The sequence below is a fragment of the Capricornis sumatraensis genome, chromosome 2 (assembly GCF_032405125.1).
Source record: "Capricornis sumatraensis isolate serow.1 chromosome 2, serow.2, whole genome shotgun sequence".
NCBI lineage: Eukaryota > Metazoa > Chordata > Mammalia > Artiodactyla > Bovidae > Capricornis > Capricornis sumatraensis.
The window spans coordinates 27,351,850-27,496,028 of record NC_091070.1 but is presented as its reverse complement, the minus strand read 5'-3'; the positions used below and the strand labels follow the sequence as shown (position 1 = coordinate 27,496,028).

General features: G+C 40.7%; 1 protein-coding gene across 1 annotated transcript; it reads left to right on the top strand.

Moving 5' to 3' along the window:
• The first annotated feature begins 40,976 nt into the window (after positions 1-40,976).
• On the top strand, positions 40,977-135,186 carry RHOJ (ras homolog family member J). The gene is made up of 5 exons (XM_068964737.1): positions 40,977-41,541; positions 113,085-113,143; positions 124,157-124,321; positions 126,514-126,609; positions 134,676-135,186. The coding sequence occupies exons 1-5, from the start codon at positions 41,298-41,300 to the stop codon at positions 134,820-134,822; spliced, it is 711 nt and encodes a 236-aa protein (XP_068820838.1). The 5' UTR covers positions 40,977-41,297; the 3' UTR covers positions 134,823-135,186.
• Positions 135,187-144,179: the final 8,993 nt, after the last annotated feature.

Below are 144,179 nucleotides of genomic sequence, written 5' to 3'. Positions count from 1 at the left end.
TCAAAAGCATCAATTCTTCTGAGATACCAATTTGGCTCAAAGAATAAGACAAGAATCTATCTCTTACATATAAATGGGAAGCCAGAGTCTTGGGATAAACTTTCCTAATCAGAATAGAAACACAGTTCAGAGCCGGACTCATGTTCTGACCCCTGGACAGAGGACTACAGGCTCTCTGCGTGTTGTCAGAATGAAGACTTGGGGGTTGCTGGCCCAGCAACTGAAAGAATGGTGGTCCCGGTTTGGAGGTCTAAGAGTTAGATTGGGCCATAAGCCTATATAACACTTTATGCTAATAAGAAAAAGGCATCCTGTGCACACAAAGGTAAACCTGTTAGCACAGCTCTCAGCAAGTGGACATCTTTATGTTCCTTCTAAAAAGATGCCCATCCCAGTTGGGCACAGACTTGTGCAGGTCACAGCCTGGTATCTGGAACACAGCTAGATTCTAGCCACCTTCTTATTCCTCAATCAGCCACCCTTGAGCAGTCAACAACCTGTCCAACCATACCCAGATGACCTGGAAAGTATCATACAATGGCTTAACAGTAGGAGAAAGCCTGTTCTGGAAAAGTCTAGAATCAGGGACAAGGAAAGGATTTTCCTTCTCTCCTCTAAGGTATAACCAAGCCTCGTCCACGTACCCCACCAAACATAAAAAGTGGAATCAAGAGGAACGTGCATTAGCAGCTGATCAAAAGACTTATTTCCTCCCAGAAAGAACATTTCAATATGAATTCAAGCTAAGTAATCTGAGAAACTCCAAAATAAATGCTTTGGCAAAAACATGCGTTTCATGACTTTCTTTTCATAGACCAGTTATGTTCCTTCTTTGTTTTTTTCCAGGCCTGCCTAACAAGAGTTTTTATTATCTATGACCAAGTGGAAGATAAGTTGGACAGATGCAGCATTCCAAGGCCAAGATCCTCACAGCAGGTTTTTTTTTTTTTTTTTCTAGAAGCAACATCTGGCTGTATGTCTCTTTTCCCCTTGGAGATGCAGCGGCTGTGGACGTGGCTGGCTGCTCAGTTTGTTTGCAGCTGTAGAACTGCATCCCGAGTTGTTTCTGGCATAAGCTGCAGCTGGGCAACATCTGACTTCGTCCTTCCACAACCTCTTCCATCCTTTTATATAAAGCAGACCCCAAAGGAGTTGGGGCAAGATTCTGGATGATGTCAGCCCTCTGGCCCTATGCCCTCGGTAGACACTGAAAGTGAGGCCCAGTGGTGTAGGGACCAGCATTCTGTACCATGTGAAGGTTTAGGAAAGAGCATAATCACATCAGTCAGGCAGGAGCTGGGGGAAAAAAATGAGTTTCTGTTCACAGGGGAGATGAAATGAAAAATATTTTTGGAGCATGGGACTTTCTTGTCAGTGACGCCTGACGATAAAGAATGAAGAGAGGAACCTATAAAGATGCTCATGAGAGAAAGGAGGCCAACAGTCCCCAAGGGTTCCAGGAATATCTTTGAATTGGAAGAATTCCAGTCTGATAACTTTTTGAAAACAATGTTTTCATTTTCCAAATGATACGTAGTCACTGAAGAAACTATAGAAAAAGAAAGTGAAAAATACACACCTAGAGAGAATGCTATTTCTATCATCCAAACTCAGCCCATTTAGGATATTTCCTTCCTATCTTTTTTTTTTTCTCCCAGTATATGGAATGAGGAGAGGATCGCCCTAGATTCATTCACACATGATATGTTTTTATGTACATTATTTAGGTTCAGAGGTCACTGGAGAAACATTTTCAAAAAGGCAACAGAAACAGTAATAAATAAGTAAATAAAAATAAAGATTGGACTTAGACAATGAGAAGGAAGAAAAAGTTGACATAAACTGAAATATTTATATAAACTGGGAAACTAGCAGGATGACAATACAAATAGTAGAAATTCTGAAGCTGGACCTTAGAGCTTGTCTAGTTCTTTGATACTCAAAGTGTGGTCCTCAAACCACCAGCATCATCTGGGAGTGTGTTAGGAGTGCAGAATCTCCTCCTCCACCCCAGACCTCCTGAATCAGAACCTGCATTTTCCAAAGACCTTTGGGGAGCTCATTTGTGCATTAAAGAGCAAGGATCATTGGTTTAGAACAATTTCCTCCCCTACCCAGAGAGGTAAAATCTGACCATAGTCACACACTTGTTAGCCACAGCCCTGATTTCTGTGTCTTTCTACTAAACCCAAATTGGTACTATCCAACTAGTAATAATAATAGATAATATTTATCAGTAACTATGTGCCAGGAATTATTCAAATTGATTTACATTTAATCCTTATAACAACCCTGCTAGTGTCTCTATGTTATAAATGATTTTTAAATAACTTGCCCAAGGCCAGATAGTAATTGACAGAGCTGAGACAGAGCTCCATTACTTGAGCTCCTAACCACTGAACTGGATAGGTCGATGGACCATTTTGCTATACTTGAGTTTAGCTTATCTGACACACATCACACTTGAGTATGTTAGAGACCTACACAAGGGACAGTGTGCAGAGCTATATGGATCTGAACTGAAAAGTCTAGTTCCAAAGCCCCCACTTGCTCTTAATGAATCACTAGGCCAGCAGAACTGCAAAAGAGAACAGTACGTCCTGCTGTCTGAAAATCACTACAGCCAATGTAAGGAGTCTTAATCTGCAAGATGTCGCCTATATGTTAGGCTTCCTTTCTATTGAGTTTTCTATTATTTTCTATTTACCCATTATTGATTTCTTCTCCCGATTTATTCATTCACCTTAACCTTTTATCATGCCTAATTTTTCTTTATTAGTTATTATAGCACTTCTCAGAAGGCTATGTCAGAAGACAGTCTCTGCCCTCCTAGATTTTACAATGCAAAAAGAAAGATAAAGATAAAATAAATAATTATATGAAGTATAAATATAGTGATAATATATTAATATTATTTATATGAATATGTTTAACTTCAAGTAGTGCTACGTGGAGAAGGCGATGGCACCCCACTCCAGTACTCTTGCCTGGAAAATCCCATGGATGGAGGAGCCTGGTAGGCTGCAGTCCATGGGGTCGTGAAGAGTCGGACACGACTGAGCGACTTCACTTTCACTTTTCACTTTTCACTTTCCTGCATTGGAGAAGGAAATAGCAACCCACTCCAGTGTTCTGGCCTGGAGAATCGCAGGGACAGCGGAGCCTGGTGGGCTGCTGTCTATGGGGTCACACAGAGTCGGACAAGACTGAAGTGACTTAGCAGCAGTAGCAGTAGCAGTGCTATGAAGGAAAATTACAAGGGCTGAGAAAAACTAGCATGCGCTCGTGGCCTCATCTTGGAGTCAGCCTTAGTCAGGTCTACACACTCCCTGCAATTTCACACACACATTACCTTCCTTCATCATTGTCTCTCCACCTAAACATCAAACTCATTTTACAAACAGTCACATTTTTTTCAAATCAGAAAGCTTTCTAACATCCCCATTAAATTCAGTACCTGAATTACTTTCCTACTGCTATTATAACTAATTACCACAAACTAAGTGGCTTAAAACAAATTTATTATTTTAAAGTTCTGGAGTTAAGTAATCCAAAATGGATCACCCTGGTGGCTAAACTGCTAAAATCAAGGTGTGGCAGGACCTCGTTCCTTTTAGAGGTTCTCAAGGGGATTGACTTCCTGGCCTTTCCTGGCTTTTAGAGGCTCTCCTCTTCTAGCCAGCAGTTTTAACCCTGACCGCCACTTCTGTTGTCACATCTCCTTCTCTATGATTCTTCTACCCCCTCTTTCACTTATGGGAACCCCTTACATTGAGCCCATCTGGATAATTCAGGATAATCTCCCTAACTCAAGATTCATCACTTAATTCCATCTGCAAAGTTCCCTTTGCCATGTGTAATAACACAGGTTCAGGAGATTGGGAGGTGGATGTGTCTGGGGGTCGTTATCCTGTGACAACAGCAGGCTCATGCTGTGTCCCTCACCCTGTTCCTAGGCTGTGTCTGCACCTAGTAGCTTCATCCTATCACCACTGTCTCCTTCTCATTCTTTCCCCTCATAATACAGCCACGTAATGATTCCAGTAACACACCAGCTAAACAGGAAGAAGGAAGCATAATGGGGCAACCTCTGAACCACACTTTTCCACTGCAGCATAGCTTTTCTCCTTTTTTTTTTTCAAACAAAGCTTTTGTCTTGGACTTGACTTTCTGAAAAAAGCCAAAACAGCACATTTCCTGATTCAGAATGTGCCTACAAAACAAAAGAAAGACTGTCATTTTTTCCAGGTAACTTTTATAAAGGAAAAAGTTACACTGAAACAGTTCGTTATATTGGTAGAGACATTGGGAAGGTTGATTAGAATGGATCAAAAGGAACTTCGACTCCAAAAATCTATCCCCAAAACAATTAGAGATGAAGCACAATGATGTACAATCATTTAAAAATGAAGAGGTGAAAACAACCTAATTATTCAAGGTTACAGGATTGAAAAAAAAAAGATTGCAGGATTGAATTATTATATGTTTGTGCAGTGGTTCACTCTGTAGCCTTTGAAATAATATTGTGATACATATTAAGTGACATGGAAATAGAGTAGTGATATCAATTTTCAGAACCATGCAGCATGGTTAATTAATATACATGATTATGTTCAAAATTATATAACTAAGATAACCACGGCGTTCTTTTTTTTAGTTCTTTTGGCTTTATTTGTGATTTTCTAATTGTTCCACTATCACTTAGATTGCTAAGCCATAAAAAAGCAGAGCTTTTCAAGTAGGGTTTACTGATGAAAACATACAGATATTTAATCATTAAAATAATAGCAATAATAACCAGAATGCATTTAGTTATTTTCATTTTGCAAAACACATTCTTATGTAAATTTTATACCCACTAAGTGATTTGGACACTAGCCAGGAATATTTATATCCTAAACAATCAATGAGAATCCACATAGCCATAAATAGCAGGCCCAAGATAGCTTTTACCATCTATCCCTCTCCCCATGATCCCCATGCTCTTGTCACACAGAACTTCCACCGTTCTTTCAAACGTGCCACACTATTGTCACCAGAGGACCTGTACACTGACTGTCCCCTCTGCTTGAAATACTCTTCCCACAGATCTTCACATGGCTGGCTCTTTCTTATCATTTAAGAATCAACTCAAATGGCACCTCCTCCTCCTCAAAGAAGTCTTTCCTCACTACCTCGACTAAAGTATTGCCCCCAGCCCTTCTCCCAGACAGTTCTTTCATGGCGCCTGTCTGAAATGATTTTCCCCTTTAAGGTGTCTGTTTGTTTACAGCGTGCATCTTCTCCCCACTCCCATCCTTTTCTTCCCCCAAAATGCAAAGCACATGAAAACAAGGCTATTTTTTTCTGTTCACTAATTCCTAGAACATGCCTCATACACAGGAGGTACTCAACACATTTTTTGTTAAATAAAAGAATTACCAGAAAACTGTATCTATTGCCTTATAGAACATGGGCTACAGGAGAGTTTTATTTTCCTTTGCAGCACTCAATTCCTTACCATGATTCTGGAAGGTTCTTTACTTTTTTTTTAATAGTATCATTATGTACATAGAGTGAAATACACAGATCTTAAGTGTACAATTTGATGAATTTTGACAATTACATAAGCTCACTTAACCCCAACCAATATATATAGCTTTTAAATCACTCTAGCAAGTTTACTTTGCAAACCCTTCTAGGCGTCTCCACAGAGGCAATAATTATTCTGATTTCTATCAGTATAGATTGGAACTCCCTGTTCTGGAGCATCATATAAAAGAAATAATATAGTACTATGTTCTTTTTTTGGCTACATGCTTTCATTCATTATACTTCTAAGATCTGCCCATATTGTTGCATTTAGCAATAATTTATTCATTCTCAATACTGTGCAGTATTACATTGTATGAATATTTTTCTATTCTTTTATTTGCAGACATGTGCCTTAGTCCCAGTTTGGGGTATTATAAATAAAGCTGGTGAAAACATCCTTGTATAAGTATTTTTGTTAATATCCATTTTCATTTTTCTTGGCGAAATAACCAGGAATAGGATTACTGGGCTATACAGTAATTATATAGTTTATACAAAAAAACCATCAAACTGTTTCTCCAAAATAGCTGTGCTGTTTTACATTAACACTAGCAAAGCATGGAAGCTCTGTTGTTTCACATTCTCACTGACAGTTGGTGTTGTCAGTCTTTTTAACTTGGAACATTCTGGCAAGCATGACATGACATACCCGTGTGGTTCTAAATTGCACTCTCCTCATGACAAATCATGTTGAGTACCTTTCATGCATTTGTTGTTCATTTTTATACCTTCTGAATAAAATGCCTGCCTGTTCAGCTATTTTGCCCATTTTCTCATGTGGATGGTGTGGGTTTTCATTTTTCGCTATAGCAGGTGTTTGTTATATACTGGTTGTAAGTTCTTGGCCAGATGCATAGATTATAGCTACTGTCTCCTAGTCTGTGACTTACCTGTTCATTTCCTTAATGATGCCTATAGATAAACTGAGGCTTTCAACTGAAGTCCAGTTTATCTTTTTATTCTATAGCTAATGTTTTTTGTATCCCATGGGCTTCCCTGGTGGCTCAGAGGTTAAAGCGTCTGCCTGCAATGCAGGAGACCTGGGTTTGATCCCTGGGTTGGGACGATCCCCTGGAGAAGGAAATGGCAACCCATTCCAGTATTCTTGCCTGGAGAATCCCATGGACACAGGAGCCTTGTGGGCTACAGTCCACAGGGTCGCAAAAAGTCAGACACGACTGAGTGACTTCACTTCACTAAGAAATCTTCGTATGCCCCAAAGTCAGAAAAATACTGTCCCATTTTGAATCAATATTATGTATGGTATATAGTAGGAATTGGTACTCATCTTTCTCATACACTTATCTTGTTCTTTCAGTACCATCTGCTGAAAAACCATCATTTTACCTAGAATTGCTATGGTGTCTTTGTTGAAAACTAATTGACCATAAAAAGAGAGTGGATCTATTTCTAAACTACTGTATTCCATAGATCTATTTTTCTATCCTTAGTTTAATATCATGCTAGCTTCATTGCTGTATCTTCATAGTTAATCTTGGAATCGGGTAATGTAATTTCTCCAATTTTGTCCTTTTTTTTTTAAGGACTATTAGTAATTTCTATTTCTTACACAAGTTTTATAAGTTGTATCTTTCAACTAAGTTATTGAATATCTTGACAGAGTTATTCATATTCTTCTTCTATACTTTCAGTGTCTGAGATTTGTAGTTACGTCTTAACTTCCACTCCTGCTAATAATAATTTATTAGGTTTTTTTCCATCTTCGTCAGTTTTGCTAGGAGAACATCAACCCTATTAATCCTTTAAGATTCAATTTGGGCTTTGTTGCTTTTCTCTATTTGGCTGTTGTGTCTGGTTACTTTAAAGATTTTCTCTTGTTTTAACTGATTTTTAGCAATTTGACTTGGATTGTCCAAGGTTTTCTTTAGAGTTTGTCAAGCCTCGTGCATCTATGAGATAATGACTTTCATCATAGTTGAAAAATTCTTTGCCCCATTTTCTCTCTCTTCTTCCTCCTCTTGTATTCCACATGTGTCATGATTGTGGACTGCTTAAAATTATTCTACAGGTTACTCTTCTGAAACTTTTTCTAACCTCTTCACTTTCATTTGGGTAATTTTTATTGGAACGGTTTTAAGTGTACTGATCAACAATCAATGTCCTGTCTAGTTTGAACCCATACACTGCTATTTTTTAGTTCAGAAATTACCTTGCTCTAGTTACAAGTAAGAAACTACCCTTCATCTCTGACCCCTGAGTTCTGTGACTTCTACCAACATCCATGAAATTGTGGCAGGCTCACTTGTTAGCTTGCAAATACATGGGCATGAATCAGAGCAAACTCTGGGAGATGGTTAAGGACAGGGAAGCCAGGCGTGCTGCAGTGCACGGGGTCAAAAAGAGTCAGCATGACTTAGCAACTGAACAAAACAACAACAGTAAAATCTCAGACCTTCACACTCTGATAACCAGAATTTAAGCTAAAAAGTGTTTGGAGACTGCAATTTAAGATATTATTTTATTCATCTTTATATTTAATTGTGGTAGAACCCTGGAATTCACTCCCACAGGAATATGTGAAGCAATATTTCCTCTTTTTAGCTCTTCAGCCATTGCAGCTTACTCAACAATCTTCAAGGATAGTAGGGATCAAGCAATTTGCTTTGGTCTCTAATCCTCTTCCAGAATCCAGTTCATTCCACCTGCCCATGTAATCATCTAAGGCTTGAGTGATTTCTTCTCATCCCTACAAGATTTCTCAGTCTATGGCAGGTTTGCAACACCATCTGCCCAAACAGAGACTGACAACTTGATCCAAGCTATAAAAGCTGCCATACGTATCTGTTCATCCATAAAGAACTCCTTCCTCTCTTTTTCTCCTTTTCTTTATTTCTTTCTCTCTTTCAACTAAGATTTAAGTTCTTCATAGGTTCCTGCATTCACCCTTCTCCACTAGCCCCATATAAAAAAAATAATTTTTATTTTATCTGGCTTTTTAGTTGTTGTACCATCAGTTCAGTTCAGTTACTCAGTCATGTCCAACTCTGCGGCCCCATGAACTGTAGCACACCAGGCCTCCCTGTCAATCACCAACTCCAGAAACTTGCTCAAACTCATGTCCATCGAGTTGGTGATGCCATCCTACCATCTCATCCTCTGTTGTCCCTTCTCCTCCTGCCCTCAATCTTTCCCAGCATCAGGGTCTTTTCCAATGAGTCAGTTCTTCACATCAGGTGTCCAAAGTATTGGAGCTTCAGCTTCAGCATCAGTCTTTCCAAAGAATATTCAGGACTGATTTTCTTTAGGATTGACTGGTTGGATCTCCTTGCAGTCCAAGAGACTCTCAAGAGTCTTCTCCAACACCACAGTTCAAAAGCATCAATTCTTCGTCACTCAGTTTTCTTTATGGTGCAACTCTCATATCCATACATGATTACTGGAAAAACCATAGTTTTGACTATATGAACCTTTGTTAGTAAAGTAATGTCTTTGCTTTTTAATATGATGTCTAGGTTTGTCATAGATTTTCCTGCAAAGAGTGAGTGTCTCTTAATTTCATGGCTGCAGTCACCACCTGCAGTGATTTTTGAGCCCAAGAAAATAAAGTCTCTCACTATTTCTACTCTTTCCTCATCTATCTGCCTTGAAGTAATGGAACTGTTGTTGTACCATATCAGGGAGTAAATAGCTTTCCTATTCTTCTATATCACAACCAGAAGTTTCAACCCTGATTCTGATATATACCTTTGCAATGTAATGTATAAAAACTCCAAAGGTATTTTATACAAAAATTCAGGAGCTGTATCATTGTTCTTGGGTATATACATTTAAGGGCTTCCCTGGTAGTTCAGCTAGTAAAGAATCACCTGCTATGCAGGAGAATCCAGTTTGATTCCTGGGTTGGGAAGATCCCTTGGAGAAGGGATAGGTTACCCACTCATTTTCTTGGGCTTCCCTGGTGGTTCAGATGGTAAAGAATCCACCTGCAATGTGGGAGACCTGAGTTTGAACCCTGGGTTGGGAAGATCCCCTGGAGGAGGGCATGGTAACTCCCTCTGGTATTCTTGCCTGGAGAATCCCTATGGACAGAGGAGCCTGGCAAGCTACAGTCCATGGGGTCTAAAGAGTTGGACACAACTGAGCAACTAAGCATAGCGCAGCACATATGTGTTTAAATTCAGCTCAACAACAACAACTTTTAGATGTAATCAACAAACTTTAACCACTAGACTAGTGTAGTTAAGTGACAACTCACAGCTGCTGATGCTGGGAAAGATTGAAGGCAGGAGGAGAAGGGGACAACAAAGGAAGAGATTGTTGGATGGCATCACCACCTTGATGGACATGACTTTGAGCAAGCTCCAGGAGTTGGTGATGGACAGGCAAGCCTGGGGTGCTGCTGTCCATGAGGTCGCAAAGAGTCAGACATAGCTCAATGATTAAACTGAACTGAACTAACAGCTGCTAGCAGTGCTGCTCACTAAAACTCATAGGGATTTTACTTTGCTTAGAATGATAATCCTCAGTGACCAAAAACATGAGAAATTTAAGAGTTAGATTTGATTGCATGATTAAAACTAAGGACAGAAAGCAACTATAGAAATGATGTTAAGAAAAGGTCTTTCTTTTTATATCATCATATTGAAAAAGACATAAAAATGTTGAACTGAATTTGTTGAAAATCAATAATTTAGCACAACAGGGATCATCCACCTTCAAAATTTGAAAATTTAGCTGTACACTATAGTAAAACCTCCTTAAAATGCTCCCACTGTTTTATGAGTTTGGTCTTTACTGGGAGTTGAATTCATCCTACGAGTACCCATGGGTAAGTAAATAGAGACTTTATTTCCATCAGATCAGAGACCATAGCAGAGCAAGCCATGGTGTTTCTAAGCACCCCTTCCCACAAAACTGGAAGAGACTGATCATCTTCTACCAACTAACCTCGTGCCTCTTTAGTTATAATAGCACCCACTACTACTCAACTTTATTGGTTAGGAATTTTCTCACTTCCTCTGTAGTATAAAAGTACTTTATCTCAAGAAACATCTGTGAGCATCTGCTGCATATCTAACATAAATGCAACGCTAAGGGTGTGAGAGTAAATGGGATGCACTCACTGCCCTTGAAGATTTCAGGACGATCTTATCTCAGGTTACCACCTGAAATTTCAGCTCCTCTCAGTCCCCTCCCCTTCCATGCTTCCAATCCCAATCAATCCCATTGCCTGTCATCCCCAGTAAAGTTTACTTCCCATGGCTGACTGCCTTCCACACCCCTGACTCCGATTTGAAACAATACTGGCCCCTCTACCTTGTGCTGGAAAGCTTGAGCTCACTGTTTCTCACAGACTCTCCTTCTGAATTCAGAGGCATCCTAACCCCAAGATCCAGATCTTTTTATTCAGGGAGCATATCCTCTTGGTTATACTCCAGAGGAAGTCATTCCCAACCTCGAGTGCCCTCAAGTAAATACAACTAACATATGCTCACTCATTAAGCCTCCTAGTTCATTGAACACACCCCAAAATGTAACACATTATACCATAGGAAGCTAATGGTATGTATCACCCACTCAGAACCATTCTTCCTTACTCTTTTAGTCTAATCCTGCACGCTCCCTGTCCTGATCTTCCCTTAGGGTAGAATAAAAATAAGAAGACCACAGATCCCATGTAGTGCCTATGTAAATTTCAGACCTGGATCAGAGGATATCTCAGACTTTAATTTCCCTAGATGCTTTCCAATCCTAGATTTTGAGAAATAGAATTGCCTAGTATTCGTGGTAAACTGTTCAGAGAGATGGACACAACAGTAGCTCCCATCTCATCAGTTCAGTCCAGTTCAGTTCAGTCACTCAGTCATGTCTGACTCTTTGTGACCTTATGGACTGCAGTATGCCAGGCCTCCCTGTCCATCACCAACTCCCAGAATCTACCCAAACACATGTCCCATCTCATACACCTTGTGCAATTAGAGTTTTCTACTACTCTCATGAAGCTATGGAGGCTCCCGTGAGATCTGCACTGACCCTCTGACTTGATTTTACCTAAAGACTGCAGTAGAAGTGAAGATGTGTGCCTTCTAATACCAGGCTTTCAGAGACCTTGTACCTTCTAATTCTATGATACTGGAACACTCCCTATTGGAATCCTGTCTCACATGCCTTAAGGAAGCCTAAGCTAATCACATGGGGAAGCCACAAGATAAAGAATCATAGTGTCCCAATTGCAACTTCAACTGAACCTGGACTCGAGCCAATATGACATCTGAAGGTAGCCATATGAGTGACTCCAGACAACAGAAGAACTGCCCGGCCAATCCACGGAATCATAAAAAATAGGTACATTTTGGGATGGTTGTTACACAGCAGTGAAAACTGAAATACTATTTAAGGGCATTATTTAAGGAACAACAGTGTCTGGGTTTGTTTCACACTTACTCTTTCACTTATTAGCTTTTTAGCCTTAGGCAAGTTATCCAACCTCTCTATGGAATTAAATGTCGACCTCTTTTTTCATAGTAATATAATTTTCCTTGGTACACAACAACTCAGCTAGACCTCATTTTCAAGCCTCCCTTACATTTAGTCACTATGTAGCTAACCAATGTGAGCAGAATACACATTTACCATTTCTTGGCCTGGACCTTAAGACATTGGACATGCACTTCTTCATACTCTCTTCCCTTTCTGCAGGACTGAACAATGGATGTGCCCATAACCTGGCTTCAGCCATGCAACAACAAAGGGAATCTCCTAGAAGACAGTGCAGAAACAAGGTGAAAGGAAACTGGTTCCCTGAATGGCTACATGGAACAGAAATATCCACCTAGACCATAGCACAAGGGAAATAGGCTTCTATATTCTTTAAACGAAGATCATGACATCTGGTCCCATCACTTCATGGCAAATAAATGGGGGAAAAATGGAAACAGTGAGAGACTTTATTTTCTTGGGCTCCAAAATCACTGAAGACAATGACTGCAGCCATGAAATTAAAAGATGCTTGTTCCTTGGAAGAAAAGCTATGACAAACCTAGACAGTGTGTTGAAAAGCAGAGACATTACTTTGCTGACAAAGGTCCGTATAGTCAAATATATGATTTTGCCTTGTGAGAGTTGGACCATAAAGAAGGCTGAAGACTGAAGAACTGATGTTTTCAAACTGTGGTGTTGGAGAAGACTCTTGAGAATCATTGGACTGCAAGGAGATGAAACCAGTCAATCCCAAAGGAAATCAACTTTGAATATTCATTGGAATATTCAAATGATGCTGAAACTGAAGCTCCAATACTTTGGCCACCTGATACAAAAAGCCAGCTCATTGGAAAAGACCCTGATGCTGGGAAAGATTGAGGGCAGGAGGAGAACGGGACAACAAAGGATGAGATGGTTGGATGGCATCATCGACTCAATGGACATGAGTTTGAGCAAACTCCGGGAGATGGTGAAGGACAGGGAAGCCTGGCATGCTCTAGTCCATGGGGTCACAAAGAGTTGGACGTGACTGAGCAACTGAACAGCGATGACTCTTTAAACTGAAGTAATATTCAGTTTCCTTGTTACAGTATCTTAGTCTTTACCTAATATAATCTCTGTGCCTTAGCTTTAAATAATGCTTGAGGACAGTTTGAAATTGGTTGGCATTCCTTCCATGAAAGGAAAATACCAGGAACATTATAAAAATTATCAGTGTCTTTCAGTATTCCCCCACAGGAAAAGTGTCTTGCTGTAACTGAACACTAGAAGAGAGTCTAAGACCATGTTGTGCAAGAAAACATCTTATAATTTATTGTAAAATGCAATGTATTCAAGGCCACAAAATCTTTTTCTGTAGTTTTTAGTTGAAATATATTCTAAGAGCACTCAAAGTATTCAATCTATTATTGGGCAAGGATTAGTTGCTATTGTCAGCAATGTATATTTTTGAAATGTCCAGTCTCAGTACTTGACCAGATGAGGTGAGGTGATGGATGGTAAACATTTTCTAATTTATTAGTACTATATAAGGCAATTGATTACCAGATGTGATACACACTAAAGAGCATAAGATATACTTGTCTATCTTGTAATCCATTTCATTGCCTTGTGGGTGACCCATGATTGTGGGTCAATCATGAAGAGAATATGATTGAATGGAATACATTTTCTATAATTATTTTTAACCCGGTGGAACTCATTTGAGAGTTAAGCAGATAGAAATACAGGACAAGGAGGCCAATTTTTATGGGAGAGGATTAAGCACAAGTACCTTATTTGAATATTCATGCTTAAAAGGAATTCTCTCTGAAATCTCTGTCATTTAGAGCAGTCCTTATACAGCAGGAATTTTGGTAAACTTGTTATAAGCTTTGAGCAGGTATAGAACAAGATAAAATGTGGCCCAATGTTTATCAGAGTCTGAAAAAAATCACAAAACTGTACTACTTTATGTGAGTCTGCCAAAATTTGTACTGGATGACACATTAGAAGTTTATAAAATAAAAATATGCAAAAGCCTTATGTTATTTTTCATGTTTTATGGCTGTTACAGAATTTGTATTAAAATTGATGATAACAAGTCTAAGAGAATAAGACTTTAATGCAAGAATAAAATGAAAACAAGCATTGTTGTACGTTTATTCACAGATATATGACTAGATTCTTAAAGTTTTAAGGTCTGTTTGGCATTCTAAGATTGGTAAGTGTTGGAAATGTGACACGAGGTATAAAAGCCAATAACCTAATCCAGGATATTCATGAAAGTGAAAGTTGCTCAGTCATCTCTGATTGTTTGTGACCCCATGGACTATGCAGTCAATGGAATTCTCCAGGCCAGAACACTGGAGTGGGCAGCCTTTCCCTTTTACAGGGGATCTTACCAACTAGGGATTGAACCCAGGTCTCCCACATTGCAGGCAGATTCTTACCAGCTGAGCCAACAGAGAAGTTAGGAATGTTAAAATCCTTATGAAGAGGGAAAATAAGGCAATGATAATGTATATAAAATAGTGTGAATGTATACTGAATAATACTCAGACAGCCTTTCTTTGGACAGCCTCTATTTGGTTATTAGGGAAATCAGGGGTGGTATAGAGACCAGATGTTATCTTCTGTCTTCCAGAATGGGCTGGAACCACATCAGGAATTTGATCTGGTGCCACCACTCTTCCAGCTTAACCCCATGGTGTGACTGAGAGATTTAGACAAATGCAGCTTAGAGGCTGAACAAATTAATATGGGTTCCATGCCAGGTTCAGTTAACTTGCTTCTAGATTCCTAGTTTATCTTTCTCCCAAGAATCTGGCAATTAAAAAATCAGGCTTTGAGTTGTAGCTTTGAAGGGAAAAGCATTACCTTAAATTTTAATTCTCTCAGATTTACTTTAACTCTTTACAATTACTTCATATTATAAAGGGACAAAGTGTAACTTTATTCTGAGGAGTCCAGCAAGTGTAGTTTAATGAAGTGACCAAAGTTAACATCACCAATAATCAAGTTAACTGGATCATTTGCCTCCTAACATGGTGCACTGGGAATAATACAATTCTAACTGCGTTAACGAGCTTATCCATAAAACAGAAAGACTTATAGGAGTAGAAAACAAACTTTTACAGGGAGTAAGGAGGGGGGATAAATTGGAAGATTGGGGTTGATATATACACACTACTTATACCAAGTGAATAACTAAAACGACCTACTATATAGGGCAAGGAACTCTACTCAGTACTCTGTAATGACTATATAGCAAAAGAATTTTTAAGAGTTGATATGTTTCTATATATAACTGATTCACTTTGCTGTACCCTGTACCCCTGAAATTAATACAACATTGTAAATCAACTATACTCCAACAAAAATGTTTTTAAATGCAAACCCTAACTTATATAGTATTCCTACCAAAAAATGCATAACCTGAGCCTGATCCTAAGAAAACATCAGCTGAACCTGAAGTGAGGAGCATTTTATAAATATCAATCTATATTCTTCAAAACTTACATCTTAAAATACAAATAAAGAATAAGGGACTGCCCAAAGTAGAAGATTTAAAGAGATATGATGACTAAATGAAATGCATGATCCTAGCTTGAATTCTCTAATGAAGGGTTGTAGGGAGGGGAAGGATTGCTATGAAGAAACTTGAATATAGGCTGCAAATTATGAAATGGTGTTATAAAGATGCTGTTATTTTCTGAATGTAATCATTGCACTAGAGCCATGCATGAGAATGAGCTTATTCTTAAGAAATACAATATTTAAGTATTTAGGAGTAAAGGAATATAAAATCTGCAACATATTCACAAAAGGTGCAAGAAATACCATATAAACATAGAGGGGGATGACACAATAAAGCAAATGTCACAAAATGTTAATAATTGGTAAATCTGAATTACCAATGCATGGGAGTTCTTTCTAAAATTCTTTCCATTTTTCTTTAAAGTTATTCTAAATTGTAAAGTATTTAACCCTATTTTTAAAACACAAGGTTATTAAGACATGAAAGACATGAAAAGTTATTGTTTTTAGAGTTTTGCCAAGAGAACGCACTGGTCATAGCAAACACCCTCTTCCAACAACACAAGAGAAGACTCTACACGTGGACATCACCAGATGGTCAACACCGAAATCAGATTGATTATATTCTTTGCAGCCAAAGGTGGAAAAGCTCTATACAGTCAGCAAAAACAAGACTGGAAGCTGACTATGGCTCAGATCATGAACTCCTTATTGCCAAATTCAGACTGAAATTGAAGAAAGTAGGGAAAACCACTAGACCATTCAGGTATGACTTAAATCAAATTCCTTATGATTATACAGTGGAAGTGAAAAATAGATTTAAGAGCCTAGATCTGATAGATAGAATGCCTGATGAACTATGGACGGAGGTTCGTGACATTGTACAGGAGACAGGGATCAAAGACCATCCCCACGGAAAAGAAATGCAAAAAAGCAAAATGGCTATCTGGGGAGGCCTTACAAATAGCTGTGAAAAGAGGAGAAGCGCAAAGCCAAAGAGAAAAGGAAAGATATAAGCATCTGAATGCAGAGTTCCAAAGAATAGCAAGAAGAGATAAGGAAGCCTTCCTCAGCAATCAATGCAAAGAAATAGAGGAAAAGAACAGAAATGGGAAAGACTAGAGATCTCTTCAAGAATATGAGATACCAAGGGAACATTTCATACAAAGATGGGCTCGATAAAGGACAGAAATGGTATGGACCCAACAGAAGCAGAAGATATTAAGAAGAGGTGGCAAGAATACACAGAAAAGCTGTACAAAAAAAAGATCTTCATGACCAAGATAATCACGATGGTGTTATCACTCACCTAGAGCCAGACATCCTGGAACGTGAAGTCAAAAGGGCCTTAGAAAGCATCACTACAAATAAAGCTAGTGGAGGTGATGGAATTTCAGTTGAGCTATTTCAAATCCTGGAAGGTGATGCTGTGAAAGTGCTGCACTCAATATGCCAGCAAATTTGGAAAACTCAGGATTGGTCACAGGACTGGAAAAGGTCAGTTTTCATTCCTATCCCAAAGAAAGGCAATGCCAAAGAACGCTTAAACTACCACACAATTGCACTCATCTCACATGCTAGTAAAGTAATGCTCAAAATTCTCCAAGCCAGGCTTCAGCAATACGTGAACCGTGAACTTCCAGATGTTCAAGAGGGTTTTAGAAAAGGCAGAGGAACCAGAGATCAAATTGCCAACATCTGCTGGATCATCGAAAAAGCAAAAGAGTTCCAGAAAAACACCTATTTCTGCTTTATTGACTATGCCAAAGCCTTTGACTGTGTGGATCACAATAAACTGTGGAAAATTCTGAAAGAGATGGGAATCCCAGACCACCTGACCTGCCTCTTGAGAAACCTGAATGCAGGTGAGGAAGCAAGAGTTAGAACTGGACATGGAACAACAGTCTGGTTCCAAATAAGAAAAGGAGCACGTCAAGGCTGTATATTGTCACCCTGCTTATTTAACTTCTATGCAGAGTACATCATGAGAAATGCTGGGCTGGAAGAAGCACAAGCTGGAATCAAGATTGCCGGGAGAAATATCAATAACCTCAGATATGCAGATGACACCACCCTTATGGCAGAAAGTGAAGAGGAACTAAAAAGCCTCATGATGAAAGTGAAAGAGGAGAGTGAGAAAGTTGGCTTAAAGCTCAACATTCAGAAAACGAAGATCATGGTATCTGGTCCCATCACTTCATGGGAAACAGTGGAAACAATGTCAGACTTTATTTTGGGGGGCTCCAAAATCACTGCAGATGGTGACTGCAGCCACGAATTTAAAAGACGCTTACTTCTGGGAAGGAAAGTTATGACCAACCTAGATAGCATATTGAAAAGCAGAGACATTACTTTGCCAACAAAGGTCTGTCTAGTCAAGGCTATGGTTTTTCCTGTGGTCATGTATGGATGTGAGAGTTGGACTGTGAAGAAAGCTGAGCACTGAAGAATTGATGCTTTTGAACTGTGGTGTTGGAAAAGACTCTTGAGAGTCCCTTGGACTTCAAGGAGATCCAAACAGTCCAACTTAAAGGAGATCAGTCCTGGGTTTTCATTAGAAGGACTGATGCTAAAGCTGAAACTCCAATACTTTGGCCACCTCATGCAAAGAGTTGACTCATTGGAAAAAGACTCTGATGCTGGGAGGGATTGGGGCAGGAGGAGAAGGGGACGACAGAGGATGAGATGGTTGGATGGCATCACCGACTCAATGGACATGAGTCTGAATGAACTCCGGAAGATGGTGATGGACAGGGAGGCCTGGGTTGCTGCAATTCGTGGGGTCTCGAAGAGTCAGACACGACTGAGCGACTGAACTGAACTGAACTGAATACACTCTATCTGGGTTAATAATATTAGGGAGTCCTAACACTACACGGGGTCACAAAGAGTCAGACATGACTGAGAACTGAACTGACTGAGAACAACAACAACAACAAAAAGATGTTTATCTCTTAGCAAACTAAGAATACAGATCATTAGAGCTACTCATTGAACATACAGTTTCAAGTGTTCATGGACATGTTCAAAATAGACACTTTTCCAGAGTGTTTTTCCATTTGTTTTTATTTTTCATGGCCATGTCACTTGGCATGTGGGATCTTAATTCGCCAAGCAAGGATTCAAACCAAGTACCCTGCAGTGGAAGGGCAGAATCTTAATGAGTGGACCACCAGGGAAGTCCCCAGAGTGTTGTTCTTCCCTGGTAGTTTCATTGGAAATGTCTGAGGATTGAGACTGTTTCAAGTGGATATTGTTAACCACCTAGTATCCAGAAAGATAAACTTTGAAAAGCAGGAGTCTGTACTATACATGTTGTTGTTCAGTCACTAAGTCACGTCTGACTCTTTGTGACCCCATGCACTACACACGCTAGGCTTCCCTGTCCTTCACTATCTCCCAGAGTTTGTTCCCAACTCATGTACATTGAGTTGGTGATGCTATCTAACCACCTCATCCTGTCACCCCTTCTCCTTCTGTCCTCAATCTTTCCCAGGATCAGGGTCTTTTCCAGTAAGTCGGCTCTTAACTTCAGGTGGCCAAAGTATTGGAGTTTTAGTTTCAGCATCAGTCCTTCCAGTGAATATTCAGAGTTTATTTCCCTTAGGAGTGACTGGTTTGATCTTCTTGCAGTCCGAGGGACTCTCCAAAGTCTTCTCCAGCACCACAATTTGAAAGCATCAATTCTTTGGCACTCAATCTTCACATCTGTACATGACTACTAGAAAACCATACCATTGACTATACCTTTGTTGGCAAAGTGATGTCTTTGCTTTTTAATATACTAAGTTTGTCATGGAGGAGAGTGAAAAAGCTGGCTTAAAACTCAACATTAAAAAGCTAAGATCATGATATCTGGTTCCATCATTTCATGGAAAATAGAAGGGGAAAAGATGGAAACAGTGACAGACTTTATTTTCTTGGGCTCCAAATCACCGCAGATGGAGACTGCAGCCATGAAATTAAAGGCTTGATCCTTAGAAGGAAAGCTTGACACACCTAGACAGCGTACTATGCGTGATGCACTCCAAATCCAAAGATCCATGGCTCCTCTACAAAGTCATCCAGCATCATTGGGCCCCCATTGCATGTCAGATGCCACATTGTTTGTGGGCTGATTCACAACACAACCTTAGTTTCCAATAAGCTGTCAGTTCATAAGTAGATCACTTCCAGCCCAGACCTCTCTCCTGAGCTGCAACTCCACATGGGCCACAGCCTACTCTATCTCTTCACTGGATGCCTGACAGACATCTTAGCCTGCACTTGCCGAACTGCACTCTAAATCTGTGTATCCTCCAGTCTTTCTCTCTTTCAATAAATATGGAATCCTTCTAGTTGATTCGGGGAGAAACACTGGAGTCACCTTCACCATCTTCCATTGTATCACCATGACAGCCTAACCATTACCAAATCCTCTTGATACTATCTCTAAATATATCTTCACCTACTTTTTTCATCTCCATCTAAGAAAGACAAATAATTTAGTGATTAAGATCATGAAGTATGGAATCAGATTACTCAGATTGAAATCCAAGCTCCAATCTCTCAGCTGTGTGTCCCTAGACATGTTACTTTGCTTCATTGTGCCTCAGTTTTTTTATCTGTAAAACTGGTATCAGTAATAGTATCTATTTCTTTCTAAATTTATTTTATTTTTGACTATACTGGGTCCTTGTTGCTGCACAGGCTTTCTCTAGTTGCAGCTGCTGCTGCTGCTGCTGCTGCTGCTGCTGCTGCTGCTAAGTCACTTCAGTCGTGTCCAACTCTGTGCGACCCCATAGACAGCAGCCCACCAGGCTCCCCCGTCCCTGGGATTCTCCAAGCAAGAACACTGGAATGTGTTGCCATTTTCTTCTCCAGTGCATGAAAGTGAAAAGTGAAAGTGAAGTCGCTCAGTCGTGTCCGACTCTTAGCGACCCCATGGACTGCAGCCTCCCAGGCTCCTCCATCCATGAGATTTTCCAGGCAAGAGTACTGGAGTGGGGTGCCATTGCTTTCTGCCAGTTGCAGCAAGCAGGGTCTACTCTCTAGTTGCTCTGTGTAGGCTTCTCATTGCAACGGCTTCTCTTGTTGCAAAGCCTTTAGGGCATGCAGGCTTCAGTAGTTGCAGCTCTCAGGCTCAGCAGTTGTGGCTCACAGGCAATAAAGTGTGTGCTCAGTAGCTGTGGTGCACAGGCTTAGTTGCTCCCTGGCATGTGGAATCTTCCCAGATCAGGGGTCAAATCTTTGTTCCCTGCATTGGCAGGCAGATTCTTAGCCACTAAACCACAGGGCAGCCTTATTTCATAGGATTATTATAGTAACTACTCAGTAAATGCTGAATACTACCGTCTCCTTTGCCACCACTCTGATCCAAATAATCATCACCTGTCAGCCTCTAATTCCACAGTTGTACCTCTCTGATCAATACTACTAGAGGATCTGTATTTGAAACAATGATAAAAGTATGTTATTTCCCTGCTTAACGTGTTTCAGTGGCTTTCCACTGCCCTTGATTATAATCTGAACACATTTCCAAAGGCTACATGTCCCTGCATGACCGAGCCTAGTGATTCTCCAAATTTTGACAGCTAAAGACCACATGATGGGCAGTCAGTTGACACAGTGCTACAAATTTCAGGTTAAAAGAAAGACAAAACTCATCCCAATATTAAAGAATAAAAATATAATTTTAAAATAACAATTACATGTAAGTGAGAAGTAGAATATTGTTTGCAGTTTTTTACTAAGTCATCCAGCTCCATGCCAACTTTCATCAGTTTCCATCCAATACAGGTGACTTATTTTCTTCTACTCTATCTCTAATAAGCTGTACAATCCTAAATCACAATTGAATCACAATTGTAGATATCAGGAATGGCAATCAAGGATGGACCTGTCAGAGCACTTAAAACTGAATTAAGCAGAGAATCCAAAAATTGTATGATAATTTTTTGCTCAAGATCACTTTCAAAGCTCTGTCAGATGCTAAGTGAAGGAGTACATCAGACACGAGAGCAGAAAGGTTAGCAATTTGAACCAATTTCAAATCTGACAGCATCCAGTTCTAACAGCATCTATTCATGTTCTAGTATAGCATTTAGATATGGTTTGCAAATAATACATAACCATTTTTATCTGGGCCCAGTGAAGAACATCATCATGTACTGGTGGGGAAAAAAAAAAAAAAAAAACAGGTTCTCAGCAGTGGAGACTTCTTCACTATAGGTCAATCTTTGTAATGAATCTTGCCATTTTACCTTTAAAATCTTGAAATGTTGGCTTTCAAATAATGGATCAGGCTGTTTGAGATTCTGATATCACTGAGATACACCACTTGAAAATAGATTTCAGTGATAAAGCTGTCATTATCAGATCATCAAGAAGAAATACTTTTATCTCCTTCCTCATTGCAAAAGCTTGTGAACACCTTTCCTCTCACCAACAATTCTCTGTCTTCTGAATCTTTATTTTCCTATTTATTAGGTCATTATCATTGGCATAAAAAACTATACTGTTATTCCTTTATTTAAAAGAGTAAGAACTGGGACCTCCCTAGTAGTTCAGTGGTTAAGACTCCATACTTCCCCCACAAGGGACACTGGTTCAGTCCCTGGTTATGGAAACTTAGATCCGGCATGCTTCACGGAATGGCCAAATAGAAACATAAAATAAAATATCTTTTTAGAAAAGAATAAGAAACTTTAATTTCTCTGATCTATCTTTTAAACCTCTCCAGTCAGTTTTAGGTTCCCATAAACGTCACCAAAATCACTCTTGTCAAGATTACCAGGGACACTGACATTGCAAAATCCCCTAGTCAGTTGTCAGTCCTCCTCTTACTTGAATCTTAGCAGCATTTGGCACTGTTGATTACTACATCCTCGGGAAACACCTGCCTCACTTGGTCTCCTGGACACCATGTGCTCTTAGGTTCCTCCTTGAGGGGCTCTCCTTGCTCCCTTCAATCTCCTTTGTGCTTCTAAACTCAAGAGGGTTCTCCTTTCTCCAGGGAGGCAAATCTACACCCTAAGCCTCAGTTCTCCCTTAACATCCAGGACCAAATGTGTCTCTGTCCAATAGATACACCATTTCCAAAACTGAAGTCTTGACCTTAGTTACTCTTAAATCTCCACTCGCAGTCCCAGTTAATGGAAGTGTTATCTTTCTGGTTTCTCAGGCCAGAATCATCAGGGTTCATCTTTGATTCATTTTGTTCTCTCACAGCCTGCATACCGTCCTTCAGATCACTATTGTACCCAGAACACAACCTCTTCTCTCATTTTCTCTCTGGCCCAAGCCACCAACATATTTCAACTGGATTATTGCTATTGATCTTGCTTTCATCCTCCAGTAACTTCCAGTCTATGTTCCTCACAGAAGTTAGAGTGATCCTTTTAAAATATGCCCAGTTAGAAGCCACAGAAATGTGTAAGAGCAAATGCAGAGTTCCAGAGAATAGCAAGGAGAGATAAGAAAGACTTCTTAAGTGAACAGTGCAAAGAAATAGAGGGAAACAGTAGAGTGGGAAAGACTAGACATTTCTTCAAGAAAATTGGAGATACCAAGAGAACATTGCATGCAAAGATGGGCACAATAAAGGACAGAAACTGTAAGGACCGAATAGAAGCAGAAGAGATTAAGAAGAGCTGGCAAGAATATACAGAAGAACAAAAAAGATCTTAATGACCCAGATAACTTACAATGGTGTGATCACTCACTTAGAGCCAGATCCAGGAGTGTGAAGTCAAGTGCGCCTTAGGAAATATCACTATGAACAAAACTAGTGGAGGTGATGGAATTTCAGCTGAGCTATTTCAAATCCTACAAGATGATGCTGTGAAAGTGCTACAGTAAATATGCCAGCTAATTGGGAAAACTCAGCAGCAACCACAGGACTGGAAAAGGTCAGTTTTCATTCCAATCCCAAAGAAGGGTAATGCCAAAGAATGTTCAAACTACCACACAATTGCACTCATTTCACATGCTAGCAAGGTAATGCACAAAACCCTTCAAGCTAGGCTTCAACAGTACATGAACGCAGAACTTCCAGATGTACAAGCTAGATTTAGAAAAGGCAGAGGAACCAGAAACCAAATGCCAACATCCATTGGATCACAGAAAAAGCAAGAAAATTCCAGAAAAACACCTGCTTCATTGACTACGCTAAAGCCTTTGATGGTGTGGATCACAACAAACTAAGGGAAATTCTGAAAGAGATGGGAATATCAGACCACCTTACCTGCTTCCTGAGAAACCTGTATGCAGGTCAAGAAGCAACAGTTAGAACCATACATGGAACAATGGACTGGTACAAAATTGGGAAAAGAGTACATCAAGGCTGTATATTGTCTCATTGCTTACTTAACTTATATGTAGTGTACATCATATGAAAGGCCAGGCTGGATGAAGCACAAGCTGGAATCACGATTGCTGGGAGAAATATCAATAACCTCAGATATGCAGATGACACTACCCTTATGGCAGCAAGCGAAGAGGAACTAAAGAGCCTCGTGATGAAGGTGAAAGAGGAGAGTGAAAAAGCTGACTTAAAACTCAACATTCCAAAAACAAAGATCATGGCATCTGGTCCCATCACTTCATGGCAAAAGGATGGGAAACAATGGAAACAGTGATAGAGTTTATACTCTTGGGCTCCAAAATCACTGTGTATATTAACTGCAGCCATGAAATTAAAAGATGCTGCTGCTACTGCTGCCAAGTTGTTTCAGTTGTGTCCAACTCTGTGCGACCCCATAGACAGCAGCCCACCGGGCTCCCTCATCCCTGGGATTCTCTAGGCAAGAACACTGGAATGGGTTTGCATTTCCTTCTCCAATGCATGAAAGTGAAAAGTCAAAGTGAAGTTGCTCAGTCGTGTCCAACTCTTCACGACCCCATGGACTTCAGCCTACCAGGCTCATCCGTCCATGGGGTTTTCCCGGCAAGAGTAGGGTGCCATTGCCTTCTCCAATTTTTTTTTTCCACCCTAGTAACATGTTACTTTTTATAACATCATAATCAAAAGGTAAATTAAAAAGAATAATTGTGTTAAAGCTTAGACAACTTCTACTTCAGTGAGATTCATAGCTCTAAGTTACATGTATTTTTAATTAATCTTTACTTTCCTATTTCTCTGACTCAGTAATAAGCTGAGAGTCTGCCTACTTTGCTTCACTAGCAATGCTGGACTGGTTCTCATGAGCCAGTAATCTTTTCTTTCTCTTTCAGTACCTACACTCTTCTAACAATTAACATTAGTTGAAAGATTTTGAAACCATGGAAGCCTGGATTTCAATGTTGGCTCTGCCACAAATCACACTCAGAGTGAATTACTGTCTTTATTTCCTCTCTGAAAATGTATTATCGGCCTCACAGAGTTGTTGAGAAACTATAATGAGATAGTACAATAAGTGCGTGCTGCTGCTGCTGCTAAGTAGCTTCAGTCGTGTCCGACTCTGTACAAGCCAAGAGACGGCAGCCCACCAGGCTCCTCCATCCCTAGGATTCTCCAGGCAAGATGCTTGCTCCTTGGAAGCAAAGCTGTGACCAACCTAGACAGCATATGAAAAAGCAGAGACATTACTTTGCTGACAATGGTCCATATAGTCAAAGTTATGGTTTTTCCAGTAGTCATGTATAGCTGTGAGAGTTGGACCATTAAGAAGGCTGAGCCCTGAAGAACTGATGTTTTTGAATTGTAGTCCTGGAGAAGACTCTGGAGCATCCCTTGGATAGTAAGGAGATCCAACGAGTCAATCCTAAAGGATATCAGTCCTGAATATTTATTGGAAGGACTGATGCTGAAGCTGAAACTCCAGTACTTTGGCCACCTGAGGCAAAGAGCTAACTCACTAGAAAAGACTCTGATGCTGGGTAAGATAGAAGGCAGGAGGAGAAGGGGATGACAGGATGAGATGGTTAGATGGCATCACTGACTCAACGGACATGCTGCTGCTGCTAAGTCGCTTCAGTCATGTCCGACGGTGCAACCCCTAGACAGAAGCCCACCAGGCTCCTCCATCCCTGAGATTCTCCAGGCAAGAACACTGGAGTGGGTTCCCATTTCCTTCTCCAATGCATGAAAGTGAAAAGCGAAAGTGAAGTCACTCAGTCGTGTCTGTCTCTTAACGACCCCATGGACTGCAGCCTACCAGGCTCCTCTGCCCATGGGACTTTCCAGACAAGAGTACTGGAGTGGGTTGCTACTACCTTCTCTGATGGATATGAGTTTGAGCAAACTCCGGAAGGTGGTAAAGGACGGGAAAGCCTGGTATGCTGCAGTCCATGACGTCGCAAAGAGTCAGACACAACTGTGCAACTGAACAAGAACAAGTGCCCCATAGAATAGCCCTCTTCTTCTCCAATTCCTCATTTGATTTTTCCAGCATAACTGTGAGAGGAGCTATGTCATTCCAGCGTCAATTGTAGAATTATGTCTGAGGTTAAGAAAAGGCTTAAAGAAAGACAGTGGGAAGTCTAAATTTCTGTAAAGTTATATCAAACCAATTGAACTGTCACTTCATTTTATGGAATCTGCTTCTTTCAGTATACTCAGGCCTGCATCTAAAATCGCAGAAAGTTTACCTAATCAGGCTTCACAAATCCCATCCCCTCAACCAGATTTTGAAAGTTCACATTTACTCGAAGGGAGCTTTCCCTAATGACATAAAGGGAATTTCAACATTTTTTTAAAAAGATCTTCAGTCCAGAATAATTTAAGATTTAAGCATTGTACTGATTCCAGTGGTTTAAGAAATACTAGGAATAACTATATGAGACAGATGTTAACTGAAGAAAAAAGAACTTTAGAAATGGATATAGTTATTCCCCTGCAATGCTGTTATTCATCCAATTGATTTGGTCTGATAACAGTGTCTCTCATGTTTTCATGGCATAGAGAACATGATGGCTTAATTTTCTGAACATATATTGTATCCAAAATACATTTCAAAGAAAGGAATAGAGTGGGGAAAATTGTATTTAGTTTTTGTTTATTTTTTTTAAAGTGGTATCAGAGGTAGTCAATACACCTGACAATAAGTTTTTGTACCCAAAGCAGGAGGAAATAGACACTCCCTATTATGTGCCCAATTTACCTACTGGAAAAAAAAATTAAGCCAAACAAAAGGTTCAATGACTTCTGTTCTCTATCAAATCAAGAAATTGTGGCTATAGTCACACATCTAAGCAATAATGCTGCAGATTACCATTCCAATCCTCTTTTTATTATGCAATAGATAGCCATGAAAACAAGCAAGAGGAAGAGTATTTAAGATGCATCCTTGGAATTAGCTGCAGAGATCATATACTAAGAAATATAGTGCTTTATCAACATCTTCAGTATGAATAAAAATAAATGTATAGAAAATGATCTGAAGTACCAGAGTTCAGTAACTGATAGGTTATCCCATGTGGTTTATATAATCCCTGCAAACAGAGCAAATGAGGCATGGATTGTAGGGCACAGCACTAAATGTTACTGCAGGTTATGGGCTCTTAAAAGGCCAAAGATTATAACTGATGGGTAGAACTGAATGTAGGGCACTCACTATGACTCAATCATTCATTTTAAACACAAGTAAGAGCATCCTGTAGCCAAAGCGCTTGTGGGAATCCTGGCTCTGCTACTTCCTAGGAATGTGAACTTAATCTCTGTGTTTTAGCAATACTATCTGTGAGGTGAGAAGTTTTGGTACCCTTAGCATAGAGTTGTGGTAAGGGTTAGATATGTTAATATATGCTAACACACACGGTCATATTATTATCATCATCATTATTACTACTACCACCAGTTGTACTCATTATTATTATTACTTTTTTTTTTCCACTTCTTTTCCTAACATCAATATCTAGAGTTTCCTCCCTCATTCCCCTTTTCCATTTTCAGACCTGTGATTCCATGGGCACAAGTTGTGCAGCTTGATTGGCTTAAATCCATCAGCATATCTCACTTAACCCAAGTCGGAGAGGAACTTGTGAGGAAATACGAAGATATTCAGTCTACTCCCTAACAGGCTGGGTGACTGAGGAAGTGAAACTTACCTCCATCGTGTCCGTGGAGTGGCAGAGAGATGCCAGGGACCATTTGGTAGAGCCTGTTGTTGTTGTTCAGTTGCTCAGTCATGTCTGACTCTTTGCATCCCCATGGACTATAGCATGCCAGGCTTCCCTGTCCTTCACCATCTCCCGGACCTTGCTCAAACTCATGTCCACTGAGTCAGTGATGCCATCCAAGCATCTCATCCCCTGTCATCCCCTTCTCCTTCTGCCTTCAATCTTTCCCAGCATCAGTCTTTTCTAATGAGTCAGCTCTTCACATCAGGTAGCCAAAGTGTTGGAGTTTCAGCATCAGTCCTTCCAGTGAATATTCAGGGTTGGTTTCCTTTAGGAATGAGTGGTTGGATCTCTTTCCAGTCCAAGGGACTCTCAAGAGTCTTCTCTAACACTACAGTTCAAAAGCATCAATTCTTCAGCACTCAGCTTTCTTTATAGTTCAGCTCTCACGTCTGTACATGACTACTTGGAAAAACCATAGCTTTGACTAGACAGACCTCTTTTGGCAAAGTAATGTCTCTGCTTTTGAATATGCTGTCTAGGTTTGTCATAGCTTCGCTTCCAAGGAGCAAGTATCTTTTAATTTCATGGCTACAGTCACCATCTGCAGTGATTTTGGAGCCCAAGAAACTAAAGCCTCTCAATGTTTCCATTGTTTCCCCCATCTATTTGCCATGAAGTGATGGGCCCAGATGCCATGATCTTCTTTTTTTGACTGTTGAGTTTTAAGTCAGATTTTTCACTCTCCTCTTTCATGTACATCAACAGCTTGAGGATGGAACTAACCCAGAAGTAGGAGGCCAAGAATGGATCCTATTGATAACATTAATCCTGGATTAGTCAAACCCAGTAATAGTAAATCTCAGTTGCTGCTGCTGCTGCTGCTGCTAAGTCGCTTCAGTCGTGTCCGACTCTGTGTGACCCCATAGACGGCAGCCCACAAGGCTCCCCCGTCCCTGGGATTCTCCAGGCAAGAACACTGGAGTGGGTTGCCATTTCCTTCTCCAATGCATGAAAGTGAAAAATGAAAGTGAGGTCTCTCAGTCATGCCCAATTCTTAGTGACCCCATGGACTGCAGCCTACCAGGCTCCTCCATCCATGGGATTTTCCAGGCAAGAGTACTGGAGTGGGGTGCCATTGCCTTCTCCAAGTAAATCTCAGTTCAGTTCAGTTCAGTTCTGTTCAGTCACTCAGTTGTGTCCAACTCTTTGTGACCCCATGAATCGCAGCACACCAGGCCTCCCTGTCCATCACCATCTCCCGGAGTTCACTCAGACTCATGTTCATCGAGTCCATGATCCCATTCAGCCATCTCATCCTCTGTCGTCCCTTTCTCCTCCTGCCCCCAATCCCTCCCAGCATCAGAGTCTTTTCCAATGAGTCAGCTCTTCACATGAGGTGGCCAAAGTACTGGAGTTTCAGCTTTAGCATCATTCCTTCCAAAGAAATCCCAGGGTTGATCTCCTTCAGAATGGACTGGTAGGATCTCCTTGCAGTCCAAGGGACTCTCAAGTCTTCTCCAACACCACATTTCAAAAGCGTCAATTCTTCGGCGCTCTGCCTTCTTCACAGTCCAACTCTCACATCCATACATGACCACAGGAAAAACCATAGCCTTGACTAGATGGACCTTAGTCGGCAAAGTAGTGTCTCTGCCTTTGAATACACTATCTAGGTTGGTCATAACTTTTCTTCCAAGGAGTAAGTGTCTTTTAATTTCATGGCTGCAGTCACCACCTGCAGTGATTTTGGAGCCCCAAAAAAAGTAAAGTCTGACACTGTTTCCACTGTTTCCCCATCTATTTCCCATGAAGTGATGGGACCGGATGCCATGATATTCGTTTTCTGAATGTTGAGCTTTAAGCCAACTTTTTCACTTTCCTCTTTCACTTTCATCAAGAGGCTTTTTAGGTCCTCTTCACTTTCTTCCATAAGGGTGGTGTCATCTGCACATCTGAGGTTATTGATATTTCTCCCGGCAATGTTGACTCCAGCTTGTGTTTCTTCCAGCCCAGTGTTTCTCATGATGTACTCTGCATATAAGTTTTATACAACTATAAATGGCTTTTAGCTTAAGTTAGCTGGAGTCTAACTATGTTCCCTACATCTTTTTATATATTTATAACTATGTTCTAGAGATGTGATTAGTTTATTTTTATTTAAAAGGCAAAAATTAATTATTTATTGCGGATTTTTTTATAGTCTACCCAAATAGGGGCTTAAGTGACTTATATCTAGTTCTTAACCATGTGTCTTAGTCTGTTTGGGCTGCTATAACATAATAGTAGACTGTTGTAAACAACAGAAATTTATTTCTCATAGTTCTGAAGGCTAGGCAGTCCAAGATCAAGGTTCCGATAGGTTTGGTGTCTAGTGGGAGCCCACTTCCTGGTCCATAGACAGCTGTCTCCTTGCTGTGTCCTCACGTGGTAAGAGAGGCAAGGGAGCCCTTTTATAAAAGAGCACTAATACGGACACTAGATCATGAGGGCTTCATCCTCATGATCTAACCACCTTGCAAGACCCTACTTTCAAACCTCATCACATTGGGAATAAGATTTCCACATATAAATCTTGAGGGGACACAAACATTCAGTCTATAGTACCATGTAAATACAAAAGCATAAGTTTGAACGGAAAATCAGCTCGTTATAATCACCTGTCTGGAATGCTCCTCCAAAATTTCATACCTTTGTTAAGCAGGCATAGACTTATTAAGCACGTCCTCTCTTTATGCATCGTCTTAAATACCACATGGCAAAGCACAGTTTACCTAAGACTTCCCCATCCATCTTTCAGGCACTAACCAGGGCTCCTTCATGTGCAAATATTAGAAATACATACCAAGTTATTTTCAACCAAAATGGGAATGCATTGGCATATTCAAAAGGGAAATCCAGAGCTGTGTTAAGAATAGCTGGATCCAAGGGCTCAAACTGGGTGACCTGGAATCTGTTTTTCTCTCTCTGTTTCAGCTGTGTTTCTCTGTAGTATCAATATAATGGTTTAAAGTCTTAACTCTAGAAGAAAGCTGCCAATGAATCCTGGATCCACTACTTCTTAGTTGTCCGAAACTAACAAATCACCTGATTTCACTTAGCCTCAGTTCTTTAATCATAGAAATGGGGATAATAATAATGTTCACTTCATAAGTTTTAGGGAAGGATTAAACAATTATAAAATAAAAACTACTTTATTGCCCTTAGTATTATCTGCATCAGGCAGGATCTTTACACCTGGTGGCAAATAATGGCCCCAACAACAAGTTTATGTGATTCTTAGAGAAGTTTTAGGGAAAAGAGCACCTCTTTGCAGAGAGAATCAGCTGAAGCTCTGAAGATAATTCTCATTCACCATTCTTGGATCATATGCCCACTCCTGCGGTAGAACATGGGGTTAGCCCCACATGAGCAACTTGGACAGAGGATAAAAAAGAGCAGAAAGAAAATTGCTATCATCAGATGAGGAAAGATATCTTAGATAGGAAAAAACAACAAATGTCTACTACAGAGCCAACCACACCTTAATTATTAAAATAGTAAATAATAGCTGTAGCTATTTTATAGAGTGAACAATAATAGTCACAAAAAGGGTACAGCCTGTGAGCCATATTGTAAAGAAAATCCCTTTATTGTTTAGAAAGTTGAATTTAATAAATACAAAAATTTCCTTCCAGATTCAATGAGATTGAGATTTGGAAAGATTTTGAAACACAATAAAAATGAAAGTCCAACAGAAATAAATCTTTTGGTACTTACAGTTTGCTATGTGTTGGAATAGATAAGAATGTATCATCAGTGTGGGCATTTTTAAAGGATTATCTTTCTTTGATATGGAAAAGTGAAATAAAGATAGATTAAAAAGTACACCTGAAATTTACAAAAACCACTCTAAGTATTGAATACATTGTCAATTTTCCCATTATCATCAGTAAAAATAATATGATTTTATCATACAAAATTAAAGTAAAAAGAAGTTACTTTTAGCCTTCCAGAGCAGACCAAGGAGATATGCATCTCACAAAATTCATTATAATTCTTTTAGTTTTCCAAAAAGTGAGGTAAAGTACAAAATAATTACCAAGTATAATATAGTCAAAAACAATAGATGCACACTAGAAACCACTATTTAACATTTTTAAAATACCAGCAGTACTTTTACTAAATCAGCACAATAAAGAGTGAAGAGAAAAACAACAAAAAAAGAAAACTGCATAAAATTGTCTGGAATTCTCACTTCACAAGAATTCTCCATCTTAACAACTCTTACTGTCAAGGGACTGGTTTTCTAGGGCAGTCAACCTGAAAACCATGTGTCCATCTACATAATGACTCCATCCATACTGTGCCCAGGGTTGCTAGCATTATAATCATAGAAGACTTTCTCTTCTTTCCTCTCTCCTGGGAAGTTTTATAGACTTGTTTGAAGGTGTTTTCTTTCCCCTAACTCTCTTTCCACTTATCCCACTGGGAGGTGGTTTTCAGATCTTGCCTCTCAGTCCCTGTCATGCACAAGCTCTGAATCTGAGACTTAAGCTGTGATCACATCTCATGCTTAATAGTCTTTTTGTCTCTTATTTTCTGACACACTAATTGACACAAATCAATTAGTACATGGGTGTTCAAAGAAAGACAAACAGATACATTAAATCTACAGAGTAGTATTGCATTTCCTCTGCATTTTGTGTTTCACTACAAGGGGTTGGCTGGTAACCTGCAGGCTCTCAGGAGGACGCATTTTTGTGTTGAATCCAGTCACAACCAAAATGCCTCCTTGTACATAATATATCTTGTATATATTATGTCTTGTATATATCCCGTATCACCTGTTATTGTTGACAGGAACTTCAAGTCCTCAATCCATGTACATTAATTTTTTATATAACAATAATGCATCCTAAGCAGAGGTCAAATTTCAAGTTTTCTAACAGAGACAAAAAATGTACACCAATCTTTCTCATTCTCCCAACAGACCCCACATGCAAAGAAGGCAACAGAAAGGACAAGGCCCAGAGCCCACAGAAATTAAATCTATGGCAGTGACACTGATGCTAGTTCACTCAAACAATGACCAATCCAATGACCTTGGGCTTCTTGGGCCCATATCACTAACCTGTTGAAATAATCATCAAGGAAATTTGTTGGACTCTAAGATGGCTATTTCCAGCAACTATTTCCTACTCCATGACCTTGACAGATGAACAACCTAATACCACTTCAATCTCAAATTTCTCCACCTTCCAAAATATATCTTTCCAGTCTGTAAGATCAGGAATCAATGTAAAATTTCTTTCTAAACTGTTCTCTGTCTCCAGATTTTCTGGATGGGGGGAACTTCAAAGTTCCCTAACCTCTTAGTTTCTATGGAGGGAGATCAAAACGTTAGATCATCTACTGGACTCTTTCTGGAACAAGGCATTGTTTTCAGAATTAAGGTATGCAATAGTGAAACACAGAAGATACATACACACGCACACGCACACACCTCAACCATTATTGGTCAAATTGGCCTCTTCTTTCCTAAAACAGAAATAAGTTTCCATCTGTCTTAGATCTGCAAGTAATCTATTTCTATCAGAATTAAGAGATTTGGGAAAGAAAGAAAATTCCTTCAGGCGAGAAAAATGAAAGCCATTTCTGGAACTATAAAAAGAGCATATCCAAGAAGACGTGGCTGATATATGATTATGATATGATTTATGATATGATAGGACACGGACACTGGCCAGAGGCCGAGTACAGGTAGCCTGAGAGATTGAAAAACACAAGTCCAGAAGGGTCCCTGGTGGCACTGGACTTGGGGAGGAGTAGTTCCAGTCCATACTTATCCCAGGACAGCCTGTTAACTTTTAGTAGTTCTCCGATTCACCTTGAGGTTTGGTCCCAGTCGGGGATTTGGGTCAGAGCCCCTAAAACTATGCAGCCTTCCTACCTCACACCATACCCTCCACCTCTGGAGGCCTGACTTCCATATTAGCCCCACAGAGGGCTTTCTCTGGGGCTTCCCAGGTGATGCAAGGGGTAAGGAATCCTCCTGCCAATGCAGGAGACATAAGAGATGTGGGTTCGATTCCTCGATGGGGAAGATCCCCTGAAGAAGGATATGGCAACCCACTATAATATTCTTGCCTGGAGAATCCCCATGGACAGAGGAGCCTGACAAACTACAGTTCACAGGGTCACTACAATCCATGGGGTCACAAAGAGTTGGATGTGACTGAAGCGACATAGCACGTAGGCACACACAGGCGCTCTCTGGAATGGGAGTGACTCACAGCTGGGCTGGGCTTGCCAGAACCATGGGAACCACACATATCCCACTTTCCTAGGCCTGGAGTCTTAACAGTCTCCTATGTAGAGGCTAGGCCAGAACCAGAGTATCTGACCCAATTGCATTATTTCCCTGAATAATTTCTAGTTTCAAGCACAAAAAGGGGAAAAAAAAAAGGCAAGGGAGAAAGTCTGGGCTCTTTTATTAAAGTCAGACTAAAACTGGAATCAATCAGAGAAATCAGAATTTTATGCAAAAATACTCTATCGGCATTTGGGAAAACTCATCTGAAGCCAAAGTTAACAGGACAAGAGGAAGTCAGGGAATTAAGGTCTCTTGGAAAAAGCAGGAAATATCGCCCAGCAAGATTTCACCATGTACTGTTAAGTTTGTGTAACTTGGTGCTTGAGGTAAACCAGATAATTAATGGCTACAAAACCACCACTCAGTTGTTGACATGGCCCAAGATCCTAAAGTACAGGCATCTGGTAAAAAATATTTTAGCAAGTGGTCTTCAAACTTCTTCTAAACTCATACCTATAAACTTTTGAAATTAAAGTATATTCTTGACCACTCTATCTAGACAAGTAGTCACAATTGTATTGACTCATGGACCTATAAGAGCAACACTGAATTTACGTTTTTATTTACTTTTATTACTTTTTTATTTACTTATAATTTATTTTTTTAAGATTCTAATATTCTGATTCTAATGCTGGGAGGGACTGGGGGCAGGAGGAGAAGGGGACGACAGAGGATGAGATAGCTGGATGGCATCACTGACTCAATGTACATGAGTTTGAGTGAACTCCGGAACTTGGTGATGGACAGGGAGGCCTGGCATGCTACAATTCATGGGATCACAAAGAGTCGGACACAACTGAGCAACTGAACTGAACTGAATATTCTGATTCAGATCAGTTTTTAATGTTTGAAAAGATTTATTCTCATGTGGACAACATGATCCATATAATCAGCAGGTTAATAAAATTCTAACTTCTTTGACCATTTTTACTAGGATGTCATAAACATTTTCCCCTATAAATATTCACTCTGGCCAGGGAGGGGATGTGGTCGAGGAATATAAATAGCAATGAAACAAGTTTAACTTGAGAAATACAGCATTGGCATAATCCATCTTTGCAAGTAATCCAATCCGTCAGGTTGGATTTTGAGTTAAAGGTAAAAGACCCATAATTGGTTGCTTCAGCTCTCTTAAATGTCTGTTAAACTGTAGTCCACGTGGAAATCAGCTTGGACTTAAATATCTGTGTCTGCTGGCATACTGTTTAGGTTTATACACAGATATAGCAAAATTTCACCCAATTTGATTTCCCATTCTTTTCCCAGGGCTTATTTGTAATGGAGGAACACAGACTGGGCAGCCACGTTTGAGAACTCCACATCTGAATTGAGTATTTACTCCATGCCACATTTCCTGCTGATCTTAGGTTCAAGGTCAAAGGCAGAACCTTCTCAAAGTTCTGCCAGACATATCATCACATGGTGCTCAAAGTGACCTTACTCATCTTCAGGGCGGAGTTCTTGACACTATCAATCACTCCTTTACCTGCACAGATTTTGTTTGGCTGCTGCCTTCACACTTGAGCCAATTGTAATTTTATTATTACAACTGCATTTTGTAATGTATTATTTTGTAAATGTATTATTACAATTGTAATTTATGTTATTACATATTCCAGATGTTTCACACAAACTAAATGAAAATAAAATTACAAATCACATGCAGTTGTCGGTGCCTTCAAATATTTCAGATTGGTGTTAAACATGAAACAATTCAACTTTCACACTTCTTACTTAACCTCAACTAACCTATCTCTGGTTGTTAAAACTATCTCAACTTTTCAAGCTGTTCATCAATATTTAGTTCTCACCTTCTTGGCATATGGTAGAATCATACTTCTAACCACATGCATGGGAATGTGACTTGCTTTGACCAATGAATGAACAGAAGTGTCACTTCCAGAGTGAAGCTTTAAGAGTCAATGTATAATAGACTATTATTCAGCCATAGAAAGAATGAGATAATACCATTTGTGGCAACGTGGGTGGACCTAGAGATTATCATACTAGGTGAAGTAAGCCACACAGATATATGATATTGCAAACAAAGATACAAAACAGAAAACAAACTTATTAAAGTTTCTGTTCTACACATACATTCATTTGATTTTTTGAAGATTCCACCTATATGTGAACACACAATATTTGTCTGTCTTTGACTGATTTCACTAAGCATAATATTCTCTAGGTCCATCCACATTGCTGCAAATGGCTGAATTTCATTTTTTGTGGTTGAATAATATTCCATTATATATATATATACATATATAAAACAGATCTTATTAATCTAATCACCTGATCATGGACACTTGGTTTGCTCCCACATGTTGACTATTATGAACAATGGGGTACTTGTATCTTTTCCAATTAGTGTTTTAATTTTTTTCCAGATATATACCAAAGAATGGAATTGATGCAATCTCAAAAACGACAGAATGATCTCTGTTCATCTCCAAGGCAAACCATTCAATATCACAGTTATCCAAGTCTATGCCCCAACCAGTAACACTGAAGAAGCTGAAGTTGAATAGTTTTATGAAGACATACAAGACCTTTTAGAACTAACACCCAAAAAAGATGTCCTTTTCATTATACGGGACTGGAATGCAAAAGTAGGAAGTCAAGAAACACCTGGAGTAACAGGCAAATTTGGCCTTGGTATGCAGAATAAAGCAGGGCAAAGACTAATAGAGTTTTGCCAAGAAAATGCACTGGTCATAGCAAACACCCTCGTCCAACAACACAAGAGAAAACTCTACACAAGGACATCACCAGATGGTCAACACCGAAATCAGATTGATTATATTCTTTGCAGCCAAAGATGGAGAAGTTCTATACAGTCAACAAAACAAGACCGGGAGCTGACTGTGGCTCAGATCATGAACTCCTTATTGCCAAATTCAGACTCAAATTGAAGAAAATAGGGAAAACCGCTAGACCATTCAGGTATGACCTAAATCAAATCCCTTATGATTATACAGTGGAAGTTAGAAATAGATTTAAGGGCCTAGATCTGATAGATAGAGTGCCTGATGAACTATGGACAGAGGTTCATGACACTGTGCAGGAGACAGGGATCAAGACCATCCCCATGGAAAAGAAATGCAAAAAAGCAAAATGGCTGTCTGGGGAGGCCTTACAAATAGCTGTGAAAAAAAGAGAGGCAAAAAGCGAAGGAGAAAAGGAAAGATATAAGCATCTGAATGCAGAGTTCCAAAGAATAGCAAGAAGAGATAAGAGAGCCTTCTTCAGCAATCAATGCAAAGAAATAGAGGAAAACAACAGAATGGGAAAGACTAGAGATCTCTTCAAGTAAATTAGAGATACCAAGGGAACATTTCATGCAAGGATGGGCTTGATAAAGGACAGAAATGGTATGGACTTAACAGAAGCAGAAAATATTAAGAAGAGGTGGCAAGAATACATGGAAGAACTGTACAAAAAAGATCTTCACGACCCAGATAATCATGATGATGTGGTCACTAATCTAGAGCCAGACATCTTGGAAAGTGAAGTCAAGTGGGCCTTAGAAAGCATCACTACGAACAAAGCTAGTGGAGGTGATAGAATTCCAGTTGAGCTATTTCAAATCCTGAAAGATGATGCTGTCAAAGTGCTGCACTCAATATGCCAGCAAATTTGGAAAACTCAGCAATGGCCACAGGACTGGAAAAGGTCAGTTTTCATTCCTATCCCAAAGAAAGGCAATGCCAAAGAATGCTCAAACTACCGCACAATTGCACTCACCTCACATGCTAGTAAAGTAATGCTCAAAATTCTCCAAGCCAGGCTTCAGCAATATGTGAACCATGAACTTCCTGATGTTCAAGCAGGTTTTAGAAAAGGCAGAGGAACCAAAGATCAAATTGCCAACATCTGCTGGATCATGGAAAAAGCAAGAGAGTTCCAGAAAAACATCTATTTCTGCTTTATTAACTATGCCAAAGCCTTTGACTGTGTGGATCACAATAAACTGTGGAAAATTCTGAAAGAGATGGGAATCCCAGACCACCTGACCTGCCTCTTGAGAAATCTGTATGCAGGTCAGGAAGCAACAGTTAGAACTGGACATGGAACAACAGTCTGGTTCCAAATAGGAAAAGGAGTACGTCAAGGCTGTATATTGTCACCCTGCTTATTTAACTTCTATGCAGAGTACATCATGAGAAACGCTAGGCTGGAAGAAGCACAAGCTGGAATCAAGATTGCCGGGAGAAATATCAATCACCTCAGATATGCAGATGACACCACCCTTATGGCAGGAAGTGAAGAGGAACTAAAAAGCCTCTTGATGAAAGTGAAAGAGGAAAGTGAAAAAGTTGGCTTAAAGCTCAACATTCAGAAAACAAAGATCATGGCATCTGGTTCCATCACTTCATGGGAAATAGATGGGGAAACAGTGGAAACAGTGTCAGACTTTATTTTGGGGGCTCCAAAATCACTGCAGATGGTGACTGCAGCCATGAAATTAAAAGACACTTACTCCTTGGAAGAAAAGTTATAACCAACCTAGATAGTATATTCAAAAGCAGAGACATTACTTTGCCAACTAAGGTCTGTCTAGTCAAGGCTATGGTTTTTCCTGTGGTCATGTATGGCTGTGAGAGTTGGACTGTGAATAAGGCTGAGCACCGAAGAACTGATGCTTTTGAAATGTGGTGTTGGAGAAGACTCTTGAGAGTCCCTTGGACTGCAAGGAGATCCAACCAGTCCATTCTGAAGGAGATCAACCTTGGGATTTCTTTGGAAGGAATGATACTAAAGGTGAAGCTCCAGTACTTTGGCCACCTCATGCGAAGAGCTGACTCATTGGAAAAGACTCTGATGCTGGGAGGGATTGGGGGCAGGAGGAGAAGGGGACGACCGAGGATAAGATGGCTGGATGGCATCACGGACTTGATGGACGTGAGTCTGAGTGAACTCCGGGAGATGGTGATGGACAGGAAGGCCTGGCATCCTGCGATTCATGGGGTCTCAAAGAGTCGGACACAACTGAGCGACTGAAATGAACTGAACTGATCTGATGGTAACTCTGTGTCGAGCAAGTCTATTGATGTCATTTTTACAACAGCCTTACTTTTTAAATAAGGTCTATACATATTTCTTTGGCCTTTTTTGGGCTTCCCTGGTACCTCAGTCAGTAAAGAAACTGCTGCAGTGCAGGAGACCCAGGTTCAATCCCTGAGTCAGGAAGATCCCCTGGAGAAGGAAATGGCAACCCACTCCAGTATGCTTGCCTGGAAAATCCTATAGACACAGGAGCTTAGTGGACTACAGTCTACGGGGTCGCAAGAGTCAGACATGACTTAGCGACTAAACCACCACCGCCATGGTAACTCTTTTACATTTTTGAGGAAACTCTATACTGTTTTTCATAGTGACAGCACCAATTTACATTTGCACCAACATTGTACAAAGGTTCCTTTTTCTCCACTTCCTTACCAACACTTGCTGCTTGTAAACTTTTTATGATAGCCATTCTAACAGGTGTGAAGTGATACCTCATTGAAATAGATGTTATTTTAAATTATTGAGCATTGGGAGTTGCTATAGCAATATATAATTTGGTAGAAACACAACAACCTAACCAAAACATCATCTCCTTATAGAAAAGAAATATTGGGACACTAAACACTATGGGAAATGTTACTACAATCCAACACAGAAGAAATATGAGAATATATTGGTTCTACAGTAGCATATGTATGTGGATATTTATATTATTGATGCATGAGTGAGTGCACATGCGCTCAGTTGTGTTCGACTTTTGCAACCCCATGGACTATAGTACACCAGGCTCCCCTGTCCAAGGAATTTTCCAGGCAAGAATACTAGAGTGGTTTGCCATTTCCTACTCCAGGGGATCTTCCTGACCCAAGAATCAAACCACATCTCTTGCATCTCCTGCATTGGCAGGAGAATTCTTTATAGCCACTCATTAAAACAGACTTCTCACCCTACCCCTGGGGGGGGGGGGGGGGAAACCTCCTCAAATCAATTGGATAATCTGAATTCTTAAAATCAATTCTCAAAAATCTCAAAGAAACACATAGTTCCCGCATCAAAAACGTACTTGACCCATTTGTCAGAAACACTTGCAGAGTTCCACTGCTTTTCTAAGATTGAGTATATTAATCACACTCAGTGCTTCAAAGGAGCTTCATTTTGAGTGACCCAACAGACAAATAAATTAGGTGCCAATGGCTCCTTTGTAATTGAAGAGGACCAGGCTGACCAAAGGGAGAAGACTAAATCAAAAATGGAACTGTTCAAGAAAAAGCAGCGTTTGGAGACCTGAAACAAACCAATAAAGCTGTCCCACATACTCTCATTTCCAAAAGTAAGGGTGAGCCAAGACATGTGTGTTTATTCGCTAATAAGAAGATGCAAACATCCCACATCTGATTGATTTCTTATGTGCTACAACCATAAAAATGTTTGTGTCTGGAATACACGTACGAGTGTTGAGCTCAAATGTGGCAGCTTATAAACCTGATCACACAACTTAAACCTACAATCTACAAGAACATTTCCCTTTGAAACAGTGAAACTCTGGAAGGTTTTCTTCTTTATTGCCAGGACAAATTTCTTATGGTTTCTCATTTAAGTATGTGAAGAACTGTCCAGTTTTAATTTGCAGAGTTTTCAACTGGTGACTCAGTGAGGAATGATGTCATATATTATCCTACAACGGCTGGTGTGGTTCCCTGTGTTTCTGTGGCAGACAGGACTCCGGGGTTTTCATCCTTTCGTCAGCCTCTTCCCAGCCAGCCAGAGGCAAACAGGCTCTCCAGCCCTGGATGAAACAGGAAGTCTGACAGCTTGAGTCTGCAGTGGGACCCCTAGTGTTTTCCCACTCCATGTCCTGGCAGCGTTCCCCAGAAGTACAAACACACACACACAGAGCTCCCATTGTTGCAGCCTTCTCCAGCCCACTGATCCTAATATGGAATGCAGCAGGAAACCCATGATTTCCTGACACTCGGCAAGCTGGAGGAAGCAAGGAAAAACTCCATTTAAAAAGCCCAGCTTTCCTCCATGTTAGATGTGAAGTGGAAAATGGGGAAGATTTAGCAAAATTCCACAGTGTCTTCCCTCAGGCTTGGAGAACAGGGGACCAAAGTGAAACCCTCTAGCTGCTGAAATTTCTAGACTCCCAGGAATGCCCTAGAATTCGGTGAAGATGAGGATTTCTTAACTTGAACTGATGGGGGAAAGGGACAGATGCTTTTAATCACTCTCCCCAGTGTGTTACCTGTCCCAATCAGTATGGTGAGTGAGAGGGCATGTGCCAGCCACCTCGGAGGAGCCTGCAGGGTCCCAGTTACCCCGAGTAAGGCAGAGTGATCTCAAGCCTGCCACGGGCTTGATGGGCTTTGGAAGAAGTGGGAGAAGCAACAGCCACAGCACAGTCACAGCAGCTGCAGCCGCGAGCATGAACTGCCAGGAGGGAAATGACAGCAGCTGCGGCTGCGGTGGCCACGAGGAGAAAAAGATGCTCAAGTGTGTGGTGGTGGGGGACGGCGCCGTGGGCAAGACCTGCCTGCTGATGAGCTACGCCAACGACGCCTTCCCCGAGGAGTATGTGCCCACTGTGTTCGATCACTACGCAGGTAAGAAAAGTGGGAAACCCACCCCTGCGTCACAGGTGTGGGAGGTAACATCCCTGCTTCAGAGGGGCCTGGCTTATCTCCACTGTCAGTCCTGGGTGCAGGCCTGGCGCAAGCCAGGTAGCTGGGCGTCACAGCAACCAAGGTCTTTGCGGTTGTTAGAACAACCTGTATATCAGTTTTATTGTAACCCTTTTCTCCACTTAAACCAAATGAATAATGCTGGGGAAATATGCCGCATTGCCGTCTAGACTTTGGGGCTAGAGATGTTCCTTAATATTTGCCTGAAGATTCATCAACTTTCTTTAATGTGAACATTATAAAATGTAGTGTAATTGCATCACAGTTCTTTTCACCTTTTTGTTTTGTATTGGGGTATAGCTGATTAACAATGTGGTGCGTCACAATTCTCTTTTACAAAAAAAAACCCCACTAGTTACACAACTGGTGAAAGAAGTGTTCTTGCCACTTCTCATATATTCACCCCATGCCATTTATAAATGAAATGCTGAAATTAGTAGTATTAGAACATTCATTTTTCCATAATAATTGGTGCTATCCTGATGTACTTTCATTTTCCTGTGGAAGTAGATTGAAGAAAAAGTATTCAAAGATTTTAAATATCTGTTAGGCAATCTGTATTTTGAATTAAAAGAGGTTTTTAATCAATATGTTTTAAAAGTAAAAATAAAGATTAATATAAAATTTCTTAATTATTTCAACGTATGTCCCGAAAGTACAAAATATGGCATAAAATATTTTAAGGTCTGACAGTTAAGATACTGTAGTTACAGCTTAATTCTTTCGGTTATATTGAGTGTTCCAAAGTTTCTCATGTGATCGCTTATCTAATTTTTTCCACTTTGACTCTTATTTTTCTCTTAATCTCTAAAGTAAATCCGATTAAACTTCTTAAAAGCAAATTCATCAAATGTTTCAATTTACAATAGCCTAGATTTTACAGCTTTTTGGAATATGATGAACTGCTTGATCACTGTAAGATCAGCTTGAGTTACCAGATTTGAGATTTTGTGATAGGGACATTTCTCTTCTTCACTTTGGTTTTGGGTCCAGAGCAGCAGAGGGGAAATAGCCCACAGGAAACCTGTTTGAGTGCTGGCTTTGCTGTGGGACTATTTGAAATCCTTTCTGTAGGAAGTAGCTTCTTTTCTAGAACTAAACAGTCACCTACGTCTCCTCCTCCTGCTAGATGTACCTGATTTATGACACTATTACATAGCAGACAGGGAGAAACCCACAGTGAAAATAGCATCCACTCTCTAACAGGTTTTTCTATATTTGTAGAAATTAAGAGCAAATTTGACCACTAATTCCTTTAAGCTTTTCTGAAATTAGTGGCTGTGCCCAGAGAAGGGTTTCCCTGGTGGCTCAGACGGTAAAGAATCTGCTTGCACTTGGGAGACTTGAATTTGATCCCTGGATTGGGAAAATCCCCTGGAGAAGGGACTGGCAACCCACTCCAGTATTCTTGCCTGGGAAATCCCATGGACAGACAAGCCTGGTGGGCTACAGTCCATAGGGTCACAAAGAGTCAGACATGACTGAGCAACTAAGCACACACACATACATGCCCAGAGAAGAACCTTTTAATGAGAACAGAAAGAAGAGAAGGGCAGATAGACTTTCACCCTGAGGAGAGAAAAAAAAAATCTAAGTGTAAGATTAGGTCTGCAACTTAAGAAAATTAATAGGATCTTGACCATAAACATCTTAGCAAAGGTTATTTATTCTACATTCTCTTTCTGCCAGGCTAGGGAACTGGCAGATTGTTGTTGTCATCCAGTCACTAAGTCTTGTCCAGCTCTTTGAGACCTCTTGGACTGCAGCATGCCAGGCTTCCTTGTCCTTCACTATTTCCTGGAGTTTGCTCAGATTCATGTCCATTGAGTCAGTGATGCCATCCAACCATCTCATCCTCTGTCATCCCCTTCTCCTCCTGCCCTCAATCTTTCCCAACACCAGGGTCTTTTCCAATGAGTTGGTTCTTGGCATCAGGTGGCCAGAGTATCAGAGCTTCACCTTCAGCATCAGTCCTTCCAATGAATAGCCAGGGTTCTTTCCTTTAGGATTGACTGATTTGATCTCCTTACAGTCCAAAGGACTACCTAATTTCAAAAATTGTTAACAACAAAAAAAATAGAACCCACAAGATTTCGAGTGATTTTAAAAATTGCTTATCCGTGGGATTTCCCTAGTGGTCCAGTGGTTAAGAATCTGCCTTGCAACGCATTGGACTCATTGGTTGGGGAGCTAATATCCCGCATGCCATGGCCAACTAAGCCCATATGCCACAACCAGAGGGCCCGCAAGCTGCACTGAAAGATCCCACATGCTGTAACTAAGAACCAATGCAGCAAAATTAAAATAAGTAAATAAATATTTTTTTAAATTACATATCCGATCTCCAACTTTTGGGCAAACCAATTACAGCACAGTGTCACAAAGAAAAAGGATAAAACTGTCTTTAGAGGTAAAATCGGCCTATAAAAAACATCAGAGAGGAAACAAAGGCTGGACCACCTCTAGATTTTACCAGGAACAAATTATTTTGTTTCAGTTGTATACATACTTACTGTTATTTGAGCATTAAAGCATCTAGATTTTGGCTATTCCTTGTTTTAGCTCTCAAGATATCACAGCCACTATTACCAAATACTTTGCTCATAGTTCAGTTCAGTTCAGTCGCTCAGTCATGTCCGACTCTTTGCAACCCCATGAACCACAGCACGCCAGGCCTCCCTGTCCGTTACCAACTCCCAGAGTTTATCCAAACTCATGTCCATTGAATTGGTGATGCCATCCAACCATCTCATTCTCTGTCATCCCCTTCTCCTCCTGCCCTCAATCTTTCCCAGCATCAGGGTCTTTTCCAATGAGTGAGCTCTTCACATCAGGTGGCCAAAATGTTAGAGTTTCAGCTTCAACATCAGTCCTTCCAAAGAACACCCAGGACAGATCTCCTTTAGGATGGACTGGTTGGATCTCCTTGCAGTCAAATGGACTCTCAAGAGTCTTTTCCAACACCATATTTCAAAAGCATCAGTTCTTCGGTGCTCAGCTTTCTTTATAGTCCAACGCCTCACATCCATACATGACTATTGGAAAAACCATAGCCTTGACTAGAGGGACCTTTGTTGACAAAGCAATGTCTCTGCTTTTAAATATGCTGTCTAGGTTGGTCATAACTTTCCTTCCAAGGAGTAAGCGTCTTTTAATTTTATGGCTGCAATCACCATCTGCAGTGATTTTGGAGCCCAGAAAAATAAAGTCTGACACTGTTTCCACTGTTTCCCCATCTATTTCCCATGAAGTGATGGGACCAGCTGCCATGATCTTCGTTTTCTGAATGTTGAGCTTTAAGCCAACTTTTTTGCTCTCCTCTTTCACTTTCATCAAGAGGCTCTTTAGTTCTTCTTCGCTTTCTGCCATAAGCGTGGTGTCATCTGCACATCTGAGGTTATTGATATTTCTCCCGGCAATCTTGATTCCAGCTTGTGCTTATTCCAGCCCAGCGTTTCTCATGATGTACTCTGCATAGAAGTTAAATAACAGGGTGACAATATACAGCTTTGACATACTCCTTTTCCTGTTTGGAACCAGATTGTTGTTCCATGTCCAGTTCTAACTCTTGCTTCCTGACCTGCATATAGGTTTCTCAAGAGGCAGGTCAGGTGGGTCTGATATTCCCATCTCTTTCAGAATTTTCCGCAGTTTATTGTGATCCACACAGTCAAAGGCTTTGGCATCATCAATAAAGCAGAAATAGCTGTTTTTCTGGAACTCTCTTGCTTTTTCCATGATCCAGCAGATGTTGGCAATTTGATCTCTGTTTCCTCTGCCTTTTCTAAAAACAGCTTGAACATCTGGAAGTTCATGGTTCACATATTGCTGAAGGCTGGTTTGGAGAATTTTGAGCATTACTTTAGTAGCGTGTGAGATGAGTGCAATTGTGTGGTAATTTGAGCATGCTTTGGCATTGCCTTTCTGTGGAATGAAAACTAACCTTTTCCAGTCCTGTGGCCACTGCTGAGTTTCCAAATTTGCTGACATATTGAGTGCAGCACTTTCACAGCATCATCTTTTAGGATTTGAAATAGCTCAACTGGAATTCCATCACCTCCACTAGCTTTGTTCGTAGTGATGCTTCCTAAGGCCCACTTGACTTAACATTCCAGGATATCTGGCTCTAGGTGAGTGATCACACCATCATGATTATCTGGGTCGTGAAGATCTTCTTCGTACAGTTCTGTACAGTTCTTTTGCACATAGTAGCCACTCCCAAACATTGTTACTTTTACATTTTGTACATTTTTTAAGTACACAGTATCTCACAAGCTTACACTTCGTACCTTTTTAAAGTACACAATATCTCACATCTTTAAGGGAAATAAAGATGTGAGCCATATACACCTTTGTATATGAAGCCCAATGAAGTGAACATTTTTATCAGTAGAGAGATCTTCTCCACCACAAAGACCCTAACTCTCTTTACCACCATCCTCTTCATGTATGAACTGATTGAACGTAAACCCTGATACAGTCACATGAAAATCCACAGTCAACTGTAGAAGACCTCATGATCTCTTCTCCATATGGAGAAGTATTCAGTATCTAGTCCATGGGTCCTTCTGGCTCATTCTGCAGTGACAACCTGCAACTAGTTTACTGAGTCTTTGGAAAACTGAAGTCAAGGAATTCAGAAAAATTCAAGTCAAAGAAAGCCTATCCCTTAGAGATGTGAAAGGGCTTCCCTTCTGGTTCCACTGGTAAAGAAAGTACCTGCAATGTGGGAGACTGGGTTTGATCCCTGGGTTGGGAAGATCCCTTGGAGAAGGGAAAGACTACCCACTCCAGTATTCTGGCCTGGAGAATTTCATGAGCTGCACAGATTTTTCCCTAATAACTACCTATCTTAGAAAGGTAAAGATATAATAGTATGGTCACATCTGCATACTGCTCAAAGTAGTGAGCTCTGAAGCCAGAGCAGCCCAATTCTAATATTGACTCTGCCATTACTGTGTGGCCTTAAGTAAGTTGCTCAACTTCTCTGTGCCTCAGTTGTCATGAATCTTTTAAAGGGACAGTAGAGATATTAAGGTCATGAGAACAAAATAAATTAATACATGTAGTTCTTAGAACAATGGCTTACATATGGTAAGTATTAGGTACATAGCAGCTACTATGATTAAGCATAGGGATGAAATGGTTAGATAGCATCACCAATTCAATGGACATGAATCTGAGCAAACTCTGGGTGATAGTGAAGGATGGGGAAGCCTGGCATGCATGGGGTCAGTCCATGGGGTCACAAAGAATCGGACACAACCAAGCAACTGAACAACAAAATCTTATATACACAATCAATAAACAAGGTCTTATTGCATGGCACAGGGAATTACATTCAATCTCCTGTGAAAAGCCATAATGGAAAAGAATATAAAAAATTATATATACATGTATAACTAAATCACTTTGCTATATAGCAGAAATCAACACAATGTTTTAAATCAACTGTACTTCAATAAGAAAAAAGAATAGGGTCTCTACACTTGAATACAGATATGAAAAGGAATTAAAGTATAATTAAAAGATAAAGGCTACAACCAGGAAGAATATCATTACAAGAGTGTCCTCCAAATGGAACAGGGTATGATTGAATGTGTATATTGTCCTTATAATATAGTCATCATATTTACTGATAATTGATAAATATGTCCACATGGAGTAATTGTAGTTGGATATTCACTTGAGAGGAAATATTAGTTTTGCAAGAGTGATTGTAAAAAAATCAACAACCAACTAGAAAAGAAATGTTTTTAAGTTTTATGAATCTTGGTTTTTTTCCCTCCATCCTACCTACCAAAATCCAAAAGTACATCTGCCAAAAAAAAAATGTACATCTGCTCAATGTAGCTTTCCTTGTCTCTCCAAGGAAAATTCCTTGCTCCTTCCTCAACCCATGTCCAGAAATGTGTCAACATTGCCAGAACACAACTTCCACAATTGAGAGCAATTTGCTTGTTTCCTTACTTCCCCACTGCCACTATACTATAAACTCCTGAAAGAAAGGGTCATATCTTGTCAAAACTAGTGTTCTATTCTATGTTATTGGGACTTTCTTGATGGTCCAGGAGTTATGAGTCCAAGCGCTCCCTGCCAAGGACCTAGGTTCAAACCCTGGTCAGGGAACTTAGATCCCAAAAGCTGTAGTGTGGCCAAAAAGGAAAAAAAAAACTCTCAGTCTTCATCTTACTTGGTCTCTTGGAGGCTTTTCTTATGGCTTATACTCTCCTTCTTGAAACACTCCCTTGGTTCCTGGGATATAACATTCTCCTAGTTTTTATTCCCCTCAATGGCAATTCTCTATCTCCTCTGCTGCCTTCTCCATCTCTTCCCTATCACTATACATCAGCATATTTTAATATTCAGTCTCTCCATCGTCTTCTCTATCTGTGCCCAAGTTGATTGTATCTAGTCCCATGGACTTAAATACTGTTTATACACTGAAGAAGGAGATGGCAACCCACTCGTGTTCTTGCCTGGAGAATCCCAGGGACGGCGGAGCCTGGTGGGCTGCATAGTCCAGTCTGTGGGGTCGCATAGAGTCGGACACGACTGAAGCAACTTAGCAGCAGCATACACCGATAACTCCGAAATGTATAGCTCTACCACATTAAAAAAAAAAAAAATACCCGACTCAGATTCATATATCCAACTGTTAATCTGGATATCTAATAGACATCTCAAACTTAACCTGTCCAAAGCAGAATTTTTGTTAATTCTCCCAATCTGCTCCTCCTCTAGTGTTCCCAATAGAAGTATGTGACTACTGTTTTCCAACCAGTTGCTCAGAACAAAAACTTTGGTATTATCCCTAACTGCTTTCTCCCCTTGACAGTACCTTCCACATCGCTCCATCCAAACCACTAGTTATTACCCCTTCCTACTACAAATCAGGTCAATATTCAATATACATCTCAAGCCTGATCACTTCTCACCACTCCCCTGCTTTCATTCTTGTCCACACCACCATCATTCCTCATCCAAACGTCTATCATCACATCCCAGTTCCCTGCTTCCAGTCTGGCCCCCTCCAGTCAGTTTTTCACAGAGGGACTACCCACAGCCCCAAATCCACCAATCACCTCCCTTCACCCTAAGACTCCATCATTTATCACAGTCTCCAAGGCACTCCATGACTTGGGCCCTGTTATCTCCCCAACCTCCAGTTCTAACACTCTGCTCTGCAGTATTTTTGCTTGAGCCACACCAGCCATCTTGATGTTCTTCAGCCACACCAAACCTCATCTTCCCTTGAAGGTTATGCTTTTGCTCTACCCCCAACCTGACCTTATTCCCTCCAGATCCCCCTCAGTGTCAACTGATCACATTGTTTAATGCATTCACACAAACACCAACACGCATGCCTACAGAGTCACTCTTTAACTTTTTATCCTGCTTCATCTTTCTTCATAAGATTTAACACTACTTGACATTATTCTTATATTTCTTTGCCTACTATTTTTATCCTGTATTGGAATGTAAACTCCATGAGGGCGAGGGCTTTGTCTTGTTCTCTGCTCTATCTCCATCTTCTAAAATAGAACTCAAAATCCAGTGTACTCTCAAAAGACAGTTACTGAATTAATGCATTAGAATGTCTTAATCATCTCGTTCCTCCTGTGCTTAGATAAATTCCTGGTCCATTAAAACTTTGATGAATAAATGAACAAATTGTCAGTCCAATAGATGTCTCTTTAGGAAGGAAACTTATAAAATATTTATTAAATATATTATATTTGTTAACTATTTTGTTCACAGAATTATAATACAGCATTGAATTTTCTTGATCTAATGGGCCAATGTCATGTCTATTTGCTTAGTCGTGTCCAACTCTTTGCAACTGCATGAACTGTAGCCTGCCACGCTTCTCTATCCATGGAATTCTCCAGGAAAGAATACTGGAATGGGTTTTCATCTCCTTCTCCAGCGGGTCTTTCCAACCTAAAGATCAAAACTGGGTCTACCACATTGCAGGCAGATTCTTTACCAACTGAGCCACCAGGGAAGCCCAATGTATTCAGTGTAAAAATTTCACTTGGAAACAGACAGGATGTACTCAAATTCCTCCATTTACATTATATTTAAAAGTTTACATAAATTTTGAGTGGCCCATTCATTTATAGTTCTTTATAAAAGAGCATGTTCCAGAGTAACTCCAAGTTCAACTAAGAGCTAGGTCTAAAAACTGAGGACAGTTAAAGGAAGATTAAAAAGTCCACAGATGTGCCTAAGAAATATCTCTGGGCACTGTTTCCTATTCCCAGTGATGACTCTAGGTGTCCTAACAACCTTTAGAGATTTCACAGCTTACCACAGAATAACCATATTTCTTCTCCCATCCTGGCTTCATCTTATCTTCAGCTTTGAGTTTTGTGGCAGACATCTCACGGATAAAGTAGTATCAATTAATGTTTCACACCACATATGTCATAAGGATAACACTTCCATTTCTAGTTTAGTTAGATTGTATGTTGAGTTGGATTATGCTTCTGGTTTGTCTGTTGATGTGTGTGGCATAAAAGCATCCCATTCAAGTTAAAGCCTCTGCCTGATGTACCTCACTCACCATTTCATTTATCCTCTGTGTGAGAATCAGTCATGTCTGTGGCTCTTTCGCCTATCACCCATCTCTCTAGGAAAACCACCTGTGTTTAAAAAATTTATGTTGTCACTATTTGCAAACCCGGCTGCCTATGCAGGAAATTAACACAATTTGTGGAAAAGGGAAAAACAGTTTGTTGCTCTATCAGCTGAATGAGATGTAAAAGGATGTTGTTCTCACAGAGAGCTTAAAGTCAATTCTAAACTTTTTCCACCTAATTAAATGATGATTGGTCCAAGGTAGACTCCATCATAACCCTAATGGCCAGAGCACTGGATGGAAACTATGTCCAATCCAGAAGGAAAAAAATAATAAACAGTAAATAAAACAAAGTCCCAGGCCTATACAGTGTTATGACACAGTTCTGCCCCTTCAGGAATATTTACTCAGGAGTTTCTCTTTTGTTCTTTCCAAAGATACCTGTGAGTCTCTGGAGAATGGATGAGATTCATTTTTTGTAAGCCAAAAGAAAACCTAAAACACCTCTCATGGGACTATGAAATAAATCAGCAGGCTTTTAACCTTAGGCAAAAATATAAAAGAAGTGTGTGAAAGAGGAGACAAGAATGGGCCAGTCAAATCTCTCTGTTCAAAACTCCAACATGATGCTCAAAAGCCCAATATCTTATAGGTATTCCACTCTCCAATGTCTCTTCATGAGGCAGTGTGATAGTGCGATGAGTGATGTTTTTCTGGACTCTTGGAGGCCACACCAAAGGTAGAGTAACAGGAATTGTACAGATAGTTCCTTCCACAGTCTACACTGTGATGCCTGTGAGCACGAGCACATTCAGAGGCTCAGGGGTGGAAATTACACTCGGAAAGCCAAAGCATACTGCAGAGGAGTAAACTGTGAGCTTCACCTCTTAGGACTAAGAAGGAATAGAAGAGGGAAAAAGAGAATTAAGTATCTGTGACCATAGCAACCCAAGAAAAGTCATGCTCCAGGGATTAGAAACTACATCTGCAGTTCATAACCCTCCTGCATTTCAGATTTAGCTGGCAACAAACCAAGGCCTGTGACCAATTCATGCTTCAGTGGACAGACTCCCTGTGACCAAGACTTTTAGTTCCACACAGCCTGGCTCCTTTCACTGCCCAAGCTAGGAAACCCTTCATAAAGTTTACTACTGATTGCCCAACAAAGTTGGGCTTCAGGTAATCAGTACTTCATTTCCAGGATGGCATTTTCAGAATCGGCCATCACTCCCTCTTGTGGTGGGGCAAAGAGAAAACTTGGCTCAGCAATGGCCCAGTACATTGGATATCTTTGTTTTGGAATGTAGTTGGCCTATTCCACAAAGGCAATAGAAAGGTGGGCAACTCACGTGAGGCCTCTGAGGAAAGGACAGGCATGAAAACTCAACAGAAATCATCTCGCTCACCAATTCTGAGCACAAGATCACAAGGCTCTACAGAGGTCCTACCCTCTGTGTAGAGACACAGGTTCTAATAAGGCTGAAAATTTACTTTCCCACAAACAAAAATCAATGCCATCCCTTGGTTAGTTAGCAGAATCCAAACAGTTAATTTTCTGGGTATAACTCAGTCAAGACAAATTCCACCGAGAACTCAAAAGGGACCCACTGTGAATCACTGACTGGCCTGGCATCATTCCTGAATACTCTGAAGTCCACCAACTTTTTGGATGTGCCTAATTCTCACCAGACAGAAGGACCTATTCATGTGTATTCATTCAGCGTTTTGTACTGGTTCACAATACAGCTTTTATTTATGATGTTCCTCATTCGCAGCCTCAGTTTGAATTTCATTATGGCCACGTGTAATCCTACAAGCAGTGTGGTACTATTTAATTACAAAACCCAAACGCTACTAGAATATGTACTAACAACAATAACAATAGCTACACACTTACAAAGTCCTTGCTATGAGCATATTTTGAGATGTTTTCATACATCAATTCATTGTATCCTCATAATGAACCAATGAGGTATTAATTTTCCTAAATTTGACTGGTGAGGAAACCAAGTCTCAAAGTTATTAACCAATTTGCTAAGGTTAAATAACTTGTAATGAAGTAAGTGGAGGCCATGAAATAGTAAATAAACAATGTAAGCAGTGTGTAGGTTTAGAGCTAATCACATGAATCAAAACCTCACTGTTAGTTAGGATATGCTAACCTGTTCTAACAAATAGAGCCAAACATGTAAGGGATTAACACCTTGCTAATTTATGGTCCTGAATAGGTATTTATGTCAGTTGGGCTACTTTCCTTCATTTAGTCATTTAGGGACCCAGGTTATTTTCATTTTGTGATCCCACCGTCCCTTAAGATCTCCCATCCAACCAGACTACTGAGAAAGAGCATGGTGGAGAGGCTTGCATGGAAAGTTTTGTGTGCCAGGCCTGGAAGTGACAGCCCATTTCCAGTCAAACTCCAAAGCAGATAACTTAGTCATGAGGCCACATCTATGTCTAAGGGAAGCTGGGAAATAAAAACAAACCCACCTATGTGCCTAGAAGGGGGTAGAATGAATTTTAATGGAATCTAGCCATCTCTGTTTGCATCAAACTCTCTAGCCATCAAATATTCCTGCGCATTTTTTCCTATATATAAAACAAAATTTTTCTCAAGAGGGATCACAGAGTCCAATATTTCAGTGAAGCAGGTTGAAATCTAGCATCTGCAAGTGATGCCTGGTCCTTTCCATTTGATGGAGACACGGTTCCTGTGGTCAGGAGAAGACTCATTATCTCCCCCATATATACAGTCACCTCTTAGCCAATGATAGAAGAGATGAGATAACCAAAATACCCAAACCCCCTTTCAGGAAAGAAAAGAATAGGAGAGATATAGCAATAACAGAATCCAGATAGCAAATGTTGGGAAGACTCCCTGACCTAGCAGTGGGAGACGTTTCTTGAACTGACCCTTATGTTGTTCTCCAGGAGGGATTTCTTTGTCCATTATTCTGAACTTCCCCTAGCTTGGGTCTCTGGGGAGTTCCTCTTCCTCTTTCATTATCCTTCATGACACACATCTGAATTGGGCCTCAGGGACTCTGTCTTTCTTAAGAGTCACACAACTTTCACAGCCTGCCTCTTGCTTGTGCAATTTCATGCCTCAAGTATTATTTTTATAGTCATAAGAGCATTTAGTCCAAGTTTGGAGCTTCTTTGGAAATGCAGTTCTCTCAAGAACTTTTTCGGAGAAGGCAATGGCAACCCATTCCAGTACTCTTGCCTGGAAAATTCCATGGACAGAGGAGCCTGGTAGGCTGCAGTCCATGGGGTCGCTAGGAGTCGGACACGACTGAGCGACTTCACTTTCACTTTTCATTGTCATACATTGGAGAAGGAAATGGCAACCCACTCCAGGGTTCTTGCCTGGAGAATCCCAGGGACGGGGGAGCCTGGTGGGCTGCCGTCTATGGGGTCACACAGAGTCGGACACAACTGAAGCAACTTAGCAGCAGCTGCAGCAGCAAGAGCTTATTAAGTTTCTGGTTAGTTCTCAGTACTCAGTAACCACATCCAAGACCAAAGTGAGTATTTCCTAGACATACTTCTTAAAAATACTTTGTTTGCCTCATCTAGCCAATGCCTGTTGCTCTCAAATTAACAATAGCTACGTATAGGGCATATGAAGCAAAAGGCTTTATGTGACTTCATACGACTTCATGTGACTTCATATGACTTCATGTGATTCTGCTGTTGGGTAGCACTTTGTGTTGCTCTATATCTAGACAGAATATGAGAGGATATGGTGGGCAAGAGTGGTGATCTGGGCCAGGTCTGCAAGTGGCAGGCATGACATCTCTTTATATTTCTTTGGACAGAAGTTAAACCCTAGGCCACACTTACAGAAGTTAGCTATATGCCCAAAGAAAGAGTAAACAGATTTCAATGAACACTTAGTAATCATCACATTTGCTAAGCTGAAATGTCTTACATCAAATACAATAAACTCATAAACAATATAAATTTCCCTAAGGATCATATTTAGATGCTCATTCAACTACAAATGAAATACCTGTATTTCCCAAATTTTCCCAGTACCTGCTTGTCAAAAATGCAGATTCTGCAAACTGGTGCAGCCACTATGGAAAACAATATGGAGGTTCCTTAAAAAAACTAAATATAGAGCTACCATGTTGTTGTTGTTCAGTTGCCCAGTTTGTCCATCTCTTTGCGACCCCAAGAACTGCAGCACGCCAGGCCTCTCTATCCCTCACCACTCCCGAAGTTCATGTCCATTGCATGGCCATCCAGCCATCTCATCCTCTGACACCTTCTTCTTCTTCTGCCCTCAATCTTTCCCCGCATCAGGGACTTTTCCAATGAGTCAGCTGTTTGCATCAGATGACCAAAATACTGGAAGTTTCAGCTTCAGCATCAGTCCTTCCAATGAGTGTTCAGGGTTAACTTCCCTTAAGATTGACTGGTTTGACCCCCTTGCTGTTCAAGGGACTCTCAGGGGTCTTCTCCAGCACCACAGTTCAAAGGCATCAACTCTCTGGCGCTCCACCTTCTTTATGGTCCAGCTCTCACAACCATACGTGACCACTGGGAAGATCAGTGGTCTTCATATGGTAGCTGGATCATATGGTAGCTCTTTTTGGTTTTTGTTTTTTGTTTTTTTTAATAAAAGGACAAAAAGAGCCACCATGTGATCCAGCAATCCCACTCATTGGCATATATCCAGAAAAGATGAAGTCCAATTCAAAAAGATACATGCTCCTCAATGTTTATAGCAGCACTATTTACAATAGCAAAACATGGAAACAACCCAAATGCCCATCAACAGATGATCAGTTTAAGAAGATGTACTATGTAATTATAGTATGTATGTATATACACACACACACGCACACACACACACACACACACACACACACAGTGGAATATTACTCAGTCATTAAAAAAGAATGAAACATTGCCATTTGCAGCAAACGTGGGTGGATCTGGAGAATACATACTAAGTGAAGTAAGTCAGACAGACAAAGAGAAACATTATATGACATCACTTATACAGAGAATCTAAAAAATAATACAAATGAATCTATATACAAAACAGAACCATACTCACAGACATAAAAAACAAACTTATGGTTACTAAAGGGGAAAGGCAGTGGGGGGAGGGATAAATTAGAAGTATAGGATTAATGGATATATACTGCTATATATAAAATGAAAAAGCAACAAGAATTACCTGTATAACACAGGGAATAATATTCAACATCTTGTGATACATATATACAGATTATTTTCTGTTATATTTCAATTTTTAAAAAAGGAAAACTATACTTCAATTTAAAAAGGAAAAATATGCAGATTTCTTTGGTCCATGCCAGAACTTCTATACCAGAGAAAGAGCTGTAAATATAAATTTCAGCAAGCATCCTAAGAAATTCTTATTAGGTAAACATATGAAATAATCATTTTGTAGTTCAAAACCATTTGGGTATCATAGGTTCATATAGTTCAATCTAATATAATTTAGAACATTCAGAAAATCCTTCCTTACGCTATAAAGATGCCTAAAAATCAAGTGATGAGAAAAATTCTATAACCAACCATCAATCATTGAAAGGGCTTCCCTGGTGGCTCAGACAGTAAGCAATTTGCCTGCAATGCAGGAAACCAGGTTTTGATCCCTGGGTCAGGAAGACCTCTTGGAGAAGGGCATGGCAACCCACTCCAGTATTCCTGCCTGGAGAATTCCATGGACAGAGAAGCCTGGTGGGCTTACAGTCCATGGGGTCGCAAAGAGTCGGACAAGACTGAGAGACTACCACTTTCACTTTCACACTTTCAATCAGTAAAAAGCTAGTTGAAAATAAGTACATATATATATCATTTCTTGACTTAGTTTTTAACAGGAGAAATTGTATAAGACAGAAGAGGTCTTTAGAGCCTTTCAGAAACAGCTAGCAAATTCCTAAATGAGGAAACAGAGTCCTTTATAAAAAGATCTGTGACCATGGCTGGGACATAGGGAGACCTTGGAAGAAAGAATTCACAAGGATGAAAATCAGAAAGTGGCGGGGGGTGGGGGTAGAAGGGATGCCTGGGAGGAAAGGGAAAAGCCTCAGAGACTCACAACAGAGAAGAGTGGGAGTTGTAAAATGGAGTGGAAAGAAGACTCATTAGGGAAATTTGGGTGCACCAAGCACCAGCTGCTGAAAGCGAAGCCTCAGGCGTGATTGGCAAAGCTGCCAAGCATGAATCGCCGTTCACTGAGCCTGCTGTATGCAAAACAATAGTCAGCAAGACTGTGAGACCTTCGGAGTGGGCACTGAGGAAAGCTTAGAGAACACCTACTGTCATGGGAAGAAGCAAAGGAGTTTTAAAACACAGGAAAGAGCCTGGGATCCTTGGGGAGGTTTGGGTACAGCTCTGTCCTGGATGCAGTTCTTGCTTTTCCATATCTATCCAGCCCTGTGATTGTGAAATGAACATAAACATCTGTTTCCCCTCTGCAGATCTTTCTGTTCTTCTTCGTGCTTTGACCTAATATTTGGAGAAAAGAAGGAGGGAAAAAAAACAAAAATGGAAAGTTGCCTAAAATTCCATTTCTCGGAGTCTAAAAAAGCTTTTACTTGGGCTAGAATCTGGTTTCTGAAAAAGATAGGATGTAAAGCCAGGGAGAGACAGAAATTTGGTAACTGGGACTTAGGCACCCTTACCTGGACAATGACCAGCACTCCTGCCATTGGGGACCTCTTTCAAGTCTCTCTCTCACTGTTTTAATACATATAAATCAGTCAGCCAGGCTTCAGAATGCAATTCAACTTGCCAACAAGAGAGAAACAATTCTCTGTGTAGCCTGAGCAGAATGTATCATAATGAAAAAAAAACTGCTTCATAATCCTCTTGGAATAATATTTATAGTTTATTAATAAAATAGTAATTGTGTCTGTGGGTATTCAGTTGCTCAGTTTTGTCTGACTCTTTGAGACCCCATGGACTGTAGCCCACCAGTCTTCTCTGTTCATGGAGTTTTCCAGGCAAGGATACTGGAGTGGGATGCCATTTCCTCCTCCAGGGGATCTTCCCAACCCAGGGACTGAAACTACCTCTCTTGTGTCTCTTGCATCAGCAGGCAGATTTTTACCACTGTGCCACCTGGGAAGCCCAAAATAGTAATTAATTAATGTTAGTTAGCTATTATTTAATATGCACCAAGCCCTTTACTTTGCTGTCTTCTTTAAGCCTCATATTTTCTCTGGCAGTAATATCTTCATGTCATAGAGAAGAAAATTGGAAGTCAGAGAAGTAATCAGTCCAATGTCACAGGACCAGGAAGTGGCAGAATTGGGGTTAAAATCTGTCAGCTCAAATATTAACTCCTCAGGAGGCCAAACCAAAGCACCCTGATTTAATTGACCACCATTTCAACACCTATTTATTTTCTCTATAGTAATTATCTTACTTGTTTATTCATTTATCCATTGCTTGTCTCACTGTAGAATGTATATTTCACGAAGGCAAGGTTCTTTCTGCCTCATTTATTCTTATGACCCCAGTGCCTGGAATTAGCCTAAAATACAATGGACACCAGAAATGCCGACTGAATGAATGACACAAAAATCCCACAGTTTTAACCACTGCATTATACTAAAGTCAGCACCCCATGTGAACTGTCAGGATCATTTTCTATGTTAAAATTTGGTCCTCCCTCATCCTATATATCCTAAACATCATGATCATTCATTCAGAAATAGTGTCTTGGGGGGACTCTTCCTGTGGTCCAGTGGTTGAGACGCTGCTTCCAATGCTGGTGGCACGGGTTGGATATCTAAGATCCCACATGCTGCATGGCATGGCCAAAAAAAAGGTAATGTATCAGGTTTGCTTAAAACTTTCTAAAACAATTTTATTCTTCTAGGGGAAATAATCCAAAAGCTTTTGCTTTAAGCCAAATTTCAAACTTGTGAGTTGAGTGATTTCACTAGGCAAAAATTGCTTTTCCTAATTATATTAAGGATTTCGGTTCTATCTCTTGTTGTTTTGGATGCTATATCCTAGAGGCAAAAAGAAAATTTTAATTCCCTAAAATATGTACTGTAAAACTTTTTTCAAGTAATTAGATTAATAAAGAGAAAAGCAATAAGTCAATAATCTCCTTAATGCATACCAGGTGTAAACTTCCTAAAAACTGTGAATGATGTTTATAAAATGTCACCATTCCGTAGAAAGTATACTAATTTTCAGCTGATAAGAAAAGTCATGAACATACATGTCAATAATGGGGTACATTATACTTGTTATAAGAAAAGCTATTTGGAAAAAAAAAAAAGTTATGCTCTTTCTCAAGTCTCCTCTCTGCTCTTATTGGATAAACTTGCACTCTGAGCCTTAAGCGCTTCTTTCTTCAACTAAAATGAATTTCATATGAAATTTACAATAGTTCAAGCTAGTAAATACTAGCATTAAGAATTTTCAATAGTAAACATGGTTTTAACCAAACTTTTCACAAGAAACAGAGTTGATGTTGTTGTCTAGCTGCTGAACCATACCCACCTCTTCTGTGACCCCATGGACTGTAGCCCACCAGGCTCCTCTCTCCATGGATTTTCCAGGCAAGAACACTGGCATAGGTTTCCATTTCTTTCTCCAGGGGATCTTCCTGGGATCCTCCCAGGGACCCAGGGATCCAACCCACATCTCCTGCAGTGACAGGCAGAATCTTTACCACTCAGCCACTAGGGAAGCCCACAAGAGACAGAGTGACTGTCAAATCTTAAGTGTCGACATCAGGCATAAACTTTGCTGTAGAGGTTGTTCCCTTCATTTCGTTCACTTACCCTCCTAATAACTCTCCTTACCAAGTCCTCCCCTTAGATAAACTGAATCTTTTAGGCTGTAGATGAAAGCCATTTCCTCTCAAGTTATAAAAGATTGATCAACCTTCATTTTCATCCTCAGAATAATGGCTTTTAACATATTTGAAAACCAAGGAAATTTTCATCCCTTTCGTCCTCAGACAATATTCCCAGATCATTTCAACTCCTTTCACAGACATTTGACTGTTCTTTCCCCATTTTTAATAGGCCACTTCTCATGAGTTCACTTCAAGGAAATCACAAACAACTTTCATTCTGAATCTTTAGCCAGCACCCAGTAAGTGGCTTTTGTCATTTTTTCAGTAGTAAAGGGTATCTCATCAACATGGTTAGGTGCATTCAACCCTAACAGGATGTAGAAATCTAGACTAAATAATGTTTTTGATCACCTCTATCTTTGAGGTTTTTTTCTTTGTTGTTAGGGAAATTAATGTGTCCTTAGATTGACACATTCTTTGGTATTACAAGAGATATATTGTTCCCAGTGGTTACCATAGATCACTGTATTTTATACCACTGAACACTCTATCATTGTAACAGATATGCTAGTCTTACTAGGATTTAGAATGTAGTAGATTACAAATCATCCTGAAGCATTTTTTAGGCTGTACTCGCTTCCTACCAGTGAGTACATTAAAAGCTTCTCTAGAAGAGTGTACATCAGACCAACATCCTATTTAATGACCTCACCAATTACCAAAGATTGAACCCCAGTTTCACAAAAGACATTCTGTTCCAGAGTAATCTAGATTTTTCTGGACACAGGAAGAAATTTTAAGCTCCAAGCTTTGAACAAAGCCTGAAGCGTACCTTCAAGCGATCATGGGTTATTGTGGACCATACCACATCATCAATTAACCTTAAGTCTCATAATTTACACAGTAAAAGAAATTACTTCACTTTGTGTTTATTTATATTTGTGGGTCCTCAAGAGATTTCCAAAATTTCAACTGATGTGCAAGTGCAGGAGGTTGTGGTGGTGGGGAAGGAGTGAAAGGGGGTTGGGAATATAGATTATTAGATGCATAGCTTTCAAAACACCCACACAACATTTGGGGGCTTCCCTGGTGGCTTAGATGGTAAAGAATCTGCCTGAAATGTGGGAGACCCAGGTTTGATCCCTGAGTTGGGAAGATTCCCTGGACAAGGGAATGGCAACCCACTCCAGTATTCATTCCTGGAGAGTTCCATGGACAGAGGAGCCTGGTGGGCTATAATCCATGGGGTCACAAAGAGTTGGACACAACAAAGCAACTAACCCAAAAAAATAACTTTTGCACACATTTGGAAAAATACATTTTATTTGCATTTGGGTCACAAGGAGCCAGTAAACCTACATTGTTTTGATACCTAAAATCCCTGCTTCAGCTTCCCTATCTTTTGCCATGACACCAACATTTTAGAGGCCTGTTCCCATGAAATGAGGAAGAGAATTTCTATTCCACTGACAGAGACACTTAGCTCTACTTTTACAGCCAACATCTGGTTACTCCCACAGACCCTTAAAATCACTCAAGGCCCAAAGAAAAAGAGCACCAGGTAAAGCATTTTGCAAAAGAGAAGAATCAACCCACAGAATGATCCATTTGTCCATTAAATTGTTAGCACTGTTCTATGTCTTTGTAAATGGGGACCAACCACCTCTAAATAAACTAACTGAAAATGGTGACTTCAGAGGATTTAATGTACATTTTTATTTTCATGATTGTTAAAATCAATAATCAGCTATTGAAAAAATATATGACATACTCAAGAAAGAGCCTCATAGAGATTGTTTTGTTCTTGTTTAGTCTTTCCATATTCTCCTACTTTTTTTTAAAGGACTCTAAACTTTCTTTGACATGTGCCAAGAGTTTCCCCCAACCCCCAAAGTACCTCTATCTGGTAAATTCTGCAGGAAAGGGAATGCACATCTTCTAAGAGACTGGCAGTGGCATATTAATTTGACAAGCAGCTTTAATTTGATAAGCAAAACTTGTTGCTAATATTATTTACATTTCATCTTTTATTAAGGAAAAAAGACTTTAGTGATATTTAAATGGTATATGTGAGAGTCATAGAAATTCAGTTATGGAAATTATACCATAATGCAAAAGGAACAAGGAAGAGCTGCATATTTCTTCATTGGTGAATTAATCAGTGATTCAGGAGGAAGAATGCAAGTCTACCCATGAGCAATGTCTTTCAAATCTATGGAAAGGGAAAATTAAGTGAGATTTTTCTCTGTGATTCTTCAAGGATAAGGTTCTTCTAGCCCCAAATCCTTGGTAATTTTTCCACTAGGATCCATTAGGATCCTTTCTTAGGTACATACAGTGATCCTCTTCTATTAATTTCTAAGTTTCTCCTTTTTTTCTCATTTTAACATCAAGTAACAGAGACAAGATAGAGAAGGAAATGGCAACCCACTCCAATGTTCTTGCCTGGAGAATCCCAGGGACAGGGGAGCCTGGTGAGCTGCTGTCTATGGGGTCGCACAGAGTCGGACACGACTGTAGTGACTTAGCAGCAGTAGCAGCAGCAGCAACAGAGACAAAAAGATTCTTAGTTCTAGGGATGAAGACTAGCACAGGAAATTCCTATTCTCTCCAGCTTCTGACTAGGTAACTCGTTCTCACTCCTCAAGAGGTGTCCTGTTTGAAAACAGAACCTGCCTGGAGTCTGGCCTCGTCCATTTGATCAGAGTAGGCACATAGCACAAGAGAGAGATCTCCAAATGTTCCTGAATTATAAAAGACTGTGGTTTTAACTTGACTTCCCAAATGCCTTCCTTCTTTATACATATACTCAATGGCTGAAACTATAGAAATTCAAACCACAGAACTAAATTTTTTTACTAAGGAATCTGGCATTATGTCCTATCTCTACATGACTATACTGTTACACTTGCTGTCTTGAGGCAATAAGATCCCTAAGCTTTCCTGTTCCTCCTCATCTGTTGTCTCTCAACTGTGTGAATGCCTCCTATAAAACAGCTACTTCTCACTGCTTCTGATAGCCAAGATGCGGAAGCAACCTAAATGTCCACTGACAGATGAACGGATAAAGAAGAAGTGGTACATATATACAATGGAATGTTATTCAGCCATAAAAAAGAATGAAATAATGCCATGTGAAGCAACATGGATGAAACTAGAGATTATCATACTAAGTAAGACAGACAGAGAAAGAAAAATATCGTATAATATCACTTATATGTGGAATCTAAAAAAAAAAAAAAGATACAAATGAATTTACTTACAAAGCACAATTAGACTCACAGATATAGAAGACCAATTTATAGTTACCAAAAAAGAAAGAGGTGAAGCAGGGACAAATTAGGAAATTGGAGTTAACATATACACACTACTATATATCAAATAAATAAGAATCTACTGTCTGGCACAGGGAACTGTACTCCATATCTTGCAATAATCTATAAGGGAAAGGAATCTGAAAGGAACTGAATCATTTTGCTAGACAGGAAATTAACACAACATTGTAAATCAACTGTACTTCAATTAAGTTTAATTTTTAAAATAACTGCTTTTATCCCCTTCTGCCAGGCTACTCCTCCTAGGGAGGCAAGGCTCTGTCCCCCATCACAACTGGGCTTATAGTAAGCACTAGATTATAAGTGCTGATTATATTTCCAACACCAGAGAATGGTGATAAAGGATGTAGCTCCTTTTCCAGTGTCAAGAACACAAATGGATGTCTCAGGGACAAAAACTGCATTATATATGCCTGGTGGACATGCCTAAATAGATCATCTTAAACTCCAAAATGAGGGGTTTAGACTAGACTGATTCGAATATGACATTGCTATACAACTTCCAAAGCAATTTTGGCATCTTCCCCTTCAAAGAGTCTGAGATTATCTCATTATGAATGAACCCACTTCATAAGGGGAGCAGCCTGAAGTGTTAGGTCTGAAGGTTAAGAGAACAAAGACAAAGAAATGCAACTTCTTTACAAGGTGTCTTGTTATTTCTTGCTCACTTCACCTCTGTATATCTGGAGAACACAAAGGAGGTAAGAAAAGGAGAAGAAAGGGCATAGACTAGCTCCTCCTGATTTGAGCTCATCTATCATTGTTGCATGACAAATGAAAAGATTGAAGAAAAGAATTTAAGGCTTGTGGGTAGATGAGTAGAAGTTAGTTCTGATTCTCAAGGAGAAAGTGTGTTAGTCACTCAGCTGTGTCAGACTCTTTGCAACCTTATGGACTGTAGCCTGCCCAGCTCCTCTGTTCATGGGATTCTCCAGGACAGAATGCTGGAGTGAGTTGCCATTCCCTTCTCCAGGGGATCTTCCCAACCTAGGGATCAAAGCTGGGTCTCCTCTACTGCAGGTGGATTCTTTACCATCTGAGCCACCAGGGAAGCTCTTCACAGCTAAAAGCCATTTGTGAAGATGTTCCATCTTGGAGGTACTTCCTCCAAGTCTTGTCAATGCTATTGGGTATAGTGAAAAATAGGAAATTTTGGTCAGCCATCTAGACTATTGCTAGAGCAGGACCTATTAGTGTAAGAAAGAGATCCTGTGGTCCTGCTGTCTCTAAGGTCCCACTGCATCTTGCCTGCATAGAGCTCCCAGCATTGACATATATTCTTCCTCAGTGTTACAGATCATCTCCATCCAAGTTGTGCATTTGCACATAAGTTTTAACACTTGCCCTATTCTGCCATCATCCTAGGTGATCCACAGAAGTGCATAGAAAAGGGAGGGGAGGGTGGGGCACATTCAGTGAGTTGCTTATTGCCCAGAAGCCCCATACTATCACCCCCAGATCAATGTTTTCCTCACAAGGAGATTACTGTCTGCCGAGTTTCGTAGGAAAGTTGTGAAATATTCACAGAAGCTAACTTCTGTACCCATTTTATCAGCTCAGTGCTGGAAGCAGTGTTTACAATATGAACATTCCAATCTTTAATTTCATGGACACCTCTGAAAGACTAAAATAAGTGCAATCCAGTTCATTATTGATCTTGACTGGTGTGTGTGTGTGTGTGTGTGTGTGTGTGTGTGTGTGTGTGTGTGTGTGTAAAAGAGTTAGAGAGACAACGGAAACAGAAAAACCCCAACTCTACTATAGGAGAAAAAACAGAAGGATTTGTATCGACATGCTCCTCAGGTATTGCTCTTACACAACTCTGCTTTTCCAGATTAATATTCAGTCTCATTCCTACAAGATGACTTCAACATGTTTTATTTGTTTTTAAGAAAAGATAGTCTTATCCATAAAGCCTTTTAAATGTTTCTATAGTCTCATTTCATAGTCCAATTTTACTCTACCCTGAGAGTCTCTAAAAAGACTTGTTAAGAAAATTATGACCACCACAACTCTCTCCAACATGTAATTTTACCTTGAAACCAGGTATCTAGGAAGTAATTTGTCTTCTTAATAGCATTAATATTATAGAGATCCCTAGGCAACTAATCTGTATTAGCCAAACATCCTTAAGAAATTATAAATTATATAATGTACATGAAAGCATTTTGTGTGCTGGAAAGCACTATCAAAAGTTATTGTTTCTTATTAGTATAAATCACTTTATTTATTAAATGCTCCTTAAGTGTAGAATGATGTAAAATGTACTGAGACACAAAGCACAACGGCAGCACACAAAACTAACACATCCCCTTTCCCCCCAGACTGCATCTCTAAGGAGGCAGTTAATCCTTATTCGTCCCTTCACATATGCATGAGCAGAGGTCTCTGCTCTGTGTCCTGCAGCTTGTGCATCCGGCCTGCTCGTTCCTTTTACGGGGTGGAAATGCCTCAGAATGGTTGGCGTTACTTCAGCAGCAGGTGTGGGGAGCGGGGGGTGGTCTCCAGAGTCCAGATCACCCAGCTGCAGCACCAGAAGAATTGTTTCTAACCAAGCATGTAAATCCATTTTTATGACCTTAAAAAGACTCACCACAAAAACATTTGGATATTAAAACACTCTATTCTAAAGACATCATTGTAATTGTACTGTTTACTGTTGGTAATATACCTCAAACAATTTACTGCCTAGTGAAAATTCAGGGCCTACTCCATACCAAATTCACAGAACAGTTAATAAGCGCAGTTAGTCCCTACTGGGATAGATCCAGAAGTGTGCTGTTTAGAAGATTTTGTTTGTATTTTTCCTGATTTCCCTAGCATTCTCTGACTTCTGAAGTTAGCTCACCCTTATCCCATACCCCAACCCTGGGACCTCTCGCCAACTCCCAGGCTAGTTCCTCAGTCCCTCAACCCCATCACAATTTTGAAAGTGACTGGGATCAATCTCCAAGGAAAAGCATTTTTTCCCAAATGCATCCAGCTATCACGTAACCTCTTTCACTTATACAACTATCATTGGTATTTTTTAAACTATAGTTGGAGGTTGATGGAGGAGAAGTTTTCCCTTGGAACAATATAAATTACCTCTAGCTTTCAAGGAGAGGGTTGTATTTGCTACCAAAAAAAGATAAATAATTAACTTGTAATAATCTTATCCCTGCCCCAAAAAATATTGAAATCTTTTACTTCTCAAGCAATTTCAACTCTAAAATGCCTATTGAGTCTGTGAAAATCAATTTAATATCTTGATAGTTAGCTCTGTAAAAATAATAGTATTTCACTGGGACTTCTGATATGATTGTTATTGCATAAATTCAATTTTATCCTCTTTCTGAAAACCATCCAAAAGAAAAAAATGGAAAACAAAAATACAAACTGTATTTTCAGTAAAACAAGAGCATAGATTTCAAAATATTTTGAAAAGGATGCCAAAAAAGAGCAGAATTCACAGAAGAAACAAAGGAAGGAAATATTTAGAAGCTGAGAAGACAGAGCCCAGTTATGACAGGTCTCAAAAACTGCCAACAAAAATATAATTTTTGAAGATGAGGGATACATCTTAAAAGGAAAAGAACTTTATCCCATGAATATAAAACAGTGCAGAAAAGAATAATCTGAAGGCTTTAGAAGACTCCATACATCTGATTCAGATCACAGAAGCTAAGGACCTCACAAAGAGTCATACAGATAAAGCCATGTACAGAGAGGTTTATTCCAAGTATTTAAGAATAGTTCAAGATTAGAAAATGTATTAATAAAACTTATCATATTAATATGCCTAAGGAGGAAAACAATATGATCACTTTCATGGAGATTTAAAAACATTATAAAATTTAATAAAGTTTGATTTAAATAATAACAACAATAAAATAGGGAATTGATGATACAATAGCTTGATGATACAATCCCTCCCTTCCTGGATAAATATGTTACTCCACCATCAAGAGGTAGAGTTATTCCTCAACCCTTGAATCTGAACTGGTCCTATGACTGTCTTGACCAAGAGAGTAAAGTGATGGTTTTCTGGTACATCAGAGCCCCAGATTTTCTTCCTCTTAGAACCTCTCTGTCAATGCTATGAAGCTCAAGCTATATAGAAAGACCAAAATGAGAGCTAAGATATTCTGGTCTACAGCCCCAACTGAGCTCCCAGAAAAATTGACACCAAATGGCACACACATGGGTGAGCCATCTAGGAAGCTCCAACCTAGTCAAGCCCCAAGACAACTGTAGCCCCAAATGACATATCATTAAGCAGAAAAATGCCGAGTCAAGTCCAGTCAACAGAAACATGAGATAATAAGATAATTGTTTTAAGTCACTGAATTCTTTATAGCTGCTTATGTAACAATAGACAATTTAACACATGGGTATTTTGTTTATACATCTATCTGAATCCAAAAGCCAGGATACTGAATGATGAGGAAAGACTAGAAATATTTCCAACAAAGTCAGGACTAAGGCAAAGGTTCCCTTATTAACATTACCATCTAACATTTCACAAAGTACAAGATGATGCACTTGGAGAAGAGAAAAGTATTGCGGGTATTTTTTCATAATTTACTCTCTCCCCTCCATTCATTCTACTCTCTGTGCTCTTCCCTGAAAGCAAGGTTCCCCTTTAGAGATTTTGCTTTTGCTATTCCCACTACTGGCACTTCTGCTCCCCAAAGTCATATGACTGGCTTGCCCATTTTCCTCAGGGACCCACTCAAGTGTTACTTTATCAGCAAGGCCTTTCCCAGTCACACTATATACTAATGAACTACTCACAGCTGATCCTGCTTTATTTTTCTGTAGAACTTATTGCCACCTAATATATTGCATGCATACATACGTGTACCCATACACTACATGTCTTTATCATCTCGCTCTTAAGGTGATAGGCCATATCTCTGATATTTAGGAGTATGTACTTTGGCCACCTCATGCGAAGAGTTGACTCATTGGAAAAGACTCTGATGCTGGGAGGGATTGGGGGCAGGAGGAGAAGGGGACGACAGAGGATGAGATGGCTGGATGGCATCACTGACTCGATGAACGTGAGTCTGAGTGAACTCCGGGAGTTGGTGATGGACACGGAGGCCTGGCGTGCTGCGATTCATGGGGTCGCAAAGAGTCAGACACGACTGAGCAAGTGAACTTACTGCTGCTGCTGCTTCTAAGTCACTTCAGTCGTGTCTGACTCTGTGCGACCCCATAGACGGCAGCCCACCAGGCTCCTCTGTCCCTGGGATTCTCCAGGCAAGAACACTGGAGTGGGATCCCATTGCCTTCTCCAGAAGTATGCTTCAGTTCAGTTCAGTTGCTCAGTCGTGTCCGACTCTGCAACCCCATGAATCGCAGCGCGCCAGGCCTCCCTGTCCATCACCAACTCCCGGAGTTCACTCAGACTCACGTTCATCGAGTCAGTGATGCCATCCAGCCATCTCATCCTCTGTCGTCCCCTTCTCCTCCTGCCCCCAATCCCTCCCATCATCAGAGTCTTTTCCAATGAGTCAACTCTTCGCATGAGGTGGCCAAAGTACTGGAGTTTCAGCTTCAGCATCATTCCTTCCAAAGAAATCCCAGGGCTGATCTCCTTCAGAATGGACTGGTTGGATCTCCGTGCAGTCCAAGGGACTCTCGAGAGTCTTCTCCAGCACCACAGTTCAAAAGCATCAATTCTTCGGTGCTCAGCCTTCTTCACAGTCCAACTCTTAGCACTCAGTAAATATCTTTTGAGTGAACAAATGTAAGTTTACAAGAATACAATGTCTTCACTTTGTAGGGCTTTTGTTGTTGTTGTTGTTTTGGGGATTTTTGCTTGTTTTGGCTTCGCTGTGAGGCAGACAGGATCTTCATTCCCCAGCTAGGGAAACCTGCGCCTCCTGCAGCAGAAGCAAAGAATCTTAACCACTGGACCACTAGAGAAGTCCCTCTAGTTTTTTTATATGTTGATTCTTCGGTAATTCCAAAAAGTATTTGTATCCATCTTTACTTTTTCCCTCTGATCTTATGAGTCCATTATAGAGGATATTAGATCATATTTATGCATAAACAGAGAAAAATTAACCAGTTCTAGATTTTCCCTTTTGGCTCAGCAATAAAGAATCCACCTGCCAATGCAGAGATGCAGGTTCAATCCTGGGGTTGGGAAGATCCCCAAAAGAGGCAAATGAAAACCCACTCCAGTATTCTTACCTGGAAAACCCCATGGACATAGTGGGCTACAGTCCATAGGGTCACAAAAGAGTCGGACATGACTTAGTGAATAAAGAACAACAACATAATTTAGGGAACTTAACTATCTTGCTGGGTATTATAACAGCTAGTCAAGTAAATCACAATTTGTAGCAGCTGTGCTTAAACTATTATTTCTCCTGGTTATGTGGGCAAAGAACTAGTGATGCTTTTGCAAAATTCCATCCTATAATTATGTCACACAGTCATGTTAGGAATAGACATACACATGTAGAGTAGTCAAGAAGAGGTACTTTGGATCAAGTAGCCCTACATTAGGCTCTTGGCTGTGTCACTCAGTAGCAGTTTGATCTTGATTGAGTCACTTAAACTCCCTAAGCCAGTTTCTTCAATTGTAAAATGAGAATATAAGAAGACATTTCATCTAGGACATTTGAGGATTAAGTGAGCCAATGCATCAATATATGTATCAGGATTGAGAAAATGTTAGTGACTTTTCTATTGCTTCTGTTCATGTGAGACAGCTACCTAATCCAACTTCTTTGTCCTTACATCACGTCTGACCTCAGCCAGAGACTGTGTTTTCCCTGTCCACTGTCAGTTTCCAACATCACAGATGAGTAAACACAAAAGCCCATAGACTAATCCAACAAAGCATAATGTTAGTTGGTTTGGTTCCTAAGATATTGAAATGAGCAAATGAGTTATGGAGTATACATATACGAAGATCTCTTCATAAAGAGAGCAGACAGTCATGGTACTGATGTGGTTAAGACACTAACATACCAGAGACAGTTGTGGAATGACATTCTGGGGTCCCTTCTAGGTTTACTTCTAGGTTTATTTTTCTTAGTAAAGCCTCCCCACACTGTGGGTTTCATCAAATAATTTTCAACTAGAGAATCATAACTTCATTCTTAGGTAGTCAGGCATACTTTCTTCCTTTCTGACACTTGAAGAGATTAATTTTCACAGGTCCTACTGAATTTAAATTGAGGGTCAGAAAAGCCATCTTCCTTCCCCAAAACTATGCTTTGCTGATACAATAATCTCAGATAGGGTTTGGACAAACAGCACGAAGGAGAAAGGTATGTTACGGTGCCTGGGAAGCAGGCAGTAGGAAAACAGTCTATTTCTTAGAGGCACTTCACTTAAGGAAGCTTGCCAGAATATGGGGACTATAGCTAGTGCAGAGCTGGCCCCCTGCGGGAAGCTCTTCACTGTGCAGTCTGTATTCAAACACACTAAACCATAGTTGGATTCACCTTAAGTCAGATCATCATGTTTCTCATACAACATGGAGAAGAAATAATAGACAATCATGATTCCTATAAATATAGCACTTATATAAATACCTGTATGTTTCAATGAGTGAATCTTTACCATTTGCTTAAGTAATAAAACAGTTACCATTTTGACCCATTTTCTCGACGAAGTTTACTCCCAACCTCAGCTAAAGAATGGGGAACCAATGAAATTCTTAGACCTGCCATCTCTTAATAAATACATATTTTCATGAATTTTCTTAACATTTCAAAAGATGAAGCCAGTAACCAAAGAATAGGTAACTATTTAAAGTTGAGGAAAATGTGAAGGTCATGAAAAGTGGTATGTAAAAGGGAAATGGGAAAGTTACTGGGAATTTTTAAAAACTACAGTGCTTTGTATTCTCAAACAGTAGTCAAGAGCATGACTTTTGAGCTTGTACAAACTGAAATATGAAATAAGTAACTTCTTGCCTAATCCTTAATTTTCTCACTTGTAAAGGAGTTAAGTACCTACCTCATGGATATATTGTAAGGAATAAATAAACTGAAGTACTTAAAGCATCTAACAAGTGTTCAATGCATGAAAATATTATTACATATTGCTGTGATAATTTAAAAGTAGCATCATTACTGAAAAAGTGTTTATCTATCTGACCTCTTATACAGATGTAAGCAATTTCTCATTCTTTAGAACTCTATAGACTGGGGAGGAAGATATTCTCAAAGGATTTCTTTTTCTTGCTTCATTGTTCTAGCTAGGACTACCAATACTATGTTGAATAAAAGTTCTGAGAGTGTCTTAATCCTGATCTTAGAGGAAAAGCTTCCAGCTCTTCACCACTGGGTATTATGTTACACATGGGCTTGTCATTTATGACCTTTATTATACTGAGTTACATTCCCTCTATGGGTTTCCCTGGTGGCTCAGTGGTAAAGAATCCACGTGCCAATGCAACAGATGCAGGTTCCATCCCTGGGTCGGGAAGTTCCCCTGGAGAAGGAAATGGCAACCCACTCCAGTACTCTTACCTGGGAGATCCCATGGACAGAGGAACCTGGTGGGCTACCCCTACATGGGGCCACAAAAGAGTCAGACACAACTTGGCGACTAAGCAACAACAACACTCCCTCTATACCCACTTTGTTGAGAGTTTTTATCATAAATGAATGTTGAATTTTGTCAAATGCATTTTCTGCAACTATTGAGATAATCTTATGATTGTTATACTTCATTTTGTTAATGTGGTATATCAACTTGATTTGTAGATATTGAACCATCCTTGCATCCCGGGGATAAATTCCACCTGATCATGGTGTATAATCCTTTTTATGTATTGTTCAATTCAGTTTGTTAATATTTTGGTGAGGATTTTTTTTTCATCTAAGTTCTTCAGGGATATTGGCCTGTAATTTTCTTTTCTGATGTTGTCCTTGTCTGGTTTTGGTATCAGGAGAATGGTACTAAAATCAAATGAGTTTGGACAAGTTGTCTCCTCTTATATTTTTTGGAAAAGATAGTTTGTCTTTCTCTAAGCATACTTTCTCTTATAAGCCCCAAACCAGTATTCCCAGCCATTTGCTAAACATATCCATGATAGAATGATGACATGTTAAAGAAATCTGTTCCCTTTCTTTTAATTTTAGAAAATATAAAAACCAGTAAACTCAGACACACTCTGCTCCCAAAATACTATTATGTTTCCTGCCAAATTCATTCTGTCTGATCTAAATCTCTTGGGGTTCCTATATTAATATGAAAATATTCACCACTTTAGTAACTATCTCTTTACTAATATACTAAACAAAGTTCTTAGGCTGCTTCTTTTGTGATTATAAATTACCAAAAAGCATATCAAAACTACTCCAGAATGTAATCTATTCCATAAGAAAACTGGCCTGGACTTTTAAAAGCATCAATATCATAGCAAGGGGCCGGGGGTCGGGGAAGAATGAACAGACCATTCTAGACTAAATGCAAATTGGATCATGATTTCAGAGAAAGAAAAGTTATTGAAGACATTTGTGGACAATTAAGGAAATTTTAATATGGAATTTAGATTACATTAGGAAATTAATGTCAATATTCTTGGATATAATAACAGTATTGTGGCTCTGTAAGAGAATTTCCTTTTTTAAGAAATGCTGCTAAAGTAGTTATAGATAAAATATCATGTCTGTAATTCATTTTCAAATGCTTCAGGGGGAAAAAATTATACGTGTAGAAAGAGAGAGAAAGCACAGTGGCAAAATATTAATACTGTTAAATCTAGGTAGAGGATAGAAGGTGTTAACATTGTTCTTTCAACTTTTTAGTATGTTTTAAATTCTTTTGAAATAAAAATTAAAATAAAATTCTCTTTATAGAAACAAATTTTTAATGATAATTGTGCCCGATGCTATAACATATACTTTTTCAAACTGAGATGGTCATTTGGTTTTAGAGATAAGTAAGTCTTTTGTTATACTTGATACTACAGAGCTGGCAGTGCTTTTTCTGATTATTAACTTCTGAACTGTGTTTAAATAAGAAGGTTAAATCTCTAATCCTACTTTAGAACCTACCAAAAAAAACTTGAGGTTAGAATTATTTTCTCCCAGAGAGGAAATGCTGCTGCTGCTGCTGCTGAGTCACTTCAATCGTGACCGACCCTGTGCGACCCCATAGATGGCAGCCCACCAGGCTCCCCTGTCCCTGGGATTCTCCAGGCAAGAACACTGGAGTGGGTTGCCATTTCCTTCTCCAAGAGAGGAAATATCAAAATGCAAATAGATGACTTTCTTTAATAATTACTTTTTCACTTGGAGAAATATTTCCCCAAGAGAAAAATGTATATATGGGACACATGGAAGAAATTCTTCTTCATAAATTCATTTCTTCATTTTTTTTCACTGTTCTAAAAGCTAAACACAGCACTCACAAGGAGTTTAAATTGCTTTTGCATTTTTCTACAAATCTATGGATCAGATCTCCCTTTCTGCATCCTTGCTTCTTACTCTGATTCCAGAAAGCCATACATGCGCACTCACACAAACACACACACACACACACATGCACACACTCACAGTGGGAAACTGTTTCAACAGACTTTGAGTAGACAAAAGAAGATGTTTTGTGAGATATACTTTGCCGATAACAATAAGAGAAAATATGAGCAGGAGAAAAAAATATCAGTTTCTCTATTATTAAATAGCTTGGCCCTAACAGGAAACAAGATGACATAACCTAGAAAGCATGACCTGACAAAACATTGACCAGCTCAGTTTAATCTCATGAGAAAAAAATGTTAAAACTTCAAAAGAATAATTTTCTTTTGTTTCCAGTTGAAACAGTTTGAATGTCAGATCAGTATCAGTTTCTGGCAAATTTTAATTTTAAGCATTAAAACACATCTTCTCTTGAGAGTCATTGTTTCTTCTTAAATCCTCCTCGTTTCTCTCTTAAGCCAATAGCAGGAGAGTGGTATGTAACGTGGTATTCTGTTAGCTATTGATCAAAAACTCCAATTACACACTTGTTAAGTTGCAGTTTAATTATGGCTTCAAGGGGTAATTCCTTCTTCCATTTTCCAAAGAGTATCTAAATATGGTAGAAACAAGAAATGTAACTGAGAAATGCTGATGAACATGTATCCATTTTGTAAGTTCAGCTTTATTGCAAACTTCTACCGTATTTGAAAGTTAGACTGAATTAACGGATGTGTATCATCAGACCATCTCCATCACACCTGTCCTTGTTATCACAGCTCAGTGAAATCAAGGGATTTTTCACATGCTTCTCATTCTTTAGCAAGTACAACTTAGGTGTGAAAGGAATTTTCCTTGCCACTTCAGCCTGGCTGTTCTCGAACCCTGCTCTGTCCTGCTGGTCCTGCAGCTGCCAAGAATCAGCAAGCTTCAGACCACATTCAGCTCCCTTAAGATTTACTCTAATGCATTCACCTCTCGGCCTGGGTTTCTACCACCAGTGGATCATGGCCTAACATGGCACATTTTTCTTGTAGAGAAAAAATTTTCCTTGATAACTCATAAGTGAATGATGGAGGGAGGAATTGTAGATTTCTAGTATATTTAGAAAGCTAAGTCAAATCCATCTTAGAAGTGTTATTAAAGGTAACTCCCATTTGTTGCTTGCTTGCTTATTTCATTGTTTCCCTTAGGCATAGTAAAAATAATATAGTTCAACCAGAACACTTTTAGGAAGCTGTGGAAATTGTTAAAGCAAAATCATCCACAGCATAGTATAAAACTAACTTCTCAAAAATCAGAGTCAGGGAAAGTCTTAAGCTGTGTACTTTTCCTTATGCTTAGCATAATATTACAGTCAGCATAGAGTTCATGGAACACTGCTCATGCTTCAGGAAATGTGATAAGGACTTTCCTACAAGTGATGAGTGTGTGTGTATGTGTACTGATATATCTATCACTACTGGTGATAGATGGTAGCTATCACATGAGCCTGGTGGCTCAGATGGTAAAGAATCCACCTACAATGCAGGAGACCTGGGTTTGATCCCTGGGTTGGGAAGATCTCCTGGAGAAGGGCATGGCCACCCCCTCCAGTAGAATCCCCATGGGCAGAGGAGCCTAACAGGCTAGAGTTCATGGGGTCATAAAGAATCAGACATTACTGAGCAACTAAGCATAGCACAGCAGCATATATCACTACATTTTCAGTGTGTATAAATGTCTCTATGTGTATGTATATATATATATATATATATCAGTTGTGTATGAATTGATATATATATATCAGTACATTTTCATGGTGACCCTGTGAGGTAACTGATTTCTCCATTTCTGGAGATGAGCACAGTGTAACACAATTAAGAAATGTGCCCATAGTCATATCACACATAAGCAACAGACTTGATATTGCTTCCCATACTCAAAACCACAAATCTATACCACCTGGTCACACCCTAAGTTCGGTACTGGGGAAATCAGGGGCCTAAATTCAGTCCATGATTTTTCTGGGTCTTTACCTACTGCTAAGCATAATTTTTTCAAATGAATAACACATCATTTTAAACTGGAAATAAAAACGACAACTTCTTCAACAAAGTTGACTCTGTTACCAGAAAAATTGGGGGCGAGCCTCGTAGACTTTCCAGGGTTCCCATGCCATCCCAAGAACATTACAAGTCAGCAAGTCCAAGTACTTTCACTGACTCTTTTGGGGAAATTTAAATGGCTTCAAGTTGTTTCTGAAAGTTGCTTTGAACAGAACTACAAATTTGGTTGTCAGCATCTGACCTGACTAACCTGCTGCGGTTGTCAGGCGCCCCTCCTCTGTTTCAGGGCTAAGAGATATAGGTTAGGGTGTCTTAGCTTTAATTTTGTGATGGTCACTGCTGTCTATTTGCAAGATAGCAATACAGACCTCTCTCAAGATGAGTAGAGGAAGAGAAAGAGAAGATTCTTTAACAATGTGTGTGTGATATTTTCTGGAATTAAGGACAGTCAAAAGAGGTTATCAAGTGAGTCAACTCTATGCTAAAAGACCAGAGATGAAATTCTGAAGAACTAAGATAGATACCTTTGTGGCTATCTTAATCTCCCTATTTCTAATCTTTGGGGGCAATGGTTCTGACTTGTATTTCCTTTATAAAGTGTCACAGAATTTTATGTATGGTAAATACTCTGTAAATATGGCAGAATGATAAAAATGAATAATTTATGATATTGAAAATAGAGCCTTTGAGGAAACCCTAAAGGAGTTGGGTTTGCTTAATAGAAAGAAGCAAAGAAAGGCTGGGAGGGAATTCATGGTTAGACAAAAATGAAAGTTTTAATAATAAAAGCATGTGAATGAAATCTTGTCATTTGTGACAACGTGGTTAGACCTTGAAGGCATTACGCTAAGTGAAAGTCATACAGAGAAAGACAAATATCATATGATATCATTTATATGTGGAATCTAAAAATAACCAAAATCATGGACACAGAAAACAGATTGGTGGTTGCTGGGAGAAAAGAGAGGGTCAAAAGGTACAAAAAGTCCTAGGGATGCTGTGTACAGCATGGTGAGTATAGTTAATAATAATGTTTTGCATATTTTAAAGTTGCTAAGAGACTAGATCTTAAAAGACCTCATCATAAGGAAAAAAGTTTTTTGTAGCTATGTATGGTGACAGACATTAACTAGATTTATTGTGATGATCATTTCAGCATATATATAAATATCTAATCATGTTGCACACTTGAAACTAATCTACTGCTGAATGTCAATTATGCATAAATAAATATTTAAATAAATAAAAACCAATAGAGTCCCTTTTTTCAAAAAAGGAAAAGAGTATATGGACACTCTTTCTGGAAAAGTCTAAGCAGAGTTGTGTTTAGAAGAAAGAAGCTAAAGATCCCATTCTTTTCCAAGGTATATATTTATTATCATCATCCAAACCATTAAGTACTTTTTTGGCATGAAATATTACTACATTGGTGGTTATGTGGAGCAATTTGGACAGAAATCTTCCCCTAGCCTTTAGGAATTATAGCTTAATTCCTGCAAAGCCTGTTACAACAACAATATAGAAAAAAATACTTGCTGGTTGATTGATCTCAGAGAGAAAAAAAAATGATAGGCATGAAGATGCAGAGGGCTCCAGGCAGCAGAAGAAAAATAGTGAGTAAATAGAAAGATACTGGAATATTTACACTGAGTGTGTAGCAGAAGCAGTGAGAGAGAAAAGAGATGAAGCATACTCAGCACAAGCTGTCAAGAAAAACAATCAAGCCCACAAACTATAGGACCACCTTATAATCATCTTGATATACGTTTCACAGTGGATACTCCACAAATACCTCCTGGCTTTGCAGAACAAGTAAAAACATAATGAAATCAAGTTATGTCAGGATATTCCACTTGGTAATAACTTTGTCCAGGAAAATTATTCAACTCATTTAATGTAACTAAGACATTTATAACCAGAATCCACTTTTTCATTTTCTCAACTGTGATACTGGTTCCATGAGATGAAAAGTATATTTTGTTAAGAATGTGTTCAACAGCAGACTAAGCATCTCAGACTTCTGATTTCAGATTCAATGATTTCAAGGTCAAATCCACAGCCAGTCCTCTCCCAGTATTTCACTTGCTTTCTTCCCAGAGCCCTCAGGAGAAATCATGACTAATGTAAATTCCAGATACCAGACATTGCCCAAGAAAGTTCCTCTGAAACTATTATCAGGTCTAGAGTATCTCACAAAAGTCTACTCAGGGACAGGTTGAGCACAGGAGCTGGGAGCGGGGGCTGGGGGGTGAAACATCATAAATGTGTTTGTTCCATGGTCATTGGAGATCTACATTTTTTTAATATGGATTGGAAGCACTGAGTCAAAAATGTGTCCTTGTAGTATTAATCATCTATCTTCTGAGCTTTCCGGGAAAGCAAGGACCAAAAATTTTGCATCCTCCCTAGTCTTTGATACAGCTATAAATACACAAGCAAAAAGGGGAAAGAAGAGATTTCTAATCCCATCAGTGACTCGCCAGCTTTCTTTTCTTTTTCCTTTTTTTCTTGCCTCCCCTCACTCTGTGCATGTGTCACATTTGTCTGTTTCTTTGTATGTCTCATAATATCTGGTTGAAAAATGGACATTTTATATTCTTTTCCATATGCTTAGTCACAGGATATTGAATATAGTTCCCTGTCTATGCCTGTGGACCTTGTTGCTTATTCATTCTAAATCTAATAGTTTGCATCTACCAAGCCCAAACTCCAAGTCCATGCCTTCCCCTCCTTCCCCCTTGAAAAAAAAAATGAACATTTTAGATGACACAGCAACTGTAAGTACTGATTCCCCTCCCCCACCTCAGGCAGGGCTTGATAGTTCTGTTGTCTATTTTGTAACATGGTGGATTATTTTAGTGAAGTTTAGTTCCCCTTCTGTGAGCAGCCTCTGCTGTCACTCTGCTGAGGGCAAGGCATTGGCCTGGTATGATCACCCTTGGATGAGAATGGATTTTGAAGGGCTTTCTTATCCTAATTTCTGTTACCTGACTGCTCCTGTTGATACCACAAGTTGCTGCTAGCCTCTACTCATTGATGACTGGTTGTATTATTGGGGTTTTTTGTTGTTGTTGTTGTTTTTCTAGAGTATAATTGCTTTACAGTGTTGTCTTAGTTTCTACTGTACAACAAAATGAATCAGCTATAAATATACACATATCCCCTCCCTCTCGAACCACCCTCCAGCACCCACCCCCCATCCCACTCCTCTAGGTCATCACAGAGCACAGATGAGCTTCTTTTGCGGTACAGCATGTTCCCACTAGCCATCTATTTTGCATATGGTATGGTAATGTATATGTCAATCCTAGTCTCACGGTTTGTCCCATGCCACCCTCCCTAATCCAGGTCCACTCTCTGCATCTGTGTCTCTATTCCTGCCCTGCAGATAGGTTCATCAGTACCATTTTTTCTAGATTGTTTTGATGACACCTTAGTACCCAAATTTCTCAACAGCCTGATCCAATAAATGTCATGTTCCTCTTTTCAGAGACTGTTTTTGAGGAGACTCTGAGGTTTGTTTCAACCCTCTAGTTCTCAACTGTCTCTTTTTCTGGTCTCCCTGTTAGACTTCTCAGTCATCTACTATATAGCTTGTTTCCCTCATGGAGCTACTGCCTTCTCTGAATTACTCACTGCCAAGATCCTGTTTTCCACCACACCCTTAGGCATGAATATCCCCATACTCTATTCCCAAATCAAGTCAATTACCTTACACAGAGCAGAGCTGTTTGTTTAATATTTCCCTCCTTCCAAGCAAAGCTTCTGCGCTTCTGGACTGAAACTGCAGCCAAGACGATGGCCCACTTCTCCCAGATAACCCTGGTCTCTGAGTGGGAACAGTGGACCCTCCTCTTCTTGATTCGCTCCTCCTGGCATGGAACCTTTGCTCTGTAGGTGAGCTTGAGCAGAAATATATAAGACTCAGTCACCCCACTCCAGGACTCTTGCCTGGAAAATCCCATGGACGGAGGAGCCTGGTAGGCTGCAGTCCACGGGTTGCGAAGAGTCGGACACCACTGAGCGACTTCACTTTCACTTTTCACTTTCATGCACTGGAGAAGGAAAGGGCAACCCACTCCAGTGTTCTTGCCTGGAGAATCCCAGGGACAGGGGAGCCTGGTGGGCTGCTGTCTCTGGGGTCGCACAGAGGTGGACACGACTGAAGCGACTTAGCAGCAGCAGCAGCATGCTCATCCTATTGTGCCTGGATGAGAGCTGCTTTTCTGACTGGGAGATGTGTCAGAAGAGGAGACAGGTTCTTTTGGCCATGTCTGTTTGGAACAGTGCTTCTGCAGTTCGGAACTGGGGGCTAGGGATGAGAAGCGCTGGTGGCCTGCCCTTCCTAGAGTGAAACCACATCCCTAGATGGGGAACAAGATGAAAAGAGAGCCCTGCCAGCTTGGCTGCACATGCCTGGTTAGTTTTATATTTTAAACAAATGCTTGTCCCTCCTGTCTCTGGGCACACATTCAGAATGACTTGCCAGTAGACTTTGGTGACTTCAAGGGAAGATTTAGGATTTATTGACATGACGGAAAGCAAGTACAAGCCAAAGACACTCACATTAACTACCTTTATGTGCTTTCTGCAGCTTTGTAGATGACAGGAACATCAATATCCAGTTAACTTTGCAGAGCACTTAGTTATGCTGTTGAGAACAGAAGAAGCAAAGCACAGGCTGGAAACATTGGGGGAGGGGGAGGTAGGGGAATATACTCAACAAAGGCAAGTGGAAATTTCTTTAACATTCTATGTTTTATCTTTAATCTCCTTATGAATTTGGCATTTATAATATATCCTTCTTTGTTTTAATATGAAAATGAAGTGTTGTTATTTGATTGCGGGCAGTTGATACTGCAGGAAAAAGCTTCCTTTTTCCCTCTGTGTTTTGTTACTCAAATCCAGTCTGAGAAGCCTGGTTCTGATGGAAAGGCACACATTATCAACCACCATGAGTTTTTTGCCATAATTCGGGGCATCCCAGGTGGCATTAGTGGTAAAGAACCCGCCTACCAATGCAGGAGACATCATTCTCTTTAGATAAGACAGTCCTCACTCCTATTTTCTGGGAAAAATCCATAAGCTCTTATCCAAACTAAACACAGTTATCAACAGACCTATATAAGCAGTTATGTCAAAGGAGATAACTCAGAGATATAATATGAAATGACCATCATTATTTACTACATGCAGTATTTTCGTATAACACTCTAACAGACAATTCAAAACTAAAAAATAAAATACTCATTTTTCTATTATTACAGTTCAAATCATAGCGGGTATAAGCTGTATTGACCTTGTCACCAGATACAAGGAACCCACCAGATTCCGGGGGGCGTGGGAATGTCTATTGTGGACATCGATATATTCAAAATGGTAGGGTGGCCAAATGGAGAACTATAGTACTTGTACCTCCTTCTTTTTTCATTATATATGTAAACAAAAAAACAAAGAAAACTCTTAAGGGAAAAAAGTGATAAAATACACCTTCAGGCTCTCTCAATTTCCAATCTAAACAAGCCTCCCTAAAAGCAAAGAAAGAAAAGTACTTGTACCCTGTATGTCTCAAGGTTACCCACATGGTTTAACTAACTGGTCTCGCAACAGGACTGATCCACCCATAAGCACAAAGGCTAGCTCCTCCTATCCCCCTGCCCTGTGCAGTGACACACTGGCATGAAACTTGGCATTTCTGAAGCACCAGCAAAGGATTTGACCCAATGACCCACATTATATTTTGCCTAAAAGGTAAGGATAGCCTGAAGAGTACTGCCATGAAACAGCACCCCCAGCAATTTAAGGGAGGCTTAACTCATGGCTCCTTTACACATGACCTGGGGAACACAACAGTAAGCACTCTGGAAAGCTGATCTTCTTTTACATTAGGCTATGAGAGCCAGAAATTCTTCCTCAAGACAAATTGCAGTCATTTCCACCGCTGTGCAAAGGGCACCATTTCTGATGTGATGCTGAAAGAGCAGCATCACAACCAGCACATTTTACAAACTCCTGCAACTGACTAATATCAACTGAGGAACAGCACCTACTCCTACTCAGAACATGTACAGCATCCTTTTCCAAAACAGATGCATCTCTGAATTTCTCATCCTCAGTGTCATCATCCCTAAGATAGAGATGGTAGAACTCTGACTTCACAGGCTCTGAGGGAGGAATATGTGAGATAGACAGGCTCATAAAATGTACTCAGCAGTTCGTACATTGCAAGAAGGCAATAAATCTAAGCTATGATTGCTGTTATTATTGTTGCTTGTGAAACCATTAGGGATGTTATCAAACCAAGGTATGCCTGACTGAAAATGAGCAGCTTTGAAAATTGATAATGGCTTCTTTTTCGGAAGAGTTGTCAAATCTCAAGTAATGTATTAGTGAGATAGGTAGATACACATTATCTTTAATCCTTACAACAATACCACAAAGATTCCAATTTCAAAAGCAAGGAAATTAAAACTCAAATATATTCGATTTTATAGCTAGTAATAATATCATTAGCTAATATGTTATTGTTAGCATTAGTTTGTTACTGCTAGTATAAGTCAATTTGTAGAGCTACCTATTTAACAACTAAACTGCAATACTTTTCAGGGACTTCACTGGTGGTCCATTGGTTAAGACTCCAAGCTTCCACTGCCAGGGGCATGGGTTTGATCTCCTGTTGAGGAACTAATATCCCACTGGCTGTGTGGAGCAGCCAAAAAAAGAAAAAGAAAAACTTCAGTAGTTGCTTGTAACTACTGTAAGAAACTGCAACACTTTATTGGCTATTCACAAAAGCTTATTTCTAGCTCACTAAAACCCAATATCAGTGTTTCTAATCTGCAGGCATTTCTCCTTCATGTGGAGATTCAGAGATCCAGATTCTTTCCCTTCTGAGCAGCACTGCTCATCTTTTATGGACTAGATCACTCCGTCCTACAGCAAAGGAAGCTGGTAAATGTAGTCTACTTACGTGTCCAGAAAAAAACAAAACCAGATTTGGTGAACAGTTAGGAAGTCTCTGCTACAAGCTTTGAAGTCAAACAAACCTTGGTTTGAGTCCTGGCTCCACAGTTGACTAACAATGAGATCAGCAACAAGTTTACTTCAACTCTGAGTTTCTTCATTTGTGAAAAGAGGATTACAAAATCCCCATATGGCTGGTTGTGAGGATAAGTGATATAGTAATTATCACTTCTAACATTCCTTAAGTGCCAGGTAACATCCATATTATCTCACACAATGTTCACAATCTACCTATAAAGTAGAAAGTATTATTACTATCTCTATTTCACAGACTGAAGTTGCAGTAGATGAGGGACAAAAATCACAACAATTGCTCATGTCCCCCTGTATCCACACCCTGCACGATGTGATTTTGCAGTAACTGCTCTCAAGAGGTAGCATCCTTACCCATGAATCTGGCCCAGCCTTGTGACTTGCTTCAGCAGATAAAATGTGGCCTTAGTGACACTGCCAATTGTCAGCCTAGACTACTAGCTGTGCATCCTCCACAACAATAATACAATTTTCCCAAGATCACAAAACTGTGCAAAAATTAATTTTCCACAAAGAAATTTTCAGGTAAGCAAAGCCTTCACTTTGATGTCCTTACTCTTGTCTCTGATTGAGTTCACTCACACCTGGGCATTTACACAAAAGCAACAGAGCTTATTGAGAATGGTGTGAGCCTTGGAGTCAGACAGTTGTGAATTTAAATACAGTGTCCAGGGTTTACTAGTTGTGTGACCTTTTCTGTCAGTATTCTTAATGGTAAAATGAAGGTTTCTGCTTTCCGGACACTGTGACTCATCCCTGAACCCTCTTCACAGTGGCTGCAGAAGCTGCAGGACCAAATTTGGGTTTTCTTTCTCACGGGTCAGTATACAGGAGCCTACACTGTGCGTTTTGTATAATAACATCTTTGCCGTCACCTAATTATTCCTTCATAATTTTCTTTTCACCCTGATTGCTTCACCTTACAAAAATCTTATATTTTTTGGCAAACCTTTAAACCCTTTCGATAAAAGCATAAAGTTGACACATAAAAAATAAAATCAAATACTTTACCAATTATTGATAAATAATGGATCCAGTATAATGTAATATCAAGTTACTGAATAACTAAACAATCAAACATTTCCTTATCACCGCTATCACATGTATGGAAATAGTAAACCTGAAGTGTTCCCATCCTGTTCCATAGAACGCTCTGTGCATCAGGAAACTAAACAAAACAGAACTGTAAGAACAGTTACAGAAGCACAGAAGCACAGTGCTGGGGCTTCTGACCATGACTTTTCCTTACCTCCAAGTCATGACAGTGCAAACCCAACAGTGCAAACATGTTCAAAATTATCTTGCTCATTGAAAAGAAAGGCAAAAGACACAACTGGCTACACTAGTACACAGTGTATATTATTTAGAAAACGATGTATTTTTTAAACTATACGAATCTGACCTAAGTGTAAACCAAAATCTAGGACTATGATCTCTTTGTAGACAAACACTTACAAACTGAAAGGTCTAGAAAACTTCCAAAAGCCACACCTACCAATGGGAAAGACCTCATAGGAGACATTCACAATCACACACAGCAGTTCAAATCATCGGAAACAGAAAAGAACCGGGCAGCTAGAGCCCTGACTTTGAATTCCAAGAGACAGGATTCTAATCCTGCTTTTGCCACCTGTCACCTGTGTAGCTCATGCTACTATGAGATGGTGTATGACCTTTTTACAAATCCAAAGGAGACTGCATAGTGCAGGGATTCCTGCCATTTCAAAGACCCAGTTTAGGAGTGTCTCACGCTTCCTTCCCCCACCCCTAGCTCTCTCCTGGCAATCACCCAGGGGACTGGGCCAGAATCCAGGCAAGGCCCAACCCCAAGTCTGTTTCCCATCACCTTCTCAAGTACTCACTTACCCCTCCTCCCTTCCCCTCTTGTTCTTACTTCTTACCACTCATCTCTAGTCCCTGCCTTTCGTCTCTGTCTCCAAAATATTTCTCTTTCAGTGTCTCCTTTCCCATTTCACGTGTAAGCTAAAAGCACAACATGAAATGAAAAATTAAAGGAAGTCTTGAGTGCTTAAGAAAATTGGGCTTAAGGATAAGCCAGTGACATCAAGAGCCTCGTAAGTTTCCAGAAGTTGTCTTCAGGATCTCTACAGAAGCCACATCATGGGTAAAGCCTGGGCTTTGAAATCAGACAAATTTACATTCTACTCCCAACTCTGAGTCTCACTACTCAGCTGCTCTTGGAAAAATAGTATAACCTGCGACTCCTTATGCCTTAACTGTTAAAGAAAAGTTAGATAAGATAATTCACATAAAGCATTTAGCACAGTGTCTACATGGCAAGTATGCAGGGAATCCTAACTACTGTTAATCCTGTTATCACCCTCCAGCTATTTCTTGACCTAAGCTTTTCTTTGATGACTAGGATTAAAGATAAAATTTTAACAATTATTTTCCATAATGGTGTATAGAATAATAAAACTTTCTACTGTTATATATATATATATTTATATTTATAAGAATTCAGCTTTATTATATGCTCTCAGGGACTAGCCTAGAAACCTAAACATTGACAGGAGTTAGGGAAAGAGAAAACTAAAGATCCTCTTGATGAAAGTGAAAGAGGAGAGTGAAAAAGTTGGCTTAAAACTCAACAGTCAGAAAACTAGGATCATGGCATCCAGTCCCATCACTTCATGGCAAATAAATAGATGGGGAAACAATGGAAACAGTGACAGACTTTATTTTGGGGGGCTCCAAAATCACTGCAGATGGTGACTGCAGCCATGAAATTAAAAGATGCTTGCTCCTTGGAAGAAAAGTTATGACCAACCTAGACAGCATATTAAAAAGCAGAGGCATTACTTTGCGAACAAGGTCTGTCTAGTCAAAGCTATGGTTTTTCCAGTAGTCATGTATGGATGTGAGAGTTGGACTATAAAGAAAGCTAAGCGTGGAAGAATTGATGCTTTTGAACTGTGGTGTTGGAGAAGACTCTTGAGAGTCTCTTGGACTGCAAGGAGATCCAACCAATCGGTCCTAAAGAAAATCAGTCCTGAATATTCACTGGAAGGACTGATGTTGAAGCTGAAACTCCAAGATGTGAAGAACTGACTCATTGGAAAAGACCCTGATGCTGGGAAAGATTGAAGGCAAGAGGAGAAGGGGATGACAGAGGTTGAGATGGTAGGATGGCATCACCAACTTGAGGGACTTGAGTTTGAGTAACCTCTTGGAGTCGGTGATGGACAGGGAAGCCTGGCATGCTGCAGTCCATGGGGTCACAAAGAGTCAGACACGACTGAGCGACTGAACTGAACGGAGGGACAGAGAGTAGATTGTGAATTTAACTTGACAAACTTCTGATCACAATCTGTTTGCACGTTATAAGAGAAGACCTTAGAGTCAGCCCTTGGTGAGAATGAACTCATTAATTCCTTTTAACTATCCCTGGGTTCCTACCCAGCTCCGCATCACAAGTCTGGAGATAAAATTGGAAAGGGAGGCAGAACAAGGCTGGAATCAGAAGTATTCATCAGGGAGGCTCCTCAGAGGCCTAAGGATCTTGTTAGTGTTAGATGTAGTGAAGAATGGAGTAACCAAATCAAAGACTAAGCAAAGAGCCTAAGCAAACTTAGTCTGTATTTTATTGAAATAATACACTGAGGCTTTCTCAGTGGACACACTCGGTATGCACTGGCTCTGCAGACCCTTAACAGGTCTTGAGCAGTGGACTTGAAAGGGTACATCCTATAGCAAGTGCACAGTTCTAGAGCAGCATCTCCAGCGGCTGTTACTTGCTCACCAAATGTATCTGAATTTTCCAAAACATGAAATTTGATATGAAGATCTTTCCTCTATGCTGACTCTACCCTCTTTTCATCACTCTTCTACTTCCCTCTTGCCTGTAGGGCTAGAATCTAGTATATTCTAGTAAGTTGGTAAAAAAAAAAAAAAAAAAGGAAAGAAATGGAGAGAAAAATCAAGAAGGGAAGAAATGACTGAAAATTCCATTGCTTTTTCTGGGAGGAAACTATATAAACTTCTATAATAAATGCAAACTATCTTTTTTCCATTTACAAAAGTGAATTGTCTCCTCATATTTGAATATGTCCTTGAGTAAAATCATCACAGAGGTCACTGCTAAATCTTTCTTTTGCCTCTTCTCACCTATGTGTTACATCTGAAATAAGATAGATTTCCTATCTAGCAAGAGTCTGCAAACTCCAGGATCTAATGCCTGATGATCTAAAGTGGAACTGATGTAATAATAATAAATAATAGTAGAAATAAAGTGCACAGTAAATGTACTGTTCTTGAATTGTCCCAAAACCATCCCCTTTGTATCCCCGAAACTGGTTCTTGGTGCAAAAACGGTTGGGGACCGCTACTATATAAAATATGCATGTAGCCCCCAGGAAAGTATCACATAAAAATTATGATTCAGATCATTGACTAGATATGTTTCTCTTTTGATTGATGTATTGAAACATGTGAATGTGTTTTCTTTCATGATACAGTAGTTCTACAAATTCAAATATGGGAAAAATTTTAATAATCTATGTCAAGGTAAGTGTGATTAAATTAAGTGAACCATTTGTAAAGCTAAAGAAATAATAAATAAAACACTTGAGTTTGGGAAATCATTGACATACATGCCTTAAATCTGAGTCAGATTTCCCCTGATACCAGTGTTATGGAAAAAGAATTTTCTCCCTCCCATCCAGCTCAATTTATTTTTTATTACTACTTTTTTCCATTTAAGCTTCCTCTGTCATTGTAAGGTGATCAGAAAGGAAATTCCATATTTTGCTATTTCAAGTTGATGTCAGAATCAGAAAAATGATGGAGTTTGGCCTCCCAGATAATGGTCTTTTCTTCTGTAATTACATAAACTCAATATTGATTTCTATTTCCTAACACGGCTATCTTTCCTCTTTTTACCATTCATTCATTCGACAAATGTTTACTGTCATGCTAGAGCCACAGTGAACAAGGTGGGCACAGTCCTTATATCATTGCAAGTTACAGGGAGTCATCCTGGCTTCGGATGAAGCTATATCCATGACTTACACAACATCTGTCAGCCCTGCTTTCTTAGGATTGGCTCAATTCTCAAAGAGATTTCTTTTCACAGTTCCAAAATTAGCTACAGCAGCTACCTCCTTATCCTTTTACTTTCAATCAGAAAGAGGGTCCATTCCCTTATACCTCAACTAAAGAAGCTGGAAGTGAATCTCATTGGTCCCAATTGGTCTGACCTGGGTCATGTGCCAACTCCCAACCAAACAAAGTGATCTGTTATATGGGATATATGACATGCTTATGGTAATCACAGCTCGCTCTTAGAACCAGTCAGAGCTCATTGTGTGATGCTGAGAAGTTCAGAGCACTTTCAGAAGACAGAGGAAAGTATGAAATGGATGCTGGAAGGAACTAGATACATTCACTGCATTCTTAGTCCTTACAGAGCTGATGGCCTCTGCAGAAGCAGCAGGATGAACTCACCAACTCAGTGTGTGCATGAATCATTTCTCATACCTGAGGACTAACAAGTATGTAGCCTGGGAATTTTCCCATAGCAACAGGATGCAGGCTGTTGTTCTGTTAAAAACCCCCACAAAGCAGCCACCATATGCTCAGAACTGCTGGCCTCTGACACTGATTTAGAGGTGAAATGTTTCATGTCCAATTAGCCTATACTTTGATTCATGCAGTGCCTAAGAATTTATCTTTATTTATAAAGTTCAGGGTTTCAGATGAATTTGACAAGAGCTGCTATAATTTAAACTATTTATGAGGATTTTTTTCTTGAGTTCATCGTGATTTAATTTTCTACATGTAGTGCTGATTAAAGAAAACCACATAGTTGGCTCCATTCAAATCTCATATTAGCAAAAAAAAAAAAATTCCTTCTCTTCCTTGTTTACAACCTTAAGTATTGGACTTAATTCTAATCTTGCATGTTACATCTCATCATTAATCTTATGTTCTATAATAGTGGTTCTTAATCTTAGCCACACAATGGAAGCAGTTGGAGGACTTTAGAATATGTCTGTGCCTAAGTCTCAGCCCCAGAAATTCTTTGATCATTGGTCCAGGGTGTGGCCAAGGTTAAGAACCATGGCTCTAAGTAGAATCTTGTTAGAGATGTTAATATGTCTCCTAGGAAATCTGCCCAATTTGCACATGCAACTAATTTAGATGCTAGAGCCAACCAGTTAAGAAAGAGTTGAAGTTGATTTAGTATTAAATCAAATCAGAAATAGGGAGAAGCGTTCCCTCGATCAACAGCAAAGCACCTATCTGCGCCCGCTTTTGCCCCCATCACCATAGACACATGTCCACCTTTATACCGCCACCTCTGGTCTCAGCCACCAGCATCTCCCTGGGCCACTGCAGGAGGCTCCCCGTTCTTCCTTGCCTGCTGTCACACAGCAGCCAGAGTGAGCTTCTTAAAATATAAACTGGAACATGTCACTTCCTTCCTCAAAAACCTTCAAAGGATTCCCACTGCTTAAGCTAAAAAATACACAAGTTCTCCAGGCCATTGTCTGCTCACCCCCCTCATTCATTATACAATGGCCGCATTAACCTTCCATTTCTTCCTTATCTTTTCCATCTTGGGGCCTCTGTGTTATTGTTCTGCCTAGAATGCTCTACATACACACACACACACACCCTGATCTCTTCCCACTGCACCCACATTCTTTGTTTTGCTCACTTATAGTTAAAGTCTCAGCTTATGCGTCACTTCCTCAAAGAGGTTGTCACTGATCCCTAATATAAAGTGACTCCTCTGTTTTACACTCTCTTAGTTCCCAATTTTCTGTCTTCCTAGAATGGGGTTACTTGTATAATATCTGGCTCTCCTTCTAGACTGTAAGCTGCCTGAACAAGGGTGGTTCTGTTTTGCTCTCCCATGCATGTCCCAGTACCAAGCATTACCCCCAACTCATTGAGTAGATGCCCAGTAAATATTCAATGTAAAAGAAAGAAATGTTTTCTTATACCATTTACTTCCACCAAAGGATACTGTAAAAACAATAGCTCCTAAAGGTAAGTATAGCCAGATTAGACCTACATACACTGTACAACACCTTCTACAACTAACACCAAAAAAGATCTCCTTTTGCTCATAGGGGATTGGAATGCAAAAGTAGGAAGTCAAGAGATAACCAGACTAATAAATAAGGTTGCCTTGGAGTAGAAAATAAAGCAAGGCAAAAGCAAACAGAGTTTTGTCAAGAGAAAGTGCTGGTCAAAGCAAACACCCTTTTCCAACAACAGAAGATAAAACTCTACACATAGATATCACCAGATGGTCAACACCAAAATCAGTTTGATTATGTTTTTTGCAGCCAAAGATGAAGAAACTCTATACAGTCAGCAAACACAAGACCTGGAGCTAACTGTGGCTCAGACCATCAGCTCCTTATGCAAAAATTCAGGCTTAAGTTGAAGAAAGTAGGGAAAACCACTAGGCCATTCAGGTATGATATAAATCAAATCCCTTAATGATTATACTGTGGAGGTGATGAATAATTTTAAGGGGTTAGATCTGGTAGACAGAATGCCTGAAAAACTATGGATGGAAGTCCGCAACATATTATAGGATGAAGTGACAAAAATCTTCCCAAAGAAAAAGAAATACCAGAAGGCAAAGTCATTGTCTGAGGAGGCTTTACAAATATCTGAGGAAAGAAGAGAAGTGAAAGGCAGGGGAGAAAAGAAAAGATATACCCAGCTGAATGCAGAGTTCCAGAGAATAGCAAGGAGAGATAAGAAGGCCTTCTTAAATGAATAGTGCAAAGACACAGAGAAAAACAATAGAATGGGAAAGACTAGAGATTTCGTCAAGAAACTGGTGATATGAAGGGAACATTTCATGCAAGGGAGGTCATGAAAAAGGATTGAAACAGCAAGGACCTGACAGAAGCAGAAGAGATTAAGAAGAGATAGCAAGAACACACAGAAGAACTATACAAAAAGGTCTTAATTATCCAGATAACCACGATGACATGGTCACTCACCTAGAACCAGATATACTGGAGATTGAAGTCAAATGGGCCTTAGGAAGCATTAATATGAACTTTCCAGGCTTTCCAGGTGGCCCAGTGGTAAAGAATCCACTTGCCAATGCAGGAAATGCAAGAGATATGCGTTCAGTCCCTGGGTTGGGAAGATCCCCTGGAGCTGTTGCTCAGTCATTAAGTCTTGTCTGGCTCTTTGTGACCCCATGGATTGCAGCATGCCAGGCTTCCCTGTCCTTCACTATCTCCCAGAGTTTGCTCAAACTGATGTCCATTGAGTCAATGATGCCATCCAACCATCTCATCCTCTGTTGCCCTCTTCTCCTCCTGCCCTCAATCTTTCCCAGCATCAGGGTCTTTTCAAATGAGTCAGCTCTTGGCATCAGGTGCCCAGGGTATTGGAGTCTCAGCTTCAGCATCAGTCCTTCCAATGAATATTCAGAATTGATTTCCTTTAGGATTGACTGGTTTGATCTTTTTGCTGTCCAAGGGACTCTCAAGAGTGTTCTCTAGCACCACAGTTTGAAATCATCAATTTTTCAGTGCTTAGCCTTCTTTATGGTCCAACTTGCAACCCGCTCCAGTATTCTTGCTTGGAGAATTCCAAGGACAGAGAAGCCTGGTGGGCTACCATCCATGGGGTCACAAAGAGTCAGATGCAACTGAGCACACACATATGAATGAAACTAGTGGAGGTGATGGAATTCTACCTGAGCTATTTTAAATCCTAAAAGACGATGCTGTTAGAGGGTTGCACTCAATATGTCAGCAAATTTGGAAAACTCAGCAGTTGCCACAGGATTGGAGCAGGTCAGTTTTTATTCCAATCACAAAGAAGGACAATGCCAAAGAATGTTCAGACTAGCACACAATTGTGCTCATTTCATATGCTAGCAAGATTATATTCAGAATCCTTTAAGCAAGGCTTCAGCAGTACATGAACTGAGAATCCAGATGTCCAAGCTAGATTTAGAAAAGGCAGAACCAGAGATCAAATTGCCAACTTTCATTGAATCATGGAGAAAGCAAGGGAATTCCAGAAAAAAACATCTACTTCTGCTGTATTGGCTATGCTAAAGCCTTTGACTGTGTGGATCACAACAAACTGCGGAAAATTCTTTAAGAGATGGGAATACCAGACCACCTCACCTGCCTCCTGAGAAACCTCTCTGTGGATCAAGAAGCAACAGTTAGAACTGGACATGGAACAGCTGACTGGTTCCAAATTGGGAAGGAAGTACATCAAGGCTATATATTGTCACCCTGCTTATTTAACTTACATGCAGAGTACATCATGCAAAATGTCAGGCTGGATGAATCACAAGCTGGAATCAAGATAGCCAGAAGAAACATCAACAACCTCAGATATGTAGATAAAACCACTCTAATGGCAGAAAGTGAAGAGGAACTAAAGAACCTCTTGATGAGAGTGATAACAGAGAGTGAAAAACTGGCTTGAAACTCAACATGAAGGAAACTAAGATCATGACATCTGGTCCTATCACTTCATGGCAAATAGAAGGGGAAACAGTGGAAGCAGTGACAGATTTTATTTTCTTGGGCTCCAAAATCATTGCAGACAGTGACTACAGCCATGAAATTAAATGGCATTTGCTCCTTGAAAGGAAAGCTATGACAAACGTAGACAGTATATTAAAGAGCAGAGGTATCACTTTGTTGACAAAGATTCTTATAGTCAAAGTTATGGTTTTTCCAGTAGTCATGTAATGATGTGAGAGTTGGATCATAAAAAGCTGAGCACTGAAGAATTGATGCTTTCAAATTGTTTTGCTGGAGAAGACTCTTGAGAGTCCCTTGAACTGCAAGGAGATCCAACCAGTCAATCCTAAAGGAAATCAACCCTGAATAGTCAATGGAAGGACTGGTGCTGAAGCTCCAATACTTTGGCCACCTGATGCAAAGAGCTGACTCATTGGAGAAGACCCTGATGCTGGAAAAGACTGAAGGTAAAAGGAGAAGGGGCAGCAGAGAATGAGATGGTTAGATACCAACTCAGTAGACATGAATTTGAGCAAACTCTGGGAGATAGTGGAGGACAGAGGAGCCTGACTTGCTACAGTCCGTGATGTCACAAAGAGATGGACACAACTTAGTGATCAAACAACAACAATTTGCCATGTTTACTCAAGATGATGTCTAGAATCCCATTCACCACATTATATCAATATAAGTGTTCTGTTTCAGTTCAGTTCAGTCACTCAGACGTGTCCGACTCTTTGTGACCCCATAAATTGCAGCATGCCAGGCCTCCCTGTCCATCACCATCTCCCAGAGTTCACTCAAACTCATGCCCATCGAATCAGTGATGCCATCCAGCCATCTCATCCTCTGTTGTCCCCTTTTCCTCCTGCCCCCAATCCCTCCCACCATCAAAGTCTTTTCCAATGAGTCAACTCTTCGCATGAGGTGGCCAAAGTACTGGGGTTTCAGCTTTAGCATCATTCCTTCCAAAGAACATCCAGGGCTGATCTCCTTCAGAATGGACTGGTTGGATCACCTTGCAGTCCAAGGGACTCTCAAGAGTTTTCTCCAACACCACAGTTCAAAAGCATCAATTCTTTGGCGCTAAGCTTTCTTCACAGTCCAACTCTCACATCCATACAAGACCACTGGAAAAACCATAGCCTTGACTAGATGGACCTTTGTTGGCAAAGTAATGTCTCTGCTTTTCAATATGCTATCTAGTTTGGTCATAACTTTCCTTCCAAGGAGTAAGCGTCTTTTACTTTCATGGCTGCAGTCACCATCTGCAGTGATTTTGGAGCCCCAAAAAATAAAGTCTGACACTGTTTCCCCATCTATCTCCCATGAAGTGATGGGACCAGATGCCACGATCTTCATTTTCTGAATGTTACTTGTTCACTCTCCTCTTTCACTTTCATCAAGAGGCTTTTTAGTTCCTTTTCACTTTCTGCCATAAGAGTGGTATCATCTGTTTATCTGAGGTTATTGATATTTCTCCCAGCAATCTTGATTCCAGCTTGTGCTTCTTCCAGCCCTGCGTTTCTCATGATGTACTCTGCATATAAGTTAAATAAGCAGGGCGACAATATACAGCCTTGACGTACTCCTTTTCCTATTCGTTCTGTTTAGGAAGCCATAAGAGAGAGTTTTAGTTTCAGTTCTAGGAGTAATTATATTTCTCTTTAGTAACCAGTTGGTGTTTTGCTATCATGTTCCATAAAGCATTCTATTTTGATTCTATAATAATTCTTTCAATCATTAACCAATTAGGCTTCCCTCTTTGCTTTTACTGATAAGCTCAGAGCCAAATTTGCAACCCTCCCCAACCGAACCCCCACCCAGCACCAGAAGAGACTTTCCTAACACAGGCTTTGCATCCTCACCTTCTAATCAGTCCTTCATTTTTTCCCTCAGCTCCTCATTTTTCATTATAATTTATTTGTAAACCATAGTAAATACTCTCTGGAACTAAGCAAGAAATAGTAAATAAATAACAAAGAATAACTTATTCAATGAAAAGAGAAAAATAGTTATGTGATGAGTTGTGTTTCAAGGATTCAGATAAATAACACCTCTTTCCCCTGCTTTAGAGAGAGAAAAAAGGAGTCAAACAGAAAAAGAACAAAATAGCTTTAAGCACATAACCCATCACAAACAGTATTGGAAAATAAAGGCTTATGAAAGGAAGGGTGAGGGGAGGAAGAGAGAGAGAAAAGAAATAGAGCTTTTACGCCTGTGGCAGACAGATCTCAGAGAGAAAGAAGGGCTGAGCGGCGCATGCCCAGATACTGCTCTCAGATTTGCCAGCCAAGCCATTGTCTACACTGCCATGGGCGCAGTCAAGCCAAAAATGTTAATAGAGTGTTGCCTTCACGTGAAAGCATTAAGCCAATGGAAAGGGTACTCCCTCTCCACAAACATTATAGACTTTATTACATTTATTTCGGCTAGTAGAGTCAGACACGGCAGAAGCGACTTAGCAGCAGCAGCAGCAGCAGCAGTAGATATTTTATAACATAAACTTACTGTATTAGATTTCTACTGCTGCTGTAATAAATTATCAAATGCTTATCATCTTATTATCTTCTTTCTGACCTCCAGAAATATGTTACAATCGGGGCTTCCCAGGGGGCGCTAGTGGTAAAGAACCCACCTGCCAATGCAGGAGGCATAATAGACGTGGGTTCCATCCCCTGGAGAGGACATGGCAACCCACTCCAGGATTCTTGCCTGGAGAATCCCATGGAGAGAGGAGCCTGGAGGGCTACAGTCCACAGGGTTGCAGAGTCAAACACAACTGAAGCAGCTTAGCACTCACACACAAGCTACTATCAAGGTCTCAGCAGGACTGCATTTCTGCAGGCTACACAGAACAATCCGTTCCTTGCCTTTTCCGGCCTCTAGAGGTCGCCCTCATTTCTTGACTCAGGGTTCCAACTACTGCTTCCATCCTCTCCTCTCTGACTCTCCTGCTCACTCTCTCTCTCTCCCTCCCTCCTCCCTCCCTCCTAAGGATCCTTATGATTACATGGAATCCACCAGGTAATCCGGGATAATCTCCCCAACTCAAAATCCTGAACTTAATCACATTGGCAAAGTCCCTTTTGCATTCATCATAAGGTAACATATTCACAGATTTTGGGAATGTGGAGGTAGGCATCTTTGGGGGACCATTATTCTGCCTACAACTGCTATACTAAATAGTTAGATATCTGTGGGTGCCCCAAGGTATGAATCTGGAGTATGCTTAAAAGCATATCAATGGACTGTCTCCAATATCTGGTACCATCCATTCAAATCAGTTCATGTAGTCCAACAGTTCATAAAATGTTTCTTCACTATGGAAAAGTAGTTCAAGGATATTCCTAAACTATTTTTAACCCTAAGAAAAGCATCGCTCCTTCCCAATTAATAGCTCTCTAGAATGCAACTGTGATGAAAGAAGCTATTTTGCTAGTCTTCCTTCCTGGAATTCACCATTCCCAAACCCTCCCTGCCTCCTCCACCCCCTAGAATCACCCAACCTCCTTTCACTCCCAGAAATGCAAACAGTGTCATAAAGATGGGAAGAAAAGCATCTCTTAAGAACAGTAATGTGAAGATGAGATGATATATAACAGAGAAATAAGGAAATTCTCCATAATTGTTCAAGAAGAATTTGCCTATATGTTTATACAATTTTTCTAGCTTGACTGCTAAGTCTAGGTTATATACATACATACATATTTCTCTTGCCTTTCCTTACTCTCTTACACTTATACTTACTTATAAGCCCCAAAAGATCAATAGCTCTGTAATTCTCAAGGTAAACTCCCTTTAGAAGCCAAGGTAGTGCCACACTAAGGGACATTCAACAGATACATATTTGTTAATGGATGCCTATGAGTGCCAATTCCTAATTCCTTCAAAAGTATGTAGGTTTCCGATAATACTTTTAACCATTTTCTTTCACAGGTCTAAGCTACTGCTACCCTCTTGCCTACCTTTGTTTTCCTCCAGGCATTTCTAGTTTTAGGCAAGTCAGCATTTATTGATTGGTAAGGCTGTTCCCTTCTCAACCTTCTTGAGATTGTATATAAAAACAATTAGTTACAAATGCTATACCTCACAGACAGCCAGAAGAACTGATCCTCAGACAAAGTCTAAAAGAGAAAACATTTTGCAGACAGTTGAAGGATCAGCCATTGTGATGATTTTTTTTTACCGTTTGAATTTGTCCCAGGAGGTATAATTAATGAAAGTTAACATTCATTTACTGTCATTAATTCTACATTTTCAAAAAATCTGTAATGTATTTAGCAGGTGTGCTTGGCCATTTTTCTCTCCACCTCCTAACTGGAAGTCAGATTTCGGAGCAGAGTCTGCCACGCTAGCACCATCCCCCACAGTGCCCCTGGGAAGCCTGGGTCTTGGAGTGATAGCAGAACCAGTCCCAGCAGAGATCAGGGTCAAGGGTGTGGGCTGCTCCCCCAAGACTATGAAACTGACAACCTCAAAGGCTGCCTTATGTCACACAAGCCTGGATCGGGGTTGTTTCAACTGTCGGTGCTGGGAGCTAGCCTAACACTTGATCACTGTCTATCTTGGAGTGTGCCCAAGCCATAGGTTCAATAGGTTCCTTGTTTCCTAGAATTGATCAGTTTCAATTCAACACCTGTGTCTCTGTCACCCACACCAGAAAGTATTCCTAGGACCTCCCCTTGTGATTTCCCGAGTGCTAGGAAAGCTACAAGTCTCATACAAACTCCCCTACCCTCCACACCAGATGCTCCTGACATCCCTATTAGAGATGTATCAGTTTGACATGATCCCCTCTAAAATGTATACTCTCTTGCTGGGGAAGGCGCAAGACGTGAAGTTATCCATTTATTCAACAAATGCATTTATTTAACACCCATTACTTTCAAGACACTATGTAAGAAGTTCACAGTCTATTCAGTTATTAATCATTTGTAGAACCTCAGTGTGTTGGGGGGAGGGGAGAAATGAAGATAGATTTTGATAAGAAGAGGAAAGAAAGATACCAATTACTAGGCCAGGGAAGAAGAAGTGGGGTGAAGGGAGCTCACCCAGAGAAGATAAATTGTCTGACTTCACCAACTGCCCCCAAATGGGGCTTTAGCCTTGTCCACAAAGACCCTTACAGTGGACAGATAGCAATAGTAGGTACTTCCACACACAGGTTCAGAAACACACTTTTGTAAATTAGGTCACAGAACTTCAAAAAGACATTCAGATATCCCCCACATAGAAGCAAGCACATTTGGTTTTTATTACACTCCAAGATGCTGGGTATAATCTACTGAAATATTGAAATAAATGACTGAGAAAATCGGCCCTTTTCATGGTCTCAATTTGCCCAAATCACTTGCCTCTCACATTTTGAGGTCAATTTCCCCTCAGTAATGACCCAGGGGAGTGAGACAAAATTTTCCAAGCCTCAAGATTACTTGTTTATAATTCCATTTTTCACAGTCCTCTTTTTTGGCTGCAGTCCCTTCCGTGCCTCAAATCCCCAGCACAGAAACTGGAAGCCCCATCAGGAGGCTTCCCTCATGGCAGGTGCTTTGGTTTTCTGTAGGACCAATAAGGTGACAGTCCATGGGGTCGCAGAGAGTCAGACACGACTCAGAGACCTTCACTTTGGGGCTTTACCCATAGCTCAGTTTGTAAAGAATCTGCCCATAATGCAGGAAACCTGGGTTTAATTCCTGGGTCGGGAAGATCCCCTGGAGAAGGAACTGGCAACCCACTCCAGTATCCTTGCCTGGAGAATCCCATGGACAGAGGACCCTGGTGGGCTACAGTCCATGGGGTCGCAAGAGCCGGACACGACTTAGCAACTAAACCACCAAGGTGACCATGCTCCACCTTTTTAATTTCTGAAGCCCAGTGAGGGAGTAGGTAAGAGTGTGTACGCCAGTTGTGGACCAGCTCCAGTTTCCTTTCTACGTGCCTTTGTGGCATGTCTACATGTATATTTTTAGACATATATAGGCTTCCCTGGTGGCTCAGTAGGTAAAGACTCCGCCTACAATGCATATATCCCATATTTAAGGGGAGAATAAGAACCTTGTCACTTGAAGTGTGGCCCGCAGTGCAGTAGCAATGGCACCAGCCAGAAGCTTATTAGAAATGTAAATTCTCAAGCCTCACCCAGGCCAACTGATTCCGAATCTGCACATTAATAACAACCATTACCACACAACCCTACCTCCCCATCCTTCCCTCAATATCCTCATAATTCAGGTGTGCCTCTTGATGGTAGCAGGGGATAAAAAACAGCTCCCTTAAAAAAAAAAAAAAAACAGCTCCCTCTTTGGTCTCTCCCCATCTCACCCTCAGATGAGGGCCACCTCCTACATGCAGTCTTTTCTATCTCCATTTTGGAGCCACATTTCTTGGAGCCTGAAGAAGGAGCTCTCGCCTTGACTTGACTAAGGATGCCTCCTGCACTATTCAGACAAGGATTCTCTGGGTCACTGGTGACCAAGCCATTTGCAAATCAGCACCTTTATTTACCAATCTCATGCCCTGGGTCCCTTACTTGCCCTACTACATGCCAACTGGCACTGGTATCAGTCCTCACCTAACCAACTCTGTCATGAAAAATATCCTCTTATTTATAATCCCCTTGTTGAATCTCTATATACTTGTCCTCTAGCTGAGAGCGTGCAGATCAGACTGTGCAGTCCTACAAGGGCCCTTGTATTAGTCAGGGTTCTCCAGAGAAACAGAAACAACAAGATGTGGATATATAGACAAAGAGATTTATTATTAGGGATTGGCCCAGGTGATTATAGAAGCTGGGAGAAGATCTACAGGGTGGACAAGCAGGTTTAAGACCCAGGAGAGCCAGTGGTACAGATAGAGTCCAATTAAGATGAACTGTTGACTTATTTTACTGATATAATTTCATTTGTACTTTTACTTATTGAATAAATAATATTATTTTTAAGAATCAAAAAAGAAAAAAAAAAGCAGTCTATTGGAGAAGTCATTATGACTCTTTTCTATTCAGGCTTTCAAGTGATTAGAGGAGGCCCACCCACATTGTGGAGGACAACCTGCTTTACTGATTAAAACATTAAATTCATTCAGAAATATCCCCACAGAAACACACAGAATAATATTTGACCATCTAGACATTCTACAGCCCAGCCAACGTGGCTGCCTGCTCAGTCATTCAGTCATGTCCAACTCTTTGAACTCTGCAACGCCATGGACTACAACCCACCAAGCTCCTCTGTCCATGGGGTTTCCCAGGCAAGAATACTAGTGTGGGTTGCCATTTCCTTCTCCAGGGGATCTTCCCAGCCCAGGGAATGAATCTGTGTTTCCTGTGTCTCCTGCATCAGCAGGCAGATTCTTTACCACTGAGCCATCTGGGAAAGCCAAGTTGACACATAAAATTAATCATCACAGGCCTTATTAGGAATTCATAATGAGAGGAGAGGGAGAAGCTCAAGCATCACAAGTTGGGACAGCAAAACTGCAGCAAGGGTCAAGACGTGAGTGGGCGTGGCTTTCCTGACCACACCAACACTCTGGTCTTCTACAACGTCCTTCATCAGCCTTTGTCCATTTACCAGTGCCCTCCTGCAGTCAGGACTCAGTAGGGTGTGATTCCATCCAGAAGAGAACAGGCCAGACAGAAGTGACAAGGGTTTCTTTATCTGCCCTCTCTCCCCCCAGTCATAGGCACCCCTGACAGCTAGCCACTCAAGAACCGAGCCCAAGTCCATATGCCCCTCCTGACACAGCCAGCTCAAATCAGTTTACTAATCCTTCAAAATAGGTTTGGGTTTTCCCAGTTGGAGAGTCACAGGTCAAGACCATCGGCAGGACAGAGAACCCACAAGTCAGAGAGCTCCCTGGGTGACCAGATCAGTTTAGAGCAACTCTAAAGGATCTGAACTACACCTAAACTGCCCAAGTATCTCAACTGAACCAGCTCTTGAAACTGCCCTGGGGTGGCTGGGATGGTGCCCACACTGGACTTCTGAAAATTGATGCCAACTAGAATAATCCACCCCCTTCCCTACGGGTGGCTGAAAATAGTTTGGAGAATATAGACTGAAGAGCTAAAGGTCCCTGGTTCAATCCCAGGTTTCAGCCACTATTTCTGATCCTTTTGTAACATGAACTATGAGATACTAATGCCAAACTAAATGTCCGGTCTTCAAATACTCCATATATCGGGCTTCCCCGCTGGCTCAGACAGTAAAGAATCTGCCCGCAATTCAGGAGACCTGAGTTTGATCCCTGGGTTGGGAAGATCTCCTAGAGAAGGGAAGGGCTAACCACTCCAGTATTCTTGCCTGGAAAAAATCCCCTGGACACAGAAGTCTGGTGGGCTATAGTCCATGGGGTTGTAAAGGGTCAGACATGACTGAGCAACTAATAGTTTCACTTCCACCCCTTTCCCAAGTCTGCTTTCTACCCTCTCCATCTTCTCTCTCACTCCCACCTCCAATTTTTGTCCCCAGCAAACATGACTTCTTTTTTCCTTCTTTGATATTATTTCTCTGTGTTTAATGGCAAAGCCTCCCCAGCTCCACTGTTTTACCAGGTCCTCAATGCCTAACTTCACATTCTCTAGGACACAGTACTACAGTATTCACACCCCTTCACACATGCAGCCCTGACCCCATGTCCACGTGGCTGCCACTGGCACAACGGCCTTGCTTCCAACAAATCAGTGATGATTCAAGAGGACCATCATCTAATCTGTATCCCCTTTTTACCCTTCAGCCTTTCACCTTCTTGTCTAGCAGAGTCTGCGGTTCCATCTTCCTATGGTGTTTATGACCATGTGGTTGTTTAAACTGCTGATTGTGGGTTCCAGCAGAAAGACGTGGTGTTATTATCCTAAGAGTTTGGCAAACAACCCCTTAACTTATAAAACAAATACCTGCATTATAAATGTGTCGGGATGCAAAAGTTAAATTATAAATGTTTATTATCCATCCCTTTCCCCTAGTCCTCACTCCCTCCTCCCTTCTCCTGAGGAGGGAAAGTGCGTTTGGCTACTGATTTCCCCTCCTCCAAAGCCCCAAGGGGAGCACCAGTCAAGCCTTGGCTTTCCTATATTCAGGAAGGTGTGCTGGTGATGAATGAAGGGGAGGGGCAAAACTTCACGGCTGTGGTAGACTAGGAAAAATACTGAGAAAACAATGATTTTTAAGAGGCAGTGCTATGGTTTATGGGCTTCCCAGATGGCTCAGTTGTAAAGGATCAGCCTGCCAATGCAGGAAACGCAAGTTGGATCCCTGGGTAGCAAAGATCCCCTGGAGGAGGAAATGGCAACCTACTCCAGTATCCTTGCCTGGAAAACTCCACGGGGTGGGCTACAGTCCATGGGGCTGCAAAAGAGTTGGACATGACTAAGTATGCACGCACACTGTGGTTGATGGTTTGAATCCCCCTTTGGTCCCTTTATCTTTTACTTGAGGGCAGAATGGTTTATGAGGACTTGGGGTGGTTAGCGTTGTGTGTCCTTGAATGTGAAACAACACTGACACCATACCACGTGGTTCTCCACTTTTGTTACATTTTTTAAATACTTGAAAATGTACAGAAACTCTACTAAATTAATGGGCTCTCATGTAAAACCTGAAAGAAGAGTATCAGCAAAACTAAGAACAAGAACTCAAAGCCTCATATTGTTAATCCTCTGACCTAGTTGAATTCAGATGCCAAGCATTTCATGAAACCTTTCTCCAGCTTTAGGTGACAATGCAAACCACAGGCTCTGAGAGTAGCCGTCATTCAGAGCACTCCTTTACTGGCTATGAAACCTCTCCTTAATAGGACTGACTAGCAATGAACTTTACATTGATGATAAGCATCCCCAAAATTATACTTTTATTTTGGATGGTTTGAAGAAAAACAGCTGGGGAAAAATAGGTGAATAAGGACAGAAATGGTAGATGTTACCTTATGGAAATTCTGAGAAAATACTCAATAAAGTTATACAAGATGGTCTCTTAGATATTCATTGCAGAAAAGATCCAAGGACTGTTTTATCTCAAATTGTCACACATCCTCCTTTGATCATAATTAACCAGCAACTATTAATATTTCTTGACAGTTCTTAAGAACTAGAAAATAAAGTTGCTACCTGAAAAGAACCCCATATTAGACTAAAGTAAATGAAATAAATAAAGGGATAAAACTACAAATACATAACAAAGACCCTGAATAACAAAGAGGCAGATGAGTAAATATAATGCAGAACAACAACCATGCACAAAAGCAGACAACAGAAAAATCACTTAATTTTCTCCAAATTATCTTGTAACACTTAGGAAAAGAAATTTTTGAGACCAGAAATGCACACTGTAAATATTTACTTGGCTAATTTATTTCACTCTGCCTAGACATTGTTCTATATTTAAAACCAGTTTACTGCTGTTGTCTTTGCAGTTCACATACTCCTTTTGGTTTACAACTAATACATTTAGCAGATTCCACCATCCTCAAATGCACAATATTTTCTTGGTACCTTTGAAATGCAAATATAGGTAGAGCATTAGTGGTTCATCATAATTCTCTGAAAAAGATGAGTTGCTCTGCAATACACAGTTCATAAACCTTCACTGCAGTAGACTGATTCATCACATGGTCCTCCTTGTAAAAATATAAACTTGGTCCTACAGCCTAAAATAAATCTGCTGCTGCTGCTGCTAAGTCGCTTCAGTCGTGTCCGACTCTGTGAGACCCCATAGATGGCAGCCCACCAGGCTCCACCATCCCTGGGATTCTCCAGGCAAGAACACTGGAGTGGGTTGCCATTTCCTTCTCCAATGCATGAAAGTGAAAGTGAAGTCGCTCAGTCGTGTCCGACTCCTAGGGACCCCATGGACTGCAGCCTACTAGGCTCCTCCGTCCATGGGATTTTCCAGGCAAGAGTGCTAGAGTGGGGTGCCATTGCCTGGGTAAGCCTAAACAGAATTACAGAGGGAACCAAGAAGAAATGGTAGAATTTATGTGATGGGAGACAACTTAGTTAACATTGAATCCAATCTACATATGACAACAATAATAATAACAAAGTAGCTAAAAGTGTTGAGCACCCAAATATCTTTTTTTCTGAGTTCCATGTTCATGGTAACCAAGTGTGGAAAAAATAAAAAGTGTTTTCTCTAAGTATTTTTGCGTGTTCAGTACAGAATTTTATCTCCTACTCCCTAGACTTTATATCCTAGTTGTTTTACCTGTTCTTTAAAGTTTCCACTGTACAGTTGTTCCATAACTGTTGAGGGCCGACCCCCAATTACTGAATGTGTATGTTGTGTCCAACTCTTACTATTATAAACCTTTTTGTGATATATAGTCTTATACATATATATTCTTGGGCAGTTGTATGATTATTTCTGGGGGTACATTGCAGGAGTCAAAGGCAGGCCTCTGGTTAGACATTTTTTAGATCAATGTTGCCAAATGAATTGACAAAAAACATGAACCAATTTACATTTCACACCCAATGGCATGTAGGTGCCACAGCCTTGCCAGTCCTGAGTGTCATTCTCCTGTTTGCCTATTTGACAAGCCAAAGGTTGCACCTGGTTTGATTTCTTTTTTTACACCAATATTCATTGGCCCTTTATTTATTTGTAAATTTTCTATATTCTTTATACATTTTCTTTTGGATTGTTATTCTTATTAATCAGAGAGCACCCTTATGCATCAAAGATAATAAGCTTCTTGACCCTCATACACTGTAACCATTTTTCACAATACATGTGAACATATGTGACTTTTTAAATTAATATTTAATTTAGTTGCTTTACAATGCTGTGTTCGTTTCTACTGTGCAACAAAATGAAGCAGCCGCACAGACACATAGATCCCCTCCCTTTTGGACTTCCTTCCCACCAGGTCCCCACAGTGCATTAAGCAGAGTTCCTGGTGCTATATCATACGTGACTTTTTTTAGGTCCTCATATCAATCGTTTTCTTTATGGTTTTCTTCATTTGTTTTTATATTTTCAGAGTCCTTTTTTTATTTCCAAATAGTAACCAATTATCTAAATGCCATATATTGACTACTTCATCTTTCCCCATTGCCACTTATCACATACTAAATCCTCACGTATGTAGCATAGGTTCAGTGGCTGAGATTCTTGTTCTGGTTCATTGATTCTTATGCTGATACTATTCTGCTTTAATAACTTTATATTACATGTTAACATATTAGCACAATTAACCTGCCATTCTTTTTAAGTTATTGGGTATTCTCCCCAACTTTTGAATATAACTGCTATAATTACTCTGCCATGTGCCCAATTCAAAAATTCTATTGGAATTACTATAAATATATTAACCTGAGGAGATCTAATATCTTTACAGTACAGTGCTTCCCACCCTAGACCATGAGCTGTTCCCCCATTTTTATTCTTTTACATATCTCAGCAAAGTGCTTTTTATACTTTTTTTTCATAAAAGTCTTCCCATTATGAGACATTTTATAGTTTTCGTTGTTATTGTGAGAAGGATATTTTCCATCATATTTTCTAAGTAGTTATAGCTGGCACCTGATAGAATTTTTATGAAGCTAATAATTCTTTGAACACTCCTCACAGGAACACATTATTCTATTCTATCATCACCTAAGTGTTTGAATTTCCTTAGTGACTACTTCTAGACAAGGAAGGGAGAGGACTGCTACAAACATACCACCTTGCGCCTGTATTGTGTGTCAGATAGGATCAAAAAAGATAATATCCATGTAGCATTTTATAAACTGTAACTTGATTCCTTTTCATACCTCATCTGATATTCACAAAACTGTCTAAAGTGGACCAGATGCTCTAGGGTAAGAGTTATTATTATTCTCATCTTAAAGATGAGAAAACTGAGGTTCAGATTTTAGTCACTCAGAGAGTTTGATAAAAATGCAGACTTCTGGGCCCCATCCCAGACCTACTTTCTGGAATCTTAGGTATGGGGTGTGAAACCAGAGAATTTGTGTTTTTAAACCAGCTTCCCTTGGTGGCTGCCATGAAACATTGCTTTCAACCAAGTCAAGACAAAGGCTAAAAGGTTCTGCCTCTAAGTTAGGTATTTATTCTACCATACCTCGATGTCAGCTTAATTATTATAAGTTTCTAGTGATGTAGTCTGGAGAAGGCAATGGCACCCCACTCCAGTACTCTTGCCTGGAAAATCCCATGGACGGAAGAGCCTGGTAGGCTGCAGTCCATGGGGTTGCTAAGAGTAGGACATGACTGAGCGACTTCACTTTGACTTTTCACTTTCATGCATTGGAGAAGGGAATGGCAACCCACTCCAGTATTCTTGCCTAGAGAATCCCAGGGATGGGGTCGCACAGGGTCGGACACGACTGAAGCAACTTAACAGCAGCAGCAGCAGCAGCAGTGATGTATGAATGTGACTGAAAGAGCTGGCTTTCTTGTTTTAAGTATCTCTTTAAACAGGGGGTCCTGCATAAAGCACAGCCTGATTTGCAGACCACATGTCTCCATATGCAGGCTTCATTCATAATTCAGTCACCTCTCACCAAAGCCTTACTCAAAAGACAGCGTCCCTGTACTCTATCGCTAATGCCAGGGAGACTGGCTACAGTGGTTTATGTGGCCACACTGTTATGTTGGCAGTGGTCCTGCCCCACAAGTGGAGTCCGGCAGCCCTGTAGATGGTGAAAGTTGCCTGGAAAAGTGACAGAGAGCCCCCAGCACTGATACCACCCAGTGGAACCACATTTCCATGGCATCCCCTCCTAACAGGTAGGCCAACTCTAGGACAGAACACCATTGCAGTTGACCCCATCCTGCCACTTCATGTCTAGGAAAGCTTATGATGACCATTTGGGAAAGGCCAAGGGCTCATCTAAAGAAAATAAATGCCTCAGAGATGCCCATTTTGGTTGGAGTTTAACTCACGGTTACTCAACCAACATTTACGGCGTCACATGCCAGGCCCATGCTAGATGTTGGTGCATGAGGATAAATAGCACAGAGCACTTTAAGGCCAATGGGCAAGTAAACCTGGAAAGATGCTTAAGGTACCTGGGGGGAGGAGGGGCAGCAAGGAGGAGTTATGGAAGTGAGTTTTCCAGGTTATGGAAGCTTTCCAGGTTGATGGGTGTGGAGAAAGCATTCCAAAATTTCTTTTCCAGATCTCCAGGGGGAACAACTTAAGCAAAGGCACTGTGAATATAACCAATTGCAGGATATTTGGGCTGTAGGAGGATAAAAATAAGAGCTCTGGAAAGGTAAACCACAAACCAGATTACACGGAGGTTTCACACTCATGGAAAGCATCTGAATTTTATCTGAAATGACTGGGAGCCAGAGATGCATTTATTCTGGTGGCAGTGAAAAGGAGAACAGGAGATGGAGCCTGAAGAAATGAATGTAGATTTAGGAGTCTTTTGCAACTGACAAGGTTGGGGGTAAGGGGCTGCATGGGGACAGCTACATGGATGGTAAAGAAGAGTTTGACTCTAGAGATACTTAGCAGGTAGAACTGGCAGGATGGAGACACCAAATGAACATTGAAGAAGGAAGGGTGAGGCCAAGTACTAAGACTCTAAAATCCCAGGATGTGGATGTCATGGAATCATAGCTCTGTCTTTGGTTTGGCCTCATCCCCAGTCAGTTCCAAGAGCCCTGGAACTGCACAAGCTCCTCCCCTTTCCTCTTGCCTTTCATCCGCTTCCTCCTCCATCATCAAACAAGGACTGAGAAGGGCAGACCTTTCCTGAACACCCAGCCCACACCCAACTTCATTCTAGCAAGTTATGTTCCCAAAAGTATTGTTAAGAAGCCATCTGCTTAGTGATGCCACCTTATATTTATAGTAGCTTTCTTGTATACCGTGTTTATGCTCATGATCTCCTTTTCTGCTCAACCTTCCAGCAAGAAAATTGAGACTTATGGAAGTGGAAACTTGCTCAAGGTCCCAGTTTGTTCACAGTGAGTTCAGGCCTCCAACTAGTTCTTCTGCCTTAAACTCTGGGGTGATTACAATCCCAAATGACTACAAACCAAATCCCCTGTCACATAGGTGTACCTAAGGGAAAAAAGAAACATGACCAGGGGTGGAAGATGCACGGCAGATGTATTTTACCCTTTTCAAATGGAACTTTCGTTACTGTAGGACAAATATAAAGAACTAACCAAAGAAAATCCTCAGCTCAGAATCCTATTGGATTCTCAGGGAACCTGTCTGGTTTTCCCCTCAGTCCTCTTCAGAAACAGGAACTCACGCCAACACATCAAATAAGAGACTTGCCTGAACAACTTTCATTTCTCACATATACACATACACAAACATACATGCGCGCTCACACACAGGCTGCTCCTCAGGAAACAAGAGGCACTCTCTGCAAAGAAGGGAAACAAGCTGGCTGAAGGGGGTCCATGTAGGCGGATAAGAAGGTTTTCAAGCCACCTTAAGAGGAACACATAAGTTGGAAGGATAAAACCCCACTAGGGAGAAATTCACCACCATTCATATTCATAAAAACGTAGTGTCTGTTTCTAGTTTCATTCTATTTTCTAACTTATTTTAATTTGAGGGGAATGTCATCCCAGATGCCTCTGAGTTTCTTCCTTATAGAATGAACACGTTCATTTGTGAGGCGGACACCACGTAACACATACAGACAAGCAACTCCTCAGAGCAGACCCTGGGGTTAGGTGAGTCACTGTCCCAGATGGGATCTTCTAGAAAGGAGGAAGCACAAGAGGTGACAGTCAGGTCAGAGTGGGAAAAGCTCAGTGAAAATACCCTGTTAGCAAGCATGACAACGGTCATAATTGAGATTTTTCATTTAAACTCTGTTTTTTGCAGCCACCAGAGGTAGACAAATTATAGTGATGATTACCCCTGACTTTGGAACCACTTATAAAGAATTTCTACACCCTGTTAGCTTCCCAGGTGACGCTAGTGGTAAAGAACCTGCCTGCCAATGTAGGTAGACATAAGAGATGCAGGTTCGATCCCTGGGTCGGGAAGATCCCCTGGAGGAGGGCACAGCAACCCATTCCAGCATTCTTGCCTGGAGAATGCCATGGACAGAGGAGCCTGGCAGGCTGCAAACAATAGAGTCAGACACGACCTAAGTGACTTAGCACACACAAACCCTTTTAGGGTAAAGGCAATGTGTTTATTTTCCAGGTGAGGGAGAAACCTACTGACCTGCCTGACATCTCACCAAATGAGTGGAAGGCTAAGTATGGACTTGAATTCAGACATAAAGAAAAATTATCAGAAACTTGGACATAAAGCCAAGAGCCTGCACCTCTCCTCTCAACATCATGCTGGGGAACTGTTCAACACCCTTCCCTCAAGGCTTAGCAATCTAGGGGAATTCACCTTTGTCTGATGCTGCTACAAACTAAAAGTTTAGATTTTCTATAAGTTGCATGTTACCTTGTAAATCTTGTTGGGTCAAGATGCAAATAATTCATTTAGTAAGAGAGCAGAACACCAAAGGTTATCTTTCCATAGGATAACAACCAGTTTTCCATTGAACCTAGCCATTTTATTCTGACATTTTGCTTTTTAGTACCTATAAATGCCCAGTTCTTCAAAATGTTCTTCAAACAAGATTTCTTATCTTACTAATTCTCTCATAAAGAGTTAATAAATCTTTGATATAATATCAATCTATATTTGCATGAGGGCATATTTCAAGCTTTCTTAAAATTCTGTTTATTGCTATGTTTATAAATTTAGGGTTTCTTCCTCCAAAACAGTGAAAATGAAAGGGAAAATGTTAGTCACTTCAGTCATGTCCAACACTTTGTGACCCTGTGAACTGTAGCCCACCAGGCTCCTCTGTCCATAGGATTCTCCTGGCAATACTGGAGTGGGTTGCCATGCCCTCCTCCAGGGGATCTTCCTGATTCAGGGATCAAACCCGGATCTCCTGAATTGCAAGCGGATTATTTCCCATCTGAACTACCAAGGAAGCCCTAGGACTTCTATGGAATTATATCCACACACCTAGTCAGGTCTGCCTTATCTTACCCACCAAATAGAATACATTCAACCTGGTTGCTGCAGACAGCTGGCCTTGGGCGGGGAATGGAGGGGCACTGGGAGGTTTTCTCATGACTGATATGCCATTTCCACCATGCCAGTTCTCAGATTCATCATATATTTATCACATCAACCCCAAAAGATTTATCTGGCAGATGAGATGACCAGTCCAACACCCAACAGGGCAGGGGCTATGAACCAGGTTCCTAGCACTGCTGATGAGCTGGACTGATGGTCAGAGCTGGCTTGCAGGGAATGACCAACCCTTCCTCATTCAGGTTTGCAAATAACATGCCATTTCATGAGGTGACAGAAATGCTAGGGTTGAGGGGCAGGGGTGGGCTTACATCCTGCCAGGACATTTACTCTCTGGGTGAAACCAACTAAACCTCAGGAGAGCAAACGTGACTTCAACTTCATTAGCACCTCACTCACTCCGCCTCATAAATTTAACCATCCAAGCTGCACCAAGAGCAAACACAAGGAAGCAAAGAACTTAATGGATTTGGAGAGGAAGGCCTTCATTTTACATACTTAACAGGTCACTGACAACTTTTCACGCTTTATTGAGAGAATCATCTGAGCCATTAGCAGGTCACTTGACCCACTCTCTTTAAAACCTCTCTAAGCTCAAAAAAAAAAAAAAAAAAGAAAAGCAATTCTAAAAGCTCTGAGAAAAGAAGGTGGTCTGGGATTTTAGCCTGACCACTGTCTGCTAGGCAGGTTTACTGGCTGCAGGCAATTCCCAGCAGTTAGTGTCTTGCCAGGGAGCTTGAGGCTGCAAAGCTGCAGCTCTGCTGGTTTTGAAGGGCCTCCTTCTGCCTGAGTTGCCCCTGAAGCTTCACTTCCATTCTGTGGATTCAGCATCTACTACAAATGTCAGGAATTGTGCTCTGTACTGTGCAGGGCATGGGTTATGGAGACTGTCTCAAGGGTCTTCCTGTCCAATCAGAAACACAAGACATTGATCTAAATAGCAACCATTCAGGGTAGAAAGTGACTGGCAGTTCATACATATTATAAAGTTGTTGTGCCATGTCACCTGCATTGAGTATATATGTGCATTGAGTAGACATACACAGGGGGAAAAAGTCAGACTGGCCTTGGACTTAGAAGAGATTCAATAAGCATTTGTTGAAGGAATGTTAGTCATTCAGTCATGTCTGACTCTTTGTAACCCATGAACTATAACTCATCAGCCTCCTCTGTCCATGGGATTTCCCAGGCAAGAATGCTGGAGTGGGTTGTCACTCCCTTCTCCATTGTTGAAGGAGAGAAAGCAACAGTTGTTCAGCACCTACTATGAGCCAGGCTAGGTGCCAGGTATCTTCTCCTTTAACTTCCTCCTCACAAGTATTCTCTTCGATAGATGATGCTCTTTTTTAACAAATAGGGAAAGAGGGGCTCAGAGATGTTAGGTCACTTTCCCAGAGTCACGTAGATGGTGAATAGAAAGATAGGATTCAAAAGCAGAACCATCCGACTTATCAGATCCTGCTGTCTCAACCTCTCTGCATTTCCTCTGATCATTTTAGAGCACACCTTCCTTCTGTGCTGATCTAATTCGTTTCCAAGTTGAGGGGCCTCACAGAGCCAGGTTGACAAGCGATAAGGCATCCATTGCTAATCCAAGATAAGGACTCACAAAGCCATCTGCATATCCCACAATGTGTGAGTACTGCTTGGCCCTGGTCTCTGGCCAGCTGTCCCGTGATGTTTTCCATCATCAACCCTGTGATCCCCTCATCTCCCTTCTGATAAAATGGAAGAATCCAAGGGCAGAGAAGAGAGAATAAACATGGTTTCCAGAGATGGGGGCACAAGCACCGCCCTGTCCCCTCACAATTCCTCCCGCGGAGCTGACCCAACAGAGCAGGCAGCCGCTGCACAGCAAGCTCATAACCAACCTGGCTTCCACCCCAAAATCCTCATCTTCCCTCCTCTTACCGTTTTGCCTAAACCCAAGAAAACTGTTTTAATTCCTTCTCTTTCACTGCCTTTGGGGAAGAGAAGTCAGGACTTTCACAGCTTAACAAAGCCTGCAGCATAAAGCCTGTATTAGTGACTTAGGAGGGCCTGAGCCTGCACGCTCACCTCCTCAGCCCCGTCTCCTCCAGTGCATGCTGGGTAGCTCCTGAAGCACTCCCAGGGCACCATGGGTAACTCCTGACGATCTTGGGACTCTCCTCAGACCATGTCCTCCAGAAAGCTTTCTCGAACCACTTCAGCTGTGTGTGCTCCTTCTGCCTGCTCCCACACTCATCTTCACTGCCCCTGCAGAGTGTCCACCACACTGCCTGCACCCTCCTCGCCACGCTCTGTGACAGCAGGAGATGTATCTCCCGGGAGCATAAACACTCCCAACTCTTGAGCACAGCCCTGGAACCCAATAAACCCTAGAGGAAGGGAAGGACAGAGGAAAGGAAAGACTGGGCTCAGACTCTCAGCCCAAAGGCTTCCTTGCCAGGCTGTCCCTCGCCTCAGGCCTGGTACAGTTCCCTGCAGTCAGAGCTGCCAAGGGAGAAGAGGGTGAGGTCTGAGGAAAAGCAGGCTGGAAGGAACGTTTGTTCCCTGAGAAAACTCAAGCATGATCTTCAGGGCTCCAGTGAGGAAGGTCGGAGCCATCACTTTGGAACATCTGCAGTGCCCGGTGGGGCCAGGAGGATGAGGCAACCTCTAGTGCTCACTCCACAGATGGCCCTGGGTCTGTAGGTCGGGGGGCTATCCCAGGGGGTCTCCGAGCAGCTGCCCTAACCTGTGTGTACTGGGCTCACTAGAGGCAGGAAATTCCATGTTGTAATGGCTGGCTTTCTTCCTTTCATTCCTGATCCATGACTAGGTGGTGGATGGGCCATTAAAGAAGTCATTTAGGCAGATTTTAGGAACATCTGACTAGGCTCCAAGTCTGCAGGAAGAGGAAAATATAACAGGACAAAGAGCTGGGGGCTACGCCATCTCGCCTTCATTTCCATCGCTAGCCTGGCTTATGAAAGGAAAACATTTAAACGCCTGTCTTCTGCGTTGTCACTAGCACTGGATGGAGCTGAGTTCACCACTTAAAAACACACATTTAAAAGCTCATCTGAGTGGCTGCCGCCATGTTATCAAGCTGAACACATGTTGATCTGAGAAGATTAGAAAAATTGTTCCCAGTGTCTGTTCCCAGTGCTTTTAAACAAGTGCTTTTCAAAGAATAAGCCATTAAGAAGCACTTTGCACACATGTAGCCCCTGAACCTGAAAACAAATAAAACTCAAATCAGTAGCAAATCAGTAACTCTGAGCAGTAGACTAGAGAATCTGGCTGGCATATTTTAGAGATGCAGTTATAAAAGGTTGCTATTCCATTTATTTTTCATTTCCTGAACAGTTAATGACAGGAGGGATCAAAAATCATTTTTATGTTGGACCTGCACATTTTTATTAAAATATACTTGATTTACAGTATTGTGTTAGTTTTAGGTGTACCATATAGCAATTCATTTATTTTTTATTATATTCCACTATAGATTATTACAGTATATTAATATAAACCCCTGCATTTGTAGCATTTGTACATTTTTCTTAATCAACTAGGAAAAAATCACATTCCCCTTCATATTTTACTTTCTTTTTCCAAAAAGGAATTAAATTTTTGTGGAAATTTAAATTTGTTCCTTCCATTTACCAAGAAAATGGTATTACTCTTGTTTTCAATCTGTTCTATCTCAGTTTAGTTTCAAGTTGAGACTTTATTTCATTTCCAGCCATGTAAAGAGTGGCTGGTATTCCTCTATTACCTCTTACTTTTGGACATAATTGCTTGGTGAGGCAATAAGCCTACCTGGTAAATCAAACTCTCTACTTTTCACTCTATACATATGCTTCAGTTATGTTAGAAGAAACCCAAATACAACACTTCCTTCTGCAAATAACTTTCAAACTGTCATGAAACAGTTGAGCTAAAGCTGAGAGATATTGAATAAAAACACTTTTTGCAATAAATGTTAAGCCCTTCTCATTTCACTATTAGCTTTGGCTTCCTGCTGATCCTGCTGAGATTAGTCACGTCTGACTCTGCGATTCCCATGGATGGTAGCCCACCAGGCTCCCCTGTCCATGGAATTTTCCAGGCAAGAATACTGGAGGGGGTTGCCATTTCCTATTCTGGGGGCTCTTCCCAACCCCAGGATCGAAACTGTGACTCTTATATCTCCTGCACTGGCAGGCGGATTCTTTACCACTGTGCCACCTGGGAAGCCCCAGCTTTGCTATAAATTATAAAATAGGCAGGTGGGTTAACATCCTTTGTTTTCAGGGCTTCTTAGCATTTTGACAACAAATAAAAGCCGAGATTTCTGGTTACATGAGTATATCCTGAAAGGTGGCTCAAAACAAATGAAAGAAGAAAATAACCTAACTGAGAACGAGCCCAGCATCCTTTTCCTTCAGGAGCTTGATATTATAGGGCCTAATCAGGATTAATGAACAGCCTGCAGAGTGCCCTAGTGGCACCAACAGTATTTGCCTTGGTTGAAAAATCTGGACTTGACTCAGCCCATCTGCTCTCACTGCCGCCCAAGGTTGGCTTTCATTTGGCGATCATGCTGTCAACTCGGTTTAGAATATACACAGGTGAGGCATATGCTTGGCCTTGCTGCCCAGGGAGATGCTGGCATAGAGAAATGTGAAGGATCCTGATTGAAGCTCACATTTACAGACTCTCCTTTTCTCTTCTCCCCTAGTTACTGTGACAGTGGGAGGCAAGCAACACTTGCTTGGACTGTATGACACCGCAGGACAGGTACGTTTTTCTTATCTTGATTCATGAAGGGTTTGGGAGGGCGAAGAATGACCCATTTGACTAAGTTTATGGGGACTGATGGTATAGACATTACCTCCTGTGATGACCTGGGGCAAATTTATCATATACCTAAATGGCAACCAAAATATTTTTAATATCTTAAAAATATCTGTAATAACAGAAAACTAAATCATTATGAGATTCAAGGTATTGATAAGCAAATACCCATTCATTTATTGATTGATGACTATCACTAACCAAAATCACATATTTGGTGAAGAGTTCCAACTTCTTCTAACCCATGCCAATTCCAGATCCAGGGTTACTGAGTCAATTTCATAAATTTTAGTTTCATCCACTATCTTTTTTCCATGTTATATTCTTTACACACTCTTTATTTAAAAAGCCTAATGAGCTGTGGAAAGGTACAAGAAGAGATAGGGAATGGGGGTCAGGGAATAGAAAAAAGATGGATTTAGTATCAGAAGGAGAAAAAACCAGGATCCTGGATGGTTTTCCAAAGTAAGGGTCAACCCCTGAACAACTGGAGTTGAATCTAAATTCTCTATTTTTGAAATATGCTCATTCTGTCAGAAATATTTCTTCAAGTCAGAGATCTTGGCCAACCAATATGTAAAGCAATAGAACCCTCGATTCTTAAACCAGTTAACACATTCTCTGCTAGGGTGAAAATGTCACCTTATCTTTTTTTCCCTTGTATCTTACATGTCACTACAAAAAGTTTCTAGTTATAAGTTCATGGGCTAGAGGAGCAGTGGTTAAGTAACTGGTGGCTATGACCCAATTTTTTTGACAGAGCTTTTGTTCCCATACATCCTGGGTCATTTATTGAACTTAAAAACAGTGGGTTGTTCAGTCTGTCCCAATTCATACATCTTAAGTCCTTTGGAGTAAACATTTGACCCTGCTTATTGCCACTGTGAGTCTCCTGGTAATTGTTATATGCAGTTATGCATTTGTCTAGATTTTTTTCACAATTATCTGGAGATATGTCTTTTTGCTCAACTTGAAAACAAACAAACAAAAAGTCATAATAAATGAAATTCTCCTTGGGATTTCTGTATGCATTGGCAAGAACCACTGTATAAATGTCTTGCTGTTGTTCAGTCACCCAGTCATGTCTGACTCTTTGTGACCCCATGGACTGCAGCACGCCAGGCCTCTCTGTCCCTCACCATCTCCCAAAGTTTGCCCAAGTTCATGTCCATTGCATCAGTGATGCTATCTAGCCATCTCATCCTCTGCTGCCCTCTTCTCCTTCTGCCCTCGATCTTTCCCAGCATCAGGGACTTTTCCAATGGGTTGGCTGTTCACATCAAATGATGGTGGCTCGGACAATATAAATGTCTATGGAACATCAAAAGCAGGTGTTCCACAGACAGCAGAACCAGGCAGTGGAGAACTTGGAAAATCTAGCAGCAGACTCAAAGCTTCTAAAAGCATCTAGTTTCCCCTCACTGGCAGATGGGTGCCAGCTACCCCCGGGAACCAGAAAGTGGAGGAGACCTCTCACATCAATACCAAGACACACGACTAGGAAAGGATGCCCACAGACACGCAGATTGAATAGTGAGTGGCTCCTCTGTGCTAAGGTACCAGGCTTCAGTGCAGCTCCCGCTTGACTCCCTTCCACTAGAAAGCATTCCAGCAACGGAAGGAGGCTGCACTTTGGGCTGGAGTTGCCTATTCTCATTCAATCACACAGTCATTAGGGTGTCCCCATTCATTCATCAGGACTCACAGCCTGAAAAAGAAAGTGTACACCCTTCTCATACATAATCATATCTTATGAATATAATCCAGTTTGAAAAGTTCAACACAGCAAGGATTGTTGCCTGACTCTGAAACCTGTTTCCCTTGCCTTCTAAAAAAGCTCCCTATGCCCCCTGCCCTGTGCCCAGCCAGTTCTCCCTAATTCTATAGCAATCCACTACAATTGTTAGCTTCTATGCGTTAAATGTCCCCAGAACAGCCTCCCCCGGCCTCTATTTAATTTCAAATCCAACAAAGCTGCATAAAACCAGTTTAGTTATTCTTTCCCACTGCTCCATCTTTTTAGAAAAATTTAAAAATAATACTAATATGGGAGTTGAGACTCTAAGGCAGTGGAAAAAACATGTTTAGACTCCAAACTGACCCAAAATTCGGACGCAGGAGAAAGTGATAACTGCTGATAGAATATAACAACAAATGGGTTACAGATAATTCTTCAACTTAACTTTCACTTTAATGCTTTCCACCAGCTACTTTGAAAGCCCAGAGGTAGACAAAGTTCATAGGGGAACATAAGATGTGGGGAAAAGAAATCAGAACATATCTTAAGGTTGGTTATAGAACTGAAATTCTAAGACTAGGAACTTTGAAAATGATTTAAATAGTGCCTTAAAGAACCGGAGTAATTAAGCAAAACTATTGGAGGCTAGACCTAAGGGAGACCTTTCAGCAGTAAAGGGCTGTGAAGTGTTGGAATGCACGCCACTAAAGGATTCACGTAATTCATTACGTGGAACAGTGTTTCTCCGATTGAGCAGAGATGAGAATCACATATAGGGCTGCTTAAAACCCAGTCCCTGGGCCCCACCCTCAGAGCTGCTGACTCTACGGTTCTGGGATGATGCCCACACACTTAAATTTCTGACAGGTAACTTTGAGAACCACTGTTCTAGAACCTTGGGACTCAGAGTCTGGACAACCAACCAGCAGCATCACCAGGGATGTTATTAGAAAGGCAGAATCTCAGGCCCCATCCCCCACCTACTGAATCTAAAAATGCATTTTAAGAAGATCTCCTGGTGATTCATACACACATTAACACTGGAGTCTTTGTTGGTTGAAACATTGTTCCTAATGTTAGGAGGATGCAGTGGAAAATAACCATTACCCAAGTTGATTCCCATGGCTCCACAACTCTGCCAGTAAGGCTTTGTGACAAATTTAATTTAGAAGCATTGTCCCAAAATTTCCATTCCCAGCTTCAGGGAAGATAACCTCCTCAGTTACATTCTCACAAATGTTGCTGAGGTCACATGACTAAGGAAAATCTATAACTAATTCAAAATTACTCATTTAATCAGAGTTACTAACAGGAAAGAGAGATAATCTCAGAACCAATTGATTGATCCCTGAGCCGCAAAAAACAAAAAAAAAGAATCAAGCCTCCAAACCTGGCTATAGGGTTCCATCTGGCTGTGAATAATTAGATTTTCATACACGAACAGACTTAGCAGTGCCCCCTCATCTTTGTCTTGAGTTAACCAGGGCTCAGAGTTAAAAACAACCTCAAGAAGCACACGTGTTCAGAAAGATAAAGTGCAAGGAAATATTACCTCTACCCTCAAAGTCAGCCCTGGACAAAATCATCTGACCTGGTTCCCTCCACTTTCCCACACGTCATCACCTCGGGCGCCACCGCAGTCCCACTAGACTTTCCTGAGACACCTTCCAGCACTGCATAGCCAGCCCAGCATCCGCTCAAAACAGTGTAACAAAGTCACGTGCATACACTGCCAGCAAGAGGCAGCTGCTAGCAAACATTAGCTCTCTTCCCAAACCCCTGAAACAAATGGATACTTGCACTGTGCACTGTGAGTAGAGCTCTTTGAAGACAAAGAGTCTCCAGAACTCCAGTTCATCTGTTGGACAGAATTCCAAACGTTGTTAGGCAATGAAGTGAGGGGCTTTTTTACAGGGTCACTCTGCATATTATGCCCCAGCTCACACCAGGGAGGCAATAAGGCCCAGGTCTATAAGCCGAATCTATTTAGGTCCTGCGCGACTTAGCAGTAGCAACCCAGCCTGCACAACACATGCCCCAGCAGCGTGTGGCTGAGAGGCTTTCTGAGAGGGATTTCTAGAGCCCAGGTCTTTGGCTTGACTATAGTCTGGAGCCAACTTTTTCACAACATGCTTACAGGCCAATTTTAAAGCATGTTCATGAGAGACTTGGGCTTCCCCAGTGGCTCAGCGAGAATCCACCTGCAATGCAAGAGATGTGGGTTCGATCCCTGGATCAGGGAGATCCGCTGGAGAAGGGCATGGCAACCCTCTCCAGTATTCTTGCCTGGGAAATCCCATGGATGGAGAAGCCTGGTAGGCTACAGTCCAGAGGGTTGCAAAAAAGTCCAACACGACTTGGTGACTAAACAACTGCATGAGAGACTAGGGGAGAGCAGGAAGCAGGGTAGGGGGATGCTGCTGCAAGCCTGGACATTTGCTGGCTGAGAAAGGCCAAAATGGGAGAGGTGTCTCTCCCAGGTCACGGCCCAGAACCAGGCAACCCCCACCTCCACCCGGCCCCCTAGAGTGGGACCAGTCCCGGTACTAAGACACCTCATCTCTTCCTCTCATGGGCCCTGGTCTGCAGGAGCAACGTGAGTAAAACCCTGCTGCAATTGCAGCCTCTCAGGGCAAACTCCAGGACAGACGTATCTCAAAGACAGCATTTGCAAAAGTGGCAGTTAGCTGTGCTGCGGGGAGAAATGAGACTCTCCTGGTGTCAGGAGCCTGGCTTCTCAGCAGGATAAACCCCTGAGTTCTCGGCACATGAGTACCACTGGATTAAAGCTGTCTGCTTGTGGGCAAGTACAGATTGGTGTCTGTCACGGAGAAACCAGAGCCGCTCAGCTGTCCCCAGTGACCATGAGTGTATAAGAGTAGGAAAGCCATCAGTCATACCGCTCACTCAGTCAGGGCAGCACACCACACATCTTCAATGCCCTGAATCCTGAAACCCTTCTCCTCCCCTCTCCCTGAAACCCCACACCTCCACAGGGGCTGGAAAGGGAGACATACGACCAGGTAGAGAGGCAAGTACATCAGGGGTTCATTAACAGTGGCAACCCAAGGCCCACTTGAAAGGACAGGAGCCTTCCCGTTTGTTATCAGCTGACCCAGGGGCCCTCTGGAGCCCAGAATCCAACTTCAACTCTCTATGGAAAGTCTGCCTACAACCTCAAAACAAATGTTCTTCCTCAATGAGCGACTCAAACTTTCTTGCTCATGTGCCTCTTAATGTGGTTTTAGAAGTGTTCAAACTCGGGGGCAGGGGGTGAGGAAGTTGACCCATGTGACAAGTTATTGCTTAAGAATAATCTCAGGACACAATCATATTTTTCTCATGAAAAATGGAGCTGTAGGGAGGATGAACTTTCAACCACTAAAGAACCTGCTGTGTTCAAGACACAGGTCTGTGGTCTACAAACACTAACACATTCTATTTATTCTCAGAGCAACCCTCTGAGGCCAATACTATTATCAAGCTATTTTACAGATAAGAAAACTGAGGCAGAGAGAACTTACCCAAGGTCCCATAGTAGCCACAGGTACGGCTGGAATTTGAACCCTGTGATAGGTCTGTCAACCCATGTTCTTAAACACTAAACTGCACTCCTGCCCTCTGTGTGCTGCCCACATTTTCCAATCCAAGCCTGACAGATCCAAGGGTACTTATGCAAGAATATAAAAGTGAGGCCATGCTGAAAATCTGGGGTAAATATCATTCAACCAAGAGGACTTGGAAGCAAATTTCTATTTCCAATTTGACAGGGGTATGGGAGTGAGGAGGGGTGAAGGGACTGCTCAATGCAACTATCCTCTCCTTCCCACTCAAAGTGTGGTCCCAGGACCAGCACCACCTAGACACTCATTAGAAATGCAACTTTTCAGACTTCATCCCAGACCTGCTGCTGAATAAGAATCTGCATCCTGACAAGATAAACACGCGTAAAGTCTGAGGAGAGCTGGCCTAATGGTTTCACTTACTCACCATCTGTGCCATCACGGTGTGGCTGATCCAGAAATATTTCAAACACAAGTGTTTAGCCCGTCTGAGGCTGAGGCTGTCCCTGAGCTTTTCTTGTTTGATAACCACCCGTAGTTACCCCCAGAACACGAGATTTGCCTTCAAACCAAACACACTCCTCAGAATGAAGGTGGGTGAAAAGCGCTCCAAAGCCTACCTTTACAACATCCCACCCTTCTCTCCACCCCCAGCCCCACCCCCGCCTCTTTGTCTACTTTAGCCCTTGAAGCCCCAGGCAAGTCATTGTTGCAGTCTTCCATTCTCAGTTTCAACACTGGAAGGGGACTCAAACGCCAGATAGACCACTGACCCTTTGCATCATCTCAACATGCGCGCATCCAACCAAGACTCAAAACGTGGTCGTGGTGGTTTATTCGCTCATTGGTGTCTGACTCTGTGACCCCATGGACTATAGCCGGCCAGGATCCTATGTCCATGGGATTCTCCATGCAAGAATACTGGAGTGGGCTGCCATTCTCTTCTCCAGGGAATCTTCCCGACTCAGGGATTGAACCTGAATCTCCTGCACCTGTAGGCAGATTCTTTACTGCTGAGCCACCAAAGATTCCCACTCAAAATGTGTTCCATTGCAAAAAAAGAATCAAATTATCAACTGATACAAATTCAAGTCCCCCAACCTCCCAGTCCTCAGCCCTCAGTCTGAGGGAACACTTACGTATATTAAGCCTGAATCCCCTGCTGTGTTTCATAGCTGCAGTCTGTGGGGAAGAGGAGCTGAAATGAGTCAGGCCAGCCCAGGTGTGAGCCTTCTTTAATGGTACGCTTGCTCTGTGGCCCCGATTCAATCATTCAGTGTCTACAATGGAGTCACCTGGAGGACCCGTTAGGTCACAGAGCAGGCAGCCCCGCTCCAGAACTCAGCATCAGAAGGCTGGCCAGCACCTGGAAATGTGCACCTCTCACGAGCTCCCAGGTGATATCTGCATCCCTCACAAGCTCCCAGCTGATGCCCATGCTCCTTTGGGAACCACTGCACTAATGATCTCTAAGACCTCTTCCAGCCTTGGAATTGTATTTTCCCAATTCAATCAAAAACTATTCTATAGTGTTCTATTATCAGAGAGTTAACTAAAAGCAAGGCTTCCCTGGTGGCTCAGTGGTAAAGAATCTGCCTGCAATGCAGGAGATCTGGGTTTGATCCCTGGGTTGGGAAGATCCCCTGGAGAAGGGAATAGCTGCCCACTCCAGCATTCTTGCCTGGAGGATCCCATGGACAGAGGAGCCTGGTGGGCCACAGTCCATGGGGGTCACAAAAGTTGCACACGACTGAGAAACGAACACAAGACAAGAGAAATTTCACCTCTCACTTTCACATAAATCAAATTGTTTCCCATATTTTCATTTTTCCCCCCACCAGATCTCCAATTCTTACTTACTTTATATAGTTCTTATAGCATCCTTAATGCTATATGCTAGGCATTCAGTAGGAAATTAATTAATCTTTTTAATTGGAATTATACAGCAGGACTGAGCTTCCCTGGTGGCTCAGGTGGTAAAGAGTTCGCCTGCAATGCGGGACACCTGAGTTCAATGCCTGGGTGGGGAAGATCCCCTGGAGGAGGGCATGGCAACACACTCCAGTATTCTTGTCTGGAGAATCTCCATGGACAGAGGAGCCTAGTGGGCTACAGTACATGGGGTCGCAAAGAGTCGGGCACCACCAAGCGACTAAGCACAGGACAGCACACACAGCAGCACTAAAATTTCCACGGAAGAGAGATCCAGAATACAGAGCAGGATAAAGCCCAGTGAAGGACACAGTCAGAAGTCACCAAGCTGGACCTACTAGGAGAGAAAATTATCAAAAAACCAACTCCTGTCACCTTCCCACCTACAGTTAATCCAGCAACCCAGGGTCTTCCTAACTTTCCCATAATGTAAATAGAATTCCTTTGAGAGTTTCTGGGTAAAGAATCAAGTAAACGTGATCCTTTCAGACTACCAGTTATTTGCTTATCTAGTTATGACCCGATTTGTCCAGTTGTGACATTTCTCCCAATTGTGTTGTTTTTTTAGGCTTTGAGGTTTTAAATATACAGTGTCTGCTGCCATCTGGTGGTGCTTCCTGGTAGATGCAGACCTAGAGATGGGCCTTTCTTTAGATCTATAGAAATAGGTAACTACACCCACCCGATGGTCTAACATTTCTTTCCCTAGATCCTTGGGTAAAACAGCAATCCATATTAAGATTCCTAGAGAACTGAATTTTCAAGAAAATGCTTAATCTGTCACTTAAAATTCTGGGCTGAAACAAATTACATGTTCACAATTATGAGCTAGAGCTGGATTCAGGCCAAATACACTATCCTGGTGTTTAAGCTCTGTAATTTTGGTCCAGTGCTGAATTTCTATAACCCTTAATTTCCTCTTATGTGGAATTCAGATGTTGATGTACCATCTTTTCAGGGCTAGTGAGAGGATTCAACTAGATCATGCATGAAAGCTTGAAACAGTGCCTGGCCCTTAGTAATAAGCCCTTGATATGTCTTCAGTTGGTAGTCAAGGTGATGTAACCAGTTGTTCTCAACTCCATGCCAACCTCAGGCCAGTGAAATTAGAATACCCAGATACCCAAATCCACTCTCAAGAGATTCTGATTTCACTGATCCCAGGGTAGGGAAGGAGGAGGCAGGTAGTTGGCTAGCAGGGCATCGGCAGGTTTTTAAATCTCCTCAGGTGATTCTTATGAAAACGACAATAAGAGATCCATAGAAAAGCCATGATTTCATTTGCAGGTCACAGCAGACCCCGTGTCATCCAGTCAGTCAATAGCACTTATGGAATATTTGCTATGGACGGAGTATAAGTGGGTCACAAGAAAAAAACAACCCAGCCCCTACTCCATTTATGACGATGCAGATGAGAGGATGAAGTGACGGGGAGCAGGTGGTGTCGTGAACAGCCATAGATTATGGCTGGGAAGGAGAGTTCTTAGCTTGTGGACTTCACAGCTACTGTGAGAGAGAAGGGAGAGGGGAGAGAGGCCCTGGCAGAGGTCTGGGGTTTAGGGCTAGTTGTGTACAGAGGAGGAGGCGTTGATGAAGGATGCTGTCCCCTCCCACCACTACCAGCCTCAGCATGCAGGCATACACACACAGACATGGGCACGGCTTGACTGAGATGCCGCCGTAGGCCTGGCCCAATCAGTTTTTAAGCGACGTATTCAACTCCCCATTAATTGCTTTAATAGAAATGTGGTAAATGAGCCATAATAACTGACTTTTTGTGTGCTTCTAGTTCACTTTTTTAGGATTTTAGGATTATTCAGCATCCTAGCCAGCCTGCATTGCATTTTGCTTAGGCTGTGATAGAATTAGAAGCAGTAATAGTGTACTGAGCCCCTGTGTGCTGGGCACTAAATGACAGATAAATGGATGCTGACCAACCAGAGATGTCTATGCCTGACATTCCAAAGGGTTTCCTCCCAGGCACATGTGTACATGGCCATGTGCACCCCCTTTTAATAAAGATGTTATTAGAGTCAATAGATAGTGAGGTCGATATTTTTAAATATCCGTACATATTAAGTTTAAAATAGCAAGTATCAGGTCTTCCCTGGTAATCCAGTGGTTAAGAATCTATCCTGCAATGCAGGGGATGTGGGTTCAATCCCTGGTCGGGGAATTAAGATTCCACATGCTGTGGAGCAAGTAACTGGGCCACAACTAGAGAGTCCACACACTGCAATGAAAGTTTTCACATGATGCAATAAAGATCCTGCACGCCTCCCTAAGACCTGATACAGCCAAATAAATAAACAAAACAATTTTTTTAAAAAGCAAGAATCATACAATTTAAGCTATATAATCAATTAATTTTTAAATAAACATGTATATGTTATATATGTAAATAAATGTTAAAAGTTTGGAAGGATACTGTTACATAATGGCTCCATCTGGGAAGAGAGGAAAAACTATTAGAGATAAAGTGCTGGATAGAAACAAACTTTTACTTCTACTTCTATGTCCTTACATAATGTTTGAATATTTACAATCAGCATGTATGTTTTATGATTTTTTTAATGTTAGAAAAAGTGGTAAGGACAGACCCTAATAAATGAATTGATACATTGTCCCTTTCTGTATATATATGTGTAAGTGTGAACATACAGATTTGGTTGCACCTATGTATATATAACGTGTGCTTGTATGTAGTATGTATATGAAGTATACTGTAGTGTGTATGAACACATGTCATATTGTGGTATGTGAGAACATGTATTATTAATATGTGTATATACTATATACAAATAAAATATACACACAGACATAAAGTTACTGTGCACTTGTTAACAAATTCTATGAAAATAGATAAAACCTAATAAAATAGCAGATTTTACCTTGGAACCTCCTAAAATATTTTACATACAATAAAAGGTACTTGCTGACTTTTCCCAAAGTTGAGATGATCCAACGTTTTTCTTTGTCTCTATCATCTCCCACTAAAATAGCATATACATGAACATCTTATGCAACCACAAGCTCTTCAACCAAAGCATATTCTGGTCTGAAAAGTCTTTGGGGAAAAATCATTAATCTGGTATCTTATTTATTAGGTCACAACATGGCTTTCAGGTAGATTTAGAAACAAATCCCAAATTCTTAGCTCTAACCCCTCACACAATATATTTCTTCAAATATTGTGGTGTGTGCTTTGGCAACAACTCATTGCTTTGCATTTTAGTTAGCTTATTCTAAATTGAATTTCAATGCAATTTTTTTTTAATTACATAAGGAGAGAATTTCTGTGCTTTGGCCAATGGCCTACTAATTTAAATCCATATTCAAGCCAACACAATTCCCATAGACATAAGAATCGCAATAATTCTTCTAGAGTTATAGTCATTACAAGGATGAACTTTATAGTATGTAAATTACCCCACTAAAGCTATTTTAAAATGTTTTTAAGGGTTTTGTTTCGTTTTGTCTTTTTAGTTCATCTTAAAAGAGGGCAATTCATAATTGCTCTGTACACAACGAATTGTTTTCCTGGCCAATGGCTCCTTTCCTTCTAGTAATACAGGAACCCACCAGATTCCAGGGTCGGGGAAGGAACGCCATCAGAGGGCGCTGCGGTGGAACCTAAAGTCTGCGTCACTCCTGGAACCACACGGGCCACGCCTCACCCTGTTGTATCAATACAAACACACAGACTCTTTGCTCTTCCCACAGGAGGATTACAACCAGCTGAGGCCGCTCTCCTACCCCAACACTGATGTGTTTTTGATCTGCTTCTCTGTCGTAAACCCTGCCTCTTATCACAACGTCCAGGAGGAGTGGGTCCCGGAGCTGAAGGGCTGCATGCCTCACGTGCCTTACGTTCTCATAGGGACCCAGGTTAGAAGGCGGTGTGGCTGGGTAGGGCGGCAGTGGGGGGCTTACCAAAATGGAAAGAACGTGTAGGCATCTCCTGAACATCCTGTTCTACCAAACACTGTTGAATAGAAGGTCTCAGGTACAACAGTCCTATGAGCAGCCTTTATCATGAACCACGTGGTCATTTAGCCCAGGGTTGAAAAGACAATAGAGCTATTGCAGATGTAACAGGAAGTTTCCGTGGGGCCTTTCAAAATCCTTCTCTCCGCTTTTTGCCTTTAAGAAACACAGTCATGTTTTAAACAGATACCCCTCTGCAGTTCTGAGTCAGAGGAATGAGGTGTAGATGTCAATTACACTTATTACCTAATCTTTTTAATATCTAAAATACATGATTGTTTGAAAGTCACAAAATAGGTGTGAATGTCAAAATGACCGCAGCAATCAGAATAGGCTCGTTATGACAGAAACTCCTCAATAACAGTCCTTGAAAAGGAAGACAAGAAAGTCACTGTTCCCTATTCCCTTGAAGGCCCCCGGTCTTTCAGATCTTAGAAATGATATTAAAACAGATATATATCAGACAAAGCTGCAATTGTAAAAGACTTTAAAGTGTTTTGAAAGCTAATAAAGTTCCATAGTTTGAATTTCCAACAGTAAGCCAGTTCCCAAACACATTAGAGATTGTTCTTTGCTATGTTAAAACCCAAATTACTATCCCAAAGACATAGAAATGTAATGATACTGAAGAGCTCTATTGTTGTCGTTTCATATGCAGCTGCTTTCTATTTCTCATTTTACATTCTGCTTGACCAAGAAAAATTTTTAAGTGAGTAAGAGAAAGGAAAATATTTCTAAGAGAATATGTGGACAGAGAACTAACAGATCCATAAATATAATTAACACTTCTGCTCTGAAAGATAATTATTTGTTTGTTTAAATAAAATCTTTTGCCTTAACTCTAGATGATAATGTTTGACAATTTGGTAAGGAAATACATGATGGGACATGCCAACATCTTTGTATGATCCAAATCCTTTTTATAACCCGTGGACACTAAGTTAAAAAATTAAGGCAAAAAAAATAAAACCCACCCACAAAGTAGTAAAGCTGAGAAATGGGCTTTCAAAGGGGACCCTAATGTCATTTTTTCTTTAAAACACAAGCTTTGATGTGCTCATATTGACACGCATGCATGTATGCATGGGTTCACACACACACACTGAGAGATTAAAGCAACTTAAATGTTTAAATTTTCAACCCTCATCCACGCATAGACGCTATTTTTGAAGTAGTTCTATGTTTGAAAAGATTAATGTTTATTCCTTGAGCAAGCCCCTTGGAAATTCCTCTTTAGAACTTGCCTTCAGAGCCTACAGCACATTCTTTAGAATATCCTCACAAGTGACAAATCTTCATCCCTTTGAGTATGAAGATTCGGTTTGGAAAAGTCTATGTATATTATATGCATATAATCAGGGCCAGGAAATAAACTATTAGAGAATTGGTAATATAACTAGAGACCAAATGAGGCGTCACTGCAAAGTAATAAGACTGATTATTTTGTATATAAGTAGAGTCTAGAAATAAACAGGAAATGTCAAAAAACATTTGAAACAGCCACAGAATCATTTGAATAAGTCCTCAGCTCCCAAGGTAATAGTGAAATTTCCCTGGTAGCTCAGTTGGTAAAGAATCCTCCTGCAATACAGGAGACCCCAGTTCAATCCCTGGATCAGGAAGATCCGCTGGAGAAGAGATAGGCTACCCACTCCAGTATTCTTGGGCTTCCCTTGTGGCTCAGCTGGTAAAGAATCCACTTGCAGTGTGGGAGACCAGGGTTCCATCTCTGGGTTGCGAAGATCCGCTAGAGAAGGAAAGGCTACCCACTCCAGTATTCTGGCCTAGAGAATTCCATGGACTAATAGTCCATGGGGTTGCAAAGAGTTGGACAGGACTGAATGACTTTCACTTTCACTTTCCCAGGATAATAGTTTTGAAGGCGAAACTATAAGAAAAGCCTGGGGTATACATATACAAAGAACTCACTTAAATTCTAGACATAATATGGCCGTGTGTATGTGCTTCCTTAAAGAAAATTCAGCAATTTCACAGTTGTCAAGTAGGAAAACATCTCTATTATGTCACAGTTTGAAATATCTGGTAAGGCCTGAAAAAATGAATAAATGTATCACATGTGTGTTTTTTGCCAGATTGATCTCCGAGATGACCCCAAAACTTTGGCCCGTTTGCTGTATATGAAGGAGAAACCTCTCACTTACGAGCATGGTGTGAAGCTTGCAAAAGCGGTACCGATTTTGAATTTCATTTTCAATGGTTTCTGAGAGACGAGTTTGCTGTATGCTTTAGGATGGAAGAGCTACGTAGGCTTTTGCTCTAATATGCAATGTGTTCAAAATCATCTCTCTGCTTTATACACTTCCCTCTGTTCAAGTCAGGCTGGAAGGGACCATTTGGTTAGCATTCTTGTCAGCCAGCACTGTCTGGTTTTCATTAAGAAAGAAACTTGATGAATTTAAACAGCTGAAGCACGTATCATTTGATTTAGCAACCTCTAGAATATCCATTTGCCGTATTGAGTATTAATAAAGGGAATCATTAGATATTTGTAAACCTCACTGCTTATTATCCATGTAACTCATTTAAATGACTCCATAAAAGGCATTTTATGATTTTCCTGAGAGAAACTTAGATTTGCATCTGGCAGGGTTATATTTGTTTAGTCTTTCTCACCCTATAATGAGTAGCCACTTAGAGGAGCTGGATTATGTCACCAACAGCATCTTAGAAGAGTAACATGGACCAAAAGGTAACTAGCCGAAGAATCCAAGGGGCTATTCACTGATAATAGCTACTTGCTCACAGCTGGAACAGTTTCCATGATCCATTCCATGGTCCTTTCTTCATTCTTAAGAGCTAAAGAATGATTTTGTTGGGAAAACAATTTAGACCAAATCTGTCTCCCATTTACTGCCAAGATGTGCTCAAAAGCAGACACTAACATGTACATGAGAGGATGAGGTACCAGATGCAAAAGGAGGTTTATAAATCTTATTTCCATAACTGTCTCATTGATTTAGTCACAAACCCATCAAGCCAAGCCAAAGGCCTCAGAAAGTTCTCTTTTACTTTATTTAACTCACTCTGCAAATGCATGCCCTGGGGCAGAGTTAGGGGTTCCCTGCTTGTAAATAGGTCAAGAGTCACATTAATTACCATTTTTTTGTGAATAAAAATGCATGCATTTCTCTTATTAAACCTTTCTTATAGGCAACAAAATTAAGTGATGCATTAGTATAGAAATGAACTAAATAAAATTCTGTTTCTATGGATGTAATACATGAGAACATCTCACAAATATTTGAGAAACTGAATGCTTCTAGGGGGCTTCCCAGGTGGCCCTAGTGGTAAAGAACATGCCTGCCAACTTAGAAGACGCAGGTTCAATCCCGGGGTTGGGAACATAGTCTGGAGAAGGAAATGGCAACACACTCCAGTATTCTTGCCCTGAAAATCCCATGGACGAGGAGCCTGGTGGGCTACAGTCCAGGGGGTCACAAAGAGTCGGACACGACTGAAGCGACTTAGCACTGTACTTCTCAGGATGGTAATGTTAGAACCAGCAGTGGGAGCCACCCATCCTGTTCTCACTAAGCACTTTACAAGCTCCATCTCATTTCAGCCTCTTGCTCCCCTCTTAGGTAGAGAGCAGTGGTCTTCTCTCATAGTTGAGGACCCAGGTCTTAGGGAGATGAACAGGTTTGATTAACACAGCTGATAATAGGGATGCGTGTGTGTATGTGTGTGCGTGTGTTCAATCACTCAGTTATGTCTGACTCTGTGCAACCCTTTGGACTGTAACCTGCCAGGCTCCTCTGTCCGTGGAATTTTCCAGGCAAGAATACTGGAGTGGGCTGCCATTTCCTACTCCAGGGGATCTTCCTGATCTCCCCACCCCCATGCACCTGACCTTTTGTAAACCATCTCCTCAAACCGTTTCTTTTCCCACCTATAAAATGGGCAACATGTCAGACTTCCCTGGTGGTCCAACAGTTAAGACTCTGCACTTCCACACAGAGGACACAGGTTCAATTTCTCGTTTGGGAACTAAGATTTCACATGTCATGTGACACAGCCAAAATTTTTTTAAGAAATGGTCACATTTTTACAGGTTCTTCTTCCTTTTCCTCAAACATCCCACTTCCATTCTCTCCCTAAAGTACTTAAACATACAGTTCCACAAATGATTGTCTGTGATTCCCAGCTAGATAGCTTTCACAGCAAGGAGGCTCCAGAGGCTCAGCACCAGCTTTGTGGAGAAACTTGTTTTCTGTGTGTCTTGCTTCTGGAGTCTCCCACTGCCATCCTGTCAACGTCCTAGGCTGACTTCTCATTTGGGAAGTTGTTTTTTCCCTCTGAGAAGAAGTCGTTCCAAAGCCTCCCATCTCATTTCATACTTATTTTAGGAACAATGGCTGAGTTCACCACTTCATTGCCTTTTGCCAGTTTCTCCTAGCAACTGCTCTCAGATACAGCGAAAATCATGTTTAGCTTACAAAATCCAATTTAGAAGAAAACCAAGCAAGAGTTTAACTTGTTTCATCACAATTCATGTAATTATAGAGATGCTTTAGGTTTCTCTGCAACCTGACTTTCCTGTCAAGTAGTTTATAATAACAGCTAACATTTATGGAGTGTTTGCAGTGCGCTGGGCTTCATGCCAAGCACTTTTCACACCTTGTCTTAATTAATCCTCACAGCAACCCCCCAAGGTGTACATATTATTACCTCCACTCTCCTAGTGGAAACTGAGGCTCAGAGAAGCTAAGATCGCCTCCCTAGAAAGTGGCAGGGCCAGGATATGAAACTGTGTTTAACCACCATGCTCTTCCTCTTCCCCCCTCTAATCTGAAAAGAAACCCTTAGGTTTGGGGTTTCTTTGTTTATAGACTGAAGCCCCGTATCTTTTTGAAAGACTTTTTTTGATGTGGACCATTTTTAAAGTCTTTATTGAGTATGTTACAATAGCGTTTCTGTTTAATGTTTTGGTTTTTTGGCCGTGAGATATGTTGGATGTCAGCTCCCCAGTCAGGGATCGAACCTGCACCCCCTGCACCGGAAGGTGAAGTCTCAACCACTGGACCACCAGGGAAGTCCCTGAAGGCCCCTATTTTAATGTGTATACTCTCCCCATAACTTAGATGCTTTGCAAGTTCAGATTTTTTTATATACTTTTGTTCAGTACTTTTCAATTGCCAAAATGTTTTTCGTCTGAGAGGACATTTTTTTGATGAGACATTTTCATGTCATACATATTTCCTATTATTTACACTCTAGAGTCAACTACATTTATATAACTGTTTTGTATCAATTTAGAATGAATAGTCATTGTTATCCCTTGCTTTATCCTTCCTCTTCTTTTCATTATTGGTTTTAATTTTCAGCCTACTCCTCCCACACTTTTGTCATTTTGTGTATGTCTGTACTGCAACTGGACTTATTTGGCGATAATTAATACCTAATCTGTGCCACTTTAGCTCTAAGATGGTGATGCTTTGTGCATTCTCTTTCCCAGTTCCACTGAATACAATCTAAACATGGTTTTCTAAGCTCAGTCTTCCTAAGGTATTTCTGAATAAAACACTGGACCATTTTCCTTTTTTCAACCTTTGGCCTCGCCTGTCATCTTCTTCCCCCTGTGCGTTTTTTATTGCTATTCTCACTCTTTATCTTAGCACCCATCTCTTGGGCTTCTAACTTGCACCAGTGGGGTTTAAAGCAGCAAAACCAGCAAAAACCCTGTCATCAATGTTCATGGAGTCCTTAATACCCTCCCGCTGACTGTGAGGGTCACCACTACCCTCCTTGTTTTGTGTGCCGGCCATTTCCACTTTGTCCTGTGGTCATGGGAAATCAGTCACTTCACTGCTGGGATCTGGGCTACAGAGATCAGAGGGAGACAGCCCTGCCCTCAGGAGACCCACAGCCCAGAAGACGAGAGAGACAGGCAAGCTAAAGCACACCAACTGAACAAATAGTATAGACACGTGCCCAAAGGACTGGGGCAGCAGACAGGAGACAGTGATGGACACGTCTGGGGAGAAGGACTCAGAGGCAGTTTCTTGGAGCAGCCAACAACTGAGCCAGGATAATAAGTTTGTCAGGTGGACAAAATTAGGGGCCTGGGGAGATCAAATTCCAAACAGGGAGACCGATACATGCAAGTAATGGCCCGAATTTCACCCACAAATGTTTTGATCAACCAACATGGGTATTTTTGATGTGATTTAGTGGCCAGCATTGAGCAATTTGGAAACTTCCTGTAAATATACACATTTCTGACTTCTTAAAAAAAATCAGTACATCTGGCAGCACAATCCAGCATTTTCTCATCAATTGCAACTTTTAAACAGTTTTTAAAATAAGGTATTGGGTTGGCCTGAAAGTTCATTCAGGTTTTCGCATAAGATGGTACAGAAACACCTGAACCAATATATACTGTTCAGTAAGCCACAGTCCCCACCACCTCATAATAACCTACACGCAAGCAGTGCACTCACATTATCCACCCTTGAGTTGGCAGTTTCTACCAATTTTTGAAAAAAAAAAACACTTTTCCTCTTTCAGCAGTTTAGTCATCATGCTAATTTGTTTAGAGGGAATCTCTCTCATGCGTCCTTTGATTCTCTTTCTGTCATGTGGCTCTCAAGTTGAACTTTCTCTCTGCATAACTTTCCTAAATTTTAAATAAGAAAGAAGGAGCTTCTCCACTACCTGCCATTTCTTTAGATACCAGCTTACTCTGTTTATTGTACTAACATCTCTTCTCCCTATTTACATACAGTACCAACCTTCCTTTTCCTTCCCTTCTCTCATCATCACTCAGCCATAACAAAATCTCCATGTTTGTTTTGCTCTTTCATCACATTCCTTTACATTTGCTGGAGAGACCTCAACAGAATGATTAAGACTCAGGCTCAGGAGACAGACACATTCACACCTCTGCCATTTTCTTAGTTGCACGGCTTTAGGGAGGTTACCTTACCTCTCCGGACATCAGTTTTCTGAGCTGCAAAGGGGAATGGTGAGAGACTTACCTCTCAACTAAGTGAGCCAGTGTACCTACCGCAAGGTCTAGCTCGCCTAGCTGGCACTGTTGTGGACGCTGTGTCCTCTCAGATATGTCTGCAGCTGGGCAGACCTTCCATTCTATTCCTTCCAGTTACGCCTTATCTTATTCTAGAACATGTCCCACCTCCACAAGGACCACCTGGAAGAAACACTAGCTTCTCTTTCACTTGAGTGGTCACTGTGAGTTCGTTTGCCTGTTTTTTTCTTCTTGTCAGACTCTTTTATGTTCTGTATACCTCTGATACATTTCCCAGCTTCTGAAACAATGTTACAGCTATTATAAAGTTATCAGGAAAATGTTCTCTCAGTTTACATTCCTCACTCTCTATTTTGCTCCTGAAAACACATCATTTGGGTAAAGCATGTCCCAGATTGCTAACATGTGTATCTAAACAAAGATCTGTGAATCCTGAGCGCTTGCAGATGGATTCTAAATATTTGACAGTGTAGGTCCCTTTGCTCCAAGAGGCAGATGAAGTTGCTGCTGTAAGAGAGGCTATATTTCCTTGGGATTGTTTTGCATTTTGCATCTTGGAGGGCACACTTTTTTTTTTTTCCAGCAGTCCCTATAACATGGCTGTGTTTTAGGGAATAAGTCTTACTTGCCTCAGGAAGAATTCTTTCCTCTGATCATTAGAGCACCTGATCCTTGGTTAGCAATACTGACCTCACAACAGGGTTCTGGTTCTCACGCATATTTCCCAAATCACACCCAAAATCTGTTTGCTATTTTTCTGGTAACCATCAGTACAAAATAATGCTATATTAACCCAGTTACACAATAACGCCTTGATCTACTGTGTGATTATCTTCAGAAATGTCTGAATTGGGAACAAGTTTGGGCTCCTCTTGCACCATCTAAAGGCAAACTCTAATAAGTTGTCAGCAGCACTGTGGTGGGGGTGGGTAGAGACAAGAGAAGGAGAAAATGTGCCCTCTCCCATCCTGCAGGACCAGATGGTCCAGAATTCCATGTGTGAACCCAGCTCAGTCCAGCTGTCCTGTGATTTCCAGAGACAGTCGAGGCTTGTGATCTTAGCGGGGAGGTATTCTAGATACAACAGCCCCGTGCTGTGTTCTGGGTGTTTTTTTCAGGATGACTGACAAGAACCATTCAGTAGACACATTCATTAAAAATTAGTGTGCTTTTCACATGTGTTAATATTGAGTCCTGAATACAATCCCAAACTGTAAGAGATGACATTTCAGGACATTATTAGGAAAAATTTTTCTGATCCTTATCCTTATAATCCTTATCCCTCACTTCCCTTGTGGCTCAGCTAGTAAAGAATCCGCCTGCAATGTGAGAGACCTGGGTTCACTCCCTGGGTTGGGAAGATCCCCTGGAGAAGAGAAAGGCTACCCACTCCAGTATTCTGGCCTGGAGATTTCCATGGACTGTATAGTCCATGGGGTCGCAAAGAGTCGGACACAACTGAGTGACTTTCGCTTCACTATCCCTCTTTTATATTCAATTGTTTTTGATTATATATAAAAAAGCTATTTTCTAATCCAGACCATGGTCAAAGTGAAACCATAAAATAAATTTTCAATATGTAACATCCTTCCTTTGGGAATTCTTTTGGCTCATATAGTAACCTATACCCATATAGGAAAAAAGTGCATACCTGGACCCCACCAGAACAATTTTACCTCATGCTTAGTTTTCTTATCTGTGGACTTCCAAACAAGTGGGCAGCGTCATTTCATTGTCAACTTGACCAGAGTTGAGTGATGAGGGTCAGAATTTCTATCATGAAACCAGGGAAAGAACACTCATCAAGTGACCCAGATTCTAAGTCTAACTCGTTCACTTTCTAGTTGGATGTCCTTAAGCAATACAAATTGGCTGGTTGCTGCCCAAGACACCCCACATTAGTGTCTTGCTTGGCCAATAGAGTTTTTTTTAATTGGTAAATATTAATTAAAATCAAAATGCCCACGTCCTCTTCAAAAACACAAAGATGGCCACAATGAACCAACATTCCTGCATGACAACGATTGTCCAAAGTCAAGTAGCCTGACAGGGGTATGCACCCACAGGACACCACAGTCTCCACCTCTCCCTGTTGTCTGGCACCAGCCCTACTTTACTTAGTTACCTAAGCTACTGGCTCTAATCAGCATGTGATTTTGCTACCCTGTTTTAGTCATTTATCTGTTGGTTTCCAGGAGCTCTCCATCCATCCACCCTCTCCTCGATACACTTTAATTTTTAAGTTATTCTTATAATGTGAAGCATATAATAGAAGCAATTCTCCAGATGTCCTTAATATTTAAAAGTCCACATCAAATTGTTAGCTCATACTGAGCTTGGGAGCAATTAAAACCCCAATTCATGTGAGGTCTTGCTCACATGAATTATCTCATGAAGTGACTGCCAAACATGGTCTGCTCTACCTGCAATTTTTTAAAAATGAGAATCTGTAGCTCTGGCCTGAATTTTTATATTTCTCATAGGGGTCTGTGATTATCAAATATGTCATAATATGAAATCATCAAAAGCTTTGGAATAAAGCCCTAGGCAAGCACAAGGTATTTTGTCATTTAAATACACGCAGACTGTGTACTGACAAAGAGGGCATCTGTGCCAGTAGACAGTTTATGACCTTTATTTTTCTGTGTTTTGGGAGTTTAACTGCTTAAAACATGCCTTTTAATGTATCTTAAAACTGAATAATATAACCAATGAGATATTACTTTGCTGAGAGATACCTTGTCAGAAGTGCATTTTAATCAAAAATGACCTATAAAACCATATCACTCTCTATAAAACCACTCGCTTTCTATGAGCTTTATTAAGCAAGTTGACACCCTGGCCTACTATGCACAGAAGGCAATTCATTTCACTTGTTCTGCATACAAAGAAGTAGGCCCTAAAAACAACATCACATACCCTGATGTTCACAAAAAATACTTAAACCATATCACTGGTTTTGAATCCTCTCTTAATTTTTATGTTTTATATTCTTATACTTATGAATAAATTTGTTGTTCATCAGAAGCAATCCACAGTCATTTAGTGTTAATGTCAGAAAGCAAAATATGTAAAAATACCAAAAAGAAAAGCAGATGCAAGTTGAAACACAGAAGGAAAAGACGTGATCCAAACCATCCATGGGCTGTTTGTGAGACAAGCAGCGGTAGCTGTTGGCTGGGCAGAGGGCAGACACCACTGTGCTTTTCTCTCCCTCCTGCTCTCACGCCTCTCTTTGTGTTTTAGATTGGAGCACAGTGCTACCTGGAATGCTCGGCCCTGACCCAGAAAGGTCTCAAAGCAGTTTTTGATGAAGCAATCCTCACCATTTTCCATCCCAAGAAAAAGAAGAAACACTGCTCCCGGTGTCACAGCTGCTGTTCAATTATCTGAGGTGGCTTGAGACCCACCTCCACCCCACAAGGGGTAAGAATGGCAGCCAATCTCTGTGACCCAGCTCAAGCCAAAAGGAGGGCATGACCAGAGAGGAAGTCCCTGACCCAGAGGCTTGCCCCTCCGCCCTGTGAGCCCTCCCAAGCACAGCACACTATCAGCCAACTGCCACATCCTCCATACCAGCCAGAAGCATCTACGTTGCACACTCCACGAGAATGCTGAGCCCAGATCCCAGCCAGTGCCACCGCTGACCACATGGGAAACAAAGTCAAGGCCATCTTGAGTTTTTCATCATCCCCTCCAAGAACATGAAGCTGATAGGAAATCATCATAGGAAAACCAAAAAAAAAAAAAAAAAAAGAACTTGGTTCTTGTATTGGTGGCCTTACGTGATGTCTTTTACAAAATATGGGAATATGATACTAACCTTTTGTTCTTGAATCTGCTGTTCTACTATGTGTCTTACATTAATTTGTATTATTTTAAGAAATTACTAATTTACCAGTTTACTCAGGCCTTATAAAACCATGCCAAACTATCTTAAAGAAAAAGGTTTTTATGTTCATTCCTATTTTCAGCATGTTTCTACCAAAGCTATTAAAACCACATGTACCTCTGAATGCCTGACTGTAAGAAGATACCAGGAAATGTTGAAACTTTTGGAAATACGTGAAGCCATAATTTCTGAACCTGATTGAAAGAAACACCATCCGAATTGTTGCAGGTCCACGTTTGTTGCCTAAAATTCACCCCCAGAAATGCTTACTTTGATTGGTCACGTTATTTTTTCCACATTATATTGTCATTGTTGTTGTTTAGTCAATAAGTCAGGTCTGACTCTTTGCAATCCTTTGGACTCCAGCACACCAGACTTCCCTGTCCTTCGCTATCTCCCAGAGTTTCCTCAAGCTCATGTCCATTGAGTCAGTGATGCCATTCAACCATTGCGTCCTCTGTCTCCCCCTTCTCCTCTTGCCTTCAATCTTTCCCAGCATCAGGGTCTTTTCCAAAGAGCTGGCCCTTTAAAATTACAAATGAACTGTGCTTTTAAGAAAGTAGAATTTCTGCTTTTCAATCAAACTGATTAGGAAGAGAATATGACAGACCTATCTTTTAAAAAAATTATTATTCATTAAAGTGAAATTTCCTGCTCCCTCCCTTCCCCACTGTATGCCTCTTTCCTCTCTTGATTTCACACTGTCTCCCATGCCCAATAATAACTTGATTCCAAAGAAGGATCTGATCATGGGATGTAAAAAAGTTGTGTTTAAAAGTCCCCAAAGGTTAAGCCAAAGTGCCTCAATTTTCCCTCTCACTTCAACTGAAAGTGCGTCTCAGCTTGTCCCATGGGACCTCTCATTCATTCTCTTTAAAGGATATTTTCCAAGTATAACTGGTACTAAAATATTGCCCCTCCCTATTTCCTGTACTCATTGTCCCAAATGTGTATTTTGGTCTATATCCATGAGTACCAAGCTCTGGATCCATCTATGCCCTGCTTCCAAAATGATGTGCTCTATGGAACAGGGACTTTGGCCCTGGGGAAGAGACTCTTCCAAACATCCAGGGATTCTTGTATCTCAGAGTGATTTATTTCCTAGCTTTTAATTAGAGACTGTGAAGGCTTCTAATTAGTCTTCTTTGCTTACAGTTATCCTGGAAACACCCAGGTAGGCACTTTATTTTTATTTCAACTGCATAAGCAAAGTGCCTCTTTGCAGCATGAAATTACACGAATTTTAGTTTAAGAATTTCTAGACTCACATTCCTGTTGGAAAAATCCAGTCTTTCTAGTTCTTTCTGCTCCTGGAGGAAGCACATTTAAAAACAAGCATACAGAATTGGTCTTTTCTGTGAAGACCTTCCATGACACCGCCCCTCTCAGTTTTTGGGGTTTTGTTTGTTTGGAATTTTTGAAATGTGCTTTCCCTTCTTCTACATTTCAAGTTGTATTTCTCTTCTCCCCCATCTAGTTGCTGAACATTTTCTTGAATACACACACACCCCACCTAAAAGGAAACGGGAGTTTTGTAAGTCAAAGCTTGACATTTAGAGAAAACAAGGACATTCTCTCTTTGTAAATGGAAATCAACCATGTATAAACTGTAACTCTGCAGACGTTGAGTTCATCCTTTACAAACAATAATGAGCATTTAGCCCTATAATAAATGAAGTGCCGTTAGCTGGTTTTGTTACATTATTGTGTGCTTATGTCTTGCTAAAGAGCCACTCCACACTGATGTGGATGAAAAATTGAGAACAGTGTGTTTGCTCTGCCAAGGAGAATTTTCCAGATGTGTACACTCAACAGGCAAATGGTTCCCCAGGTCATCACCTCCCTCATGGGCCACAGAGATTAACTTGTTCATAGTGTGAGATCTCTCTCTCGCCTAGAACCAGAACCTGGAGAGACAGTGTCTGCGTGGAGCCCAGGTGCTTAGAGGTTTTAGGAACTACTTGTTGAATAAAATAATGAAGAACAAAGCAACCTAAAAGAGTTCATGTCATTCCACCAAATTAATCATGTATTCCCTGTTTCATGGCAATAGGTAGTTCATGTCTCTAAAAAAAAAAAAAAAGTTTTCTGCCATAAAACTGAATAAAACTATATTCTCAAACCAATGATTAAAAGACAGAAATCTCAACAAGGACCTTTTAAAGGTCTACACCATCTTCAAAGTCAAGAAGGGGCAACAGATGGCTACTGAAGGTGTAGTCTTGACTTTTCTGAGATAGAAAAGCTATAATCCAATCTCCTCATTGTACAGATGAGAAAATACAAGCCCAGATGAGTTAAAAGAGATATGTTGTGACAAAGCTGGACAGATCTCAGCTTTTCTGCTTCCCATCCAATGTCTTTTATCTCCATACTGTAATCTATACTGGGGGCTCAGACGGTAAAGAATTTGCCTGCAATGCGGGCGATCTGGGTTCGATCCCTGGGTCAGGAAGATCCCCTAGAAAAAGGAATGGCAACCCATTTCAGTATTCTTGCCTGGAGAATTCCATGGACAGATGAGCCTGACGGGCTACACTCCCTGGGGTTGCAGAGTAGGACACCACTAAGCGACTAACACTTCACTTTCATACTAGAATCTACTCATTATCAACATATTAAGTTGGAGTTTTATAGGTATATTACCTGAGTTGCATCTGTTTGTCCTATAGATCCTAACCACATCTCAAATATATGACATGGGCCACTATAATAAGGTACACATATACAGTGTAATATAATCTCAATTTCATGGCTTGATCAGGTAGCTAGTTTGACAGATTTTTTTCTTTTCAATCAGATGGTTGGTTGTTTGGTAGAATTAATGGACTTATTTGGAAGACCCAAGTCAGAACCATGTTAACAGTAGAACTCTGGGCTGCTTTCTGCCAAGAAAATTTATACCCAAAGAGCAATTGCTGAATGCAGTAACTGCAGCACTCTCAACAAGAAAGCACTAAACTGGGAAATCAAAAATTGTCACACCCATATGACAGGAAGAGAGATTTAGTACTGAGATTTCAATGTCTGATCATGACATGCAGAGAACCATTTGGAAGATTTCTGGTCTGTAAGAGAAGTACCGGATGAAGTGCCTGTAACCATACGCACAGCTTTCATAAAACCCAAAATATGAAGATAACATAAATATCATCCTTAGGAGTGTTAGTTCCTATAACCTCACAAAGTAGAGGGTCTTCAAGAAGAAATATATAGCTTGACTGTAGCCTGCCAGGCTCTTCCATCCGTGGAGTTTTCCAGGCAAGAATACTGGAGTGGGTTGCCATTTCCTTCTCCAATATAACCTGAGGTCAGCCTTTAAAGAGGCAATATTCCGGGAGTTGGTGATGGACAGGGAGGCCTGGCGTGCTGTGATTCATGGGTCACAAAGAGTCAGACACGACTGAGCAACTGAACTGAACTGAACTGATTGCTTTCATAAATGCAGATTCATCCATAAGACCAAATTGATGGAAGATTAAAAATCAAGTTCAGCTTTAAAGGAATGTTTGACACCATGCTGGAGATGATCTTATGTCTTCATTTTTAAATCTACCCCTGTGTTTAGAGGCCAGAATACAAAATGTGCATTCTCTTCTCCAGAGAGAACCACAGGTCACCAGCTATTCTCTTAAGAGTCATTGAGTAGGCTGCCCAAGTACAAAGGAAAACTCAAGAAAACATTTCATTTCAAGGACCATTAGAAGCAGAAAAAGAGAGAGTTAGAGAGGTCAGGGAAACCAAACTTCTTGTGAAGAAAGTTAGGTACTCTTAAAAAGGAAACATTTAGAGAAGGGAAAAAATCCTAAAACCAAACACGAGGCAAAAACACACATCTGACAGTCCTCCTGGAGAATCCCTAACTTCTGCCTGGTCTCTAGGGCCATGGGGAAGAAAGCAGGACCATTCTCATGAAGAGCATTCTATGTTTCTGGGTCTCTAAGCAGAATCAGCCAACAGAATTAATTGTGTAATAATCCTAGATAATACCACCACGTGATTCATTAAAAATGGATGATGTGCTGGACAGCGCTCTCTGGGTCTTTAACAGCCATGCAGGTCATCTCTCTCAAACCTCCTCTGAGGTCATCTCCCTTCAAACCTTCTTCTTCATCCTCCTCAAACCTTCTAACATGGAGCGGGCAGGCAAAGGAAACTTACCAAGAAATATGAGTGAATAAATCAATTTGAAAGTTTCATTGAAAATGAATATGACTTAAAACCTGAAAAGGATGACTATGGGATATCTGGAAAGACAGTTACTTGTATGAAGAATATTTATTTATTTTGGCAGAGTAACTCTAAATAGGAAGATTGCATTGAAAATGGACAATGGTGTTATCTTTCTAAAATAAAACATTTCTAAACTCCAAAATGAAAACTAAAATGTACAACAGCAATGACAGAGTACAAAAATATGAGATAAGGCAACAATTCATGGCGCTTCAACAAAGAGCAAAAAAGAAATTAAAGCACCAAACTCTACACACAAGCTCATTAAGCATTAAAGGCTCAGCACTGCTCTTGGGAGATCTCTTGGGGTTAGGACAGGAATGAGTCAAGGAGGGTTTGGCTCATCTGTGAATTCATGGGATGCAAGTTCAGTAACAGTTCTTGGCTTTTAACTTCCACTACAAGAAATTAGAGGAAAAGCTGCATGATTAATCTTGGTCACAATCTATGTTTTTTTTTCCTCCTTAGGGAATATTCTGTTAAAATCTAGAGTCATTTTGTGCATGTTTTAAACATGTTCTACCATGGAAATTTCATTTTGTTCTGAGTTCTGCAGTGACTCAAAACCTTTATGATATGTAGCTGGTATAATTTTGTTGAATTTTCAGCCATGTCCTTCAAGCCTCTTGGTATATGCAATTATCATGGATGAACAGGGGCTGATCAGTGTTTTAGGGGTGTGACGTCTGGAGTAATTTGAGAAGAGTGTCCCTAAGACCCAGAGCTGAGTTTTGCCTGGAAGCACATTTCATCTCCGAGAGACTCTGAACAAGTCTTTTTTTATTTTATGTTAATTCTTTAAAGAAAAAACAGAAACTCTTTCATAGCAGGTGGCATGTTTGGGACAGCTTTGTAAGTACACACCTGAAAGTGCCACCACCTGCTATTTTTTTAAATCAATTTTTGTAAGCAATCGGATTTTTTCTCACAGAGGGCTTGTGGGCAGAAGGTTAATGAATTCTGCATTCTTCTCATCACCTGGCTTAAATTGTTTTGTTTGCTCTGAGTACACAGTAATTGCTGTTTAAGTACATCTCAGGAGAATTTTATCCCGATGGAAACAGTCCACATTCCTCCTCAGGTAATCTCGGCAGAGAAAATGATAGACACGGGAAGCATGGCTGAGCTGCTTGCAAATTGGCTTTCTTACCATCTGCTTCTTTGTAATGGCTATTCTGTGTACACTATTGGTAATTAACAAAATGTCATTTCCTGCACTATAACCTTGAAGTTTATCTTGTGCTGTATTCTGACTTTAATTCATTATACAGTCTTTTTTCCTACTCTCATTTCTGGGTTATCTGAGGGTATCCTCACCAGGCACTCAAGAAAACTGCCTTCTCTAGCCTTTGTTAGAATGGGAAATTTGCTACTCAAAGTGTGGTCCAGGGACTAACTGAATGGGCACAACCTGAGAGCTAGTTAGGACTATAGAAGCTCAGTCCTGGGCCAGACCTACTGAATCTGAAGCTGTATTTTAATAAGACCCCAAGTGACTTGTGTGCACTTTAAAATTTGAGAATACTGGCCTGTGAGACAACCAAGTTTATCATTAGTCTTTACACCCAAACGTATAGCTGCCAGATGAAACCATCGGCTTCACCTATCTCTCTGATGCTATCTTAGGCTAATATTTGAGTTGTCCCCATTTACTTGATGAAAAAAAAAAAGACTTTCAGAAGTCCTTTCTTTCGCTTTTCATGTGCTTCCCAGCTACAGTAAAAGAAACAGCATGTTTTGGAATCCAGAGCAGAAAAGCAGCGTCTGGTTTGAAAGATCTGATAAATCTCAAGAACTAATTTTCCGAAAGTCTTTCTGGCATTTATAAGGGAGAGGAAAAAAAACCTCCAAAATGATTTTCCATCAAGAAATAAGAAAGATTTATATCATTTAACATTATAAACTTATAAGATGAAGATAAATTTCTGAGGCATAAAACTTCATTCTTCACTGTTTAAGATAATATTCTAGACAGTTCTCTAGAGGCCAGAATAAAGATTGACTACAACTTGACCTCTACGAAGGGCATCCCCCTGATTTAGATGTTTATTGCTCTAAACACAGACCAGAATTGTCATCACTTATGCAACACATATTTACTAAACGTCACAGGGGACCATGCTTTGTTAACCCTACCCATATCCCACCTCGTGTACAAGAGCCCTTTAAAAATTGAAAATTGTACACACACATGCTTAAGCCTCTTATCTTATTCACATTCCTTTGTTGCTCCAGAAAACCTGAAGGAAAATCATACCAACTTTCAAACAAAGAAAGTGCACAAGGATCACCACTTCTATTTTACTTACAAATGGCCTACTAATTTCCCAGCTACAATATCAGTGATTCCATCCCAGAATAAGAAACTGAAGCTATTACGCAGGTACCATCACTAAGGGACCACCTCCTCTGGAAAGGACCACCTTCTGCCCCTGTGGCTGTGATTCTGGTCCTGTCAGTCAGCTGTTCCTTCATGTTCAAGGCTGCAGGAACCACCTGTGTCCCAAGATATCCTTAAATTGGGTACAGCTTTTAAACTGGGACAGTTTTTACATCTGGGAGCAGCTTGGCTACCCAAAGCAGCTAGCATTCTTGGAAGAGTTTAGCCAAATCCAAAAACAGAATCTTACTAAAGACGATTTTCATTATTACAGCTTCTTACTGATAACCACTGGTGCAAGCTGCCAAAAAAGCACTTCTTATACCAGGGGCTGTGTATCCTCCTGGGGCCCTGCACCCCCACCCATTCACTCCCTTCCCCAGGCCACAAAATAGAGCCTGTTTTATCTTCCTCATAAGAAACTAATAGGACAAGAACACTAGCAACATCAATCTCTCTTTAAGAATCCATTTGCTTATCATTTTTAAATGTCTGATTCTCACTCTCTTTATTGCAACAGCAAAACAAAATCCCAGTCCAAAAAAGTGGGAAGTCCTCTACTGAATTAAGCACGTTGAAATAATCAAGTGCCGAAGGAGAGCAGCCTCTGGTCACAACCCGCTTGTTCTACTCTGCTGGCCAGCAGCCTGCAGCATAGAGAGAGGTTTGAGTGAAATTACGGAACATTAGTTCCTTTTGGTTCGTCTCGAAGGTGGCTCAGATTTTGTTCATGCTGAAATTTGCCACCAATTTCAGCTGGACTTTCTCATTAACTAATGTTTATGTTTCAGTGGGGAGATATTTTAACATTAGCATCCTCAGCTTGCTCAAACAGGAGCTAAAAGCTGAGCAAAATCTTCCTCTTAAAGCCATTTCCAACATATTTGAAAATGCTGGATGTCATCATTCCGCTCAGTAAAATCGGTCCCTCAAAATATTTTTGTTTTGATATACGGATGCCAAGAGGGTAATGGAAGATGGGGGTTCAGAACAGCCTAGAAGCTTAGAGCACCTTCCTTCAAGGGTGCACCTCTCCATGTATTGATAACCTCTGCATGAGCAACAGAGTAAGGTCAAGGAAGTGTGATCTGTTCATGCATTTCCTATGCAAAGAACTGGGAACCTCACAGGATTAAATTTCCATTTCAATTGTGTAATTCTGCATGTGTACTTCATAGAGACAATGACTATTAATAATTCATCAGTATCCTTTATTGTATATAGAGAGAGTTTATTGTAGGCTTCCCAGGTAAACTCTGTGGTGAAGAATCCACCTCCCAAGCAGGAGGTGCAAATTTGATCCCTGGGTCAGGAAGACCCCCTGAAGGAGAAAATAACAACCAATGCTAGTATTCTTGCCTGGAAAATCCCTTGGACAGAGGAGCCTGGCAAGCTACAGTCCTTGGAATTAGAAAAGAGTTGGACACAACTTAGTAACTAAACAACAAGAGTTTGTGAATAAATGTTCTTTCAAGTTAAGTCATTTATTATTTATGATTTAGGGATAGTTATATTTATTCCTTGCTGGTAACCATACCTTGAGCATCACCAAAAAAAAAAATTACAATTATCGTCTTGGTAATATATTGTTGCGTGAGTGCATGCTAAGTCGCTTCAGTGGTGTCCAATTCTTTGTGACCCTATGGACTGTAGCCCACAAGGCTCCTCTGTCCGTGGGATTCTCCAAGCAAGAATACTGAAGTGGGTTGCCATGCCCTCCTCCAGAGGATCTTCCGACCCAGAGATCAAGCCCACGTTGATATTCTTTGTTAAAGCAAAATGTTTTTTTCTCTTTTGGAGAAGGGTGTGTGTGTGTTTGGGGGTTTGAATGACTTTCCAAAAACCCTGATGGTCCACAGTCAAGGTCAAAGCATATAATTGATCTTGTGTATCAGGAAGCCTTTTTTTTTTTTTTTAACTCGATTATTCAGTATGCTAAAGAACTACAGTCAGAGGAACTTAGAGTCAAAAATAAAGCCAAAGAGTTTAGGAAACGTTTACTTTTCTCCTGCTAATGAGGACCTGGAACAGAGACTCGAATAATCCCTCTAAACTCCTTAACATCGGAACAAGTCTCTACTTCCACCAGCGGTTACAGCGCTGTGCACCTGCTCCGCTTCCTCTCATCCTTTTTCCATTTCTTTCCTCTGTTTTCAGACATCACCTACCTCCTCAGAGGTCTTTAGCCTCCCCTTCAGATACTCCAGGACCACAACAACCAGCCACTGAGCCTTTTAGATCTCCC

Excerpts from the sequence above, each read along its gene's own strand:
- RHOJ (XM_068964737.1), top strand. The coding sequence starts at position 41,298 with ATGGGCTTTGGAAGAAGTGGGAGAAGCAACAGCCACAGCACAGTCACA. Across the intron at positions 113,144-124,156 it reads TGTATGACACCGCAGGACAG|GAGGATTACAACCAGCTGAG; the intron begins GTACGTTTTTCT and ends CTCTTCCCACAG. Across the intron at positions 124,322-126,513 it reads ACGTTCTCATAGGGACCCAG|ATTGATCTCCGAGATGACCC; the intron begins GTTAGAAGGCGG and ends GTTTTTTGCCAG.